The sequence below is a fragment of the Copadichromis virginalis genome, linkage group LG17, assembly GCF_057382275.1.
Source record: "Copadichromis virginalis isolate Kocher_CV1m ecotype Utaka linkage group LG17, C_Virginalis_male_GT1.1, whole genome shotgun sequence".
NCBI classification, from domain to species: domain Eukaryota; kingdom Metazoa; phylum Chordata; class Actinopteri; order Cichliformes; family Cichlidae; genus Copadichromis; species Copadichromis virginalis.
Window position 1 is genome coordinate 11,820,881 of NC_140634.1, and position 135,146 is coordinate 11,956,026.

Sequence of the window (135,146 nt, forward strand, 5' to 3'; positions counted from 1 at the left end):
GTGAAAAGGGCAAAATGATGGATGATTGATGGGCAGGAAAAAGCAAATGAGTAGAAGAGGGTGGAGGACAAGCTACTGTAAAAGAGGACAAAGCAGGACAAGGAGAAGAAGAAGGAGGCAATGGGATTGAGGAGGGAGAAGTAATTAAGGATGAGAAGGAAACAATGAGGAGATGAAGGCAGTAGGAGCAGGAATGGGGAAAAATAAGACAAAGACGAGGAGAAGCTGGAGGACAAATAGTTCCAGAAATGTTGTAGACACTTGCTGCGACACGTGAAGTCAAATCTAAAGTGTAAAAAAACAAAAATTCTTTTTTGTGTGTGTGCGCGTGGCCGTGTGTGCCTGTGTGCATTTCTGTGCATAAGGTGGCATTAATAGCCCTTTTAAAATCCCGCGTTCGGAATCCTTTCATCTGCACTAAGCCCTTTTCTCTTTAGAAGAGCGGATTACGTCCACGTATGGTGGAGTCAAGTTTTCTTCTATATGGAAGCACGATAATCTTTCACCTCCAACTTCATGATTCCCCAGACATGAAAAAAAAGAAAAGGGAAAAAAAAGGGTGATATAGCGGCATGTTTGTCACACATGTGGCTGCAGAGGCGACAATGTTTATCTTCTTCTGTCACTGTGAGACAGACAGTGTCATTACATATGCTGGTACCATTGCTGCCAGCAGCTCACCAGCACAGCCAAGCACCACTGATTTCCATGGAGGTAATCTGCAATGGCAGAGGCAGGCAAAATTATGGATAGGAGATAAGGCTGGGGGCTGGCCACGGGCATCCCCCCCAAGCTTTTGTCTGTCACGCTGTTACACTGAAGCGCAGGGCACCTCTCTGGGGGACGAAAGGATCTATCTGTCTGTAACTGAGCTTGCAGAGAGGATGAAATGGATTTGGCTGGGCACAGGCCGGGCGGGGCTGGTGAAACATTTAAACATCTGTACTAGGCTGGAGTCGGAAAGCAGATATACAGAGCGGGACGGTTCAGTTTGTAACAGGTGTCCAGAGCAATCATGTAAGATCGAATGAAGACAGCAGTGCCTGTGATACTAACACAGAGACTGATGGTGTAACGATTGTACACAAAAGTCACATAGATTCCTGTTTCACAGTCATTTAGCGTTTGAAAAGTTGGTGCTTTTACTGTCAGCTCCTTCTTTATACAGAAGGCCCTATAGAAAGATGCACATAGGCCATCATAAAGTAAATCTTTCTCCGAGACAACAACTGCTTCATGCTGCTAAATGTTAAGTGTCAAGGCTCTCGGTGTCAAGTCTATCCGTCCCTTTTCAGATCTGCAGTGGACGTGCCTGGGCATGAAATGCTGTATTCACTCCAGTCTGTACATTCTCTGATGCATGCTTTGAATTTCTGCTGTAAAATACTTTTTGTCTTTACGTAAGCTGAATCATTCTCATTGAATGCATGTGCCTTTAAATGTTGAAAATGTGCTTCCAAATGTCTTTTTTTGTCCCCCAAGCAGGACATTAATCCAAGAGAACGGCTTGTAAAAGTGAAAAATAAAAGAAAGAAAATGCGAGACGTATAAATGCAGCGGAGAGATACTTTTATTTACTTTCGAAGACCAAATAGTTTACAAAGTAATGACTGCGGCAAAGACATGACATTTTGATTTCATTTAATATGAAGAGAAACGACAGCAAAGGGAAGCACTCAAGGAAGCCAAATAAAATGCATTATTTGATGGTGGAGAAAAATGCAATAAAAAAGAAGGAAAAAACTCTCCTGCTCCATCTATAACAGCATATAATTTCATTGAATGTTCAGTAAAGAAGATTACTGTTTCTTCAAGCTGCACTTCATAAGATGCTGTATATATAATAGAAAAGAGTATCTGTATTTCATAAAACCAAGGTATCATGAAGCTTTGAACACAGTGCGTGCTGAGGAAAAAGGACAAAGACTGCCGACCTATCTCTTTCTGCAGTTTTATATAGGTCTAGTGTGGAAGATGTCAAACCCCTGGAGGCTAATGTGTCAGGCATTAAGCAGGAGCTTAGTGTGTGTTGCAGGCACACAGGGTCAGCACCTAATGTGGTGAAATTTATGTGGAAAAATTTACCAATAGAACTGCACTGCAATGCAACACATCTTTTTGGATTCTTAAACTGTCTCAGCAGCAGAAAATATACAGAAGATGTTGAAGCACAGTGAAAGGACACCTGAGCTGAAGGCAACCGTGTTTGTGAAAGCAGTCAGCTCTACACACAGTCACTGTGACTATACAAATAAGACCAGTAAACTATTTTTTCCATAACTCCTTCGTGGCTGAGGTAGTCACTAATCACAAGGTTGACCCTTCAACTGTCAAAATGTCTGCGAGCAAGACGTCAAACAACAAGTTACTCCCAAAGGCAAAACAGCAACTTACATGTCAGCTGAAGGAGTAATCCATTCTAAGGTTAAAAATTGAAGTAATGGTCATTTACTTAAGTACATTTGGTTTGCTTTGAGTGGTGACTTAGTGCAACTGTCATGATCTGGCTGTGTGCAGGACTGAAATACAGACTCACAACCAGCTTTATTTGCTGAATGGCTAAACCATACAAAACTAAACTGGGAAATTGAAAGACCTGATTTCTCGTACCAGTTGAGAGACCAGCATCTTAAAATCAGAACACACCCCAGAGTAAAAGTCAAAGGCAGATAGCAAGATAGCATAGTGGTAATACTATGTATAGCTGCGAGAGAATTCAGTTAATTCCTCTTTTATTTAATTCAGCATGGTTTTCCAATCAGTGCTTATCGCTGACATGCAGACGAAGCAGAGGGATGACTTCTACATCTCCCCTGGCAACATGCTCCCACTATTTACACATTCACCTAAGAAGTGAAAGAGCTCAGTTCAGTCCTGTGAGGAGATCCCACAAATCCCCTTGGGGGATGTGTCAGGAAGTGCATTAAGTGTAAAACTCAACAAATCAAGTATCCGCTTTGGTGACCACTTGTAGGTAAGGGAGCAGCCAAAACTATTTTCTTCTTCTTCAATCAATTAGCAAAATCCACAGATTGAATATGTTGTTGGTAAAATTGTATTTTTAAAAACCAAATAAATAACTTAGTTTTTCAGAAACAGTACATTGTGCATAGATGATTACAGCTGCTTGTGACTTTGGTAATACCTTTATACCTTTATTAGTCCCGCCACAGCTGCACGCAATTGCGGCGCCATCTTACCCTCCGACCATACATACATTGCACGAAAACATTACATGGGGAAGACAGGTCAGAGAGGTATAACAATGGAAAATGCACAACATGAGGAAAGAATCAGGGAAGCTGAAATGCTCGACTCCTTCATAATAGTTCTACGGCACTCACAGTTCTCATTTCTTAGAGCAACACACAAAGCTTTTCTTTTAGCACCCATTTAAAAAACAAGGTAGTTACAACTCAAAGTGAGTTTCAGCGGAGGTAAAAATAATTACCCAGCCCGTTTCCAGTGTCACACAGCAAAGATGATGCTTTCCCACCACAGCAATAAAAATGACAACAGTGAACTTTCCTTTTATCGAAGCATTTTTTGCCATTTTAATTTTTCTTTTTTTCTGCTTGCCTTCCACAAGACTTCCATCTTCTTGGGCTTACTCCCCATGTCCTCATCTTTCTGAATCAAAGCTTTTTGTTTCCATTGATAAGAGAATTTTCTTAAAATTTTCCAAAATCGTGGTTTTTGTGGAGACCCAGAACAAAAGCCTGACCTGTGGACAAAAGAAATTCTGCAGGGCGGTGATGGTCATTGAACTTGTATTACTGTCTGTGACAGCTGTACCAAAAATCTCTTCAAAGGCTAGTCTCACATTCATGCGTTGTTCTTCATACCCTTGAGTCACATCAGATGAATGTAAGTTACATGAGCTAGAGAAAGTTAATAGTACATGCTGTGTAATTTTTTTAAATGAAAGCTGTGGAGAAAAATGCTATGCATCTCCACTTTAGATGGATTATTTTTGTAGTAGTGGATATTAAGGCTGTAAAAAATGAGGTCAGATTGGATGATACATTTTTAAGGTACATGAAAATGCATCTTTAAAGGAAAAAAAGTGACCTGAAAAGTATGGTTAAATCTTTGCTTCTTAGTTAAGTTCAAATTTGTTTCTTTCCCTTGTGATGGTCATTATTCACCCATTTTTATTTACTACTATACAGCACCGGTATGAAGCGATAACAGCACAGAACAAATAAATAACACAATAAATAATGACTATGCTCTATTTAGAAAACAAACAGTTCATTTTCCTGAGGGGATTGTGCAGCATTTATTTGTTTATTTGTAGAAACGGCGAGGTAAAAAGCAGAACCACTTTACAATGCAACAAATAAGAAACTTACAGGGTGGAAAAAAGGCAGTCTGTATGACTTGAAAATTGAGTAAGACAAAGAGCTCGTTAAGCCCCCTTCCCTGGATAGTCGTTCCCGAAATGCACCATGTCAAAACGAATGCTAAAACTACCAGGGCAAAACATATCAAGGTGACGAGGTACAGAATGAACAGGAACCTATTTATTTATTATCACAGGAAAGGTCTTGTTTCTCCTTTTGTGCTTCTCTAAGGTACTTTTTCCTTTATAAACTGAAATTTAACTTGGTATAGAGTAGAAATTACCAGGTGGAACTCATTCAAATCTCCAACCAAATATATTTTCTTATAGTTATATTCAATGTATCGTTAAGACACAAGATCCCCATGTTACTAACGAGAAGTAAATGAAAGGAAAAGGAGAAGAAAAGAAGAAAAGAAAATTGGGGGCAGGGTGGGGCATGAACATGAGAACAGCAGGTATTGGTGAAGGGGGCTATATAGACTGCGGCCGGAAGGGGCATGAATGTGGTCCCACTCCTGAAAATCAGATCACATCTCCAGGTCCAGAAATAAAAAATCTTTAGTTAGTATTTCATATTTTGCAGTAATACCAGACTAGTGAAACTCACATGCATGCATTCCCCTGACATCTAGTGTAGTGTAGTCGTCACATCAGACAGTTGCAGTTCACTGTGACATGTGCTTTGAAAATGACTTTAAAATAATGCACAGCATTAACACCATCATTATGAGAGGCTCACAGCTTCTCATCCTCCTGCTGCTCTCCAAGAACCTTCGAAGACAACAGAAGTGTTGGCACATAGTTCCTCAGCCAGGCGGGAGGTGTCTTTTTATGGGGAAGCTGATAGAAAGCTTGTGGTGGTGTTGGCTGTTAGCCTGTTGTGCTCTGCTGGACAGTCATTTTCTCACCAATCTGACACGGGTGGCATTTTGTTATCTAGCGAGGACGCCCCGTTCAGGGAGAGTAGATTATTCATCGAATGTCAAGAAGGGATATTGTCCCCCTTCCCTCCTTAAGAGATCCTGGAAGCTCAGTGACAATGAGCCATTCTCCCTCCTATGGATTTTAGCAAAATAACACTTAAAGGTAATGACATTAGAGCTGATGTGAATTTCTCTGTGCAGGCAAATCTGGATTAAAAATGAATTTGACGTGCAGACACAAGGTGATGAAGAGGATTTAAAAGAACGTTTTCTCAGTGAAATTATAGAAATAATACACAGACAATAGCTAATGAGATTATTCATGCTAAAACAGTGAAAAGGGACGAAATATAACAACTTCAAGTCCAATGGCTTTCAGTCAAAGCAGTTTTCATTCAATTATGGTCACATCAGACCTTCTTCTTCTTCTATCCTTTTTTTCAGATAAACACATATGTCTGAAGCATGTACCATTATGCAGAAGAGTGAGGTGTAGAGAGGAATTGCTAAACTGCTAATACATCTAATGCCAAATACTACAAAAAAAAATGATTTCAAATGACAGAGTATTACTTTATAATACATTTATAATACCATCGGCATTATAAAGGGGGTCTTTTCATATCAAGGAGGGGATACCAGAGCACATACCTTTGTACTTGCAGTATAACATGTATTACACAATAAAATCTCATGAATCCTTTGTGATACTGCTAAAGAGCTGTTTTGATTATCGTTTTTGTTTTGTTTTTACAAACAACCCCCATAAAACCCCCAAAAAACAAACAAATACTGTATACGGTTAATCACATCTTTTGTTTAACCTTTCAATAGCTGAATTTTTAAATGTCAACACAGCTCTTTCCAAAGTGATTGTTTTACTGAGGTAGTGCCTCTACTATTTGTTTTACACACACCCAAACCTTCTGGTTTTGGCATGCGCCATGATGTTATAAAGATATTAAATGGGTCCTATGCCTTTGTCTATCACTGTTACACTAGTAGATGCTCATATTAATCATTGCTGAAGTTTCAGATAAGTAAGCACTATAAGCCAACATCTCAGGCTTGAGAGATACAGTTTGACACTGTTTTAATTTCTATCATTGGCTCACTATGATGTCAGTGAGAGTAGTTATCCCTAAAGCCCCACCCACCTCCTGGTCAAATCTTTATTTTTTTCTGAGGAGCAGATAAGTAAAAGAAATCTGGAGTAAAGACAGTGGACATTGCCTCTTATAAGTTAAATATGGATAAATTTGGATGGATAAATATACAGTGTTGTGGAAATATATTTTAAATGGTCATTCAATTTTTTAAGGGGAAAAGTTGATCCAAACCTATCTGGCCTTATGTGAACAATTGCTCACTATGCCTAATAACTGGTTGTGTCATCCTTGAAAGAACTCAACCATTTACCATTTTGGATTTCACTGTTTTGGATCAAGTGATTTCTTAATTCTGCAGTGTAACAGTAACCAGGCCTGGGTGTGACTACTGAAATTGAACTCAGCTTTCCAAAAAATTTAATTCATCACCAGTAATTCATAATTTTAAGAGGGGCAGTCATTTTTCTACACAGAGCCAAGTAGGTTTGGATGACCTTTTTTCCACTTTATAAACTAAATCATCATTTAGAAACAGCAGTTTGTATTTATTCAGGTTATCTGAGTCTCTTTCTAATATTAAAATTAATTTAATGAGCTGAAACCTATCAGTTTGAAAGATATGCAAAAGAAAATTCAGGAGTAGGGTAAAAGCTTTTTCATGACACTATAGATCCAAAAACATAGAAAATGAAGTCTTTCAGCTATTCTGATCAATAAGGCCAAAACATAGAAAGAAAGAGGTTTAAAATCTATCTGACTTGTCAGTCCTGCAGGGTTTGAAATCCCCTGTGGGTGTCAACCAGCAGGTGGAAAAGCTTTTGGCTTTTTCTGTTAGAATTTGTGATTTTGGAAAAGATCCAGAGAAGCAGAAACCTTTGCGGGTGAACTGTTGTGGCTTAAAAATTGTCTTGCAATGAAAAAAAAGCCATTCAACACAGAAGGCACTGACATTTCAAAGACCTATGAATTGAAGCAGCAGGTTGGGCCTGCACTTAAAAAAGAATGCCTTCATAACCAAAAGTGTATAACACAAAACACAGGAACACAGGATTAAAAAAAAATCAAAAAGCACTCAATTGGTAACATATTTTGGGCAGCACTCAGGTAGAAAAAATGACTGTGACAGCGCAAAATACCACAAAATGTAGTGGAAATGGGAACATGGTAAGACGATCTCAAGCAAATAATGAAACTCTTTCTGTCACCCAGTTGTTTGCTGTAGTAACTAATAATGTTATTAATAGAATCAGTGAAGTTAGATTGTAATAGAAGTCCACAAAGGATCTTTGTTTCTGAGTCACCTAAAAAAAGGTTCACTGTTACAGAAAAGAAGAAAGTATACTTGCGATACCTTTTCAGAAAGAGCCACTATAAACATTTTGCATCTTGACTAATGTAATCTTTAGACAGTTTACATTTATGGGACTGACTAACTAGGTCTGTGAACTATCACTGCTTCATTCACACCAGATTATTCTTCTCCTGCTTTTATTGTAACAGGCTCTGCAGTTGTGGCAATAATTTAAAATGTCTTAAATGATTACAAGTTTGAGTCAATTCTGGCTCACTGACTGTTAAGTTTTAGCCACAATACTGAAAAGCCTAATGCCATGTTTTCTTTGCGTGTCTGTGTGTGTGTCTGTGTGTGTGTATAATCCAGAAGATTTTCGTCTCCTAGCCAGCCACCTAGTCAGCTAACTTTGCAGTCTGCTCACACCCTCAAAGCCTTCTCCTTTGGACAAACACAGCAGTCTCCTCTGTGATGGATGTGGAGTCTAAGTGCCACCACTGTTTTTATCCTTCTAAATATTTCTGCTCTCGCACAAGCGCCTCCATGTGCTTGACACTGGCTTCTCTGTTTGGCCTCTTTGTGTGCAATATTTGCACCTGTTCCATCTGTCTCTCTGCCCAACATGCTGCTTTTCCTTTTTTTTTCTCCCTGTGTTTTGTTTCTTTTCTCTGCCTCTGTGTGTCTTGGGGAAATCCAGTGAAAACTTGCTGTGGGAGCTATGCTAATTTCACCAACAATAGCAAGTGTGGGTGAAAAAAACACATTGCCTGTTATGGTGGAAGTGTGGGTACACAACACCATGCGTACACTTGTGTGGGCATGCATATGTTAGAATGTGTGCTTCTTCTTCCCATTCTCTATGTAAATGTGTTCTGCATAGTAATCCAAGATCACCTAAGTTATAGTGTATTAGGGCTCATATGATAGAGCATTATTCAAAAAAACATACTGCTAGTAGGGCCAGACATGGTGCTTTCTGTAGACCTTTTTTTAAAGACAGGGATGTCCTGCAGAAGGCATGTTGTCGTTATTGTCAACATAGCATTGACAGGCCTACATATATATGTATATTGTTACGCTGCTGATACATGAATGCTTAGTTTTGACCTTTGGACTGCCACTGTAGTTCATGATATCTGGCATCAGTAACGTTGTAAATGGCAGAAATGGATAAAGAAAAGGGTCTTTTGAAGAAAAACATTTAAAGCTCTGCCAGATGGTTTCCTCAACAAGACGAAAGTTATTTGAATTTACTGTCAATACGAACTCATTTAAAAACTACTCAAAAACCACTTGCTAGCCGGTTACACAGGTGATGGGAAGAGTTCTCCCATGCAGACCGTGCTCAATTTCAACTGAAACGTTTGGACAATTCTACAAGGAAAAAAATTTCAACAGCCAGAGCTAAATGGGTGGCTACAGCTTGCAGGTACTGTAATTCCACTGTGTGGTAATATATGCTTAAGTGTACTTTGTTGGACTTTATGAGAATACAAAAGGTTTTTCTGGATAATATCCTAGACATTAGCTGTCATTGTTTCGGACTGTTGCAAAAATAAACATACATTTGAATAAGTATATTTGTCCATTTCCATGCCAGATTAGAAACCTGAAAAATATCCTGTAAGATACATTCAGAACAAGTTAACTATGGACAATCGTAAGATTAATCCTGATTAAATATTTAAATTGACAGCCCTGATATATATATATATATATATATATATATATATATATATATATATATATATGACCAAGCAGCCAAAGCAAAGAGGACACAGGCAAAAAAATATCTTCAAAAAGGGTTTTCTTTATTTTAACCCTCAAACAGTCCAAAATTAACAAAATTCAAAACCATACTTAGCAGGCCCGTAAAACAGGTCAACTAAATATAACTCTACAAAAAGTAATTTCCAGAAACTTAAACAAAACAAAGTGAGACACAACTTAACTCACAAACTGACCTAATTACAAAGACACATGAGGGTAGCTTTTATAATGATTTGGCCAAACCCACACTAATATTAACTAAGCACAGAATAACCTAACTAAACCTAAAACACCCCTGCTCCTGGTAAGCCCATGGTTGGTCCTGCTGAGCATGCATTTTGTCCCCAGAGTCCTCAGCCACGCCTTTTGCCCAGACAGGAAACAGCCACCGCCCAAACCCAGGTAACTCAAAGAAAGAGAAACATAATTAATATAACAAAACATTTTAGAAAAACCACACAATGTTACTATGTGCGCGCCTCATAATACCAGTGTTAGGTTTAACCAAATGATTAATGAAGAAAACTGCAAAGCAAACTAATAAAGTGAAAAATGGACTAATTTACCCCTGTGTGGCTGATGCCATCACAATATATATATATATATATATATATATATATATATATAAGGCACTGGTGCGCAGTCATGCTGGAACACAAAGGGGCCATCTCTAAATTGTTCCCACAAAGTTGGGAGCATAAAATTGTCCAAAATATTTACACTTTGCCCAATTTCATCAGACAAATACTGTTCTCCTGGCAATCACCAAACTCAAACAGAGTGATTCATCACTCCAGAGAATATTTTTCCACTGCTCTTTCCACATGCCACCACTGCTGAGTCCAGTGCTTTACACCACTGCATCCAACACTTTATATTGTGCTTGGTGATGTAAGACTTGGATGAAGCTGCTTGGTCATGGAAACCCATACCATGGAGATCTCTACGCTCTGTTCTTGAGCTAATCTAAAGGCCATATGAAGTTAGGAGGTCTGTACCAATTGACTTTGTAGAATGTTAGCCTTTGTGCACTCTGCACCTCATCATTCACTGACTACTCTGTGATTTTACTCAACTTTGTGGCAGAGTTGCTGTCATTCCCAATCACTTTGACTCTGTTATAATTCCACTAACAGCTGACTATACAATACTTAGTAGTGAGAAGAGTCCCCTTCTTTCACAAATGTTTGTAGAAGCTGTCTGCATGTGTGCCTAAGTGATTGGAACACCTCAATTAAATGATTCAGATGAGTGAATACTTTCAGCAACATAGTGTAGTTCTAATGAAGGATTTAACTTGTTAAATTTGTTACAAACGTTAAAACATTTCTATTGTTAAAGAGACCGAACTATAACTATATAGATCAGCTCAGCTGAAACTGATTTATTTAATTTATCCTAAGTGCATACTGATAAGCATTTGCCAAAAGCCTAACAGTGTTGATAAATACTTTAATTTGATGAGATTAAGTAAATAATCCATGGGACATTTAGTAAACAAAGACGTGTGTGTGATGTAAACACAATTGATAAGCCTTTAATCACATGTCTGCTATGCTTACTTAAACTGGACTTCTTGGATCATATTTCAACATGCTTCAACAGTACCTAAGGCAACATACCAAAACCAACACACCCATTTCTTTAAAGATATTTTATATTGCCTGCTAACATAGGACACACGCTGTCAATATCAATACACATTTCATTACACATAAACTCAAGTTGTTTACCATAAAAGATATAAATACAACAAAAACAAAGGAAAACTATGTAGGTCTACAATGCCTTAAGGCCATTGACAAAAACAAAAAAAACTTAACTTCACAAATTGATCAAACACAATTTAACAAACACAGGCACACGCGTATATACACACACACACATACACCTAGCAGTTTGTTTTGAATGTAGACACTGTTGTAATTGACCTCAGGTCAGCAGGCAGCTTGTTCCAAAGAATAGCAACAGAGTAACTGTATCAGTGCCTGTATTTAGTTGGTTTACACACCACTGCTTTCAAAGTACAGATGACAATACTTCTGACTTCTAATTGCAACTTATGTAGGGCAGAGAGTGTGTCATGATTTATGAACTTTATGAATCATCAATATGCTTAATCTGGATACATTTTAAGTAGATGTATGTGACGTTTGCTCTCCACAGTGGGTTTTGTTTTGTTAGTACAACCAAACACAGCTTTTACCTGTAACGTAAATGTGTTTGCCTTAAAACCACTTTGGATCAACTTCCATTGTTTTAAACTGCTGCATAAATAAGAATGACTTGACAGTCAGGGCAAAGGATTTATTATACTAAGACAGTTTCATGCATTATGTTTGAGGTATTTTTTGTCAATTCCAATAAAATAATTCATTTAACGTGTTTCAATATATTGTTGGAATGTCAGCATATAGTTTACAGGTCAGCTTATATGACAACTTGTGATGAGAAGAAACAAAATAGTAGTACATCTTACTGAAAATTAAAATTAATAATGCGGAAGATCCAATGGAAGTCATGACTGAAATATCATTTTCATCACTTAATAAGCTACCTGGATATTGCTTTCCTCTCTGAAAGGGCTCAGTGACCTCTGACCTCTGTGTAGGGGTCTGAGTCTGTCTGAGGGATTTCCCTCCTCCTTACCTTATTTCTTTTGCTGTTGTTTCTGAGGGGAAAAAAAGTTTTGTTTTTCATGCCTTTATAAATTGGTGGTGTTGCCACACTAGAGAACTTCCACCCTACTAACATTGCTGTTTGCAGAGTTGTTTTTCATTTACAGCCATAAAACTTCTACTCACCAATTTCTCACTCTCTGTAGCCCAATCATTTTTTCAATGCAGCTGAGTCACATGACCGCACAGCAACAAACCACAGGAAGAAGGAGGTGGAGCAAAATTCAGGTGCTCCATATAAACACCTGCATTTTAAACAAGTCAAAATGAAACAAATTAGTAAAAGTTCTACCTTTTAAACATTTTCACTTGATTATAGTACATATGGTTGTCAGTGTTGGGCAAGTTACTTTGAAAAAGTAATTAATTACTAGTTACTTCTTCAAAAAAAGTAACTGAGTTAGTAGCTGAGTTACAAGATTCTAAAACTAATTAATTACTTGAAAAGTAACTATTGTGTTACTTTAAAAAAAATGTTTAACCCTCTGGGGTCTAGGTTATAATTGGCCATTTTTCACTACTTTTGATTTTCCCTCCACATTTCACCTTTAAAAACTATTTACTTTGCCTTGTTTGGTATCATTCTGTTCAGCACAACCTCACGTGTCTAAATTTACAGTTATGTTTTCATTTTGATATACTGTATTAACACAATTGATCTAAAATCAGACAAAAAATATAAAATCCGAGTGGAAAAAGTTATATTTTTTACTGTAACAACCACAAACATGTTTAATGAATCATATTTCATAACTTTAAATGCAAATACAAATTGTCAACTTAAAAGTCATACGCACAAGTTTTACCTTTACCTTTTTTTAATACAACAACAACAACAATCTTTAATTATAGAGCACATTTAAAAGCCTTGGGCATACCAAAGTGCTTTACATAGAACAATAAAAAAAGTTCACACATTAACATCAAATACATAAAAGTAACGGATTATGTTCACAGATAAAAGCCACCAATAAGAGTAAACTGCAGCACATAGGTTATAGCAAGGTAAGAGAGTACCACCATGATAAAAGACACCAATAATGGAAAGATAGCAGAGAATTTAATACAATACAATACAATAGGTCAATAGGTCACTGCAAGCAAGCCAGCATTTAACTGGTAGAAAAGGCAAGTTTAAAAAGATATGTTTTTAGCCGTGATTTAAAAGAATGAATAGAATCAGACGCCCGGATGCCAATCGGGAGATTGTTCCACAGCTCCGGTGCAACTAGAGCAAACGATCGATCACCTCTAGATTTCAGTCGAGATCTGGGCTGAACCAACAGTAACTGTGAGGATGACCTTAAAGCCCTAGCAGGAGCATATGGGTTTAAAAGTTTCTTAAGATAGCTTGGTGCAGTGTTATTGGTCATTTTAAAAGTAAACAACAAAATTTTAAATTGAATACGATATTTGACAGGCAACCAGTGCAGATCAGCAAGGACAGGAGTAATGTGGGCAAACTTCTTGGTTTTAGTTAGAATGCGTGCTGCAGCATTCTGAACTGTCTGTAATCTATGTAAAAGGGAAGAGTGGAGACCACAATAAAGTGAATTGCAGTAATCAAGCCTTGACGTTACAAAGGCGTGGATGAGCTTTTCTAGGTCTTTATGCGGGATATAGTGCCTGGTCTTAGAAATAAGGCGAAGCTGGTAAAAACTGGATCTGACAACAGCAGACACTTGTTTATCAAGTTTAAATGAGCTGTCAAATAAGACACCCAGATTCCTAACAGTGTCAGAGAAAGAACTAGTGAGAAAACCAAGGGCATCCCGAAGTTTGGCACGAAGGGCATTACTACCAAAAATCATAATTTCAGTTTTCTTATCATTGAGGATAAGAGTATTTGCCAAAAGCCATTTCTTGACCTCACACATGCATTCTCGAAAGCTATTCAAAGACAGAGCAAGATCATCGTTTAACTCAAAATAGATATGGATATCATCCGCATAATAGTGAAAAGCAATGTGGTATTTCTCAAAGATAGCACTTAAGGGAAGCATGTACAATGAGAAAAGGGTAGGGCCTAACACAGATCCCTGGGGGACACCACAGCAAACAGATACAGCCGAAGAAGAGGATGTGGCCAAATGTACCGAAGAGAGCCGATTGGAGAGGTAAGATTTAAACCAATCCAAGGCAGTGCCCTTAATGCCTACAGTGTGCTCTAGTCTCGCCAATAGGATGTTGTGGTCAACCATGTCAAATGCCGATGAAAGATCCAATAGCACTAGGACAGAGGGGCGTCCATTGTCAGCCATTAGTAAAAGATCATTGAAAACACGAAGCAGCGCTGATTCAGTGCTGTGATGTTGTTTGAAGGCCGATTGAAATTTATCATTTATATTATTCTCATCCAGGAAGGTCTGCAATTGAAGCAGAACCACCTTCTCAAGAATTTTAGCCAGGAAGGGAAGCTTAGAAATCGGTCTATAGTTGGCAAAATCACTATGATCAAGGTTCCTTTTTTTTAGAACAGGTTGAATTATAGCATGTTTGAGAGCTGCAGGTACATAGCCAGAAAGCAAGGAAAAGTTCAATATGGACAATAAACAAGGTCCAATTGCATACGGGATGGAAGAGCATCATGTACAGAATTAGTATTGTTCAGTTTATCAATTAGATGCTTCAGGGTAGAGAGTGAAACGGGTTCAAATTGATAAAGGGTAGCAGAACAATCAGGAATAGACATACTATCAGTCACCAAAGGAAGAGTAGATTTAAGAGATAAAACTTTATCTAAAAAGTAGTTTGAAAATTTTTCACAAAGACCCGGGGAGCACGGCAGTGGCATAGAGGGGCAGGGGTTCACCACAGAGTTAAAAATTTTAAATAGAATTCGAGGGTTATCACCATTAGTGGTAATAATTTTAGAGAGAAAAGCTGCTTTAGCCATTCTGGCAGCAGTTTGGAACTTCGAGCGGCTAATACGTAAAATGTCATATGATGACTGGAGTCTATCATTCCTCCACTTCCTCTCATCCCGCCGACAAATACGTCGTAAAGCACGAACAGAATCATTTAACCAACATTGTGAGTAAGTTCTGGGGCGTTTCATTTTGATAGGTGCAACAATGCTAAGAATCGAGGAACAGGTAGTTAAAAGAGTATTAGTAAAATTCTCAAGCGTGTGTGGAGTAAAACAATCCAGCATAATAAATGGGGAGTTCACAAAAGACGTAGAAAAGTTGACCACAGTATCAGCATTAATAGTACGCGTAGGGTAAAGAGGAGCCTCTAAGTATTGTCCAGTGTTGCCCAGGTCAACATCGAAGATAACCGGGGAATGATCAGAAAGTCCAGTATTTCTAATTTCCTTAATGCAAATATCCACATTAAATGAAAAAACCAAATCAAGGGTGTGGCCTTTAACATGGGTAGGCTCATTCACCCACTGAATAAGGTTAAAAGAGTCAGTCAGTGCAAGAAAATCTTTAGCCAATTGGTCATCCATACAGCAGACATGAATGTTAAAATCACCAGAAATAATAACAGAACCATATTTAAAAAGAATGGATCCCAAAAAGTCAGCAAATTCAGAGATAAACATCTTATGATATTTAGGCGGACGATAAGCCACAACACACAGAGTAGTCCGAGAGCCAGTCAATTCCAATAGCTGAGCTTCAAAGCTGGAATAGGTTGGGGAGGGTAGCAGCCGTGCTTCATGTTTATTTTTAAAAACCGAGGCTAAGCCACCACCTCTACCATTTAGCCTAGGTGAGCTAAAGAAGGCACAGTCAGGAGGGAGAAGCTCAGAGAAGGGGATGAACTCACCCGGAGAAGTCCATGTCTCCGTCAGGAATAGAACATCCAGTCCCGTGGTGAGAAAAAAGTCATTTAGGAGGAAGGCCTTATTTGAAAGAGACCTAACATTAAATAAGGCCATCCGAGTCCGAGGAGCCAAGTCCTTAGTAGTAGCCCGTCGCAAGGTGCTAAGGTTGTTATGTTGAACACCACGGCCAGGCGGTGTTATCCAAGATCGAGCAGAGTGGTAAGCCACTGGGCAGGCAGAGTAGGTTTGAAGGCCGACGGAGCATATCCAACGGTGGGTTAGCAATCTAGCCGCAAAGCGGCTACTGAGATAGTGGATGAAACGAGATAGCTCACGGCTTGTAGAAGGGTAATCCGTAGCCATGGCTCTGATATAAGCCTTGAAGCGGACACGGACACCACTCCTTCTACCCCGTTTCCTGAAACGTTTCCTGCGGAGCATGGGAAGGGGTAAGTGGGTCACATTGGTGGGGGAGACAGGAATCAGGGGGATAGCAGCACCCGCGGTCCCAAGGCTGTCCAGTCGTTGAGAACAGGAGAACCGAAGATTCAGGAGCGTGTCTCTATCATAAGTTATTAGCGTACAATCACCTAGAGAACATAAAACCAAAGATAAAACAACAAGGAGTACTACGCCGAGGCGCAGATGGGGTCGAGGACGGTCAGCCATGCACACCGGCGCCATCTTAATAACCATTTCAAACATAACAATCAGCTGTTCTGCATTCAATAAGATGCCACACAAATTATTTGTGCCACTCCAAAAATTTCTGTCCACTATAAAGGAGAACATCACAGCCTGAAACCTGCAGGTCTGACAGCAGCAGGTGTATCACTCCTCCTGTTTTTTTACCTGGAGACAGCAGTCGCCTCATTGTTCTGACACACAACACAAAACTATACACAACACTACACACTAACTACACAAGACAACACAGTAACTACACACTCCAAACACGCTAAACGTCACAAATCTCTCACATCTCAAAACTCGCTCTCTCCCTTTTTCTGCTCTCTCTCTCTCTCTCTCTCTCTCTCGCCGTCACTCCTAAAACTCCCCCCCCCCTTTCTAAACAACCAAATGCATTTTTACACCAACATGAACTGGCTGTTTTTTGTTTAGTTTTTTTTATTTTTTGCTCATAAGCAGAGAGTGCTTGCTAGCGCTGTCCTTAGACAGTAAACGTGATGAAACTATTGAGGAAAAAACGCAGCGTATATATTGTTTATTATGACTCTGGTTTTACGTGGCCTATCAACAGAGTTACAAGTAACGTGTTACTGTAATCCGATTACTTTTTTCAAGTAACGAGTAAAGTAAGGGATTACTATTGCAAAAACGGTAATTAGATTACCGTTACTTTCCCGTAGGAACGCTGCGTTACTAAAACCGTGATTTTTTTGCGAGAATGTCTCATGACAGTGACGTAAGCAAGTGCGACGTTCGTGACAACAGCTGTGTGCAGATCAACAGTGGATCATATATCGAGTGCGGGAGAGAGTATGAGCGTGCAGTGTTTAAAGCGTGGAAGTACTGACCTTATTTTAAGTTTGATTCCATAAAAAGTGACAAAAACATTAGTGTCCGTTGTGCGTGGGAAGAAAACTTCTTTTTACAGCGAAAAAAAAACCCTAAACTTCCAAGCAAGCACCGAGTGCGCTACGACGTAATGGGAAATTCACAGAGAAACTCGCGGATTCTTCAACTGACCGCTGCGGCACACCTGCACCAGGGTAAACCTCCGCCTACCCCGCTCCTGCTTTACAGGTGAAAATAGAGCAAAAGGACCGCTAGTCTTTGACTTTATTTATTTTCTGCTGTGTTTTACTTGCATCTATTTGAAAGAGTGAGTGTAAACACACAAAAATATATATTTTATGTGCTGGAATGTGCAGAAAAAAGGTTTAAATGTTAAACTAATTTATTCAAGTCAGAGAATGTTGCATATAATTAAATTTTTGCTTGATAAAGTTAAAGTTAAAAGATTAAAACTAATAAATAAAACTAATAAAACAAGTTTTAAAAAGATACTTTTCTATTTGATTACATTTTGTATGATGGATTATGCAGAAAAAGTAGAATTGGGCTGAAAGATCTATTGCTTTATCACCTATTCAGGTTGTAAATCGTGTTTTTAAAAAGTAACTAAGTAACTAAGTAATTAATTACTTTTGAAAATAAGTAACCAGTAAAGTAACGGGATTACTTTTTTGGGGAAGTAATCGGTAATTAGTTACTGATTACTTTTTTCTTTTTTTCTTTTTTTTCTTTTTTTTTTTGCCTGTCCCGTTTGGCTCTTTTGCCATCAGAATTGTTGTCTAAAGGCAAACAAAGATGCCCAACGGATTTACTTTACCAAATTGACCATCCCAGCCTTGCCGTAATGGTCCATTTGATTCACCTTTTATTGTTTATTTTATTTTCACTTGCTGAATACGGGACAGACTTGACTGGGGGAAGAAGGGGAGAAAGAAAGAGGGAAAGAGAAACAGCTGAGAAGAGGGATGGGGGAGAAGGGCAAAAGACAAAAACCAACAGAATGAGCAGAAAAAAAAATAAGAAAAAAAAATGCATATCGATCACCTGGATCACCTGCTGAGAAAGAAAAAAGAAAACAAGCAGAAGAGAACAAGAGTAATAGAATAAACAACATCACAATGATATATGGGAATATGACAGTAAATACTAAATATTAAACATTATTGTGCAGCACATAAGATCAACAGAACACAGTGTGCTTTGAGGTAGGAGCCAAAAAGGGTGTAGTTTGTGGGTGTGATCACCCGTGTGTACACCTGTGAGCATGGACGCGCTTGTTTTTTTGTTTTTTTTTTAAAGGTTCCTTCATGTAATGATCTGCTAGAGGGTGTGGGGGGGCCACAGCCCCGTCCTCCAGGGCATGAAGCAGGTATGGAGGAGATCAAAACTCCAGACATCCAGAGGGCCCCAGAACACAAGAGACCAAGGAAGACCAACAGAGGGGCAGCCGCGCCACTGTCCCAGAAAGAGCTGAGGAGAGTCCCAGATGAGGGCTCACTCAGCAGCCGTGGAGCAGAAGCCAGGGGGAGTTGCAGTGACGCGCCCGTGAGCTCCGCCGGCAGCCAGCCGTGCCTGAGTGACCGAGCCCCAGGCCGAGAGGCCGGGGGCACCCCACCTCCGAAGTGGCCCGAGCGAGCCCCAGGTTCCAGGCCCCGATAAGCGGCCGCCAAGGAGTGAGCCGGTGTGTACCTGGACGCCCATCCCCGGACACAAAGAACCACCAACGCACCGATGTCTGAGGGAGTCCGCCACTGGCAGGGGAAGTGGTGGTAGGGGGAGATAGGCCTCCAAACCTTGGAGGGCCTAAGATGTCCCCAGAGAGGTGGCGCCTGACACCCAACCTGACATATAGACACAGAAATACAGGCACACACATATACAAACATCCATTCCCACCCTCATGCTCTCATATGCACTTACTCCACACTCAACCAACGTGGAGACAGACATAAAGAAACGCTGTACACACGATCACACTCCCCAAGCGTACTCTACAAACCGGGTCTAGGTACCCTTGCCCCTGGAGGGGGGCACTGCACCCAGACCCAGGTGGTGTTACCCTTTTCCCTGCGGTGGGGGGAGGCAGACCGCCCCACACTCCAGACCGCAGTCGGACGGCCAACTCCTCCTCCTAGCCCCCCCGCTCCAGCAGGTCGCAGAGAATGGGGCTGATTACTTTTTTCAAGTAACTTGACCAACACTGCCTATCAACACAATTTAAAAACTGGTATATATCACCTTGTTGCTTTGTCACCTTGAAGTGGTCATATGATTGGCTTACCATGGCTACTTTATTCTTCCTCAGTCAAATATCAGCACTCACGCAATTGCCCCCGAGCTACAGGTGTTGTGCCAAAAAGTGCAGCTGCTTAAAGCTGTAGCGCCCAGATTACTTACAGCTATTTGCGTGCAACTGATATAAGATGCGGTAAGCTGAACACAGCTTCAACCGTCTGTTTGTTGAAAAATAGTATTTTCTTGTTATTAACTGTAACGGCGTTGTAACAATAGAAATAGTAATTAGTTAGATTACTCGTTACTGAAAAAAGTAACACCGTTACTTGTAACGCCATTATTCCCATCACTGGTGGTTGTACATGTTCAGTGCCTTGCTTTCTTTTAGTGCATACCTGCCATGTTGGCATATATCCATAAAGATGTAAATTTCTAACCTTTCAAAACATTTTGGAGGATTTTTTGATGAAAATTCCTAATGAAGAGGACAGGATAACTTTTGCACTGTCATGATTACATTCGTGTAACAGCCAGACAATGTTAAATCATATTATATGTAAAAAAAACTAGTATGAAAATTTCAAGCAGACTTTGAAAATGCGTGTGCATGTAACTTCAGCAATTGCCAACATGTTCAATAATAACAAGTAATGACAAAAAAGAGAAAAAGAATCAGCATTTACAAGCATAAGCTCCAGGCTTGGAACAAAGGTGGAAGTTGTGGTAATAAATGTTTTTAGTGTTTTGGGTGGAGTACTAAAGAGACAAATTGAGCTGGGACACAGTTGCTGCATACAATCTTACAATGCTTCAAAAATCAATTCCTTTAAGGGAGTTCTCATTCAAAACCAAAGCTGACTGCAGCAGTCAGAAAGCAAGAGTGAATGGAAGACATCAGTACGGAGCTGCTTCCTGCCTCTTTAGGGAGTAGTGAGCAATGCTGGGAGACAGGCTGAGAATCAGAGATGCACTGAAGGGTGTCAATATAGTACAAAATTGAATTAAAGTGTAATTAGGGAAATCATTACCTGACACTTCTGCAGTGGGGGATTTGGTTAATTTACTGAACAATCCTTCAGCGAATGGACTGTGTCTTAGATTTTTATGTCAAGGGTGACAAAGTGCCTTTGAGTGATAGAGGATGAATTCGCAATGCACTCCTTAATAATGAAACACAATCAAATCTGCTTAAAAGTGTTTTTGCACTGTAGAAGATGGTGCTGACAGAGGCATATCTTATCTTGCTTTAAAGCATTAGCTGTGGCTTCAAACAGCAATGCCTTGCACTGTGTATGCTTTAAAAAAAATGGGTCCAATGTGCTCAGTTCATACTTCATCCTATTCTGACTTCATGAGAACTTCTGATACAATGGCTCAAAATGATATAAAATCCTATTGTACATTTTATTTTCATTTCTCAAAGTCTACTTGAGGTTAAACTATATTTCACAAGAGAAATTAGGCCAAGGCTGCTGAAAAATTGTTAACCCTTTTAAATAACGTCACATCAACAGTACAGGTATACAGTATGACATAAACTACACAAAATGCCGTAAGCGAGTACACCAATCTTGAGTATACAAATGAGTTTTTAAAAATCTCAAAAGGCAAAATACATTACTCGGTAACATCATAAACAAGCTTCTGAAATAGGTTTGTTTCAACGTACCATCTCTGATAACCAGCTTATTACGTTTTCTGGACTACATGAGAGTCAATCCTTTTCAGACGTTAAAGCTTTGTGCATATGTATGAACAGCTATACAGTATAGTCAATGAAGCGAATACAAAGACATGAATGAACTGCAAAGACAAATGTTTGTCTTTACACTAACACAAGCTATCCTTACCCATACATATAAATGATTTCTCATCTCAACAAATCATTCACCTGCTGAACTGATCAGGGAACAGATAAATGCTGGAGCAGCTTGGTATGTATTGTATTTCATTGTTGGGTAGAAATGAGACCGAGAAAATGGCTGATGTGTAATTTCAGAGTAACCTCAGAGGTAAAGCATTTACAAACATTTTCTGCTACAATAAATATAACAGATTGGTAGCTGGAAAAGCATAAATAACAGATCGCCACAAATTATTGGGAGATGTGGATTGTCGCACAGATGCCAAGCACCAGATATCTATTTAGAAATCAATAGCAATTGTTAGTATTGTGCTTTTGAAATAGGACCAATAAGTACTGTACTGATATGGGGGGAAGTGATAGACCGGAGAGCACCTTTAAGAATAAAACAGCAAGGGTTTAAAGAAATACAAAGAGACAAAGAAAACAGCTTTTACAGATGTCTCGCTTTACATCTTATCAGTGCAGTAAAGCCTGTGTGGATATGATGATAGATCCATGCAGTTTCTGTGTTGAAAGTCAGGGGAATGGTTTCAAGCAGTTTAGATTAAGGCTATGGTAAGATTAAGCGAATGTCTTTTTTCTCCGTTTCGTTTGCACACAATAGTATAGATGCTTTTGCACTGATGAAACTCTAAACAATGAAGTGCAAAGATCAATTTTCGATGGAAACCTTAAGAAATTACCTAACCAGCAGTGTTCCATCAGGAGGACCAAGGAAAGTGGTGCTTATCTAGTGAAAGCTTAAAATTAGACAAGAAAAGACATCAGTTAAAATGTAAGAAAATGAAAGTAATCTACTTTCATCTCAAACTTCATCGTGTCATAAACCGTCATGCCTGTTTGCATCTTTTTTGCAAATTGCATCTTGTGGTCACAGTCTCTGGAAGCCGGTTTAACTCTGCTTGGTTTTGACTCCACTAAAATTTGCAGTTCATCTTGATTTCATGGGCATATAGCTGTAACAGTAGATTGAGCTTGTCAAGCTGAAAGGCCATCCACTTTTTTCTGGTTGTTAGCACATCGGCATTGTAGTGAAACCTGAGTCTCCCATGAGACAAGATGCCAGTGGCTCTACGTTCACTTCTCTAAGATCAGTTACTGTCTTTAGCATTAGCTCAGTAAACATAGTTCTGTGGTTTATCGTCTTAACAGAGCAGATTCCTATTACTAACCACCCAGGAAAACATGCTTGATGAAAGAAATTCATCACACTCTTTTAGCATGTTGGCAAAGAAAGTGTTGATGATGGAGAGCAGACTTATTGTGAGCACACGTACATTTTATTATTAGGTTTATTTTTGTTATTTATTAGTAAATGAGTCTTTTCCTTTTGTTTAACTGTTTTTTTAAAAAAAGAAAAAAAACATTTAAATGGTACATGTGCACATTTATTTATCTCTGACTGAACTCAGCATAAGGATTTCCCAGATTATTGTTTGTGTTCAAATGGCAAAATAAAGCCATTATATGTTATCTCTTCAGTTTCTACTTTTGACAGTCTATGTACAATTTGTCAGTAGTACAGTTTTATTTGTAGTGAGGTGTTTTCATAGCAGTTGATCATAACTTTTGCAAAGGAACTGGTTCTAAAAAAAATTCCTCTAGGACCCCTCATTTTAAGATAAGAGAATAAGTGGAAAATAATGAATTATAATGACTTCTGTAGTTATTTATTCACTATGGAAGTAATAATATTTTACAGTTCTTGAGCTAGGAAGACATTCAGCCACTTAGGTAAAAACACCCTGGAAGATTGCAGCAAACTGTAGGAAGATGTCAGGATACATGAAACAGCACAAAAAAAGTTTTTTGATTCATAAATTAAAGGCCACAAAATGCAAAATATATCGTTTGTTTTTGATGTACATTTGTTCTTTGTGACTTATACTGCCTTTTGTGTGGTTATGTACAACTTGTTCAAATCTGAAAATTCCAGTTGGTGGACTGCTGCTAGAAAAGAGCCTGTCGCTCCAAACAATCTCTCTCTGTAGCCTTCTGGGGAATAGTTTTACTGTTGATTTATCTGACCATGGAATGAAAAGCAACTAAGTAAAAAAAAAAAAATACAGAAAATGTAGTGGCCATATAATCAATGTCGAGAACAAAAGACAATGTCATCAGCATATAAATGATACAAAGCATTTTATTATTTTTTCAGAAATGATTTGCATAAACAGAAAGCATACAGCATTTTGATATAAGGAAGAGGAGGAGTTACCAAGGTTGTAGACTGAACTGACTGAACTGTGTCAGATGGGCTAGCCCTTAAACTAAGTTCAAATGTTGAAGTAGTAGATGCCTCTGGATCTTAAGTGTGAAAGCAGTACTCTTGACATTGTTGCATGATTTGCAAAGATTATTTTCAGGCTAAACAACATAGCTACACACACTTACATGACCGCAATTAGAAACAGTAGATCCCTCTGGGACAGAGATTTGTGAGCAGGTGTGTGTGTGTGTGTGTGCGTGTGCGTGTGCTACTCCTGGGTAACATAGTACAGTGTGTGTGAGATGCCATTATTTTCACAGAAGAGCTTCATTTGTTGCTCCTTCTGAAGTAATTAATTTATTCAAGACAGTTAAAAATAAAACCAGGAGAGGACCCAAGTGAGAATATGCAGGCAGAGGAAGGAGTTTGAAGGGTGTCAAAACATCTGCTTGGTACACTTCAGAGGAATATTCAAAAACAGAAAATGTTAGTTTATGGGCATCTAGTAGCAGTAGATATAGTGTTTTTTTTCTGCTTTCACTTTGTCATTTTAGTGATTAAACACGTTTCCTACTTGAGGAACAACAGTTGAATCTCAAATGCTGTGCATGCATGAATTGGCCTTGTTGATTATTGATTAATGTGGGTCAAACAAAAACTTTTAGATATTCGTATAAAGGAAAAGTAAAGAAAATATTAATTACATTAATAAGAGATTTGGGCACTTTTAGTATTCATAAATAAAATTTCTTACTGCAATAAAGCCTAACGCTGGGAAGGTGAATGTGGTTAATCCCAAAATATTTAAAGTGCACATTTGTTATGCTTTTTAAAACATGAATAATCACCCAGTGCAAGGATATGGCCATTGCCTTGCTCTCTGGGTAATGATGCAGAATAAAATTCAAAAAAAGGTGTAGAAATTCTGACCTTGAGTCAGTGAATATCATAAGTTAAACAAACACCAGTGAGAAAAAAGCATTCCATTTTAAGAAAAGCATTGCTTTTCTTCTTAAAATACCCTTTGCACGTCAACACGATACCATTTAAAATGATGAATACTTTGAATTAACCTTAAATTAGATTCCATTTCATAAAAATGGCTTGAGGTGCATTCATAATCCTCTAAATCAAAGTGTGTGTTTTTCCAAATAACCAAACCCGTTTTCTGACTTCTCATAGTTCTTGAGACTTTCTCTCTCTCTTTTTTTCATGTCTCGCAGCCCTGAGTTGTGACAGCTCAGGTCCCTGCAGTCCCCCCTGCATGTCAGTCATTTTCCAGAAACACCCTCAGATCACAACATTCCATTTATTCGGTAAGTGTTTGTGATCACATGTAATTTGGTTTTCTCTGCACTGTCCCAGTGTTGATGGCAGCTGATGAGGTCTTAGAGAGCCAAGCCTTTTATTCTCCTGAGATCATGTCCCAAAACAGCATCTGGCCATGCCTCACAGCCAAACACACACGCACACACACACTCACAGTCTGTCACACAAACTGCCACATGCACGCCGAATATACCATATTTAACTAGTTCAGTTCTTCTCACTGCAGCATTTGCTCCAAGTCTTCATCCATCTGCAGTCATTCCATTAAATTTCACTGCAGTCTGTTGTCTGCTGCTTAAAATCTCACTGCCGTGTAATTTCAGTATTGCGGGGACATATGGTCTCTGATAAAACGATATTATGTTGTGCCACACAAGAGGGGGAATCCAAACCAATTCATAAATATCGCTCGGTGAAGAATTTGTCTTTCTAAAGAGATACACACAACATGAGAACAGTGAAATATACAGAACTGCAAACGATTAGCACTGCATGAGACAAGCTGGAGCAGAATGCAAGATTTGTGATGAGATTTTTGTGCAGCACTCAGCTTTTAAGCCCAAGTTTCCATTCTGTAGAGATGCTAATGGATTCTCTACCTCAGCTACCATATTACCTCAAATACAGCCTGCAGCAAATGGCTGAGCTATACCCACAATTTATTAAGTTAATAGTCTCTGGAATTTTTAAATTATTATTTCATGTTGTTATTTAATTTATCTTACTAGTGAGCGAAGAAACGAGAAGAGAAGAGAAGGTTAAAAGCTGTGAAGTTATCAGTTTATCCACAAATAAAAATCCTCTTTTCAACACAGAAGAAGTCTGCATATCATTATAACCTAACAAGTTTGCTGGTGCCTTTTCTCCCACAAAATAGCGGTGACCCTTAACAAGGTTATTTGAGATCTATTGTGGGCAAACAATGACCATAAAATTACTGCAAACATCTTGTGCTGCACAATCCAACTATTCAAAAGTCCAATATTTACCTAATTATATCGTAGATTTTCTGCACTCGCTGTGCTCTCATGGCCCTGCTGAACACAAAAAAGTGCTGATGCTGTCTTCATCCCTCCTTTCTAGGCATATATTTCCACAATTTCAGGGTCATAAACACAAAATTCTCATTATTACAAAATAATGAAACCCTAAGGCAAAAGTAAGTCAGCCTGTGCTGGTATTACAGCTAACACAACACACATCAGAAATTTGATTCTATGAACCACAGAAAATAAATCATAATAATAATAATAATAATAAATCAATAAAATTCCTTCACTTTAATTTGCCCAGTGATTTTGACAAATCCATCATTATGGGACAGTTCAGATGAAAGTATAGTGTCATTGCTCTAGTGTGCAGCTGTCATGTTGCAAATGAAGTGCATTTTTTTTCTGTTATAAAACCTAAGTATTGCTCACGAGTTATATATTCTGTTAAAACAGCAATATTTTACAGAATATACTACATTGGGAAATCACAGTGTTATTTAGTCATTTTTTAAAATTCAAGTATTTATTATATTTTACATTTTATAACAACAAATACAAAAATACAACAACCCAAGGAACAAAAAAAGAAAAGAAGAAAACAAACAAAAAAAACAACCAGAACATAAAACAGTGAGGTTTTAATGTCTGTTGCATTAAGCTCGAATATCCAAGTCAGGTCAACATGTAGGTGGAAAAACTGTCCCATTGTTCCACCGAAGAGTCAGTTATGTGATGTAACCTTCCCAACATCTCTTTGCAAGCAATGTTCCCAATCATTCGTTGTTTCCACATTTTGAACGTAGGAGTATGGGAGTCCTTCCAGTATTCCAAACTGAGGCGGCACACGTTACCAATGCAGTGCTTAACACTCTAAACTGGCTCATTTAGTCATTATTAAAAAAATACATAATGAAAGGTGTTATTACTGATCAGTGAGCCCCATTTCATTCAAACAGCATTAAATGCTCATTGGAATAAAAATAGGAGCTATAATTATAGCTGTAATTATAATTGGAAATGATTTAATAATTGTTTTGTTTATAGATGCTCTAAAATGATCATCTATCTGTCTAACACAGACAGACAGACAACCATTTGCACTCACATCCACACCTATGGGCAATTTAGAATTAGCTAACCCCACTAATTGCCCACACAAACACGGTGAGAACATGCAAACTCCACAGAGAGGCCCCTGTCAGATTCGAACCCAGGACCTTCTTCCTGTGAGACAGTTGTGCTTGCAGCTAACATGGACTATCTACATGGCCCAGTGTGTCCTAATCCCAAGCCAACCACCCACAACCTAACCCTGACCCCAACCCTAACACCTGGCCAGTTCTCCACCCAACATCCCAGATGCACAAGACTCACTGACCTTCAGCAAGCACACAAGGTGCCATTCAGTGTTGGTCCTAAGCTACCAACTCTTTGCATCTTAATCAAAACCACCACTTCTCCCAAAACGATGTCACACGCTTTAGGGGTCTAAACCTAACCAAACGACTAGTAAAAGTAAAAATAAATAACGGGTGACATAGGATACAAACCATGTATCCATGTTCACAGCCTAGTGACTTACATCACTGCCACCCCACCTGCCTACTTGTATGCTCTCTGAAAAAAGTATTATAAACAATTATCAATTTTAACTTTACACAGCTAGTTGTTAGTCCAGTCCACATTTCCAAAGTAAACAAAGTATCATGATGTAGAACATAATAAAATAAAACAGGTGCCTTATCCATGCACTATTTCGTGAAACCAGGTAACATATTGAGACCACCCTCCCCATCCCCCAATGAGTAATATCTAGAAAAGTATGTTGTGGTCCACTATCTGAACACCAGCCTGCAACTGTCATCAGTTTGAGCCAAGAATTCTATAATTTGCTAATTAAGACTTAACGTTTACAGTAGATCCGGATTGAATAACATTGTTTTATTAGACGTGGTCTTAAACCTAAATCCAGAACAAAGTAAACTGTGGCCTTGATGATGGGGTTTGAGGAAAACCTGTGAGGATCATCAGCATCCTTTGGAAAGAACAAATCTTTTTGGAGTTTTCTGTTCCACAGAAATCAGCATTTTCTTTAAATCACTGAAAAAATCTGACATGCTTGTGGCACTAAATAACAATAGTAATAAAACTAATTCAATTCCACTAATTTTTCTTTTTATGTAGCATGAAAATCACAAGAACAATTGCTTCACCGCGCTGTATATTGTAAGGAAAAGACCAAAATACAGATAGAACAGAGAAACTCCAAAAATCAGATAACCCCCTATATATGAGGAAGCGACAGTGGGAAGACAAAACTTTTCAGGGAGTTTTTAGCCCATCCTGATAATAATGACTTACACTAGTCCAGCCTAAGTAATAAATGCATTAACTGGTTTTTCAGAATCACTCTGAGACAGGATAGTTAACCTACCGTCAGTTTGAAGGCCTGTGTTATAGACTCAATTATTATTGGTTAGTCATATTTAAGAATGAAGCATTAATTACTAGGACGTCTTTGAGCAGTCTTATAGGAGTGGGTTCTAAAAGACACACTGATGGTTTGTAGGAAATAAAGGAAGTTAACTCAGAAAGATCAATTCGACAAAAAGAGTCTAAATAAATATCAGTGGTATTGAAAGTAGCGGTAGATAATGTAATGCCATTGAGATGATTATGCATATTTCTTCTCTAATGGTTAAAAATGCTATTTGTAAAGAAATGAATGAAGTCATTACTAATTAAGGTTAAAGGAATACTTGGCTCAACAGATCTCTGAACTTTAGTCAGCCTGGCTACAGTGCAGGAGAGAACACTAGGGTTGTTCTTCAATTAATAGTAAGATGTTGTAGCTTTACAGAGGGCTTTTTTTTTTAAATTCAGCTAGTTACTTTTTAGTTATTTCTAAATGGTGATAAAAATTTGTGAGGTGTCATTTCCTTTCCAGCTTACAAGTCATCTGATTTAAGGTGCACATTTGAGAATTATACCAGGGAGTCAAGTACTTCTAATTGGAGCTACAGTATTCAGAGTCATAAGAAGGTGCAAAAGTATTAAGAAGATCAGAGACATCTGTGGGATTAAAGTTCAGGTAGCTTCTATGCACTGTGTTGGGACATGGCATTGAAGATAATAACAGTGGAGGAATTATATCTATAACTATAACTTAGTTACAGCACTTTCAGAAATACATCTACTGTAATAAAATGTATTCCCATTTCTGTGTAATCCATTACTGTAAATTTAAAATGTAAGTGCTATTAGGAAATAATGATAAGAATGATGACAATAGGGGATTAATGGGGAATACTGTTACCATATGTTAGAACAAGAGAAGCCAATTGAGTCTAATAATAGAATAAATGTTGTGCTGAGGCTTTCACTTTTAGTATCCATGTCATTAGGAGAGGTAAACATTCACTTAAACTGCCACCTCTTGACCAAACACCAAGACAAAAGAGTCCAAATATTTTCTGTTAGCAGAAACAGTTTACCTCCTTTTGAGGTATATTTGTAGATTCATAGTGTTCTTGCTTTATTTGATAGCTGACTTACAAATGGCTGATTACTGTTGCTGCAATTTGTAAGCCGGTTGTCATGGTCCCTGTGCCCTGCTGGTCAATCCTCTATTGGGCAATATGTTTGTGGTTTGTTTGCTCTCTCGCCCTCTCTCTCTCACTCTCTCTCTCTCTCTCGCCACGGCGATGCTCACTGCGGGCTCCCGCTGCTGGCCCACACACCTGCTCATCACCACACCGGCCGCTGATCCCAGCTGATTACTGCACTACTTAGATGGCGAGTCTGCACTAGTCTTCGCTGGATCGTTGAACTATCAGCGTCAGTCAAACTTGTGTATCTGCCAACCTGTATCTTGAAAGCCTTTTGTTATTATCCCGCTAACCCGACCTTTTGTGTTTAGATCGTTTTTGGAACCGGATTCTGAGAGGAGTGACTGAGGAGGAGCTTTTGTACAGAAAGTGTGGAGCACCTTTTCCCCTAACCCTGTTTCCCACGGACCCTGGCGACCCGGACCCGTTTCCCCTGCACGTTGTACATAGCCACTTGGTGATTGTGTTCACTGTGAATAAACGCACTGTTCTTCGCTTAAAGGGAAACCCTGGCCTGCGCCTGAGTCTCTTTCGGAACCCATAACAGAACGATCCAGCCATTATGGACTCAGCAGGACAGGACCCCGTGGGCCGGGCTCTGGCCGCCCAGGAAGCCGCGCTGGTCCGCCATGAACAAATGCTCGGGCAGCTACGGCAGGATGTCGCCGCATTGACCCTGGCAGTGGCGCAGTTAATACCGCTGGGGGGAAATGCGCAACCAGGGAATCCCCAGCCGCCCAGCCCGGCTCCCCAGGCGGCACCGCCCGCCGTAGCGTCAGGTAGCTCACCGCGGGTCGGTACGCCGTCTGACGGACCTTTACCCACACCGGAACCATTCTCGGGTGAGTCTGACAAATGCGCCGGATTTTTGGCTCAGGTGTCTCTGACGTTTCGCGAGCTGCAGCGTTTTCATGGCAACGATGGGGCGAAGATCACTTATTTAGTTCAACTTCTGAGGGGCCGTGCACTAAAGTGGGCCCAGGTTGTGTTAAACTCTGATCCTGTCATCACCTACGCTGACTTTCTCTCCAAGTTTAAGAATGTGTTTAACCCAGGCACCGGGGCAGAGGCCGCTGCTCTCCGTCTCCTCAACTTCAAACAAGGTAGGAGAAGCATGTCTGATTACGCTATCGACTTCTGGATTCTGGCAGAAGAGGCAGGGTGGAATCAGGAGGCGCTACGGAGCACGTTGCTGAACAATGTCAGAGAAGAATTAAGGGACGAGCTAATCATGCGTGATCTCCCTGCCTCCTTTAATGAGCTAATGTCCCTGTGCATTAAGGTGGATGAGCGGTTACGGGCTCGCCGGTCGCAGCGGAACTACAACTTCCATGAGGCTGCGGGAGTCTCTGGCACCGGCGCCATGGCGGATGCCGGCCCCTCCCGGACTCACGAGAGCGGGGACGGAGAGGAACCCATGCAGCTGGGCGGCTCCCATCTCACCGCGGCGGAGCGTCAGCGCCGGATTACCGCCGGTGAGTGCCTCTATTGTGGTCACAGGGGACATGTGGCTACCTGCCCTTCGCGGGCAAAAGGGCGCGCCCGCCAGTGATGGTAGGAGTACTGGTGGGCGAGCTGAGCCAGGAAGAAGCTCCTCCCCGTTTAACACTACCGGCCACGCTTTCCATTCACTCTAAGAGCCGCTCCCTATCGGTGTTAATCGACTCTGGGGCGGAACAAAACTTTATTGACTGTCAGTTAGCCCGGCAACTTGGGTTACTATTGGAGCCCCTGCCTCATGCGTTACGTGTTACGGCATTGTCAGGTCAACGCCTTCCAGACATCACTCTGGTGACGGAGCCTGTCGAGCTCACCCTCTCTGGCAATCATTCTGAAGAAATCTGTTTTTTGGTGTTTAAAGCAACTCGCACTCCACTAGTTCTCGGCCATCCTTGGCTACAACAGCACAACCCTCACATAGATTGGCTAAAGGGGCGTGTCACTGGGTGGGGGGAGGACTGCCACATGACCTGCCTTAAAGCAGCCTCGCCTCCAAGCGTTGAAACGCCCTCTTCTGGGGTATTGGAATCAGCTGATTTAACTAATGTGCCCTCTGTTTATCACGACCTAGCTGAGGTGTTTCAAAAGGCCCGCGCCCAGTCACTCCCTCCGCATAGACCCTATGACTGTGCTATCGAACTGCTCCCGGGAGCTCCTTTACCCACCAGTCGGCTATATAGCATCTCACTTCCAGAACGAGACGCTATGGACAAGTACATCACGGAATCCCTGGCTGCCGGCCTCATTCGGGCCTCCACCTCTCCAGTCGCGGCAGGCTTCTTCTTTGTCGAAAAGAAGGATAAAACCCTCCGGCCATGCATTGACTATCGCGGATTAAACAACATCACAGTAAAAAATAAATACCCTCTGCCGCTCCTCAGTTCTGCCTTCGAGCTCCTCCAGGGGGTTACTGTTTTCACCAAACTGGATTTGCGAAACGCATACCATCTGGTTCGCATCCGTGAGGGCGATGAGTGGAAGACCGCCTTCAACACCCACCTCGGCCACTTCGAGTACCTTGTCATGCCCTTTGGTCTCACTAACGCCCCTGCGGTGTTCCAAGCCCTGGTGAACGACGTGCTCAGAGACTTCATTAACCGTTTTGTTTTTGTCTATCTAGATGACATCCTGATCTTTTCCAGAAACCAATCCGAGCACGAGACCCATGTCAGACAGGTCCTGCAACGACTCCTCGAAAACCGATTGTTCGTCAAAGGAGAAAAGTGTGAGTTCCACGTCTCCACCGTTGCATTCCTGGGGTACATAATCGACCAAGGAAACCTCCGCCCGGACCCTGTCAAGGTAAAAGCCGTTGTTGAGTGGCCGGAACCTCCTAATAGGCACCAACTGCAACGTTTCCTTGGATTTGCCAACTTTTACCGGCGGTTCATTCGGGACTTCAGCCGAGTTGCCTTGCCGCTGACCCAGCTAACCTCTCCCAAGCTTCCTTTTCAGTTGAACAAAGAAGCTCAGGCAGCTTTCCAAGAACTGAAGAAACGATTCGCCTCAGCCCCCATCCTGATCCAACCCGACCTCACGCAGCCATTTGTGGTCGAGGTCGACGCGTCCGACTCAGGGGTTGGAGCGGTTCTGTCGCAACGGAAGGACGGTAAGCTCCACCCTTGTGCCTTCTTCTCCCGCCGTCTGTCCCCTGCAGAGAGAAACTATGACGTCGGGGATCGGGAACTGCTGGCGATAAAACTAGCCCTGGAGGAGTGGCGGCACTGGTTGGAGGGCACGGCTCAGCCTTTCCTTGTCTGGACAGACCACAAGAACCTGGCATACCTACAATCAGCTAAGAGGCTCAACGCTCGACAGGCCAGGTGGGCCCTGTTTTTCACCCGTTTCCACTTCTCCATCTCTTACAGACCCGGTTCCCGGAATGTCAAACCCGATGCCCTGTCCCGTCAGTTCTCAGTCTCGGAGGACACCACTGAGCCCGCTCCCGTTCTCCCCGCCACCTGTGTCGTGGGCGCCATCTCCTGGGGGATCGAAGCAGCCATTCGGGAGGCTCAGGTGTCGGAACCGGATCCGGGAGGTGGGCCAGCCCAACGGCTCTACGTCCCTCAATCAGTACGTTCTCAAGTACTTCAATGGGCCCACACTGCCCGCTTTACGTGCCACCCAGGGGTCCACCGCACTATCAACTTCCTCCAGCGCTACTTCTGGTGGCCCTCTCTGACTAAAGACGCTCGGGAGTACGTCTCCGCCTGCGCGACCTGTGCCCGGAATAAACCATCTCATCAGCCGCCCGCTGGACAGCTCAATCCCCTGCCGACTCCGTCCAGGCCGTGGTCCCATATAGCTGTGGACTTTGTAACCGGACTGCCGCAATCAGCAGGCAACACTGTCATACTTACCATCGTAGACCGTTTTTCTAAAGCTGCCCACTTCATAGCTCTACCCAAGCTTCCCACGGCCATGGAGACCGCACGACTGCTTACCCGTCATGTGTTTCGTTTGCATGGGATCCCGGAAGACATTGTGTCTGACAGAGGCCCCCAGTTCACGTCTGGCGTCTGGAAGGAATTCTGCTCCTCATTAGGAGCAAAGGTCAGTCTGACCTCCGGTTACCATCCCCAAAGCAACGGTCAGTGTGAGAGAGCTAACCAGGAGCTCGAGGCAATGTTGCGGTGCACAGCGTCCTCCAACCAGTCCATCTGGAGTGATGAACTACCCTGGATTGAGTACGCCCATAACAGTCTGACTTCCTCCGCCACTGGTCTGTCTCCCTTCGAGGTCTCACTGGGTTTCCAGCCGCCTCTCTTCCCCTCTGTCGAGGGTGAGTATTCTGTACCATCTGTCCAGGCCCATCTACGGAGGTGCCGACGAGCTTGGCGGGCCGCACGGACGGCGTTGCTGCGCACAAAGGACCGAACCAAACAGACCGCAGATCGCCGCCGCACACCAGCTCCAGCATACAGCGTGGGACAAAAGGTATGGCTGTCCACGCGCTTTGTTCCTCTCAGGACTGAGTCCAAGAAGCTCAACCCAAACTTCATTGGTCCCTTTGAGGTTTCGGCACTGATCAACCCCGTCTCTCTGAAACTCCGGCTGCCGCGCAACATGAGGATTCACAATGTGTTCCACGTCTCCCAAATCAAACCTGTCCAGAATAGCCCCCTGTGCCCTCCTTCCGGGCCCCCTCCGCCCGCCCGGCTTGTGGACGGCTTGCCCGCCTATTCCATCACGCGGATTATGGACTCTCGCCGCCGCGGGCGTGGCTTCCAGTACCTTGTGGACTGGGAGGGCTATGGCATTGAGGAGCGGTCCTGGGTTCCGCGGGCCGCTGTCCTGGACAAGCGTATGCTGCGGGCCTTCCATCTGTCTCATCCTGGTAAGCCTGGTGGGTCGCCGGGGGGCTCCCGTTGAGGGGGGGGTACTGTCATGGTCCCTGTGCCCTGCTGGTCAATCCTCTATTGGGCAATATGTTTGTGGTTTGTTTGCTCTCTCGCCCTCTCTCTCTCACTCTCTCTCTCTCTCTCGCCACGGCGATGCTCACTGCGGGCTCCCGCTGCTGGCCCACACACCTGCTCATCACCACACCGGCCGCTGATCCCAGCTGATTACTGCACTACTTAGATGGCGAGTCTGCACTAGTCTTCGCTGGATCGTTGAACTATCAGCGTCAGTCAAACTTGTGTATCTGCTAACCTGTATCTTGAAAGCCCTTTGTTATTATCCCGCTAACCCGACCTTTTGTGTTTAGATCGTTTTTGGAACCGGATTCTGAGAGGAGTGACTGAGGAGGAGCTTTTGTACAGAAAGTGTGGAGCACCTTTTCCCCTAACCCTGTTTCCCACGGACCCTGGCGACCCGGACCCGTTTCCCCTGCACGTTGTACATAGCCACTTGGTGATTGTGTTCACTGTGAATAAACGCACTGTTCTTCGCTTAAAGGGAAACCCTGGCCTGCGCCTGAGTCTCTTTCGGAACCCATAACACCGGTGACTAATGCAAGGTCATTCTGGGATGTGTGCAAAAGCATAAATCTTTGTCACTGTATTGTACATTTGTTTCATTCAGTCTCATTTGTAATAGGAAGTTCAGTCAAAACAGAGGCATAGTCCTTATTATTTGGGGGATTTGCATATTGTGATGACAATTACAAACAAAGTGTAAGAATCTGACTTCTTTTACGTGTGTGAACTGCATGATTATAGCTGAGCTCTTGGTATTTCAGCTGGACGCTGCAGCCAGAGGACTGTTAGCTGAGGTCATTTATCAGCAGCCAGTTACCACAAGCGGAGGCTGGGCACTTTCTATCCCTGACCTATGTTCTCTATAAACTGAGACAATGTCCTACTAACGCTGGGTTTTATTCCACTAAAAAAAGTCTCTCTATCACTGCTGAATTGTTTGCTTTTCTTTCCCTGGAGGGAATGAATTGTCCTTGGCCAGCCTGCAAATTCAGACCAGCACCAAGGAGAAATAACTCTAAAGATGTAAAAACAGAAAGAGGAAAACATAATGCTAACAAGGTTTATACAATAGGTAGTGCAAGCCAAGAAATCTGTTTGGTCAGATAAGCATTCTTACCATTTTTTATGCGATCCTTAAACACGTTAAACCCAGCTGAACAGAACAGAATGGAAATAGTTGGTAAGGAGAGCTAATGTCCCAGTACATATATATATATATATATATATATATATATATATATATCCTACGTATATGTATATTGTAGAATAAGGAGGGGATGTTTTTCTCATTATCATTTAATATTTTAATATGGCATTATTAGTTCATTAGAAGTATATAACCAGCTTTGCATTAAGCATGAATTGAAGTTTTTGATCTTACATTATTCTTTGCATTACAGTGATGGTGATAACTTTAGTTTGATCTTTTCTTACAGGTACCAGAATAATAACATGATTTTCCATTGCAGATGTAACCATGATCATTCCATACACATTGCAGTTTGTTGCTTATTCTAGAGTTGTGCTCAAGGTAATTAAAGGTTAAAAGCTACAGCCAGCGCGAGTCTGGCTGATCTATGGAGGGCAAAGGCTTTGAGCTTGGAAGGCCGCACGCGCTTACACAGCACTTATAAGATGTTATTCTTGGTGATTTTGTGCTTAGTCATGTTTTAATATGTTTTAAGTAGAAGTAGCTGATCCAGCAATATTCATTTAATATTATATACTTGATTTAGAGCAATACACACTGATGGTCTTAACAAATGAAAGAGTCCTTGTAGCTGCCATGTTGTGTCTGAGCAGGGTACAGACGGTTCCAGGAGAGGGGGGCAGTCAGCGTCTGCCCTCGGGAAGGAGACAATGTTATTCTTTGTGTTAAATAAAATTGTCAACATTGATTGTATTACACCTGTCACTACGCATGAGGGGGCGTTCTAATACCCTGATTTCATAAAACTATGGTGATGTGTTTTTTGAGATGAGATCTGAGACTGTCTGCATACAGTGTCCATCTCCCACGTGTGTGATCATTAAATCATCGTTTGACTCAACCCGACCGGACCAGTGTTGTTATTGTGGGTTTTTCCTCTGGTGTCCATCCCCAATATTCTGAACCTTAACAATATTCATAAATATGTATACTCATTATGTGTTTTTATGCACATGTAAAAAGATATAAATGTATCAGCATTTACCCAGGTGAATGTGAAGTAACTGATATATTTCGATTACATCATCTTTTTGTATTTGTATTAATAAAAGCACCTTCCACTCCCACCGCCAGCTCCTGTCTATGTAATAATATTAATGACAATTCCCATGGCAATAATTACACCATGACTAAATACAATTACAGTCTAAATTCTTCATGGTCATTAAGTAGAAAGACTGCCATGATGAGATTCAGCATAAGAAGACATTTTAAAGCCACGACTCTATTTTAAGCTGAAAAAAAAAAAAAAAAAAAAGAGTTATTTATTAACAACCAACAAAATGCACAAGACAGACTTTTAATTAATCAATCACTTGCTGCTATATATTCTTGCAGTCTGTGATAGGAATGATTTGGGAATATTTTTTGTCTTTTACATTTCTGTAAAGCAGCATTAGTTAATAGATCTTTAGCTCACTGTTTTGAGGTTTTATATATACATGAACTTGACCTTCTGTAGGATGATGTCGGCATTTTTCTGCATGTGTACTGTATTTGTTATGGCATGCTCATGGTGGACACGCACCTAAGTCCCCTTTGCTTTGTGAATTGTTAGCTGGCTGCACAACATCATTTCAACAATTTGGCTGACTGTGTACATACATGTGTCTCCATTATACCAAGTTTCACTGACAAGAAAGCCGAAATATGGTATAATTGCTGGAAGCACAACATCTTGAGGGCTGCATATACTGGAGTTCACCATCTGCTTGTTAGGCCTGTGTTTTGCCACTCAATAAAAATACAACAATGTTTACTCTTTGCTATTCAACACAGTATATATTTCAATCTCTCGAGTTAATGGTTTTTCAAGTGAAGTGGCCACATTTGCAAATAACAATTTTGCTCCTGCAAATGAACTCAACTCCCTGATGAGGTGAAAAGTCTACCAGCCTTGACAGTAGGGAATGATTTTGCACAGGCTCCTTATCATATCTTATACACACTCCAACACAAGCACACATAAACACTGTCACTGCACTCATGACTGAATATGTGAGTGTCAGAATCGTTCAATGAGAGAAGCAACAACAGGGAGATGCTGAGCATCTGGGGAGGCTGTAAGGAGAGGTAAGAGCTTCTCCTTCGTTGGCTAGACTGACACAGTTTATTATTTCTCTGCCTGTTTCTTTCTGTCTGCCTCTCTCTTGCTACAAAAAAAAAAGTGCATTAGCATGAGGCAATTTTAAGGTAGCAAATTAGAAAATAATAATTTAAAAAAGAACACAAGATACTTACATAATAAATCTACTTGCAAGGTCAGCGTAAACATTTTATCACATTCATTAAATACTGTATAAATTAATACACAAATTTCCATTTATTAATATATTATATAAATAAAAAATATATAAATAATTTATTTGAATATAAACTATAAATATACTATTAATGCATTCTTAAATGCTTTTTACAATCTACAATAATATTAGATATGCTTTATCTCTGAGCAATCGCCCTATAAATGGTTTCATATGTCGAAATATTTTGCACCCTTTAACACCCTTATAGCACCCATATGTTGAAGATGGTGTCAGGTGGTTGATATACAGTACAGACATATGCACAGTATTCATTATATAGCAAAGCAAAACAGTTCTAACAACATAAAATCTGTCTTCGTGTTGGAAATGAATCACACAACGATGCATATATATTTAATGTGTAATGTGACTGCAGACACGTTCATACCTGTTGTACAGTTGTATTCTGCACAGTGGGTTTGCATTATCTTATCAAACTGTTAAATGCTTTTTCTCTGAGCTGATGGCAGGTGAGGATGGCATCTGGTGATATTTTTATGTATTTTCACACAGCAGGAAGTAGCTTATTCTTAACAATTTAATTGACAGAAGCTTTTCCTTAATGAACTACATCAGAGTAGTATGCACATGCTGTAGCCTGAAAGAAACAACTTGGCCAAACACTATTATAAAAATATGTGAAAACCAGAAGTCTTTAAAAAAATAATTTAAAAAAAACATACAAAGAGAATAATAAGTCTAAATGCTAAAATATAAAATGGATAAGAATACTGGATGATTGGGTTTGATGAAGACTTATTAAAGAAAGTTTTTTAGATGAGTCTAGAAAAGACTTCAAAAATGCACCAAAGCCATAGCTACTATCTACTTCCACTGTCTTCTACTGCTCTCCTTTTTGTACACAATAGCACAATGTTTTTCACACAGTGAGCAGACACCACAAGACCTCACTGTGAACCAGGCGCTTAATTAGAAACAGTGTGTATATTGCACTCAAGCACAAAAAAAAGAGGAAAATCCTGAATACTGCAGTCAAGCTTGAAAACTCCAGAGTAACAAAACCATGATGATCATGATAAAGCCAGTAGAGCAGGCAGGAGGGAGATTTTCTTGATTAATTGTGAAATCGAGGTCCAAATGACCAATAAGTAATCCAGACTCTGATTAAAGCTTTGTCAGACTGTTTGAATCTTTAATGACCACATTTGTGTGTCTGTGATCCAACTAAGTTATGTTTTGTATACAGCACCAAGTTACAAACTAGACCTAATAGAGACATAGAGGCATTGAAGATGTTCTAGACATGTCAGGTGTAAGGACGTGCCTGTATTACTTTTCCTACCCTATATTGCCCAAAATTGAAATGAAGCTAAAGCCAACAGTGCTCAGACAAAGCACTGACAAAAGCTGTCAGGTTCTCAGGCTGATTAAAACCTCAGTTTCACTCTGTTCCCTGATCACTCCTCACAAAGACCCTTGAGTGGCATCAATGAGCACGTTCAGGCTTAAGTGAATGTTTACCTCCCCTAATGACTATCTGTCTCAGTGCTGAGTAAATGCGACTGCCTCAGTTCTTTCCACCACAACTGCCTCAGTTCTTTCCACAACTCGTTGGGGTTACACTGAGTCATGCAGAGATGAGACCTCATCTCCAGGTCTGTGTACCGGCTGTTTGACGACACAAGACTATTTGCAGGTTGTTATTATTTTGCTGTGTGTAATGATTTGCTGGACACGATGAAGGCTCAGTAGCACATTGTTCGCAAGGAATAAATATATTAGGGCTTCACATTTCTCCTTTTTCTATTTTGAGTTGCATGTTATTTCCAACATAAAAAAAGTCAATTCAGATGGATGTAGGAATCTCAACTACAAGAGTTTGAGAATGTAAAAGCAGATGTCTCTTTTCTGATTGCACTGTGATTTTCCTGCTTAGTGTCTATTCTCGTTTACTAACTTAGACCATGCTTCAATGGGCTACATTCACCCAAAATATTATTTAAAAATTGTTTACAAGTGAAATTGTTATTCGGGCATAACAGCATAGTCGAACGTTTGACATTAGTACTCAATTAAAATGAATATCCATCCATCCATTTTGTGCTGCTTATCTAGGTTCAGGTTGCAAGATCAGTAGGTCACCCAAACCCACTCTCTCTGTCCACCTCATGCAGGAAACTGAGGTGTCTCTCCAACATGTCCTGGTTCGGCCCCAGGGCCTCCTCCTGTTGGGACATGCCCAGAACATTTCACCAAGGAGGCATCATTGTCAGCTGTCCAAACCACCTCAACTAGATTGTTTCAATGTGAAGGAGAAGCATTGTCACTCTGAGACAAATGGCCAGTCTCCTCATTTGCGATCCACCCTTGGGAGAAAACTCATTTTTGCCACTTTTATCTGCAATCTTGTTCATTCTGTCACTACCCAGAGCTCATGCAACAAAGATCAACCAGTAAATCGACAGCTTTGCTTTCATGCTCAGCTCTTTCTTCGTCACAAGAGACCACGAGAGTCTGTATCACTGCTGACGCTGCACCAATCTATCTGATAGTCTCCCGCTCAACTCTTCCTTCACTCGTGGATAAGACCCCAGGGATTCATTTACTTGGGGCAGTAACTCATTCCTGACTCTAAGTAGTCACTCTATCCTTTACCAACTAAGGACTCTGACCTTGGACTTGTTGAGGTGCTGTATGGCTACTGAATCAGATACTTTGGTTCTGCCTGGTTGAACAAATTCCCACGCACCCTAAAATAAAATTAACAAACTCTCTGGTCCTCCTTATCAAAGTGGGGAACCACAATTCCGAGTTCCAATCCAGACAGATTTTCTTAGTTTTTTTGTGCCTAGCACAAAATCCTGCACTCAACCCAATAGAACATCTTGGGAATGGATTACAGCAGAAACTGCAAGCCAGAGCTGCTCGTGCAACATAAGTGTCTGACCTCATAAATGCACTTCTGGAAGAATGGTTAAAAAGTCCCATAAACACACCTTATGGAAGTCTTTAGGTGTTGAGGCTCTTGCAGCTGCAAAGGGTGGGGCAACATCATATTAAACCTGATTGATTAAGAATGGGATGTTGCTCAAGTTCATATGTGTGTGAAGGCAGATAAGTGAATACTTTGGGTAATATAACATAGTTTAGAGTATTATTACAGAATGTTTTGCTGATGTCTTGCTTAAAATTTTGAAAACTCCCCCAAACATGTCAATCGATCAATCACCTCCAAGGCAGGGATTATTAGTATTAGTAGTAATATTAGTCCTACTGATTAAGAGTATTTGTTAACAACTGAAACATGACCCTGCCATTCACGATGCGATTTAAAAGCTCTATTTCATGTTAATTAAAACAGTGAAAACAAAGTGAAGATTCAAAAATTTACATGTTGTGTTGGGGCAAATTACTTGTTGGTTCATTACACTTACGGCAACACAAAATAAGCGTCACAATGCGGAATTGTTTCAGGAACCACCGTGGAACTGTTTTGGGTCTGGTCTCCACCAGGGAAATATCTCAGTAAGGTTGTGGGATGTTAAACCAAATTAATGAGCTGCAAGAGATCAAAATACTTAGCAGAGAATTGATTGTTTTGGATTTTTTTTTTTAAATATCATAATGAATGTTTAAGTATTATGTTTGAGCAGATGGTTACTCTCCATCTTGTGGATTTCTTTGTGATGCATTTCAATTAAAATCCATGTTTATGATGTTTCTTTTTCATCCCATCTCTAGCTGCAGTGTGTTTGCTTTGAATAGAACACTTCTTGCAGGACAAACTGAAGATTTTCAAGTAATTTTATCATAATTTCCACATTTCAAAACTAACACTCAAGGGTGTCTGGCTGTGTGCACTTGCTACGGTTCTGCTTTTACCGTCTTTGGTTACTGTAGCCTTGAAAAGCATAAGGATCACTTCTTGTTACAGGTCAGTGCTCTGCCTCTGTGACCTACACATTTGATGTATCTTCCTTTAGCTTTAATGAGCACTTTACTGTGACATTGTCTTTGATCCCCCCCCTCCTTTGTGTGCCTGGTTTAGATCTGGTCCACATGGACGTCTTTACACTGCATCAACTGTACTCAGATTGATGAATGATTTATTTGAAATTGTAAATATAAGCTTTGGGGACTTACACTCCACTCTGCCTGTGAGTTTTGGAGCATTGAAACACGTGTTCTAAAAACAACCTAAAATGCTGTTTGAACCCACGGAGGTAATAAGCAATGACACTCTCCACTAAAAAAAAATATCATCTTTTATTCAAAACTTGCATAAAAGGAAAAGTTGAATCTGTGCTTCCACACAAACTTTAAATGGTTAGCTACAATGCTGCTTATAACAGGCAAGCAGAAAAATCCCTCTTTCCAGAAACACCAAAAAGACTGTCTGTTCCTATTAGGTAGTTGTCCTTCACAAGTCTTCGTGGCTGCAAGGCAGGGTCAGAAGAAAAGGCACCCAATCCCGAGACATGATGATGAAACTGTGACAAATCAACTCATTCTTCCACTCCAGATTCTGCGAGTCTCTGTGCCACGGGATTTCAGTTTCCCTTTGAGTTTAGGAGCCAGCGAATCTCGCGACTCAATGGTGTTCATTTCTCTAATCCAATCCCTGCATAAAACCTCCCTTTGAACGTCTACAGAAAATCTGAAAGGCAGCACATATCCCTCCCTCCTTTCGCCCGCTCTCTGATCCGCGCTCAGTGTCCGACGCACAAGCGCTTGGATAGAGCGGGGATAGAGCAGATCTAATTAAGTTTGCTGATGGTGAAAGTGATGATTACTCTGCAGGAAAAAAGGGGGGAGAGTGAGGAAGAGGGCAGAGAAGATAACGAGAATAACTGAGGGGTGGCGTTGGGGGGTGAATACACCCTCCCCGCTTCTCCTCCTCATCTCCCCCTTCCTCTTCGTCATGATGATGATCACCGACACCATCATTAAAGACATTATTCAAATAATTCAAATATTTTCGGGAGTCATTTGCTACTAAAATAATACCATCCATCCCCTCCATTCGCTTCCGGAGTGTGATGATTATACCTATTTGAGCATTTTACATTTAGTGTATTGGCTCTGTTTTACTCTAAAATACTCATGAAATCTTAGTTCAAACTGAGCTAATTTCACTTTCATAACCCAACTTTTCTGAAACGTAGCTGTTGTTATTATTTTCCCAGTTTTGACTGAAAAACTGCTCCTGCCATACATCAGCCAGAATCAGACCATAAACGTGAGGCCACTCGACTTTTTAAAGCTGGCATTTTATCCGGATTTCCTCCTGTTTTGTTCTTTTCGCCTCCACTCTAATTTGTATTGATCCGAACTGCAGGTGACTTCTATCGCTTTTTCTGAAATGAGGCATCTGTCTCAAGCACACTAGCCTTCTCTGACCATCCCCTCATCCAGCCTCCCCCTCCACCCCCTACCCCTCCTGAACACCTCCTACTTTCACTTCCTCCAGTTACGTCCCAACCAACCGGGTGTGTGCTAGATGCTGGAATAAATTACATTGCGACGCTATGGTACAGGAGGGAGGGAGAGAGAGAGAGGAGAGCGAGAGCACCCCTAATGCCATTCACACATTCCGTTCGCTGGGAGTCCAGGCACTGTCAGCATCATCATCAGCTCTCCCTGCGCCCTGCATGCGCCCCGAGCGCGCCCCTCTAGCAGAGAGCAGAAATGAGTTAAGAGGACGGAGGCTCGCCACGCTTCTCCCACCCGCGCATTCACCGAATCCAAGTCACAGCGGTGTGTTGAAGTGACCAGTCTGTCTGTGAGTTTTTTGACCCCGTCATCTTAAACGCGTTGCGGTCGCTGGAGTGGACCTACAGTGCGGAGCGCACACCGCTGGAGATACCGCTGTGAGAGAGAGAGGAGCGCGCTCTGAGGAGGTTGGATGTTTTGTTCCCCAGATTGTTCGCGAGTTTGAATTTGTGAGCGAAATTTTTTCTACAACAACAAAAACAACAAAAATCTTATTTATTTTTTTCAAATGCCGCCCAGTCTGCACGCCCAGCTGAGCCCAACTTCACGGTCCTATCAGGGGATTTTGCGGAGACTAATTCCAACCAGTCACGGACTCCAGTACTTGCAGAATCAGGTAAAAAACAAACAAACAAATAAAACAACAACATTAAACCTTTTAATAATAACCGACCTAAGGTAGAGAAATGAAATATTTAGATTTTTTTTGTAGGTTACGTCGTCCAAAATAAATTCTAAACTCACCTTTTTCATTAGCTTTACTTTCCACAATGCAACCTCTAAAATATTTGTTCTGGTCTGGCGCTACTTGACAAATGAGCCCTCTCAGTTCACCTTTGTTCCCCTCATCCCAAACCAAAATTACTAATTAGTGCCCTCTGTGTCCACGTTGTCTCAATTGCTCTCCGTCTGCCTCTTTCTCCTCCTTCCAGCGGGACTCGTCAGCAGTGCAGGGAGAATGAGGAGTCACCGGGGCCGGGGGAAACAGCATGAGTGGCCCGTGCATCTCCATTAGACTGACGGCCCTCATGTTTCTATGGAAGTGGTTATCACTAAGCCTGCTCCAGAGCTGGTTGGTAGCAGGGGCCAGTGCTGCGGACCCTGCCGGGTCAGGCTTCAGCGGCTCCACTGGGCCCCTGGGCTGGCTCCTTTCAGACAAAGGTCCTTTTCACAACTCGCAGGAGTTTGTTGATTTCACAGAGCGCTACCAGCAGGGATTCACCACCAAGTACAAGATATACAGGTGAGAGACGGCAGTGGTTGTGCCAGCTGACTGCTGCAGAGCTTACATACCTGAAATCAAGGCTGTTTTTGTCAAGTCAAATAGGCTAAATGTAATTATTCTGATTCATGTGGTCTTGCTTGGAGTTTCCCCCTTTCTCCTTCTTCTTTAGAAAAGAGTATACTAAGCCTAAGGGTATACAAAACAAGAGATTAGGGTATACTTTTCTTTAGTCTATAAAAGATGCAGATTTAGTGGGTGGTGAACTGGGGGATGATGTATTGAAAAGATTACTTTGCATACAAATAAAAGCACTGCGTGCCGTTTGCACACATGCAAGCATCTTTGGGTGCGACTGTTTGCCTTTTTTGATGGTAGCAACGACATATGGTTTGAGTATGATACAAACTCTCAAAATGCTGCATATCAGTGGGAACTCGAAGTGAAGATACTGCAGGGGGGTTTGGGCAAAGCAGTGGGACATAAGAGATATCTGGCTGAGCTCGCTGATGTGTGACAGGATGGATTCAAAAAGTGTGCGGTGTGAAGTGTAGTGGGTGTGTGCTTTCGAAGCAGCGGGGTATTGTTTGAAAGCTTGCTGTGATGTAATTTTTCTTTAGTTGTTTTTATTTTATTTCCCGACAGGAGTAGAAAACACTGAGAATTTCAGAGATGAAAACTAAAAATATTACTCAGCGGTCTCTTGGTTTGGATATATGGCATAAAATGGTGTACAACACCCATTGGGTTTTTTTCTCCATTTCCACAGCTTGCGTTACAAAGGAAAGGAAGGCGATTTTGCCACTGTCACCAGAGTTAACACATTTAGCAGATTTTTTTAAAAGTCTTTTACACAAGTGAGTGTACGAGCTGTCATATTTCCCTAAGCTTTGCTGTCTTCGGAATAGAAACGTACCTCCAACATTCAGAGTGTGCACTGAAACCGAGACTGATGAAATTCTGTTAGGCTGTGGGTTCAGTCAGCGTGACTTAGCACAGACTGAAAGGGCAAAGTCTGGTGTATGTTTGTTTGATGGCTGTATCATCTTATGCAGTCTATAAATCACCATCCAAAGTAGACTGTGTGAGCATTCCTGTTTTGACTTCAGGGTGTGAATGTCCTCTGGAGGTTGGAATAAAAAAAATCCTTGTTTTTGACGTACGTAAACGTAAACAATTTTTTTTTAAAGCGCATTCTTGACTACACATCTTTTGTGAAAAACTGATGTTCCAACAACAATGGCTGAAGATGCTCCACGATATGTGAGAGTGCAACTAGGTGTGCTTACTTGAGTGTCTGTATTTGCGCCGGTGTGTGCCAGGTAAGTGCTTTGATAGTCATAGATGAGAGTAATGCCGGGCTGTCCTCAGCCGTGTGGCAGAGGAGCTGTTGCCAGCTGAACAGAGGTTTGACTGACACTGGCATTTAGCAGCTGACAGGGGCGACAATGCCAGGCAAAGACAGAGAATGTAGCGCTGCTGGCTCCCCAACATCCATCATTTCCTCCTTCACTGCCTCTCTGTTGGCATCGTCTTTCCATTTCTCAGGACGTCTTCATATCTGCTTTTCTCCTTGCTTGCTCTTGTGCCCTCCTGCCCTTTCTGCACCCCACCCAAGTGCTGCAAATCTAACATTTGCACACAGCTAAAACATGCGCTCAGATTTTTGGCCAACTTCTAAACAACATTTTCTTACAGACAGTATGACTTTTTTTTGACCATCAATTGAATATCTGATAATGCAAACTTGACAGGTCTATAACCGTCTTTTCCCCTCAGGCTACAATGGCCTTTTCAGTTTTGCTCTAGAACAGTACGATACCTAATTAGAGCAGAAATCCAATAGAAACTCAAGTGAAAAAGGTGAAATATCACCATGTTGAATAGAGTTCCTGCATTGTCATTTAGTTTCCTGAGCTGAAAAAGAAAAAAGCACAACTCTTTCGAAGCTTTAAATATCTTGCACTCCTGGCACTGTCATCCTTCACTGAGCAGCTGAGGATGCTGAGGAATGAAGAGATCAGAAGTGCCTTCAAACTGCAGTGGGATGTGCTGTTTGTTTGGGTTGCGTGGCTCATAAAAGACTCGTGAATTTTAAATCTTTTTTATTTAAAAAAAGAAAAATCTAGGCAAAAATAATCTTTCGTATTGACCGACAACAGCGTCCCGCTCCTTGCAGACACTATTATGGGTCAGTAAAAGTCCCTTTATTGCCTCTTGAAGCACCAACACTGTGTGTCAGTCCCAAACTGAAGCTGGCCTCAATTTGGAGAGCTTTCCTTAGTGCTTGTGTGGATTCCACACCTCCTAAGTATAAAGTATATGTACAATACTGGCATGCACACCCAAAGACAGATGAGACATAGCAATATGAACTCAGTCTCAGTATTCACCGGGTATGAGGGAGGTTAAATTTAAACATTAAAATGTAAACCCCGTCTCTTCCTTTATCTCCATGTCTCTGTCAAGTTCTTTTTTTTTTTCCTGCCCCCTCTCCCTACCTCCCTTACTCCTTTTCTTCCTCCCTTGTCGAATGATCTCAAACCAATTGCTCTCCCTTGCTCATAAATATTCTCCAGAGCTCAGTTGGCCTTTCCCGTCAGGGGGCAGGGGAGAGGGAGTCAGGGAATGAGGGAGAGGGCTGTAGGAGATGGAGTACAAAAGGAGAGAGCGAGAGTAAGAGAGAGAGAAGAGAGGAAACACAGCTTTATCCCCCCCTGCCGGCAGGTCATTGCACCAGAACAGCTTGTAGTCTTTTCCAATTATATCCTTTTTTTTTTCCTCCAAAAATGAACAATTTAGTTGAGTATTATTCCGAGTAAAAGTTGTAAGGTTTTTCTTTTCCTTTTTTCCCCATCGCCTGCCAGGAGTGCATTAAAAAGCAGATTAAAAAGCTTGGAGATTTACAGCTTTATGTCGCAGCAGTGTAAATGTGAAACATTGTAACAAATGTGATTTTCAGACTGCAAATCCTCTGAGTGAAAGAAAGAAGTTCTCTCTTTTCAAGGTCTGATCAAACGCAATAATATAATGGATTCAGTGAATTCAAAAGCAGTGAAAAACAGGCATAGAGGCACTTAACGATATTACTTGCAATGTGATTGGAGAAAAAAATACACCTGTTATGTCAGGCATAATGGGGGTTTTAAAATGCCCGTTTATTCACTCGCTCTTTCTCTTCTCCCGGCGTGCGTCGCAAATCTCGCAACAGCTTTGTGGCTTTTATTTTATTACTGATGGTAGTTGGATGATTCCAACTTTCCTTGTCCGGCTTGTACATCTTGGTTTATTTGAAAAGCAAGTGAAGCAATAAACAGCATTTCTTTTCACTGCTCCTTGTTCACACTGATAGTGCGAGATGAGATTTTAAGATATTTCTGTGCAGTTGCTGAATACATGTGCATCATTGCTGGAGGGGAGGCTGTAAAATTAACAAAAGTATGCTTCAGATTAATTATTGAGCAGCTCTCGGTGTTGAGAAATCATCTCTGCACATGTGAGAAGCTCTTGCGCCATGATTTCTTGAGTGCAGTCGAGCCATATCCACAGACAGTAGCATATTAGTCAAAATGTCACCTCCTCCCTTCTTCTTCTTCACGGGCCATAACTTTTATATCACGCCTCATCTCCTGTGTTTTCTCCTCTCTTTTCTCCTGTCAGCCTAGTAGCTATTACACTGACTTCATTTGATATAAGGAGTCATCTCTTGTAATTATGGAGTGATTAGTGTTTCAATTATATGCAGACATGTTTGTGGAGAGGATAGGCTGCCAAGGCATGATGTTCACAATACCTGTCATTTGACTTAGCCTATTGTCGTGTTTATGACTTTGCTATTGTGTTCTGAATGTTTTAGATGGGAAAGCACATTTAAAAGAGATTATGAAATGGGACGGAATAAATGGGTTTACAACTGCAATGGAAAAGCAATGAACAGAAGAGAACAAAACAGAAGAACAAAAGGAAGAAAGAGCAAAGCAATGTAATATCACAGTGCAATGCATCATGATACATAGTAAACAATGCCATTAAATACTATCAGTGCTCCTGAGAAGATTATCTAATTTAAAACAAACAAACAAACAAACAAACAAAAACTCTCCTAAAGCCTCTGATAAAGACTAAATTGTCAAGTTGCCTTTTTTTTAAGAAAATCTTGTTTCCATACAATGTGAGGGCACGTTAGATGGCAAGAATTACTATTTAATTAGTCAAATTAACAGTTTTTTATGCTTGCATTCAGGAAGTAACCAATTTAACTTTATAACAAAGATGTGGAAGAGTGTACCGTAGTAAATGCTGTGTCTCCATATACTTTGATAATTACCCTTTCTATTTTTAGTATGTAAGTGTTTTCACACTGTCAAATACAGCCGGATGAAGTCTGCTGCAAAGAACCAGATGGCAGTGAGAAACTTAAATATTAAATTCTGTACCCCTCGAACCCTCAGTGGTAACCATCTTGACTCTGCAATGGAAAAGAGACCATCACAATTTTTTCTGCCAGTAGAAAAAGGATAGAAAGTGGCTTTGTAGCTAGCTATCTTGCTAACGGTCTCAGATGTTTGGTTTTTGGGTTTTCTTTTTACCATTTCAGGCAAAATCAGACATATGCATCTGTTCTGGTGCTGTTATGTGTTTGTTTAAGTTATACTGTTAAACTTTGTAAGAGAAATGTTCACAACAGCTAGCATGACAGTCACAAATACTGTAAATGTCACATCAAGAACATGCACAGTCACCTCAATACACTTCAAAATGGAGATACATTAAAAGTCTAGATGGTTGTGTGCAATGTTCAAAGTACATTTAAATGCAAAATAATTCAACAAGTAGTTTTAGGACTTAATCAACTCAATAAATAAACAAGACAGTTTTTCAGACACGCTGTAACATTTCTATAATGATTTATTGCAAGGTATCTGCTGTCCATTTATCAAACCGTTTTTGTTTTTTGTTTTTTAATTTTTGAGGGTTAGATGCCAATGCTTCAAAAATTTTTACCCCCTCACACACACACAACACTGCACAGACTCTGGAATTCTATGAAGAAAATATAGACCAGCTGCTATATGATTTATGTTCACTGTTGCACATCAGAAACAGTGAACATGCAAATTACAACCAAAAGTGAGACAGCCAGCTCCAGAGCACCCTTTGATCAGCTGTCACCCAGGTCTTCAAACTTAAGACATTCTCTTTTATAAAGACAAGATGTCAGATGTGACCCTGGATTCCTTTTGAAAGGTAAAACACAGATCAGTTGTCAGAACAGTGACACATGTAGCTTTAAATTGCATCACACGTTAATATAAAAGTATCAAAATGTGCATTAGGGCAACTTACATTCCACAGGTCGTATATCAGGACTAAAAATCTATGAAGAACCGGGATGCATAATGTCAGAACTGCATTTTAAGGGACTCTCCATAATGCCCACTTTAACAAAACCCATTTCTAAGCCATCATCTTGAAGAAGTTCGACCTTAAGAATTAAAAGGAAGCATAAACAATTTCCCTTTGCCTGGAATGTAGGTGCTTATTGGGGACATCTCCAAAAAGACTGGAGGAAATAAAAAAGCTCTTACAGAGGACAAAAGGACTGTTATGAATCTATTACTGCTTTCTTTTCTGTTACTGACTCATACGGCAGTCCATATCCAAGCACTTTGTCTTTTAATCATATTTGCTCTTTTGATTGATCTATCAGTCTGTATGTTCTGCAATCAGTTAGAAATCTTAATAATGTTTAATGACTCATCCATAGAACCAAATATCCTATAATCATAGAAAGCGCAATAACTTTTCCAGAAACTAATATCTCTATGCACACCCATTCCAGTTTTGCAGTAGAAATCGAGATTCTTCAGACCAAACAATGTCTTTTCATTCTGCTGTTGTCCAGTTTTGGTGAGCTTGTGTGAATTGTAGCCTCAGTTTCTTGTTCTTAGCTGAGAAGGGTGGCACCCAGAGTCTTCTGCTGCTGTTATCCTATTTAAAGGTTGGGTGTGTTGTATGTTCACAGATTCTCTTCTATATACCGTAGTTGTATTGAGTGGTTATTTGAGTCTGGTCATTTTCCCCTGATCAGTGATAAGGCATTAAAATGCTTCCCCTTTTGTGGGCTTCATACTCTGCATGGTGGAATCTGCTATGAAACGAAACGGCATCAAGATTTAGAATCTGCCAGAGTAAGAACCTCTGAGCATATCTTGTCCTTGGAGGACAGGGCCAACTTCACACCCGATCAGATCTGCACACTGTTAGACCTCTGCCTCACCACTACATATTTCAAATACAACGAAGGCTTCTACAGACAAAAACATGGCTGTGCCATGGGCTCCCCCATGTCACCTATTGTAGCCAACCTTCACATGGAGGAAGTGGAAAGGGAGGCTCTTGGCTCTTTCAAAGGAAGAGTACCCAGCCACTGGTACAGATATGTAGACGACACCTGGGTCAAAATCAAGACACAAGAAGTGGAATCCTTCACTGCGCACATTAGCGCTGTGGATAAAAACATCAAGTTCACCAGGGAAGACACAAAGGACAACTGTTTGCCTTTCCTGGACTGCGCTGTGCACATTGAAGAGAACGGCAACCTCAACATCGAAGTTTACTGGAAGCCCACACACACGGACCAGTACCTCCTCTTTGACTCCCATCACCCTCTGGAACACAAACTTGGAGTAATTAGGACCCTACACCACCGGGCAGAACATGTTCCCTCTAAGCCTGAAGGAAAAAAGAAGGAACACACACATGTAAAGGAAGCACTCAAAACGTGCGGCTATCCTAAATGGGCGTTCTTAAAGTCAGCAAAGATGCACAGAAAAGAAGATCAGACACCAGCGAGGGAGGATAAGAAGGACAGACGCAACAACATTGTCATCCCCTATGTAGCCGGTGTATCAGAAAAACTCAGGAGGGTTTTCTCCAAGCACGACATCCCGGTGCACTTCAGACCCAGCAACACGCTCAGACAAAAACTGGTTCACCCAAAAGACAAAACGCCAAAACACAGACTTAACAATGTGGTGTATGCTGTACAGTGCAGCGAGGAATGCCCAGACCTCTACATTGGAGAGACCAAACAGCCACTTCACAAGCGCATGGCACAACACAGAAGAGCCACCTCCACAGGACAAAACTCAGCAGTCCATCTGCATCTTAAGGATAAAGGACACTCTTTCGAGGATGCCAATGTTCACATTTTGGACAGAGAGGACAGATGGTTTGAAAGAGGAGTGAAAGAAGCCATCTATGTCCACTGTGAGCGACCATCTTTGAACAGAGGCGGTGGTTTACGACACCAACTCTCTGCCATCTATAATCCAGTTTTGAGATCCCTTCCCAGACGCCTTAACGCCCACTCACATCCTGGGCCATCTGACCTCAGGAATTCGCATGATAAGGTGGGGCCAGGTTTCACAATGAACTCACCCAAAACTCTGGCTGATTGGGACCCACACCCAGTTTCACACCTTGGCTCAGGCGATTAGAGGATCATCAGGGGGTCCTTTTGTCTCTCTGTGGGGGGATACTCCCACTAGCCCAGAGAGTGAGCTGCCTTGGTGGAAGTTTGCACTCTTGGCTCAGTTGTGTCAGCTTGTCAGCCATCAGAAGCCAACACTTCATTTCAATAACCATATAAAACCCATCGTCTGTGGAATGTAGTCAGCTTGTTTACTGATGCTGTTGATTCATTTCTACATTTAAGCATGTTTACTCGCTTTTACATTTCATAGAGCATCCACAATGAATTAACCTGCTTTAAACTACGTTTTCAATTTTGATAATTATAGAACTTTTTATTCAGTTTTTCAGTTAGATGTATAAATTTAAAACTTATTGTTTGCAAATTAGAATTGAACGTTACTGTGTAAAAAAAATAAATGTCAAAAGTTGAACTTGATGCTTTGACAGGTATAAATAATGTGCTGTACTTAGTTACTGATGCTTGGGGCAATATAACCACTGTCTTTGTTTACAGATTGGAGGACATTGAGTAAGTTTATGTGGTAATATGTATTTTTCTCCCCAACAAAAGAGTGGACTGTTAAATATTATTCTAAACAGAAAAAGTGTATTTTCCACGTATCCCTATTAGCCATGAAAAATGATAACCCTGATGTGTAGGTCAAAGGTGGGAGTTCAGCCTTGGTTTCTTTACAGCATGAGCCCAGTTCCCTTTTTAGGGGGATCAGGGCCATCATGCAGATCAGAAAGAAATGATTAGTAGTTGCAGTATCATGTTAAAAACTGGTGCGAAGTGAGAAAGTGTTCAAATGCGTCATTTTTCTATAACCTATTTTTGTCCTTTAGGATTGCAGGACCGACCAAAATTAGAAGCACTCAGGTTTGATGTAATGTGTTTCATACACCCAAACCAATACTCTATCATTGCACTTTGCTAACAAAGACATTCGATGTCATGAAATCACAGCGACAGATAATTTCGAGCAATTTCAGGACATTAAAAAAATCCAAGCTTTTGCCTGTTATGTCTTCTAGATATAAAAAAACCAAAAACTGAATGAATACAGTTGGTGCTTCATTTATGTTGCCATTTCTTTAAATTCAGAACACATTCCTGTGCTTCTCTTCTGCCTCTCCGCTTGCCTGACATACACAGCCTAATCAAATCTGACCTTGTGCTGGTGAGCGCAGAATGCATTTACGCGCAGAGGCTCCTAACTGCAAGGGTCTTGTTTGTTTATAATCAATATATTATTGTATGGAGTAGTTTCTTTTTTTGTATATTTTATTTGACTTCATTGCATTTTCTTTTTCTTTCTTTATTTTAAAACCATTACAGGACATATCCAGGGAGATAACGGGTGTTCATGTTCTTCAAATTTCCTTCCATTTTTCCTCTATTCATTCCGGTGAATTGAAGTATGTTCATTATCCTTCAGTTTCGAATACATCCTCAGGAAAGAGGTGGAGCACCCCCTTCTTAATCACCAGTGGCAATGATAGTGACAAGTACTTCCTTCAACTAGAGCTTATGGCTTCTGACAAGTGTGGGATTGGGGAGTTATAAAGGACAGAACAGAGATTTATTGGTTAGAAGTCTATGGAAACAGGTTTTATGAAAATGTCTCTGTATTAGTATTTGAGGCCAAAACTTATGAATTGCTTTGAACACTAATTTACGATTTATAAACCTGCTTGAACATACCGTAGGCACTATTGGGCCTCCTAACAGTGAGCTAGACTTTCGTATTAGGAAAAACAAACTATTAGATTGAAAGCAGAAAAGTCAGTTTTCCTAAATGTCCAACTAATGTCATACCTCAGCACATGCACAACGTTTCCAGATGTGGCTTAAGCCTAGTTTTAGACTTTTTTCACTCCTAAATTTAATTTTAAAGATTAGTTTTAGTTAATTAAACCTAAACTTTTTTAAAATATTTTTTTTAATATTCAAAGTTAGAATTTTAAACTAAAGCCATGTCTCTCTCCTCGTGTGCTTAGATACAAACTATGAACTACAGATTTAGTAAGCAGGGTAAATGATTTTCATTTTGTGATTAAAGTACTTAAAAGCACCAACACAGTCAATTCATTTCACTTCAGTTCATTGATCTGCCAAGATCAGGGAAGTCCACTGCATACACTTGGAATTCATGTATATCAGCTGACCGGTGTAGAAGAAAACAGTTGCTGAAGTTGCTGTCAGGATGCACACACCATCCTTATGCTAAGTTGCACAGATAACTCAATAGATAGAATTGTAATATTAGCAATAGTAAAAGTGTTATATGGCCGTAAAGGCAGCAAAATCTCATATACAGTGGTTCCTCGTTTATCGCGGGAGTTATATTCTAAAAATAACCCGCAATAGGTGAAATCCGTAAAGTAGCCAATGTTATTTTTTACAATTATTATAGATGTTTTAAGGCTGTAAAACACCTCACTACACACTTTATACACTTTTCTCAGAGAGGCATGAACATTTTCACACTTTTCTCTCTTGTTTAAACACTCTCAAAGTTCAAACCTGCGTAGAAAAATACGTCCAGTATTACAGAATAAAACCAAAGGAACCCACGGTTGCCTTTGACGGCGTAAAACTTTTCATTGACATTGTTGTGTTTGTCGGGGAGAAAACTTACATAGAGTACAGCACTTCAGAGTCACATTGCTATCGATCGAAGATTTACGTAAATCTGACAGGAGACATGGCAGATTGATTGACAGTGGTCTACAGCCAATCAGGACGCAGAACACAATGCGCTGTAAGAAAAAAAAAAAGCATGCAAAATTGCACAAAAAATCTGCAAAACAGTGAAGCCTTGAAGGGTGAGCCGCGTTATAGCGAGGGACCACTGTACTGTGGAGATAGAGCAATACATAAATAATAAATTAATTAATCAAAAAATGTGAAGAAAAAGTTCTAATCTTCTCCTGACAGGTTTGTTCACCTGCCATAAAAAAGGAGACCTATTGTACAGTTTCATAGAGAATTATAGGAATGATTTCCTGAACCATTCTTTATGGTAATTGATTAATTTGGTTTAAGTCTAAGGGAGAATGATCCCTGCTGGCCCTGTAGAGTGGAAGGAAGGAAGTGTGATGGATTGTCCGTGATGGAGAGCAGTTTTGTTAAGTGACCTCATGTCCCTCACTGACTCACGCGCCTCCAGATTTTGGCCCAGAATGGTTCCAGCTAGTTTGCTGATCTAGCTGACATATCTGGCATTGCTGCTGCTACTCATTAACACTGTTTTGTCGAAGATTTCTAAGATCTTACTTTACACAGTGCAGTATCTGAGCTTTACAAACACTCCTCATCTCCTTCTCCTACACAGCATCAATGTCAGTCCTCCAGTCCTTTCTGTCATTCAGGTGAATACACAAGTATCTGTAGCTATTTACTGTTTTCAGTCTCCTCAGCCATCTTGGATATTTTTTAAATTAGAAAAAGGGGAATCTGACAGACAGTCATCATGGCAAAATTACCCAAGGGTCACCTGGGTGACGTACAGTGGTGTGAAAAAGTATTTTCCCCTTCGTGATTTGTTAATTTGTTAGCATATTTGTCACACTTAGGTTTCAAATCGTCACACAAATTTTAGACAAAAATGACCCAAGTAAGAACCAAACTCACACTGCAGTTTGAAAAGACAATTTCATTTAAGTTATAAGAGCTTTCCAAACCTACCAGATCTATGTGAAAAAGCAATTTTCCCCCTTGTTACATCACGAATTAACCACATTTTTGGAAAGAGCATGGGTGTTCATGTTCTTCAGATGAATACTGCCAGACACCTTGAATTAACAAATCACTTAGATTGAACCTGTGTGACAAAGTGAAAAAGATTAAAAAATTTTAAAAAGCAAGACATCATGGTTGGGTAAGGTCAGTGTTCATGATTTAGAAAGAGAGTGGGCATATATGCAGAGCTTGAAGGTGAAAACCACTGCTGATCAAAAGAACACAAAGGCTTGTCTCACATTTGATGAATTTTGGGAAAATATTCCGTGGACTGACATAATACAATTGACAAGTTTTTTGGAAGGTTTAAGGACCATTATATCTGGCTTAAAACTAATACAGTGTTACATAAAAAATACATCATACCAACAGTCAAAAATGGTGGCAGTATTGTAATAGATTCATTAATTCTGCTCCCTACCAAAAAAAGAGAATTTTTGGTCATCAGTTTGTGTCAGTATGTCAGGGTTATGCAGCAGGACAATGACTTAGACAAAGACTTATCAGATTAAGATTATTTTGCATGACCTTTAACAGGCCATTCATGGTCAAAACCCCTCCAATATGACTGTATATGACTCTGCAAAGCAGTGGGCCAAAATTCCTCCACACTGATGTGAAAGGCTCATTCTCAGGTCTCAAAAACGCTTGATTGCACTTCTTGCTACCAAGGATGCCATAACCAGTTATTAGGTTTGGGGGGCAGTTACTTTTTGGATTGGATAGCTTTTTCACCTTAATAAATTATTGCATTTTGTATTTATTCGGTTGTCTTTGCGTATTTTTATTTATTTTTTGATGATGTAAATGTGATAAATACGCCAAAAATCAAACTTTTTCAGGGCACTGTATTGTAAAATTCAGATGTAATGATTGCAGTCAGTGACATTAAAACTCAGTCGGATGCTATTTAGAATAAAAAATGACATTTAATTTGTGATTTTGCAGAATTTTACGTGTCCTCTCTTAAGTTCTAAATATGGACCTGTCACTGTAAGAATGTGACTAATAAACCTTTAAAACTGTAAGAAAATTATGGTTATGAGCAGTTACAAGAAGGGAAAAAATGTCTTTGCTGCCTGTTATAAATACTGACTTTGATGGCTTGACTGGCTTTGAATCTTGTCTGATCTACACGATTGTCATGGAAACCCAGAAATAACTGTTGGGTTGACAGTGCCACATGGAAAGACTTTGATAATATATTTAAAATTGATGATGTTTTTAATCAGGCTGTTACTGTTAATTGTTTGTAGTCCCCAGCTTCGATTGCTTCCAGCTTGCCTGTCAAGCGGGCTGATGTTCGTGCTGTAACAGAATTAGCTGTTAAAAAAGGTTTTTACTTGCACAGTAAAGAAGGGACCAGAAAACAGAATGTGCAACTTGTTTTGGGTTTGAATCTTGTGTTCTGAAGATGTATTGTGCAGAGCTACAGTATGTCATACTTTGTAAAAGCTGCTGCGTGCATGCTGTGGACAAAACTGTCACAAAGAGCAGGATTTACTGTAGCTGGTCGCTCTTCAACGAGCTCTTTGATTTATTTGTGTATGAATTTGTGAGGTTAAGTGTGTATACACAGTGTATTGGCCTATTAACAGTATGTGCATACCTCATTATGTAGACAGTGTGAGTCCAGACATTCCTGTGTGAGTCCGCATTTTGTGTGTGTGCGTCTTTGTGTGTGAGAGAGAGAGCGAGAGGGAGAGAGAGAGAGAGACATGTAGTCCCTTGTCAACAATGTTATGACAAACTGCAGCACAAAAGGGATAAGCAGCTTCCATATCAGCAAACCCTGCTGCCAGTCATGATCTTGCTCTCTCGAGCTGCCCTTGCTTTCTATTATCAGAGGTGTAGTTGTATTCATGGAAGCCACAAATCATTAATGGCAGCTGCCTATTTGGGAAAGCTTTTGCTTCTTACAATATGCAGTATTTCACAGTTTCTCAAAACTGGTCTTTAAAAAATTAAAAGTTAAAATGAATGCTTCCTCTTTCTTCCAAGAAAACTTTAAGTGTTAAAGCCTTGCTAAAAAGGGAACATGAAAAATGAAACTGACAGTGCCTATTTTATCCAAATTGTTCATTTAAAATTGTGTGGAGCTGTAAAAATGGTTTTTCTTTGGTAATAAAAGCAAGTAATAAGTTTAGTCAGATACATTTACGTCAAGGACGTGACCATTTTTTCAAATATTGTTCTCTGGTTCTTTTAGGGACTTCTCAAGGAATCAGAGCAACAAGAACACACAGACACACCTTCACGCGCATGCATGCACACATATGCACATTTGTGGACTGTAAATGCAAACTGACATGGCATCAATGTACTAGTGACTCCAGAAGTACACAAGGTGCACATTTGCGTTACTGTGTCTTTTCTGTCCTACGTGGCCTCAAATCAAACTAACAGCTTTTAAGAAGTGGAGCTTTTTCTCTGCTCAGCATCTGCTATTTTAGAATTTGATCGGATGCTTTATGCCATTCCCGTGCTTGACTTCCTGAACTCCTCACAAGCTCTGTGCAGCTTCAAATGACTTCCTACAAAAATAGACTCAGTGCATAATTTTGAGCATCCTATGGGATTCTTCTGAAACGTGCTGTGGAGGAACGATAAGCAATTGCTTGAGTGGGTGCAATCCATTACGATGCAGCCGCCCTGAGTGGGATTCACTGTTGGTTATTACCAGAGATGGGCAGTAACGCGTTACTGTAATCTGATTACTTTTTTCAAGTAACGAGTAAGGGAGTAAGGGATTACTATTGCAAAAATGGTAATTAACGGTAAACCCCCTAAACTTCCAAGCAAGCACCGAGTGCGCTACGACGTAATGGGAAATTCACAGAGAAACCCGCGGATTCTTCCACTGACCGCTTCAGCACACCTGCACCAGGGTAAACCTCCGCCTGCCCTACTCCTGCTTTACAGGTGAAAATAGAGCAAAAGGACCGCTAGTCTTTGACTTTATTTATTTTCTGCTGTGTTTTACTTGCATCTATTTGAAAGACTGAGTGTAAACACACACAAAAAAAATATTTTATGTGCTGGAATGTGCAGAAAATAGGTTTAAATATTAAACAAGTTCCTTCCAGTCAGAGAATGTTGCATATAATTAAATTTTTGCTTGATGCATAAAGTTAAAAGATTAAAACTAATAAAACAAGTTTTAAAAAGGGACTTTTCCATTTGATTACATTTTGTATGATGGATTATGCAGAAAAAGTACAATTGGGTTTAAAGATCTATTTCTTTATCACCTATTCAGGTTGTAAATCGTGTTTTTAAAAAGTAACTAAGTAATTAATTACTTTTGAAAATAAGTAATCAGTAAAGTAACGGGATTACTTTTTTGGGGAAGTAATCAGTAATTAGTTACTGATTACTTTTTTCAAGTAACTTGACCAACACCGGTTATTACTATTCAGCTGTTTGCTGTGAAACTTTAAAATGAGCCGAAGGTAATTTTTTCATGCTCTGCCCAAACTGTTCTAACACAATGTTTTATTACTGCCCTTAATAAATGCTTTGATTTTTAAACAAAAAGGTAGGCCGCTCTTTTAAAGCTATACAAATATTTGTTTCATTCTGCTGTCAGGTTTTCTGACAAATTTTAAAAGTTTAAAAGTTTTCTGGGCATAAATAATCAGGGAAGTTGAAACGTGAGTGATGAAATTAACCATTCATCACAAGTTACTAATTTTTAAAAGGGAAAAGAAAAGTAGCTTCCACCAAAACAAGCAATGAACTGGGATAAAAGCTGAACAAAAAAGTAAGCTAAAGACTCTCCTAAGGTGTAAGCGCAACACGATTCCACAGAATGAGTCCACAGGCACCACGCTGCACCTTTTCTCCCAGCCTTTGTACTCTGTCCCCGACGGCCGAATGGAGACAGCCGTGCGCAATTACCTGCTCCACGGGGGAAAGGCGGTACCTGAGACACAGGAGACAGAACGAGCGAAACAAAGCACAACATTCGGCACTAAGGCCATAACACATTCTTTTAGAAGAAAACCGAGAAAAAAAAAAGACAGCAATTGGTTGTTTTCTGATGAAGGCTGCGAAAATGAGGATTGCCAGTATGGGTTACAGCTCTGCTTTTAGGCCTGTTTGTGTGCTAGAAGTGACAGCTGTCTCTGAGAAGCCACAAAACAAAAGTACAGACAAGCGTCAAATTAAAGGAAATAACAACAGAAAGTGTCTTGGTAACGAGCTGAGATGCTATATGCACAGCTTTGCATGGATTCTGCAAGTTTTTTTTTTGAAAACTATTGTAGAAATTGTCTAAAATCAGAAAAAACTGTCAACTCATTGCAGTCGACTTACATGATTTTTGTGAGGGGTTTATTTTCTCCTTCTGCTCTTTCCTCTGGTGAATCATTTGTCCTCCTCATTAGAAAGTGTGGTTTTTTGGTATAACCAAGAGAATGTTTTCATGTCACGCCACATCATTAGTTAACTCAGTGGAATGATAGGATTTTTAAAGCCTAACTGATGGAGGGAAAGATGTGCCCTCACTTGGTCCTTTGTTGATGGTCCTGGAAAAAAGAGAAAAGAAAGAGAAGAGTAAAACTGGTGCAAAAATCTGAACTCACTTTGGTTAACATTATATTTAAAGCCATGTTTTGACTAAAGGGTATCCAACTTGAATAAGTCTACCTAACTGAATACATTATACAGCTAAATGCCTTTAAAAGTATGTAATGAGAACTCTCGATTTCAAGGGTGCACAATATTGGAAAATATCCCTACTAGCGTCCAGCAGCTGGTGCAGTGTCACTAGCAATAATTTTAATAACACAGTAATGATACACATCAGCACGACAGCTCATTTCTTTTATTACTGCCTGGGTATTTTGCCTTTTTTAGACAATCCGAAGGTGGGAAGAAAAACAACAGGGAAATAATTTCCTTGTTTTTTTAATGTCATTCATCTTTTTAAGTTTGTCATAATTTTATTCTAATTGTTTTTAGTATTTAGTGTTTGTGTATAAAATGTTTCATCATTATTCCATAATTAGACAAAACAGTATTAAAGTATTATACATGCAGTATTATTATAGCTTACACTGCATAATTTTGCATTCACAATTCATATATTTGCTCTACAGGAGTTTTAGATTCCCACCGACACAGGTCACACTCTTAGGTGGTAGTCGAGTGTTGGGAACGTGTACTCGAGTATCACTTAGTTATATCAAAGGCATGAAAAATCCGAATGAACAGGAAGCAGTATGTTGCCTTGTTTATAGGACCTCTCAGCGGGTTTAATAGGATTCTCACAAATTAATGGTCTAATGTTTGTTTGATGTTGTTGGACAAACTGTTGGTGGCAATTCTGCAAAGCATTCACAACCAGCAGCTATTAACTACATCATTACACTCACTTTCCCCGTCTTGATCTTCCTTTCTTCCTTAGTTTGTTTATCTGGTGCGTCAATGACGAAAAGAAACGGGGAGGGTGAGAGTCTGTTTTCTCCTCTCCCATCCCACTCCCACTCTCATTTCACTCTCCAACTCATTTTTTAAAGACGGCATCATAAGTAGCTCAATTAACAAAGTTGATGGGAGCCGCTATGAAGGTGTCTTTCTGGGATATGCTCATTACGCAACTGGCACGAGTAGAATTTCTTTTGATGTCATTCAAAAGAAAAGCCTCTTTGTTTGTAATTCTTAATTTCTAAAAACCATTTCCCTGTTGCTAATGATGCATGCATATTGAGAAGGATCAACGTCACATCAGATTAAATGAGGAGGGAGAAGCAAACCGCAGTAAAGGAAAAGAAAATGTGACATCGAAAGCGGCGGAGTGTCCGCGGTTTGCTCGCAAGGTTTTCTAAATGCATGTACATTTGGTTTATCTTACTGAACGGAGCATGAAGGACATTTCTCTCATTTTGCTCTATTCTCTTTAGGGAGGTCCTTGAAATAACTTTGAGTCTACATCAAGCAACTGTTTTGCACAGTGGGTTATTTTGGTATCTGGGGTAACCCAGCTACAAAACACAACAATATGTTCTTACTTAGCCTTTATTGATGAGATGCATGTGTTTGTAAATCATGATAAAATAATAATGATGAAGTGCTGCTAGCAAGTTTTTACTTCTTCTTTAAGTAATGTTTTAAATAGTGAGATGAAAATGTGTTTTCAATTTACTATTCATCAAAATTTATTAGCAGTACTATTTGTGTCTTGCCCTGTTTTCTTTTAATTGAATACATTCCTGTAGTGGCTTTAATCACTATGAATTAAAGGTCCTTTTTATGTCTTTTTTAAAAGAAATTACAGATTAATGTTGTCATGGCTATGTTCCAGGTCACAAATACAGAACTGTGCAAAAGTCTTAAGCCTCTCCTTATTTATTTGTGGTTTTGCTGGGATTCATTGCAGCAATTTATTGAAAGCAGCAAAGATCCTGTACATAGAAATACAGCACATAAGGTAAAAACAGAGTTTGCACATTTCTAACGAGTTCGAAAGTCAATATTTAGTATGACCCCCTTTATTCTTCAACATATCCTGAATGCTGTTAGGCAGGCTTTCTTTAATTTCTTTAAGTAACCTTCAGGAGTAGTTCTCCAGGCAATCGTCGTGGAGGAGTTTGGCCTCCCTCAGCCCTTTCTCTTTGTTTCCCTGAAGGAAGGAACACAGGAACAACCATTCTCCCACTGAGACCATTTGGGATATGGGTACAATTTCTGAACAGTGAACAATAGATGAACCACGATGCATCTATCATGTCCTGTGTGAGGTCTTTACTGGATTTTTTTATGTTTCATAAGGCCTTGACTCTCAGATACAGTTCATCCGCGGTAGATAGTTTTTAGACCTGTCACTTCTTGTTTTGTCCTCCAGTTGTGTAGTTTCCTCTGATATTTTAAGGACACCCTATGCCCCATGCTGAGATATGCCGCGTTTTCGGCTAATAGCTCTTTTGGAATCACTTTTGGTGCAAATATAGATATATTTATGGCTGTCATACTGCATTATTTTTGGAATTTTATAGATTCAACTAAAGAAATGGGCACAAATTATGTGTTTTTGCCACTGGCTGCCGGTAATAAAGCTCTCAAGGATAGTAATTTAAAACTGATTCTTTCCTAAGTTGTGTATTAAACACACCTCTTAATTTAGGTGTGTTATTCATGTTTGATTCATTCGTAGGTCAATACTGTTGCACAAGAATACTTTTAAAACAATACAAATCTGGTTCTTTGGAAGCAAAAGATCAAGAAATGAGGTGTGGCTCAAGACTTTTGCACAGAGCTTTACCTTATTAATGGAATGTACTGCTGCACAGATATAACAAATAAAGTGAAGATATCTACGAAATTTTCATGTTCATCCATAAAATGCCAATAGTGAACACAGGCTCTACATAATGAATCAGTTATTGCTTCCTCTTGCAACACACCTGCCATGTGAGGGCCATTTGCTCAAGCTCAGTCAAGAATTTCAGTTTCATTTCTTGCAGCAATTTGATTATTTTAGCAAGAGTGAAAAAAGTAACAAACTTAACCAATGACAAAATTGTGCAAGACAGGCTCTCATTTACCAGTGTGAACAGGATCTAATTGGCATTTGGAATACACCATCATATAAACAGTAAACATAAGCTGTATGAGAGGAAAATCATATGTGAAAGGAAAGACAAGTATATCATTAAAGAAAGGTACAGTACTGCCTGATGTCAAAGGTGAAATTAGACTTTTCTGAAGCAATCGGGAAAGAAAAGTATTTAATTAATGTCATCCCCTTTATTCCACTGGCAAATGTGCATTAATTATCATGTAGGTCAAAGTTTTCTCCAGTGTTTAAATATTGGAATTTCTTTTCTTATTTTTTTTCTTCATGAATCACAGTTTGAATCCAGAGTTTCGTAGCGCAATGATGAGGACCTAACTGCTGTAAAGTCATTACAGAGTATCTGAGTAAAACAGCAAAGAAATGAGAGATGGAGGAAAACTGTCTTTAACAGTAATTGCCTCGCTGCCGGAAAGAGTGTACGAATACAAGCAGAACACCTGCAAAGACAAGTCAAGCTTATTTTTCTTTCTTTGTGACATTTAATTGTTCTTCTGGTGGGTGGAAATGAAAATGCACTATAGCTCACTAGAATTAACTTGAAAGAGACACCAAAAGAGCCGTAGACCCGTAGAAGCTGTGAGGATTATTCATGCCAACCTAACTTACAGACACAGAATAATTTTAAATAAATTATATTATAAAAACAAACAGCCAAAGGAAAAAATAAACCCCTGTATAATAAATCTGTTTTTGCAAAATGTGCACATGTGCGTAAATGGCAGTGGTTCAGATTCAAGTGTCATTAGTCTCAGTACTGTATACAGATCAAGGGCAGAGGTTTGTGTTATTAATCAATTACACGATGCATTCACACAATGCTGATCAAGTGTGACTGTGTTGCAGTTTGTAAATGAGCCAAAGACACGTTCAGCCTAATTGATCAACATCAGCTGATGTGCATTATTCCGACTTGGTTTTGTATGATTACTGATGTATCATCACCATGATATATTTCTTATGCATTTTTTTAAATAAAATGTGTATGAGGATTTTGACTCGAGGTCTGAATCCTTAACGTAATACATTTTTAAATGATGTAGTCTTTTCTACCTGTCTTTAGGGACGTGCCTTTTACTACAGTTTTATTCTAAACAGGCTGTACTGGTTTTTACAAAGACCAGAATCTCTGGGAACAAATTTGTACCTTAATATAAAAAGAAAAACTTGTGTGTATGTTGTTGTTTCTACATCTTCTTCAGTCATACACTTAGAAACGGCCTGGCAGTAATATGGTTCTTCTCTCATCTACTACTCTACTACTGGCTACTTAGAGCTTTGCTTATCTCACATCTGCACCTAGGCACAAGTAGAACATCAGCAGGTTTAAACCCAGAACTTTCGTGCTGTGAGGTGATTGTGCTAACATTGCACCACCTTGCTTGAGATTTACATGACAAATACAGAATGAAACCTGAAGCCAAAAATGACTTAGATGCATTTTAATTCACTTAAAAGAAGCAGAAAAACCTTAAAAATCTAAGAATATAATTAACATTTTACTATTTTTAAAAAATATTTCTAAACATAGACTGTCTCCTGATACTGCAGCTTAAAATCTGAAGCAGATGGTGTGATTATATATACATATACATTTCATATATAGATGTAGCATTTTTGGCACCTGAAAAGGACAGATATCTTGAGGGCCAGTAATTTTCAGATTGAATAAAAACAACAAAGAGATCGAAAAAAGGAAAATCCTCCAATCCTACTGCTGCTTTAAACTGATTCACAACAAAGTACACTTTCATGTTTTTAAACTGCATATTTTTTAATGAATATTTTAAAATATTTAATTTCCTTGCAGTAATTCCCACATTGGGGGAAGATCAGAAGAAGCAGACACTCCCTTGGTGTGCTCAGTGACATAGTGAACCGACTGAAGTGTGCATTGCTTTGCTTGTTGCCATATTTCAACTGTATCAGCACGCTCGATTCATTCTGTGGTTTGTTCTATTGGACAATAAGACGCCCTCAGGCAGTCCATACTGAGTGATGTATCTGAGACATCTGGTGATGGCTCTGATCATGACCTGTGTCGCTCTCCACCTATTGGTTCACACAGCACTCCAGCTTGCTCAGAGGGGGGTGTGACAGGTAGAAGCGCAGGAAGCCCCTGCTGCACAGAGCTGTGGGTAAAATAAGCCTACCTATTATGTGTGTGTGTGTGTGTGTGTGTGTGTTTGTGTGTGTGTGATAGGGTATTCCAGTTACTCAACTCCAGTCTCACTGAGAAGAGTAAGGGGTGAAATAAACTTGCACTCTTCCATGAAATGCAAGATCTCTTTGTGCGTCTACGTGCAAAACGGTGAGATTGATTTGCAGTCTTCGTCAACAAACGTGTGCATGTGTGTGCAGACACTGTTATTCTGCAGCTTAGCTGTGACACCGTTCGAAAATGTCCATCAGCGAGCAGGATAGCGAGGCAGTGTGCCGATCACGGCACCGCTCTCCTTCTTTCTCTCTCCATTGCTCCCTCCTTCAGATGGCCCCAGCGGATGGAAAGAAACACTAATGGCCGCTCGTTATAGAGAAACACCAACATGAAACAGGACTTAATGAGCTGTTTTCTGTTTTGTATTTTTCTCAGGGGGTCATTGTTATTGGTGGAAAATTGATTGGCAGCAAGCCCGCACCCATGGGGACTATGCGATGTTCTGGGCGATAGCAAAGTTGTTGCAGCAAGGGCAGCTTTGTTCAGATGTTTGAAGCTGCAGGGTGTGTGAATGCACGTGCATTTATCTTTGCATTTTGAAGCTGGCATGTGTCTGTGGAATGTAGGGAGTATGTACTCGAGTACTCGAGAGGGAGGTGATAAATCCCAGTTTTCACTGGGTTCTTTGTAAGGACATTTCAAGCTGTGAAGAAATCTACAGCAAAAATAGTTTTTTGAATGATTGATAGATTACTTCTTATATATATCACATAAGATGGTAGCTCAGGCATGTGGAAGTTGTCAGTATTATCCTGTTATCTTTTATCTCTTGTGAAATCCTCTGAAAGATACTAAAGCTTCAGTTACAACACAGATTACATCTTCCTGAAAGAAATACCTAGCAAAGCAGTGTATAACAACAGAATGCTATTTAACCTTCAACAGAGACCTACAAAGAACAGACACTAGAGCCCGACAGATTTATCAGCAGGTCAGTATTATCATTTATTATTAGCTATTTGTCATTCTGTCAGTATCCACATTTATAAAGGCAGATAAGGAAGAGATGGGAGAAACACCCTTCAACCTTCAACCATGTGAGTGGTGCATAGTTTCCCAATCAGAGGGCACGCTACAACTTTCCTGTTGGCAACACACGTACTGGCAAGCTACAAAGACGACAATCAGCTAATCCCAGCAGAGCTGAGTAAAAAAATAACTACACTGACCATATGTTTATGTTTTATGTGCCTGAAAGAAGAAAATGATAAAGATACAGGAATATTGTTTTCAGTTTTCAGGAATATTCAAATCTCAAATTCAACTTTTATTTGCCACATACACAATCATACAGAGTACAACATGCAGTGAAATGCTTAACGCTGTGCAATTTCCGACCAGATACAAGTATAAAATAAATCAAAATTAAAAAGGTGTGAAAATCAACAGTGTGCAGATCAGTGAACAGGTACATCGAAGTACATTATTTTGTTATTAAGTGCATGTACAGTTTTGTGAATATTGGATCTAATCAACACACAAACCAGGGCATGGACACATTTGTGAAAATGACAGTTAGGGAAACATATGAAGTAGAGTTTGTAACAAAAAAAGACTGCAGTACATGACCTACATCTCAACATTGGCTTTAATATTGTGGGCAATAAAGAAGGCTTCTGCATCTCAGAATAGTAGTAAAACAATATGAAGCTTTATAAGTTAGGTCACCACTGGTAGACTGCATTTATTTGTTTGTTTGTTTATTCATATATTTATTTGTTCATTTACTAATTAAAAATCTTCTGGAGTTTATGAGTGTTTGTTTAATGACAGTGGTATATTAGTCTGGTGACCTACAGCATTTAGGTTTTCAGATATTGTCATATTGATAAAGACTTAAAATGCAATATAGTATGCAATTATGGTCCCCACTTAATTGAAGGTAAGCATGGAAACTGGTGGGCACCTTTTCAGTGGTTAAGGTTTTGTGGAAATTGTAATTTAAAATAATATATAATGCGAAAGAACTGACATGAGGTGCTGCTGTGTTAGAGCATCTTGCACAGTGAACCATTACACAATCAATTTATAAAAAGGGATAATGTTGGACACAATTAAATACTGTAGAGATGTTTTTCAGTATTCTCTGCTGAGTAACAGCAACAAATGAAAATAAATAGTTAGCTTTTTCTCATCATTCTGGTATTTAAAAATATGTTTAAAAATAGAGTATTAGAAAAATATATAAATCAAGAATGAAAAGAGCAACCCCCCCCCCCCCAAAAAAAAAAAAAAAAACCCTCTTGATTCTTTTGCCTTGATGTAGTTACTTATCTAAGGTGGAAAGTTTTTTGGGTTTTTTTCTTGTTTGTTTGTTTGTTTGTTTGGTTTTTGCTTTGTTTTATTATTTGCTTCGAGCCCTGTGTACAGGAGCTGCATACAAAAATATATTTTGTGAAAAGGGTTGGCATAATAAGCAAATGCTTCAGCCAATACCTTTTGATTAGCCTTGTCTCATGCTTTCTTGCTTTGTGGTAGATCTTTGTTCTGTTTTCACTGAGATATTTGAATGCTAATCAATAAAAAATCAAATCAAATCAAAATCAAAATTTCTGGTAATATTTGTTGACGATTTAAATCTTAGATGATCTGTCTGGGTTTCATGTAATATATATCTATACATACATATTTATAGGTGTAAAAGTTGATCAGGCTCTGCAGTGAATTTAAAAGTTCAAATTTAAAATGAAAACAAAAACAAAATGCTCAGTTTTTTGAACCGATGGTGTGTAACCGATGGTGTGTAACCGATGGTGTGTAACCGATGGTGTGGACTTTTGCCTCGCAAAGCCTATGCTGACTTACATTTTTAAACTTTGGACATTATGAGTAATAACAATTGTAACAGTTTAGAAGGACAAGCAATAAAGGTTCATTGTTTTAAAATTATTTCCCAGAACTTGATTTACTTTAATCAACTCCTCGTAAGTAATAAACTTATCCCTAAACATATGTTTTGGAAAAAGGTAAAAAAGACCTATCTGGAAACATTTAGATAGTTTTTGATGTCTTCCAGTGAGAACATTTAATGTTTTTGTTCCCTGATTGCTAACACTTTGGAGATATATTCAATAAAACAATATATTCATATTCTGATTGCCTACGATTAAAGCAAGGGTTTAGGTTGGGGTTGTTGCAAATGGAGAAATCAGATCTCAGAAGGTTAAAGTTCATTTGGTTTTGTAATACATCTTTGAGGAGACATGTTATGCTTGTGTTGCAGCCATTCTTTGATATAACAGGTTATATTTTACCCTAACGCCTCGAGCAAATTTCCCAAAAGCCAAGTCAACTACCCAATATGACTGAAAGGTCTTAGATTTCTCCCCTGCTAGTTTGCGGGAAGAACCTTATTTATTACCAGCTGTATTTGAATAGCACTAATCTATGCATCAAGCCGCAGCACTCAGTCTGCACTTGGTAGATAAAGGCAGCTGGCATACTCCAAGGCGAGGCTGAATATCAATCGGCTACAGATGAAGCCTGTTCTCTCCAAAAGAGGTCCTAAAAGCAGCAAGACTCCACGCATGATTACAGACTGTCCAGCGACAGCTCCTCAAACAGTGACTGGAGATGTGAAAAGATTGCTCTATTATTTAAAATTGGTGGAAAAACACAATATTTTTTACACCATGGTGCAAAGCAATTCTGTGAGCCGGAGGTAGGAACAGCATGAGATCATTCATCTTTTAAAGAGTGGCACACATGATTCACTTAGAGGTTATGCATACATCACATTTTATGCCCAGCAAGGAACAGTTCTGAATATGGGCCTCATTGTGAGGAGTAAGCTGTGTCCTGCCTGCTTTAAAACGGCAAGGGACCCTATTTTCATTTCTTTGCAACTACTGTTCAGATCAATGTGGTAGATTTAGTCTTTGCATTGTGTGTCTAGAGGAAATGTCCCAAAACAGCCAAAACAGAGATTCTTCTCACATATTGAAGGCAAAGGAAAGACTAATCAAGACCTTATTATGGAGGAGTCCATATAACATTTGGCTTCAGCTGGACTGTTTTCAAGCGAGCTTGAATGCAACATTCATGTTGTTGTTTTCCTTTGCTTACAGTGAGCATGTGTTTGTGTGAAATTGCAGGGAGTTTGGCCGATGGAAGGTGAACAGCTTGGCCCTGGAGAGACAAGAGAACAATGGCTTTTCCTTGCCTCTGGACCCCGAGTTCCTCCAGACCATTAGGCAGCTGGGCAGGAGGCCCAGTCTTAGCGCCATCACAGACAACATTATCAGGAAATACGGGACCCACTTCCTGCTCTCTGCTACACTGGGAGGTAAATAAAGAACACAGCTTGTGGTTATCTTTGCTTTTACTGACTTGTCTTAAAACGTGAATAACAAGGTGATGTTTTAGGAAGCCAGATGAACACAGCCTTTTTTACACAACAAGAAATTTTAACCCTCTGATGTCAAAGTCATCACAGGTGTCAACCATAACTCTGTCCCTACCCTAACACTAATCTTAGCCCAGTCACCACTGGTGATGACTTGGACCACAGAGAGTTAAAGAAACTTTTTCAGGATCTTTACAAGTATTTCAGCTTGAGACCCAGAGTGAATTTGACAGAGTGGGAAAAAAGCCTCATGTTTTGCTTGTCTGTTGAGACTTTGGAGCGTTTTCACTTCCCTTTCATCTTTAAAATTCTCTTCTCTACTTCAAAACCCAAATAAAAAATGCTAAAGGGACTTTAATTTTTTTATTTAGTTTCACAGTTTTATTGCTGTAACTTGTGTTCCAACTACTATTCTATTGAAAAGAACCAAGTACATATGCAGGCACAGTGTCTCTGTCTGCCTATTCTTGTTGCTTTTGACTTTAGTCTGTCAAATAAGTAAATTGCCATCAAGGGTAATCTTCAGAATAAGAGTAAACCTCTAGCAGCAGGGAGTCTGTCAGTTAAACATGTTTAATGCTCAAAAGCTTTTTGTTTTGCACACGTTCAACTACTCTAAATATTTAAGTTAATTTTGGCCAAGAATGTGGAATCATTTGTATGTTTTTTAAACGCAGATTTTCTGACTCAACATGTAAAATCTGTCTTTGAAAATGTCAGTAGATCATCTGTTTCCATAACAATAGATCTAAGTTAGCCTGAGTGCTGTAATGTGCAGCAAAGCCCCCAGCTATCTGGTGTTCAATCACCTCCCAGCTGCTCTGTTTGGCTCTTTTCATCTTTTGTCTCTTGTGCATAAACTCTGAATACCAACAGTATTCAAATAGATCGGAGAGACAATCTTGCACATTATTGGTTGCAAACAAAAGGAAAGAAAATACAGCTGCACGCCAAAGATAACACGCAGCATTACCTTTAGCCTGTGCTAGTAGTGCTCTGTAAAAATATTGTAATATATAAAGTTATGCTGGCTAACAAAAAGTATTGTGTTTTGCAACCTCTGTACAAAAAAATTTGCAATGCTGATTTTTGAACTGCACGTCCTTCAGTGCCTATGTCCAGTTTTTATTGCATCGAAGTCTTCTTAATTTCCCTGTTTGTTTGTTTCCTGGCACATTCCCACCACTTTTAGATCAGCGCAATGGTGGGGAATTTTTTTTAGCAGGATCAATTGTGGAAAACTTATGTAGCTTTTATCTGAAAAAATAATAACTAATAAGACTTCTACAAATCTCAATTTGTGCAACACAGCAATAGAGTCATCACTAAATTAGGGTGTAGTAACAAGGGCTTTTTGTTCTCTTAGCAGGTTTCCATCTTTATGAGTTTAATGTAAAGAGTATGATGATGTTCGCACGGAGGAGTCATAAATAATCAATCTGTATGTGTCACTGCGTCTGCGTTTTTGCAGGGGAAGAGTCATTAATGATATTTGTGGACAAGCGAAAGTTGAGTCGAACATCAGAAGCGAGTGAATCAAATGGCACAGCTGTGACGCTGGAAGCTCTGCACCAGCTGGCCGCCTCCTACTTCATTGACAGGGAGAGCACCCTGCACAAGCTGCACCACATCCAGATCGCCTCCACCGCCATCAAGGTAAAGTCAGCTTCTCTTTGGGCTTGAGTCACACATAATAACGGAATCACATTATTTGCCAATCGTTTAAATGGCTCCCATTGTTATAGCATTCTATCTATGAACGCAGCCATTCATTGAGTCATTGTTCCAATTTGCTTGGATGCTGCTTCACTGGATAAACATAATTATTGTATTTTTCAAAACATAGCAAAGTGGTCTTGATTAGCCCCCTCACTAAAGAATTAATTCAATCACAGCCAGTATGGTGTATTTCAGTGGTAACCATACAATCAGCAGATTTGGCTAATTTTAACAAGTGGAGCTTGTGTCAACAATCAGTGATTGCTTTTGCTTTTTTTATTGTTTTATTTTATTCTCCAAATTTATTTAGTATGCACACGTTCAACAACTATATTTGTACCTGCATATTAAGAGCCCATTGATATGCTTTCCACTGGTTGAATAGTACGCAAATTGATAAGAGGTCATCGTGGGATTGTTACCTTTTTACATTTATTCATTCAGGTGAACTATAAAGGGAGTCCAACTACCCCATCAAATGCTGTATATGTTTTCTTTAATAATACACATTATTACAAAAAAGGTTTTTATTTCCAAACGTTACTTTCTTATTAAAAGATAGCGTCACTGATTTGGCTGTGTGTGTACTCATGATGTTGCAAGCATAATTATTCTTGCTCTCCTTTTAGAGAGTAGCTATTGGACTAAATCAAGAAAAGCCCATCCAGTAGTCAGTACTTGCCAAGTCCTAACCACTTACTACCACTTACTTTATGCAGTTTACAGTCTGTGAAAGGACCTTGATGAGCAACTGTGCACTGCTTCAAATGCAAAATAGAAATATTAAAATATTTTTAAGCCCTTAGTTGAGGGAATTAGAACTATGTAAGGACAGGGAACCTCCGTGTTAAATGACAGCTATTTTTCTTACCATTTTTAATTAATGAACCATTAGGACTAAATGCACTTAAGACCTTACCTAATGTTCTTGCCAAAAATCCACCGGCAGCCATTAGTGAGGCAACCTCTTTATTGCTTAATAGTTTTACTTACAAAACTGTTGGGCAAAATGTGTATTATAACAGTGGTTGCCAAGCTTTCATTTTATTTTATGGAATTCATTTTATAATTATTATTTTGTATACTAACATAAGCTTCCTCAGGGCTTATAAGTATAATTATTATATATAAGCCATAATAGACGTGCTCTATTATGTCAGGTTGAGTGTATTTAATATATTTATTTTTCTTCTTCTCTATAGAAGGCACAATTGTACCAGAATATTTTAGATACTTTTTTTTTCCATTTGCCTTTTTTTCCTTGAAGTATTCATTTTTTGTGATTGTAAGCCAAGCACAAATTATATTGGCTTACCGTCGTTAAATAATTAAAGAATAATCTTTAATTCTTATAAATGATTTTATTTTTTATTTAGTAATGTAGGAGACTATTCCTACAACCCTGTGTCACACCAATGATAATACATGTTAAATCTTGAATGGCTTGTAAAAATGTAATTAAAAACCCAACGACCTGGGGCTGAAAATGAAGCCACTATAAAGATTCAAATACTGTAATTCCTTAAATAATCACTTGAGGCTACTTTCAAAAGTGAGTCAATCCCCGTGGACGTCCATATTAAAATGGCTTTACAAGAGGAAAAAAATGTTTACAGTCTGTTAAAGTTTATAACCCTAATTTGAGATCCCGTCTTCCTTCTCTCACCCCAACTGGTCACAGCAGATGGCCCCGCCCCTCCCTGAGCCTGGTTCTGCTGGAAGTTTCTTCCTGTTAAAAGGGAGTTTTTCCTTCTCACTGTTGCCAAAGTGCTTGCTCATAGTGGGTCATATGATTGGTGGGTTTTTCTCTGTATGTATTATTGTAGGGTCTACCTTACAATATAAAGCGCCTTGAGGCAACTGTTGTTGTGATTTGGCGCTATATAAATAAAATTGAATTGAAAAATTGGTATAAAAAATTATAGTTTGCCTCATACTTATAATGGTAGCTAATTACTGACACATGTAGCTGTAGCTTCTGGATATAGGCATTTTTAATACTCAAGTTTTGGTCTTCAAACTTCTACTATTTTCATATGTTACTTATTATCACTAATTAGCAATTAAGTCTGTAATACACCCATACGCATTTATAGGCAACTTGTTTACTAAGCTAGGTGGTGCTAGCTGAGAACTCAGTACTCCACCTTCTCATCCAAACATGTTATATTGGGCTCCACAAAGCCAATGTAGCATCTGTAGCACTGAATGTTGTGTTATGTGATTACATCTTTTATATATAGTCTCTGGTATTTAAAAAGTTGTTTGTAGAAAAAAATAACTCTGAAACATCAAACACAATATTTATTTTATTAAAAGAAACTATAATGTTTGAAAGCTGACAAACTGAATAATCTTCTTAATATTATTTAGCTGAGAAATTAGAAAAAAAATATCAGTTTCCTTGCAAGTATTGCATTGTTGTGTTGGCTTTGATGTGACATTTGAGTAAACATGCACATTCAATGAGCAACCAAGAGAAGACATGAAGCGAGCAATACTGTTTACTTCCCTTCTCACTTTAATGTGTGTATTCACAAGCTTACATATGAGGCGGCATTCTGAGCATATCTAGATAGGCTTATGTAGGCTTATCAACCTACATCTTTTACAGCTTAATACCTCCAGGGTGTGTTCATACATCACTCTGTCAGTTGTTATCAAGCAGAATGAATTGAATAGGCTGGGTTTGTCCTTCACTTAAAATTCTCTGTTTTCAGAGGAATCTGTTACTTCACGTGGCTTTAATGTGTTTACGCCTACCTTTGGTAAACCACAGATTAGCATCTAAGAATGTGGGTAACAATAACAATGTGTAAAAACACCAGTCTGAGACACGGTCAGCTTCTTCATTCTGTTTGTCATGTGATTACACCTGCTTCTGCAGTGATAGTTTTGAGATTGGATCTGCTAAAAAACAGAGATACCTGACCTGACTAACAAATCAATGTTTGCCGCTTATAGATCTTTGATGTTTTCCTGCAGTGCCACTGACTAAGAAATGAGCTTTATGTGAGAGCATGTATTGAATGTTTTGAAGATGTGTTGAGCTGAAAATGAGGAGGCAATCTAAAATTACTTGATATTATTTAAAATGAGATCACATTAGATAACAGAGGACATATAAGGAACGACGCCAAATTGAGAATTAGTACACAGTAAAATATGTGAATCAAAATAAATAGTAAAAACTATTGCAAGGTAACTTTACAAAATGATATTCATCAGTAAATGGATCTGATTGTGGTGTCATAAAATATAAGAGCGCATTACAAACCTACTGAAAAAGTACCAGTTTTACAAAAACATGTGGAAATGTAGTTGTTATAAAAATTCTGTTTAATTTAAGAATACATACAAGCCTGATGTGCAACCCAGTATCACGACAAAACATGTAAAAGGCACGCCTGTTCACCGTATCTATGTCACACTTCACTCCTCCAAAGTGTGAAAAGACACATGCAGAAGCTGCAGTAACAGCAGAAAAGCATTTAAACAGACATTATTAACACGTTTACATACATCATTTCTGACGATTAAGGGCTGAATGTGAAATGACTGAAATGTATCCTATAGGTTTTCTTGTTCACTTGCCTTTAAATATTTTATGGTAATGCAGCTTCTGCATGTGTGTCCATTACACATTTTGGCACAATATTGGGTTGTGATGTGTCCGAATTGGTGTCTTTGTAACTACTGTCTAAGACCGAAGTGAGAGCTGGTGTCTTGCAGGTTTTGGATGTGTCTTTGAATCAACACAGCTGATTTAAATGGCTAAATAACTTCTTCCATATGTCTTGAAGTTCTCCAGAGGCCTGGTAATGAACTAATCATTTGATTCAGGTGTGTTGTCCCCAGTGTTGGGTAAGTTACTTTAAATTAGTAACTTAGTTACATTACTAGATACTTCTATCAAAAGTAACTCAGTTACTTCAAGTTACTCGTTAGTTTCAGAGTAACTAGTTACTAGGGAAAGTAACTTTGGTTTTACTCAGAATTCTCTTGTTAATGTGTTGCTTCCGTAACTGGATACCCAGCAAGATTGCCAGTCTTCTAGCTTGCTTACTTGCCACAAGTGCACTGTGCCACCTACCAATAGAAAGGAAAAAATAATGTGCACATTTCCACGAGAGAAATCTCACGCCTGATTCTATCCTAGCCTGCTTTTTACATCCAACACAAAAACTGCAGTCGTGGTGCTTTCGATTGTACTCAGAACTCGGAAATTCTGCCTTCTGAATAGGAAGATGTAGGTAACACCAGACTGCAGATGAGCTGCATACAGAGCTGGACTGGGACAAAAAAATCATCCCGGGCGTTTTGACTAGAGACCAGCCCACCATTATAGGAAAAATCATAAAGCCTTTGAATGAAAATAAACGCTGTTGTGACAGTGATGTACACTGTTCTGATGGTATATATGTATCAATCTATCAATTGTTTGTTGCAAGACTCAGATAATTATTTTTTTTAAAAGTGAGACATTTTAAATGAGAATAAGAAAGTATTTCCTTGTGCCCCCCTTTCCCTTTTAATGCCCTACATGGACCCTTGGCAACACTTTGCTAGATCCGCCCCTGCACAGTTACCAGCTGTCAGCTACTTAGAAAAGGATCCTGGTGTTATTTGTCTCTCAGAAACAGTTCATAACTTCCCTTCAACTCATTCATGTCACCTAAAAGGTAAACCTGTTTCTCCATCACAGCTCTGATGATTCAGTAAGGACATCTCCTGGTTTCATCTTCATGTTTCCCTCTCACCACACAACCAAACCATATCATGACCAGCAGGTTTACAGCTGTGGCTCCAGCCAACATCAGCTGATACTAGAAATTAATATTAAATAAATTCTAACAGCAGCTGATCAAGCGTAAACGTGCTGCTGTTGTTTACCGTGACATCTGCTGGTTTCCTCTTTCTGGCGCAAAGTGGGCGATAAATAAACAAGAGAGAAAAGCCGATCAGCTGATCATTGATCAGTTTCATGATTGAAGTAGAAACAGGAGAGGGAGGGGGGAGAGGATGAGAGAAGAAGAGGCAGCTGTGCAGCAAAGATACAGAATAACTTTGTGTCTTTTTCATTGTAGCTGAAGTCTGGGACAAACTGTGTTCCTTTTCACCTCAATACGAAACGCGTGATATTTTCTCTGAATACGAGACGATTCCGTTTTTTACGGGACGGTTGGCAACTCTAATAATTAACCTTATGAACAAAATAAAGTTCATCATCAGTAACATAGCACCCACCCAGCTGTATAGAAACTCCGTCATGCTAGCTAGCACGCAGTACGAAAAAGTCAGAATAACGAAAATAAACTCCACCTAAACTTGGTTTATATCTGACCCAGATGGACTGCAGGTTACAACTTCTTACCTGAAGTTCAGTTCACCTGACACTCTCGGACCAGCGGCCGCTTCGGGTCTCTCCTCTTGCTTCCCTTTTCCTTCATCCACGTGCTGGCTTCCACCACTTGCTAATGTTATTGAATCTGTGGAAGCTCCGCGATAGCCACCACACGAAGTAACGAATAACGAGCCTATCTAAATCCCAGTAACGAGTAACGCGTTCCCGGTTTTGGCATAATAACTAGTTACCGTGCTCGTTACCACAATAATAACGTAGTTACTGTAACGCGTTACTTAATAACGCGTTAGTCCCAACACTGGTTGTCCCAGGGTGAGATCTAAAACCTGCAGGACACCAGCACTTGAGGCCTGGAGTTCCCCAACCCTACACACTGAAGGTTCCAGAGTTAGTACTAGCTTATTTGTTTGGTAATTAATAATGAATTTCATAATCTTAGAAAGTGTTACCCTATCTGTGGTCGTTTGCCTTCATAAGAGCTTTTTAGATACTAACGTCCTCTGACCACAACTTTATTGGCATTTACAGCATGGACACATGTTAGGGATCAGTAGGAAAAAAGATTTACAGAATGTGCAGGTGGTAATTATGTGGTAATTTAACTATGTCCATGTCTTCAATGGAAAGGACTGCCAGACTGCAACATATAAAAAACGATGTCACTTCACAGTATTTTGTATTAAACTGCCTTTTTTAAAAAAAATTTATGAACCGATTGTGGTGGAATCTGAATCATTGCAGCCCACTTTTTTACCTACTGAAATAATCTATTATGATAAAGACAGCCCTTTTTGAAGAAGCCAAGCATGAACAATCCAAAATTACTAGACAGGGTAAACAGGGCCTGTTCGAAAAAATAAGTAGTAATTATGTGTGCAAGTTTTTTTTTTTTAACTGTAACTTCACAAAGTTACGAAGTCATCCACATGCATTGCTAAATGAGGCAACAGTGTTTGTAGGAAAAACCAAACCATTATTAACCCTCTTATAAAAGGAATGTTAGGTGAAGTGGATAAGCATGTAGTTAGTGTGAATAAAAACCCTTGGTGGATGGGTGATTTTAGAACTGTGACATGTCTGAAAAGATCACCATATACAAATGTTAATGGGTGTGCTGTGTCTTTACATTGAAAGTTATCACTGAGAGAGAAAGAAGCAACAGAAGTTGTCTTACTTTGTTCTCTCAAACAGTTCACAGCCTCTGTGTGGGTGCAGCTGCTGTGAGAGAGAAAGAGAGAGCAGAAGCTACATCAGCTATAGATTTTTCACTGAGTATGAAAGAGATAATTCTGGAAGACAAAGTTGCTAATTAGCACAACAATGAGGTGAACGGAAGCGTAATGATCACTGCTGAGCGTAAGCAAGATGTATTGTGCCCCAGTTGAAATTGCTGAAATTTTTCATATTAAACATCAAATTATTATCTAAATTCCTACATTGAAAACTGAATACCGTCCAAATCACAAATAAACAGCATCTATAAACTAATATTAAACAGGTTTGAGCAAACATGGTCAGGGCTTTGTTCACTTTGGAAAAAAAAAAAAATAGAACTTGACTGTCTGGTCTGTTTCCTTGTGTAGCTGCAGTAACAAAGAAAAAAAAAAGCCAAACTGCCTGCTTTTTTTCCTCAGATGCAGCCTATTCTTCATTGACTTGTCCTTAGTGATGCCCCACTACGCAGTCCATCAGAGATAAAACTGTACATTCTCTAAAGTGAATTGGCAAGAGGACGTTGAGCTGATTTGGCAGCCACCACTGAACCAAAGTGCTGCTAAAAACCCCTCTGACTGAGATGAATAGAGAAAAAGCCCTCTAGGGTACGTTTGTTTGTGAGGCATTTTCAGGTGACTGATGTAAAATATTCACAGCATCACCAGCCTTTAATTTCAAACATGGATTTTTACCTCACCCAAATGAAGACGAATGCCAAAACAAAGCTGCCTTTAAGAAGAGCATTGGTCCCCTGGTTTTAAGAGATAACATATTTAAATGGTGGAAACGCTTGGCCTGAAGGCCTGTAGGACTGAGCGAAGCAGCTCTGGAAAATAATCAAAGATGGGAAAAATGAGATAGGAGTGCAAAAAAGAAAAAAATGGCTCTGCTGTTACATAGTGTGATGAATCAGCCCTTCCATTTCAGTAATTTCCTTTGAGAGCTGCCGTCATTTGTCAAACATTTTGCGGTACGAGTTAAGGTGTCATATGCGGGTGAGTGGAAGAGATGAGACGAGGACAGAAAAGCCTTATTTAGAGGGCCTTTTAGCCCAGGATCCAAGTACACAGGAAAAGTTGCAATAGTCATCCTACTTACCTTTTATTTGCTGCACCAGCTCGTCCACATTGAAGATTCATTAAACTAAGCTTGTGAGGGGAATATCACTGAAAGGAAGGAGAAGTGATAAGGATTGCTTGACCCAATCTGCTGTGCCTGCCTTAGCTGTTCAGCCATTACACTCAGTTTGTCCAAGTTAAGGAGCGCACAAATAAAGTTTGAGCATCTGAAGATTAGCAGATAACTGCTGCTGAGCAACAATTTCAGAGCACAGGGCTTCCAAAGTTTGAGGCTGTTTTGATGCGATGATAAAGAAAACCAAATGAAAAAAGACAAAGTACTTTGTCATCGTGAGCATGGATGAATAATTCATTATGGACAGATCTTTTTTTTCATGGCCATTATTCAGAAAGGAAGATAAATGCTCTTCTTTTTAGCTCTTAACCATGTTCTTCACCAAATTTTAACACAAGTTCCCTTCCTTGATATGTTGTAGACAAAGAAGCTGATTATGGCAAAGCTGAAATCTGACTTTAGATGTCAAGAAGAAGCTGGGAGATCTCTTCTCCCAGCTTCCTCTTTTTCATGTGCTGTAGGTTAACAGAGGTGAGGCCCGAGGAGCTAAAACAACACAGAGTCAAATTCGCTCCCTCGCCCCTCTTCCACTACTTGCAGTAAAAAAGCATAGCTTAGTTTCCCTTAGTGAACATAAAAGCACATTGAGTATTAAATTGCACTTTCTGCTACCAGAGGTCCCCCTCTGTCCCCCCGTGCCTTTTTCCCCCCATTCCAAAAGCCACACAATAATCACATTCTGATGCTATTTGCTTCCTCCTCCTCTTTTTTCTTGCTTATACTTTATAAGCTTATCCCCCCCTTTGGTTGACATTAGAGTGTAAGCCAGTGCAACAAAGTGGTCTTAAACATGCACGGAAATCCTCAAAGACTGAATAAACAGGCGGAAACGTATCTCAGATGCAAATGTGGATTTGCACATCCACTACGCCGTGGTGATTAAGGGAACAGCAATTCTTGAAGGTGCAGAGAATGAGGCAATTTTGAGATGAGCGATGAATTTTTTTTTAAACATGAAACATTAATGTCATCTTGTACTTTTTTTCTCCATCAAGCAGAAAGTGCAGCCATTCAAAGTCCATTGTTGCTCAAACATCTGACAACACAAGCTCACTAAGTGACATTTTATGCTGTTTTGTGGAATTATTCATATGAGAGATTTGCAGCAGTGATGAATGTTCATCAGTAAAATGCTCCTAACTTGTATTATAATAATATTAAAGCCACATTTTTAAATAATGAATGTGCCTCAGAGCCATCTGTATCAGTGGAACATGTTAAAGGGCTAAGTGATATTTTGCCCTGCCAAGGCTTCACACTAGTAACACACAGGCTATCATCCATTTACTTGCCTGGCAAGACACTTCATAATCTGATTCAGAGAAGACAGGTATCTTAACAGCCAGCTTGTGGCGTAATTACCTTTTATCAAGGTAATTACAAATTAAATTTTATTTAATTTGTTAGCTTCAGTTCATCTACAATTAAATCAAACAAAACTGTATCTCTAATGACTTCTTGTCAGTCAGTTGTCAGAAAGAAAATATTTCTTAGTAAGTCTGTGAAAAATCAAGTGCATTCCAGTTAGGATGAACTGTTTTTTTTAACTATATATATATATATATATATATATATATATATATATATATATATATATATATATATATATATATATAAATATAAAAAAAATATTAAAATATTTAAAAAAATTAAGTCGTCTTAATTTTTTTTCCTCCCATGTCCCTTGCGGGGCTCCGTATGTATGAACATATGGGTGGGTTAAAAAGTGTTTTTCCAGAATATTAAAATAAAAGCGTAAGTAATGTAAGTGCATCAAATATCTACATAAGACTTTGAGTTTGTGTTTAAATCAATAAAGTGCTGCAAAAAAAATACCTGGAGCTAAAAATTTAATTCCACTCGAGGTGTTGCAAAAAAACAAAATGTAAATTTGTTCTATGCATTTGGTTTTCTATAACTGATTTTGAGCATATTTATTATTGGAAACTGCATCAGTTTAATATCTGTGATGGAGCATAATAGAAATAAGCATTGGTGCCCTTCAGTGTTCTGATTATTAGTATTTTAGTCCCAGGCTTTTATAGTCATTATTCTCAGTCAATAAGTTTCCATTTTACTTGTCAGAGAGTGTGAAATAGAGAGATAATACTGATGTTCACACATTTTAGATAATACTTTGAAAGTATCACACTAATCAAACAGCTTCCATTTGTCATGCTTGCAGGGTCAGCGTCACAAAAGGTGATAAGGATTATATTCATTTTATTGTGGTAACATTTTGAGTGCCTTTATTGATTATACTTTTATGTTTTTTTACGTTAACAAAAAAGAGAGCTGATTTTGAGGTTGGTCAGATTTGTTTGAGTTCATGTGCTTCCTGTTGAATAATCTTATTGAATTTGCTCTGTTTTCTTCTTTTCTGTTATCATGTTTATCTGGTTGCAGTGAAACAGCTTCACTGCTGCTCTACCAAATAAAACAGATTTGAACTAGAGGGAGAAATTGAGGTGTCCTTTACTCTGTGTGTACACAACCTTTCCAGTGGGAGACGTGAGATTCACCATCTATCTTCTTCCACTGTGAAAACTGAGGAAAACAAGCAGCTGTGCTGTGCTTAGTCCAGTTACGATGCCAAATCCTGGCTCTGGCTCTCACCTGCTCCAAAAGTCAAAATGGCGCACTTGTGTGTTGGGCCACTGTGCCATCTCAGAGGGGAGCAATGTTAACTTTACAAGCAGCAGTGTTTCCCCTGAACGAATGTGTGTGGCAGCAGCAGACCTACATATTTTACAGACAAGAGTGTAAGAAGAAGCTGAGGAGGATGCCTTCAGGGGTCACTGGGGAATGCCTGCTTTGCTTGACTATAGAGACAAATTAAAGGAAAAACGCAAACAAACAAGTGAGGTACCACAACAAATGTGTGGGTAAAAAAGCTCACTGAATGATAAAAATAAAATGAGTTAAAAACAGCATTTCCGATCTCAGTTTTGTTAAATGTCTGTTGGAAATTTTAGAGACTCTAAATATGAGATTATCTTTGGAAAAAGAGGTATTCATTCTTTTAGTAGACTTCCAGAGCACTCAATTTTTCTCAGTCGCTCATCCAGCTAGGTTTCAGCGTTAAACTAGAGTCTATTACATGACCAACTCAGAAAGACAGACAACCGTTCATGTTCAATCAACACCTAAAGCTAAATTAGAAGCCAAAATTAACCCAACATATACCCAGCTGGACTGTGGGTGGAAATAAGAGCACCTCTGCATAGATGCAGCTTATAGTAGCCACATAGCACTGTACTAGTAACACTTCTTTTAGAACCTCTTTAGTCAAAGTAGGATTGTTATTTCATCTCTACTAATTCATATTTGCCAGAATGTTTCTGTTCCCACACCTGCCAGCCACTTGTATAGCCTATGATTGGAGAACACAACCCTGCTCTTCCATGTCAAAGAACATGAAATATTTTTTTTTAAAGCCAGTAAAGTCAAGGGGAGAAAGAAACAAAAATGAATGGTGGAAACTTAGACTGGAAGAGGGTTGCAGAGTGGTGTGTAGCAACAAGACTGTCTGCTGGCTAAAGTATTTTAAGTAGCCCACTTATATTTGCTTGTAGGTTAACTCAAAAGGAAATAGGCAGAGCAATCTTGACGTTGGCATGGGGAAGTGTCAGGTTCACTGGCAGAGTTTTAGCTTGAGGTCAGTTAATTGTTCATGGTAAATTATGCTGAGGTTATCGTCATGGTATTCCTAGCTTTTAAACCCCTTTTTGTAGATTCGTATTCAGCAAAAATTGGACCATTGTTTTTCACCAACCAGCTCAAAAAAGGTTGATAGTTCATGTACTATGTGCAAAGCGGTAGAAAGAGGAATGTAATGTGGGAGGGAGACAGTAATTTAAATATTCAGTAATAACAACTTAATGGATCATTTTAACAGGATTTATCTATTAATTCTAGAGTGGAATATTTTCATGTGCCATATTTGCTTTAACAGTAGGTTGATTATTTTAGCCAATATATTTTTTCAGGTTTTATTATAGAAGGCATTTTTGTGGGGGTTTTTTTGTTTGTTTTTTAATTTTCATGCTCATTATATTTGTATTGTTCATTGTTGCCATCCAGAGAATACAAAAGGCTTTCATTTCAGTTATCAAATCTTTATCGGAAATCTATGGGACTTTGTTACAATGATCGTGTTATGGTGATGCCTGTTTCAGCAAAGTTTAGATCTTGATCTTTTAAAAATTGTGATTAAAAATACTTGTCTTATGAACCAATATTTTTTTAAATATGGTTTTAGGTTTAGTGAATTCTAAATGAGTACTAGGCTTGTAATAAGTTAATCAAAAGGTAAGCCTGGAGGGTATAGTGAAAAGTGTCACGTCCACAGCATGTATGAGCGTCACAAAGCGCTTATTCTACAAAAGCCTTTAAGCGCAATTAAATGTTCCATTAAATGCAGCTGTTAGTTATTCAAACATAGTCAGCACAGTTATCTTGTATACAATTATGGTGCATTAATAATTCCCCCGCCAACGGATCCGTGGCTTTTACTGATCACAGTTTAAAAAAAAAAAGTCTTGACTCCTTTAGCAAAAAACTTTTTTTTTTTCATTTTTGGGTTGCTTTCTAATAGGGAAGGCTGACTGTGCACACATGCTCTGCTCCACTGGGTTCCTTTTGCAGATGGCCTCATTGCTATGCATAGAAAAGCCATCTTTAGATTTGCATTTGGTCAATTTTCCACTTTAAGTTGGACATCTGTCTGTGTTAGAAATTAATTTGTATGTCACTATATAGGCTGCTTGGATTTTAATTAATAGCATTAAGGCATCCATAACAAAAAGAAGAATGGAAGTCCATCTCTCTCCAATGCTTTACTGCTGTCTCCCTGTCCTGGAGAATGAAAATTGTGATTTTTTTAATAAGCAATAGACTATATTTTTTGTAAATTGAAAAATACTTGCTCAGTAAGGTTTTTATTTTATGGGGTATTGATACAATGTGTGCATGCATACAGCAGATATAGAGCTTCCAGCCATTATTCCTCTGCACGTCTCTTTGCACTCTGTGTTATTCATTGACCTTGTAGTTGTCAAAAGCAGATGTCAAAAGAGACAACTTTTCTGCCCACAGCGGCAAAAGTCTTCCTTTTCCTCCTGGCTGGATACCACAGTTGCCGTCATTAATCTGGCAAGGAGATGGAGTTACTTTTATTGGACTCTTGGGAAATTATTAAAAGAAGACAGCGTCATGGTTTTTGGCAATAATTCACGAGTGACAGCGACAGAGATGGATTTCCCTTCAGGTTGTCAGCTTATCTTTGGTGCCTGTGGATCCTGCATGCATATACACATGCGCTAAATTAAGCTTTTGTCAACAATGATTGAGCTGAGATTGCTCACAAACTATATAAGCTCAAAAGGACAGGAGAAATGGGTGACTGTTTTGTCAGCACAAATCTGGTGTTTTGGAGGGACTTGGATATAGTTTGCATGTTTCAAGGCTCCTTGGAATAGTTTTTTTTACACCCCTATCAAAAGTTGTTCTCTCGTTCCCCAACTTTTCTCACGCCCAAGTTTTAACACATCTTCTTCAGCAGATTTAACATTCACTCCATAAAAATGGGCTTTTCGAGAAAGAATCTGTTTAGAGTTCAGCGTGTCTTTATCACCACACAACCTAGTATTATGAATAACACTGCAAGCCGTTTTGTGGCTTTTTACTGCACATTTTTATAATGTTGTTATTTCACCTCCAAGAATGATGCCCTAACCCTGACGTAGAACCTAACCTTTCCATGTGTCATTTTACTGCCTTAAAGGACATACTATAACCTTAAAAAGCATTGACATGTGCCTGAAGTGATGTTCTATTTATGCAGAGTTCCACATCACATCTTGTGTAAAAATCTCTGAACTGTAACACCTCTCAGTTTGTTCAGATTTTGTGCTTAATTTAGCTGGCTTGAGACATTTATTAAGTTGTGTACTTGACTCTTTTGAGTCAAATGTAAGGTTGTAGGTCATGTAAGTTTGCTTTCGCTGCATGCTGACCTATGCCATTTTCTGGCTTTTTACGCTGAATAGCAACAGCTTCTCCCTGTTTTCACCAATTTGTATTGCAATTTTCATTATAATGGACTGAGCACATAAGAAGAAAGCCTCTGAAAAGATTTACATTCCAACTGTGGAGTGGTGCGTTACAGTGCAAATGATTAATTGAGTCAAAACCCATTTTTAAAAATAACCTTTTATTTCCAAAGGACAGAAAAGGTTTTAAGCCAAAATGTCAAGACAACCTTCTTCAAATGGACGGTGAGAAAGCCAGCAGTGACTACACTCGCTTTGGATGGTCACCCTGTTCAGTGCACAAAGAGGAATACTATCGTTGCCCACCTCTCAATTTTAAATACACTTAGTCATTGAGGGCTAGCAGGAGGGACTATGCGCTTACCTGCTGCTCCTTGGCAGGTAGCTCCATGCCCTCCTGGGTTTTAATTGCACCTTAGAACACATATGCATCAACACTACAATGAGCGGGTGGAGGGAGGTTTGGAGTCTTCTCCCACCCCCATTCTCTGCGGCCTGCTGGAGCGGGGGGGCTAGTAGGAGGAGTTGGCCGTCCGACTGCGGTCTGGGGTGTGGGGCCTCCCTGCTGCTGCGGAGTCGGGGTGGTCTGCCTCTCCCCACCGCAGGGAAAAGGGTAACACCACCTGGGTCTGGGTGCAATTCCCCCCTCCAGGGGCAAGGGTACCTAGACCCGGTTTGTAGAGTACGCTTGGGGAGTGTGATTGTGTGTACAACGTCTCTTTATGTCTGTCTCCACGTTGGTTGAGTGTGGAGTGAGTGCATATGAGAGCATGAGGGTGGGAATGGATGTTTGTGTCTGTGTGTGCCTGTATGTCTGTGTCTATATGTCAGGTTGGGTATCAGACGCCACCTCTCTGGGGACACCTCAGGCCCTCCAAGGTTTGGAGGCCTATCTCCACCCACCACCACTTCCCCTGCCGGTGGCGGACTCCCTCAGGTGTCGGTGCGTTGGTGGTTCTTTGTGTCTGGGGGTGGGCGTCCGGGTACACACCGGCTCACTCCTTGGCGGCCGCTTGTCGGGGCCTGGGGCCTGGGGCTCGCTCGGGCCCCTTTGGAGGTGGGGTGCCCCCGGCCTCTCGGCCTGGGGCTCGGTCACTCAGGCACAGCTGGGGGCCGGCGGAGCTCACGGGCGCGTCACTGCAACTCCCCCTGACTTCTGCTCCGCGGCTGCTGGGCGAGCCCTCATCTGGGACTCTCCTCAGCTCTTACTGAGACAGTGGCGCGGCTGCCCCTCTGTTGGTCTTCCATGGTCTCTTGTGTTCTGGGGGCCTCTGGATGTCTGGAGTTTTGATCTCCTCCATACCTGCTTCACACCCTGGAGGACGGGGCTGTGGCCCCCCCACACTCCCTAGCAGATCATTACATGGAGAAACCTTTGGAATGCAAGCATGCTGATCCACACAGGTATGCACACATGGGTATTCACAGACGCGGACTAAAGCTTTCTTGGCTGCTGCCTCAAAGCACACTGTGCGCTGTCTATCTTGCGTGCTGCACAATATCGTTTATTATTTAGTAAATATTGATATCTATGACTAGCTAGTTTATTGTGATGGTGCTTTGTTTTCTCTATTATTATGTTGCTCTTTGTTGTTTGCTGTCTCCTCTGTTTGTTTGTTTTTTTTTTTGTTTTTTTTTTTTTTCTCTCTCTTGCCCCCCCTTCTCACCGTCTCTTCTCCCCTTTGGTTTTCTTTCTTTCTCTCCCCCTCTTTCTCTCATTCATTCCCCCTGTCCTATTTATTAAAACAAAACAAAAAAAAAAAATGACAAAGGATGAACTGAAGCTCTGCCATCACGTAATGTCGCATACTGCTGTTTCTGATGTCATTAAAAAAAAAAAAAAAAAAAAAAAAAAAAAGAGGAATACTATTAGTGTAATCACTCTGCCACACATTCTTGCACTCAGTCACTGTATTTTAAAACCAATTTCTCTTCAACGCACCTTAATGCATCAATTTATGATTAACAGCAAGGAATGGCCTAATGGTGCTAGAAAATTGAAGCAGTCGCTGTATAAATTGTTTGCTTTTTGTCTTGCTCTCTTTTTCTTATGATATTCAGTGAAGCATTCATTAAATTACAACATTTTAATTTAGAGTGACAAAGAAATGGAGAATTTGTTGTAAAGTAGAGAATAAGCAGAGTTTTAATAGATCACCCAACCGGTAATAGAAATAAACACATTCAGCTCGAGTGGAGCTGTGGATCAGTTATCTGCCTAAATGACTTCAAAAGCTTCATTTGTCCCAGAGAGTCATTTCCTCCTGACACACAGGAGGAGATTAATGAAGAAACAGGGCAAAGACAGGTTCACCCGACTTGTTCATACAAGCAAGCAACAGATGCAGCGCAAGAAACATTATCTAATCTTCTACACTCTGTTAGATTTGTTGTAATTTATTTCTTGGTTCTAGTTTTCCTAAATGCTGCATTAGCATCGCACATTCATCACTTTCACATCTGTTATAGAATCAGCTTTGCTTTTTCTTTTTTTTCCCCCTATACCGCCGATTTGATGCGATAAGCGAAAAGCTTCGAGTACAAATAACAGGTGCTGTTTTTGTGAATTTACCAAGGAAACTGTAAGATCACTTGAGTTGGGTCTGCAGCTCGGACAAAAGCATGCGGTGATGATTACAACACATACTGTTTATTCAAACAAACAGGAGATTTCAGAAAATCTGGACAATACTTACACACAGGACTCACTGTTTAACATTGTGTGAAAACCAATAGTGACTGCATGCAGCACATTTGTCATGCACACATCTCTTCTCCAATAGACGCTTGATTTTCGAGGAAAAGCCTGCACATACTTGTCTATATGTTAGTGAATTTTCATAGCTTTTTCCTTTCCTACTCACACTTGCTTGGACCTTTTCTGTTGAGTCAATTAACCTGACTTGGAGCAGGTGTGTAAAACAAACTCCTCCAGCTGGCGCTTCCCACGCTCACAATTCATGAACATATCTTGTTTCCAGTGATGTTTGTCTGCCGTAGCTTTTTAATATTAACTTCACTTGAATTTCTTGCACTAGCTTTTTGTAATCTTTATAACTGTGGGACATTGTCAGATATGCGAAAATAACATAACAGATTGTCAGATGTACAGAAATAATAATCGCATAATGAAGCATGGCTGCCGTTTCCTCTATAAACGAGCTGGTAAATGACCTGCTGTCCGTGCCAAATCAACAACTTCTGCCAACTTGTTTGGCGTCTCGCTTCATGTCACTGAACTGTTTCCATGACTTATCTAAGAGTTCTCTCAGGGAAAGAGAAACTTGTGCAAACCGAGTCTGTTACTTCCCTCAAGCTGCAGTAATGTAATCTCCTCAAACTGTCAGTAGCCTGCTCGAGTTGTAATTTATTCTTTCATCAAGACTTTACACCTCCCACACAGCCACATCAATTTCCTCTGGGTAAAGTTTTTCGTTGTGAAGCCTGCCCCACTCTCTTCTCTCAGTCACCAAATTGTCAGACTACCATCACAGCCAACTGCGCTTGTTTCGAGCGACTGAAAAATGGGGTGCTTGATTGCTCATGATTGAAGCAAACACACCCACTGCCAGAAGTATAGTTATGTTTTCTGCACCTCCACAGGTGGACTAAAAGTTGCCAAAAATAAGCTTGTTACACTGTGTTAATCTCACATTATATACCTATGACCAAGTATTGTCTTGTGTGTCACTGATTTTAAAAGAAACCTAAATAAGAATAACTAGTTTGATTAACGTTTCAGTGGTTTACGGTTTCCATGTTTCTGTTTCTTCTTTGTGTTATCTGTTTGCCTCAAAGACAGAAAATTTAGAAACACCACACAGCTCGAAAGCTGTTTGTCACCACAGAAAACATCGAAAACAAGGGATTTGCCATGACATGCCACTGGGTTTTGAGCACTAATGACTAAAATAATTAATGATTTTAGATATAGACAAATGCTAAATTAGTGGAAAATCTAGATGGTTCAGCCAAACAAGCAAGCAGCAATATCTTTGGAAAAGATTATGGCTCTCACCCTGGTTAGTTTTCCAAAATTGTGCAGATTTTGTACAAATTCAGTGCTTTTTCCCAGGTTGTACGGTAGTTAGTCAGTTCCTTAACTGTATCTTTAAAATGTATGTCACAGATGTGCCTGTCACAAATGAGATTTCTTTAGAACTATAATTCCATCACCTTCTGGGACATAATGACAAACAGTCATATAGAACATCATTTAGACTAAGAGCCTACCATAAGAGCCAGTGTAAAATGAAGCCAGTCCAATATGGCTTTATACTATGTGTTTATATTCAGTCAGTCACACTTGCTCTTAGTTCTAATTGCCTCATCATTTTGTCACGCCATTTTAATGTTCATGTTGATGATGAAATACACATACAAAGTAAATATATTTTGATCCCAGATATGTATTAATTTACCACCATTATGACACTAAGCAAATGACAGCTACACAAAATAGGACAAGAAGGACTTGGACCAGGGAGTGAAAAACAGCACATGGGATTGTGGGTAGTTCTCTCTTAAACCTAGACTCGGTGTATGCTGACCGTGTTCAGGAGAAGGCCAGCTGCATTGCTGCAGACTTAACCCTTCCAGTAAATTAACTGTTTGTTACGGAGCCCCGGAAGGGACATGGGAGGAAAAAAAATTAAGACGGACTTTTGCGAGATCTCGCAAAACAAACTTGGGATCTCGCAAAACTTTTAGCCGCATTCTTCGGAGGCCGCCAGCTCGAAGCCGACCAGGGGGTCGAGGCACGATGTGCCGGGAGAGCGGTGTTCCTCCTCCTGTAGTAGGTCTCGACCTCCTGTTAGCTTCGAGATGGTGGGTGTCAGATCTCCAAAAACGTCGCAGCACTTTTGCAAATATGTGATGTCTTGTAAACCGAGCAGATATTTGACATTTACACCACTACATTCACGCCTCAAAATATCTTACAAGTTTATTTTGTGACCCAGAAAGAGTAATATTACAACTAAGTAGCTGCCGCCATTGTTGGAATTCAACTTTTGTGAGACCTCGCAAAAGTTTTGCGAGATCCCGAGTTAGTTTTGCGAGATCTGGAGTTTGTTTTGCGAGATCTCGAGTTTGTTTTGCGAGATCTCGCAAAACAAACTCGGGATGTCGCAAAAGTTCATTGTAATTTTTTTTCTCCCATGTCTCTTGCGGGGCTCCGTTTGTCTCTCTGCCATCTGGAAGAAGGTAAAGGAGTTTAAAAACAAAAACCACCAGTCATGCCTTAAAAGAGCTGCGGACATGCCGCAGACAACTGCACTTTACAACATTTTTTTAAAATTGTTTGCCTGTTACATATCTTATTGTATAAAAAAATGCTCTGTTGCTTATATTTATTTATTGTGTGTTTGTCTATGTTAAATACTGTCTGTTCTATGGTGAGGTACACCACAGGATGTTATTATGTGACTACACCATGAATCATATATCTGGAAAGCTAATGATCTTTTGTTTTTAGCGCTAATTAGCAACTGTTAGCATGCAAAAATGAAACGGTTGAACATTATACCTGGCAAGCGTGTTAGCACGAACATGCGAGGAAGCTGATTCACTTCAAAGTGCTCCTGTGTTCCTGCAGTCGCACAGAGCCTCTGGTGTGCTGCTTAGTTTCGTCAGAAATAGAACTGTTGTGAGGATTTATGGGATTACCAAATCATTCCTCCGACTGCATCTGATCTAATGTGTATTTGTATCCGTCATTTTGCAGTAAAACATTAACATGTAAAGATGAATCTGTCATCATCGAGTCTGAAAAATGGCTTCACTGTTTACCGCGATGAGTATGCTGCCAATCCTCTCATCATATTTCAACCTACGTAGTCTTGGAACAATATTGCATGCCTCCTGTAAAAGTTTGAACAAAGCAATTACACAAACCCTCAGGTGTATAATTGAAGATGACATGCTTACACGGGCTTACAATGCATTTTAGCATGTTATTGGTGTCAGTGGGTATTATACTGGGTAAACATAATGTAGAGATGAATTTGACAGATGACACCCCAACTTACTCATTACGCCTTACGCTGCGGACCCGATCACAACTCAATTTCCAGCTCACTGGCTCACAGAGTCATTATCCTAAATATGATTTGCTCAATGGAGAAGTCTAAATAATCTGTAATATATTTAGTGTTTCTCAGAAGAGGAGATGTAGAGGGAATGACTGTTAATCTTATTCTGCATGATCTGCGTTCGCTTCCATCCTCCTTTGTCATAGCTCACTCTCTGTATGTGTTTGTATATTTAATGCCATTAGAGAGTTACTTTCACAGTATGAATTGCTGTTATGCCCCTCTGTTTTCCTCCCTTTAGGTGACCGAAACAAGGACGGGTCCTCTTGGATGCAGTAACTATGACAACCTCGACTCTGTCAGCTCCGTTTTGGTTCAGAGCCCTGAAAACAAGATTCATTTGCAAGGTTGGCCATCCATAATTGAACTCCCCCAATTTCTGATGGAATTGTCACAGTGTCTGTTCTCTGGCAGGCCTATAACTGCAACACGAGAGTGTCAGAATGAATTTAGCTTCAATCACTCTTTTGCCTTTTTTTTTTTTTCTTTTTTAGCCATGCATTGCTTGCAGACTTCTGAAGTGAATCCTGGGCAGTAATGATTCAGAACAAAAGTAGCAGAACTACACAGTAAAACTTAAACTTAAAGTGAATCTCAGCATATTGCATCTGACGCCAAGTGTATGTCAAGCATGGGAGACAAAAAAAAGAAAGAAAATGAGAGCTGGTCTTCGGTGATTTACAGATCTACCATAGAAAAGCTATCTAAACACAATTTTTGCAGTAGCTAAAGTGCTTACAGCTCCCACTTCATTCATCCATGTGACATTTCCATGTTTGTGCCCTGTTTTTGTCCTTGCCTTAGGCCTCCAGGCCATTCTGCCAGAGTATCTGAGGGCCAGGTTTGTGCAAGCAGCTCTTAGCTACATTGGCTGTAATGAAGAGGGCCAGTTTGTGTGCCGAAACAACGACTGCTGGTGCCAGTGTGCCGTCGACTATCCACAGTGTAATTGCCCCGAGGTGGATCTGAGGGCTATGGAAGCTAGTTTTCTGCAAATCCGAGATTCCTGGAACATGGCTAACCAAGAATTTGAAGAGTCAGGTCAGTGTTTTATTATTTGTATTTATTTATTTATTTATGCCATTTTAAATGACCCTCTCACTGACTGCAAATAGCACCCTGTTGTTGGAGGCACTGATGGAAAAATCAAACTGACGATCTTTGAAAAAGGGACTATTACATCCAATCTATGCAATAGCAATTCAACATTACACAGTGTAATACTTTTTGGACCCATGTGTTTGCAGCTTCTTGCAAACACACATGGTTATGAAAACAACTAAGAAGCCCTGTTCATTTAACTTACTTAGACACAACAGATTTTTTCCCTGTTCTGCACATGTTTTAATTTTATTGTTTTTATCTGTTTTCAAGGTTTTTGAGGGAAATTAACTATTAAACCATTTCCTGATCATAACAAATTGTCAGTTGTACATATCAGCACACACCTTTTATTTAGTATTATTTGGAATTCTTGCATGCAACAGCTTACATTAATTGTCTTTGATTTACATTCAGTAAGAAGATTATTTGCATTATCTGCAGATAACTATTGTCTGCAGTAATATCTATCTAGCAGCATGGGTGGAACCTCCCTGCCTTTCTATGGATGAACATGGGTACACAAATGGCAATCACTGTATAAGATTTGCGAGATGGATGTGTAAAAGAGTAAAAGCTATCCATTCATCAGCTGATGTGGACTTCTATTAGAGCAGCTGATCTTCCTGGATTGCGGTTGAGCTTGACTTCATGGCCTCGATGATTTAATGATATGTTCAATTTTCTGTGACTTACAAAGTATGAGGATCATTAATATTAAAAGATGTGTGATTTCTGTAAAACAAAGGATGTTTTGAGGAGGTATTCTAAAACAATTAAATATCAGCTACGTTAAGGCTCTTAACAAATGAATGAAATGAAGGTACCTTACTTCATTGTGTTGATGTAAAAATCTTATAAATCCAATCCTGCCGTAAAGCAGCACTGATTATTGATCAGTAACACTTGTCTTAGTGGCCTAATACAGCAAGAGGTATTAAGTAAATAGCTGACGTAGTAGAAACAGCAAAATAATGAAATTAATAAAATTTCTCTGGTGAAAATCGAACCACTTTTCGAGCATTCAGATTAATAACACTTTTGTGACCTTTGAACCCGTCTTTAGGAAAAAAATGCATGGATGATTTACAAAGTCCAGTACATGAAAGAGGAGCAATTACAGCAATATTACTGGGTCAACAGTGATTCAGTCAGAAGTAAGCTCTTCACTGCGGTAGGAGCTTTCATGCCTTTTGAAACACAATACAGTTGCTCTAATCTGTTTGCAGAATACAATTTAATAGCTTTGTAATAGCACTAGCAATGATGTTGCAGTTGTTTTAACCAATGTCTCATTAGCTTTTGCATTTTTTTCCACTAATGTACCCGTTGACCGTTATGTCAAACTCTTCTTCCTCAGTCTTGAATTTTACTGTATCTTGCAGCATAGCTCTGCATCCATGTTCCCCTGTCATTATTAAAACTGTGCTGCATCCACAGGCTCTAAGGGCATCTTGCTGTTTCACTCATTTCCAGCTCTGCCTTAAGCTGTTTTCAGTGCACCTAGCTGGCTGTGTGTTATTACCGGCTACATGCTTCTGTACTAAGGGCAACTTGATTAGTGCGCAGTTGGCAATGACTTAAGCAGCAAGGTGCCCAGAGAACTGCAGTTACACTGCTGTATTAAATAATGAAAAATAAGTTTCCTTGAAACCCCTGAGGATCTACTTGTATAGTCAATCTAATAGAGGACAACTCGCACCAGCAGCAGAGAGATTAATAATCATAACTCTTATTGTTAAATGAGCTTCCTACCATCAGAGGATGGTGGACATGATTTGTTTTAAGTCCCACCACCCACTGAGTGGTAACTGTTTAATAATTTAGACATCATATTTTTTATACCTGGATCAGTATCCTATCTCAGTGTTTGGCTAAGACAAACCATAGTCATAACAGAGCATTGAAACAGTGTGAAAAACTAGACTCAGGGGAGCATAAATAAGAGAGTGCACTTCATATCCAAGAGAGATCCAAGAGGCTTTAGTCTAAATAAACTGCAATATGTTGCAGTAAGTCAAATACATGCTTAAAGTTGCCGGACTACTAAGACGCATAAGTTATTAATTATAACCTCATAATTAAGTAATTTAAGAAAACCCTGCCAAATAAGCCTCCTTACACGCGTCGTTACCCTTCAGCCTCCTTGTGTTATTTTTGATAAGACCCACGCTGTGTCTGTACTTGTGTTCCTGAAAATCTGACAGTGTTTTCTATTTTTAAAATTGTACAAAAGGAGAATGCCGTTACCTTCCTGGGTTCAGCAGCTGACAAGATAATAATGGTCATTAGAGCGCAAGTTTCCAGGGATGAGGTATTGTTGTCTTGGTGATAAAATAATAGTTTAGTTAAGAAGTTACTTGCCATTCCCACCTTCTCATGGTTATTCAACATTATGATTTTGCCATGATGTTAACTATATTAAATTAATCAGTATTGTTTTTTAGCCTGAAAGTACACCTATATTCTATATGTTTCCTACTTAATGAGCCAAATGACAGTATAAAATAATCAATAATAATAAGAAGAAGTGAATGTACCTATTGTTTTGCCCATTTTTGAAGTCAAATCTGCTACTCCTCCCAGAAACACAGGGTCAGCAAACTTACTGGAAAGAAAATACAAAAACAATTTACATATCCACTGAAACAGCTCAAAACTCAACGTTCAATGTCAAAATAAGAACAAGATACAATGTGAATCCATTGTAAGGAATGAACATGAATAGAAATAAGATGGAAGTATGCTAGTAATGTCAAAAATAAAAAAAAAAAATACAAAAAGCACTGCAACAGAAGTGAGTCTTGATCTGTGATTTAAAAGAAGACACTGACAAAGCGAGCCAGACCATTCCACTAACAAGGAGTCCTTAGAGCAAATGCTCGATTGCATTTTGTGTTTAAGACTGACATAGAAATTTTTAACAGGTTTCTGCCTGAGGATTTGAGGCTGAGCTATTACTGTGCAAGTAGTACAGTGTGTAGTACTGTGAGCTCACGGCCTATCATTTGCTTCCAAGGAGCCAGACTTCTTTTAATTTTGACATAGTGAGACATAGTTCTTCAAGCTTTCTGAAGGTCTTTCAAAGTTTTTCTTTGGATATTTGCTGCTTTTTCACTCATTTTCAAGACTAGTCCTTGTACCTGACCATTTTGTTTTTTTAAATTATTAACTCACATGACACAGACCGATTAATCATTTAAAAATTTAACTCAAGGGATAAACCAATGTTGTGCCAACAGATAGATACAAGATAGAGAACAAATTTTAAAACTACATCATCAGGTACATTAGGTACCATAAATTGTTTCCATCAATGGAAGGATGGCTGTCAAGAATTTCTAAAAATGAGTCTTCACTAATCCCATGTAAATGTACACCCATCTGGAACAACCCTAATATCCTACAAAACAACAATATGATAAACTTCAAAGGAATTAAATACTTGGTACATCTATTTGAAAGACTAGACTATTCTATTTGACAGATTAGTTTTACAACATGGGATTAACGAGAATAGATTTTTAGAATATCAACAAATTAAATCTATAATAAAAAAAGAAATTCAAGCCTTATCAAGTCAAATTACAAACACCATTAAGTGTGGTACAATTCCTCAATCTCAAACCCCCCAAATTACTGAATACCGCAAACTAAAATATGCAGGAAAACTCTCTGTTAAAATGACTAGAAACCCCAATCTACAATTAATACAATCCTGCATAGAGTGCACCAAATGGGTCAACGGATGTTCACGTTGGGTTTTGTGCTGTCTAACAGCTGCTCACACTGTCAGGGCAATATACCTGACAATTACATCCACCTGTTCAGAGGTTTTGGTGCCATTCCAGCCTCCCCTTCAGTTTTCTTGTTGGGCAACTTAGATGATTTCACAAGAAGCCATTTTGAAGGAAGGGAAATGGGGAAAAGGGGTCTGAGGTATCCCAGATTACACAAGAACATGGACTGAGAATCAGTGGCCAAGTCTTGCAGAGTATCTTGAAAAAGATTTCAAACTTGAATCCAAGTTTGAAGTCTTTGGTTCAAACTGTTGTTATCATGTGAGCAGGAGGAAGCCAACATTCAGAGAAGAGCTTTGGAATGTTCTTCAAGAATCCTCTACAGCTATCTCTGAGGACTACTTAAAGAAATAATATTTTTTTACCGGATATATTGTATCTTCATGTATGGTTGCACATTTCACTACATTTCTAGCAAGAAATAGAGAAAGGAGGAATGGCTCAATACTTATAGTACTGTTTATTATGGGGCCAGGGCATGAAGGACTTAAAAACTAATAAGTAAAATGTTAAAATCAGCTCTATGGGTAATGGGCAACCTGTATAGGGTCATGGACTCTATAAAATGGAGTAATAGGTTCACTTTTCTCGGTTCCCATAAAATGCCATTGCAATATTGGAACGAAGAGAAAATAAAAGCAAGAATGATAGTCTGAGTATTGATTACTTATTGTATCCTCACAATATATCTATAACACAGGTACTTGTAGGCCTTAATAAAAGTGAGTAATATTAACTCTTTATTGGAAAGGTTAGACTTTAGTTGGATGCTAGAGACAAAAAAGATTCCAGCTGCACGATGTGTAATCTTGATAATGTGGCTGAAGGATCAGAAATTTTCTGCTCCTTTTTTTAAAATCACTTTTGGGCATTTTATTAGACAGTGGAAGGAGGCAGGAAATGTGAGGAGGGGGAATCAGATGCAGTAAAGAACCAGCCACTCAATGCTAGAGGCATTTGTATCAATGTAATAGCTAAACACGTGGCTATTGAGCCACTCCCACAGTTATTTTTTTCAGACTGAACACATTTATATTACCCTGGTTTTTAATTTTCATAGTCAACCACTTAAACCCCTTTTGTCTTCCAGAATAATAAATCGTACTAGTTAAAATAGTTGGGAAATTTAAATTTATTGGGAAATATAATATTTATAGTAATCCTTCTATACAGTGTGTGCATAGCCAGTCTACATTAATATTATATATTAGTGCTGTCAGCGTTAATCTAGTTAAAATGATGTTAACACCATAACCGCAATAACGCAGCAAATCTCTGTTAGAGAATTAACGCGGATCGACCTGTGCGTGGGGCTGCACAATGTGTCAATGTGTTAGCGCGGTTAGCTCGTTAAAGCGTTAGTGCCGTGCAGCCCCATGCACGGGGCGATCCGTGTTAACTCGCTAACGGAGATTTGCCGCGTTAACGCTGACAGCACTGTTGTATATATTTCACACATACTGAAACATGTAACAAACAATATTCTCCTGAATGAAAAATTATTTTCTTATGCTACTTTTATGGATTATGGTTTTTTTTCTCCCTTTTTTCTATAACTGGACAATGATCTGACAATATCCTTTAACAGCCAGTGTCACTTAAACTTGCTTTGTCTTGTCAGATTTGCATTTTGCTACTAAGCTTGTTTTTATTGCAGGTTTGCATGACTGATGTTTTAATGTTTCAATAAGTTAAGCGCAATGCTAAAATATTTATATAAGCTGAGATATATTCTTATTCTTCTTTGACGCATAATCCTGTTGTTATTCAAAATGTAAATCACAGTGATGGTTATTACGATGAAGACACGGATGGGATGTTTTAAAAGACAGACTCGTTCTTGGATTATGCCATCTCATTGGACGCCAGTAATAGTCTTATCTTTTAAACTAATTTTAGTTAAGACAAATTAATATATCACACAATCTGCTAAATCTGTGATTAGAAGAAAGAAAAAAAATAGTGGTGGCGGCAGCACCATGTGATTTTTCTTTAGTTTTCAAAATACAGGTCATAGAAAACACTCAGCTTATGAATTTCACAGGAACGTGTAAAGCTTTTTGCATAATCAGCAGGGAAGGCGTTGGGGCTTAATTGGTTTCCCAAATTGATGCTTTATTATCCAGACAAACAGCACGGTCTTTTTCTAATCAGAAGTGAGCATGTTTTCGATTTTCCATACATCCAATCATGATTGTGATGATATTGTTATTGAAATGTAATCTGTTAGCACACGAGGCAAACAGCATTTCTGAAGGGCTGACAGATGTTATCCTCTGTGCTCCAGGCCCATCCTGATTTCCCCCTGACAGACTTGCTGCAGAAAATCTGTATGCTATTCATTAATGAATCTTACCCCATCACCGTATTTAGCTCTGCCTTTTTCTATTAGCCTATGCTTCAAACAATATCACTTCCAGTTTGCCCCACAGCTCTTCAGTCTACATGGACTCTGCAAACTGATTTTCTCATTTTGGCTTGACTAAATTAGCCAAATATAGTGAGAAAGCATTCAGGTCAGTTAGGCAAAGTCAGACAGGAACAATCCACTTCTTTCCAACACAGACTAAACTATCTTGCCTGTCCTCTGTCTTTCAGATGAGTTCCAGAACTTTGTTCGAAGGCTTCCTACATTCTATGCTATGAACGCATCGGCTATTCAATATTTCTGGAAAACGGAGCCGACCATTCTCCAGCGCTACAAACAGCTGGAGCTCAGCACCCAGCAGCTCCTGAGCAAAGCACGACGCATTATCAACAAGCTCTTCACCCTCAGCAAAAGGTGTCAAACTCAGCCCAAAATTATTATGCTGAGAGAGAGGTGAGAAATATAAGTATTCCTGCTGACCTTTCTGTGGATACAGATGTGTTAGGCCGTGTGTTTGCGCGCATGAGTGTGAAAAAATAAGCAAAAATTCCAAAGCCTGCAGCCACATTGCAAGTCCTTTCAAGCACGTTGCAAACGGCAGTGCTCATTTATTTTCCTCAGCCCGCTCTGTGCGCAGTGCTTTGTTATCCCCTGAACTAGGCATTATGCTAATAATACACACAATACATTAGCACTTTGATATTCAACCGAGGTCTCACTGAAGTGAGCTATAGTGTCACACCTGATGACTTGGCTGCACTCCCAGTCCGGGTCTCCTTTACATTCAGGAAATCAAAGTTATCCTCCTGTGAAATTAAAGTTTGCAGTGTTTCAAAGGAATATGCAAAGTTTGGGCCATTTTTCCTGTTGGTTAACTTGACTGCAATGAAATCATATACTAAAGAAAATCTGCCGTGGATCTTCTGTTGATCATTCCATCTATTTTTGTGTTTTTCTCCACAAAGTTTAGCTATAGTCTGCAACAAAAGCTTATGAAAAAGAAATGTAATTATGTCAGTGCAGCTGAAGTATCCAGCTATTTCAGGTGAGAAACCAAATATTCATCCTCTGCAATGTGATTTTTTTTTAAATAAGTATAGAGCTCGAATCTCCAATTGCCCCCACCTTCATTTCCTCTATAATGAGGGAATATATCTCTGTTCATTCAAACTGTACATATTTACCTATAAAATCTATGGGAACATACAGTGTTGTAAGTCATGTATTTGGCTCATACCTGATTTCTTACTTGCAGTTTTTTTAAATGGAGATTTCATTTATTAAGGAGAAAATGCTTTCCAAACCCACCTGAATTAATCACATTTTTTGGAAAGCTGGGTTCTATTTTATTAGCCACATGCAGACCTGATTACTGCCAGACACACTAAATCAAGAAATCCCTAAAAAATCAACCTGTAGAAATACGTTATACTGGCGTCTGAAGAAGCTCAAGAACAGATGAAAAACAAAGTCATTGACATCTACGAATAGGGTTACAAAACCATTTCTAAGGTTTTGAGATTCCAGTGAACCACAATGGAGAGCCATTGAGAAAATGGAGAAAACTGAAAATTGGTGAACATTCCCAGGAGTGGCTACTAAAATTACTCCAGGAGTGCAACCATGGGAGATTTCCAAAGACCACTGCTGACCTTAAAGGACACAAAGGCTCATCTCACATTTGTCAAAAACCATATCAATGATCCCCAAGAGTTTTAGGACAATATTCTATGGAGTGACAAGGCAAGAGTGAAACTTTGCAAGGTTTGAGTCCTGTTACATCTGGCAAAACAAACATAGCATCATAGAAAGATCACACCATCAGTCAAACATGGTTGTGGTAGTATGATGGTCTGGGCTGCTTTGCGGTTTCAGCAGCTGGACAACTTGAAATGGATGGCTTGATGGCTGAAATGGATGCAACCATGAATTCTACTAGAAAAATCTAAAAAAAGAATGCCCGTCTGTCAGTTCATGACCTTAAGCTCAGGGACACTTGGGTTATGGACAATGAGCCGAAAGACTCCAGCAACTCCACCTGGATGGTTAAAAAAAACCCAAATGAATATTTTGCAGTGGCCTGTTAAGGTCTGTGCTTAAATCAGATTGAGCTGCTTTAGCATCACCTTAGACAGGCTGTTTAATTCAGCTCTCCAATGAGCCTGAATTAAAGCAATTCTACAAAGCAAAGTGGTGATGTGAAAGACTCATTGCCAGTTATTGCAAAAGCTTGGATATAGTTCTTGCTACAAAGGGTGACGCAAGCAGCTATTAGGTTTAGGGGGCAATTACTATTTTACATTGAAGTGTAACAAATATGCAAAAAACTAAGAGATCAAGAAGAGGGCAAATACCTTTTCACAGCACTGTACATATATGCAGTGTTAAATTCGGAGTTGCTGCAAGCACAGTTGTGTTTGCTTACATTTTTAAGCAAGGTAAAGAAAAGGTTTTATTTCCTAAAAATAGAACACAAAAATTGTTTAGTTCACCTGAAGTAGTATATTTAGGGAATCCAAATTTTTATTTGCAGACTCAAACTCAAGGTACTGCACCACTTTAGTATATGGGTTTTCTATACAACCAAATGAGCTATACTGACACTTATTTGCAAAGATCTTATAAGGGAATAGAAATGTATTCAGGTTATTACCATTATAGATTGACCACAGGGAAAAGTGTATTTCTGATATTTAAGGGGAAATGTATAAGAGCGATAAAGGCAGATTAAAAGATTGGTCAAAATCATTGTGGCTGAGCTCTCAGTCCTGCACTAGTCATACAAAAGATTCAATACAACGACAAATGGTTATTTTTTCGCATGATTTTGCATTTCTGTTTCCAGATGGTCCCTCATATCATATTAACTTGATTCTTAATGGCTTTCAGCTCCAGTCCTAAGCACCGTTTCCTCATATAGCATCATAATGCTGCAGAATCAGATGTTCCTTAGTAGCAATTTATGCAAATTAGGTGCGACCGAGGTCATTTACAGCTATATTCTTAGTAATATCTGTGCTGTGCAAAAAAATTAAAAAGATGCAAAATGTTCATCCCTGATGAAAAATGGTGACAGGTTTAGTAAATGTTCCCATCTGTGTATAAAAGCTTGCAAACAGCTAAATTACAATGATGAAATAGGCGACTTGCAGTGTTTTGAGCTGAGATGAATCTTCAGACAGCAGAAGAATGTACTGCCCTTTGTCAATGTAATAGTGAATAGTTACATATATATATATATATATATATATATATATAGCAAGAATATACAAAGATTTTATCCTCATTTACCTTACATATCATACCGCCCTGTACATAATGGCCCAGCTCACAGAGGATTTGTTTTTCATATGGAATATTTGTACATCTCTGTAGCCATTATTCATGTTCCAAAGCTTCACAGTCTTTGTGAGATGAAGACAACGCAAACATAAAAAAAAAATGTAGGCTGTTACATTGTAAATCCATTTGGAGTTTCTTTTGTAACTTTCTAGTGCAGTCTTTGGAACTATGTACAGTATTTTTTTTCCTTTTATTTTTTTCCATGAATACAAGAGGTGTCAGGGCAGCCGTGATGGAGCTGCACAAAAACAACTGATAGGCGGCTTTTTCTGTGCTTCCAAAGTAAATAAATGTGGCTTGTAATGGAAAAAATGAAGTGTATCTAGTGCAGAGGAGAAGTTTTCTTCACTAGTCAAAATGTACGCTGTGGCAGAAGGAGAAAGTTCGTTTGTGGCATTGATCTGTGTGAAATGAACTGACAGACAATGAACAGATTGCAGAGTGAACACCCGGCTTCTCTTTTGCCCATACTGCACACTGCGTCTCCATGACAGTTTACATGTCCTGCTGACAAAATGTGCTTATGATGGCGAGACAGCTTCCTCTCTCTTGCTGTGCACAGTCTCCACTCTGGAGGTGAGATATGCACAACTGACTCTCGCTGATGAGTTTCAGACAAGCTGGGTGCCGTTAACACTGCTAACGCATTACATCGACTATCTTTTGACAAAATGTCACCAGATTTAAAATTTGATTTGAGGAAAAAGAAAAAGTCTTTTGCTCCTTTCTGTTTTTCTCCACATCACACTGACTGCGCTCACTGTGATGCTGGAATACTAGAGGGGGCTTGCCGGTTCAAAGCACTTATAAAATAAGAACAAAAAAATGGTCTCGAAACTAAGAAACACCAGAAGCCTTCTATAGACTTTAGCCCTGCATGATAATTATTTTTTCCTAAGATATGCATCATTAGTGAGTAAAAGTACAGTACACTGGAGGGAACAAATTATAGAGCTGGAAAACAAAAAGAAAGGAAAAGAAAAGAAAACGCAATCACAAGTTTATATATTTAGTTATTTTTACCACTGGAAGGTGTTCTAAGCCATGTTTCTTTTTAAATAATTGTTTTCTCAATTAAAGTGGAAAAAACACATTTGAATATATTGCTTTTTGCACAGACCTGACAATACAAGTGAACTCACAATCATTTATTTCCATTTTTTTCCTGTAACTGTGAAGTCTGCAGCAGCAGTATGTTAGTTTATCCAGCTGTTTAGTACACAGTTTCACCCTTATCATCACTTTGCTTAGCTTCACCATTTGTGTGTATTTTTCCAGCCCAACTAGAATCTAGAGACGCAGGACTGTGTAGACGAAATCCATTTAAATATGTTGTGTAAGTTCAAACACAACTCGATCGTATCCAGTTTGATAGCTGGTTTAAAAATTGACTCAGTAGAATATTACATGTATTATAGCATCTTCTTTATAATCAATTGCTTCATATCCAAAATATCAAAATGTTTTGCATAAATTTACTGCATTTATTTGTTGCAGTAAATATATGACACAAATACTATACTTTCATAGTATTTGTGTCGATATAGGAATATATCAAATGCTTTTCCAGTCAATGTATTAAACATTGAGAAGCTAAAATAATTTGTGGAAAAGGGTAAAAAAGCCTGATTTAAGAATTACATCTAACATTTATTCATCTATCTGTCCATCCTCTTCTGCTTATCCTTATCATTGTCGCAGGGGTCTAGAGCCTATCCCAGCTATCCCAGGGCGAGAGGCGGGCTACACCCTGGCCAGTCTGATGCAGGGCTAACGCTACTGTTTATCATGGGATCAAATTCCCAGTGATACACACACTCACCAGCACACACACAGTGCAGTTTAATTTCTTTAGTCTAACAACTGTTTGAACAAATGGTACTTTTCCCTTCAAAATTATGTTTTTTAGATGTAAATTACTTATACATGCACTTTTGTTTCCCTTAAATTAATTTACCAGCTGCACACGGCTATAGCAACAGAACAGCCACTCTGCTAAAGAACAAAAGTGGATTAAAAAATCTGACAGATGTGGAACATAGCAAGCGACAGACTAATTTACCACATTATGTTCCTGTCATGCATTCCATCTGCTCTTTCATTCAGAAACAATTTCGGTATATTGCTTCACCGATATAGTTTGTGGCTTGGAATAAATAGAGCATTTTGCTAATCATATACTATATGTATGGTTCTACATGTACATAGGGCTAGACTAGACTCTGCACGTTTCCAACTTAAATAAATGATGTATTTTCCTAATGTGATCTTTATCAGCCTCTTATTAAACCTAATATTGTTTTATAGGAAATTTTGTGTGATGCCAAAGCCGAAGCTATGTTTTGATTACCATTTGTGGTTGCTTTGGTTGTTTATGCTTTTAACAAGAGTGTATCTTTTTAGTATTTTCAGCTTAGCCCAAAGTAAACAACATAAAAATTGTAACGTAATTAGCATTAGCTTATTTTACAGAGGGAGACTTTCCAATTACCCAATTAGCTCGTTTTCTTAGCACTAAATATAAAATGGGTGTATTTCTAACTCATCATCTTTTTTGACCTTGCATATTTGTAGTGAAACGACAAGTGATCCATCTATAGTAGGATGCGTTTTAGACTGGATAAGTGGACAGGAAATCTTTTCTACAGGGATTTCATGAAAACATTGAAGGATTTGAATGAATCGCTTAAATGTGGGACTTGCGTAGCAGGCATTGGTCTCTTGAGATTATGATGTGATACAGAACAAGCAATGACTGTTGATCTCCCCCATAATGCACCTTCCCTCCCCTACAGGGTCTAGTCAGGAAGCAGGCAAAATTTAACTTAGCTGTGTTTCTTCAGAAAACACTTAACCATGCATATGAAACTCATAGTTTCAATCTGTTAGTTAAAGTAATGACTCAGTTTTACTCCTTACAGTGCAAGAGTTGGTTGCTCTAAATTACATTTAACATATTTTCATGTGTCATTAACGAATCATATAGAGCAGGAGAAGACAGAGGGACTTTGACATTTACATTTCATGGCTTCATAATTGTGAAGTGCCGCATAACTGCTATATCCATAGCCATATTTTCATTTCATGCCCACATATTTATTGTTCAACTTCCCATCTATATCCACTGCATCTCTTATTTATAGGCAAAAATCTGAAAAGAAATACATGCAAGTGTTTTTTTATTGTTTATATTTTTTAAGTATGTGTGAGGAAAAACGCTTTTTCTATGCTGAGTCATCTCTGTTTTTGTTTATAGATTTTACAATGTAACAGCTTCCACAAAGAAAGAAAGTATGCACTATAATTCTTAAAAATTAAAATACAGTGTTTATTCTTAATGAAATTTGAAATTACTCAAAGTTATATGACCATCTAATAATTACTCAGCTTACCTAATGTGAACAATCAGGAGCATTTTATAAATATTATATTTGACAATAAAGTAGAAACTCAACACCCAACAAAAGAGAAAGCACCTGATGTAAGCATAATGACCCGAAAGGGAAAAGAGATGTGAGCGAAGACAGTAAATGGGATTGTGAGACTTCACATTGATGAAAAGCATACGTGATGATCACTATCAAACTAAGTGGCTCACAGGTTTTCTCCATACAGAGGAGCATTGAGTTTGTCATCAAAATATAGATTTTTTTGTTGTTTGGTTTAGAAACAATGAGATTAATGTTTGAAGCCATGTGATTCTTGTGTTATGTACTCTGCATCAACAATGAATCTTACCCACTGCTCCATCTCTGTTGCAGGCCCTTTAGCTACTGGCTGAACTACATCCTCTCCATCATGTACTGCAGTGAAAACAATCACATCGGCTCTTACCTGGAGGAAACCCGGAGCTGCTCCTGCCCTTATGAGCATCCTCCCTGCCAGGGCTTGATTCCATGCACAGTGGGGGAGGGCACCTCCTGTGCGTCATGCTCCTATGAGAATCGCTCCCGCTGCGCCACCTGCAACCAGGGTTACATGCTGAGCCAGGGTGTGTGCCGCAACGAAGTGCCAGACTCCACTGACCACTACATAGGCTTTGAGACTGACCTGCAGGACATGGAGCTGCGCTATCTTCTCCAGAAACGTGACAACCGCATCAGCATTCACGGCATCTTTGTAAGCAATGACGTCAGGCTGAATAATTGGTTTGACCCATCGTGGAGGAAGAGAATGCTGCTGACACTGAAAAGTAACAAATACAAGTCAAACCATGTCCACATGCTCCTGGGGATGTCTCTACAGATCTGCCTTACCAAGAACATTACTCTGGACCCCATGTTGTCTGTTTATATCAATCCGTTTGGCGGGAGCCACTCAGAGAGCTGGATCATGCCCATTGAGCAGAAGAACTATCCAGACTGGGAGAGGACTAAATTAGACCTTCCTTATGACTGTTATAATTGGACTCTGACTTTAGGCAACAAGTGGAAAACATTTTTTGAGACAGTGCATTTTTATCTACGGAGCCGGATCAGGGGCACCTCAAGTAACGGGAATGGAACTGTATATTATGAACCCTTGGAGTACCTGGAATCGGGACGAAATCTAGGCTACATGAAGATCAACAGCATCCAGGTGTACGGCTATAGTATGCACTTTGACCCGGAAGCGATCCAGGACTTGATTTTACAGCTGGACTACCCATATACTCAGGGATCGCAGGACTCAGCCCTGCTGCAGCTGCTGGAGATCCGGGATCGGGTCAACAGGCTTTCCCCACCAGGAGCTCAGCCACTGGACCTGTTCTCCTGTCTGCTGCGGCACCGGCTCAAACTGTCCACTACAGATGTTGCCAGGATCCAGGCAGCGTTGCAGACTTTCAGTGCCAAGCAGCCAAACTCGATGGAATACGAAACAACCAAATTATGTAGCTAAGAAGTGGGCAGGTGGCCAGGCGCACAGATGGAAGAGCAGTCACCACACAACTCTGACGATAGTTAAGAGCAATTCTGGAGCAGTGCAAGGGACATTTGGGGGACATGTTATTTGTTGTCATGGGTCTCAAGAGTGCATTTGAGATTCTTATGTCAGCTTTTGGTATAAATTTGTATTACGTCTTAGAAATAAGGAGGATTTCACCATACTTGCCTCATTGTTTGATTTTTTTTTTCTCTCCTGATGAAAACAATAACTTTAATAGTTATTAATATGAATTTCAATATTTGCCATCACTGATATTTTGCCAGCGTGCTGATGTTTGTAGATTGCACAAATCTGAATTGCTCACATACGTAAAGAAAAGGCTTTTGCTGATAAAATATTACCCAAGCAATGTAGTCACCTCACTCATTTCATTTCAACACCAGCATGTTCCTCGCTACATTTGCTTTCTAAAAAAAAGCCCACCATAAGTAATTGTTTTAATATCACAGTCCTCCTTCTTTGGCTGGAAAATTATGGGCACTGTGTTCTTTTTGCTTTTCATATCATGATAAAATCACTCATTTTTTTAAGCTCTACTTCACATTTTTGTAAGAAAATAGTCATTGCCATAAACAAAGTGAATAAATAAATGCTGTATTACTCCGGATTTGCTGACAAACAATGTATCATGTTCACAATATATGTTACATGTGCTCTTATTTTTATAATGCTGTTGTTTGTGAAGCAAAAGTTACAAAAACACTGTCTATAAAATGTATAATACGATTTGTTAATACACTAAATAAAATACATTTTTATGTGTGGTCTGTACATGGTGTTCTTGTGTACATAGATGCTTTTCTAAATTTATAATGAGTTTATCAGATTTATGATAGGGATTACTAACATTATTTATTCTGTTGTCACGTTTCAAAAATGTCACTTTTGATTTTGATGCTCTCAAGAGACGCGACTGAACAGCCAGTCAGTGGCATGCAGTGTGACGATGTCACATTTTATTACCTGCTCAGATTGCTCCGAATCCCAGCCAAGCAGGTGCTAAAAGAAGTACCTGATACCAGGTAGTATCAGGACCTAATGGAAAACCGTGGCGAACCATGGTGAGTTGATCCAAGTAGGTACTAATGGAAAAGGGGCTTAAATGCGACATTTCCAATTCATTTTTTAAAAGAATCATTCCAAAACAAAGCTAGATATTGTTACACTATGACTACTTCATTTTATGTATGATCACTCATTTTAAAGGTCACCTAAACAGGACAGTGATATCATTAAAGATGCTGACAGCTACTCTTGGTGCTGCTATCAAGAAAACATTTTTGATTTGAATAGTAGAATCATAATATTACTAGTTTCATTTGTTGTTTAGTTATTGCTCAGTATTAACTTTATGAAGTTTTTTAAATAATTTATCTATTTGTCTAAATCCAAATCTGTCCTATGACAAAACCCTTACTCGGTACACCCACAATCAACACCAGTCTCCTTCCTACTTTTGCAGCACTTCTTTACTGGCAAATGAACTAAATTCACACAGCTATAGTGATAACGCGAGAACACTTGAAGAAACTATTGCCATTGAACTGACTGCCAATTTCAAAAACCACAGTTTCATTGCATGAAATAAATCAGTCCACGCCTCCCACCTGAGCTGCTCACAATGATCTGCAATCACCCACAAATACTTTTATTTAATAACAATTCTGATTAATTTTGAGTCTATTTAATTGGGTTATTTTTCCAGTATTTTCAAGCCCTCACAACTTCGTGAGCGCAGGATTGAAAAACATTTAGCATAGAATTAATCAAATATGAAATATATATATATATATATATATATATATATATATATATATATATATAAGATAAGATAAGATAGAACTTTATTAATCCCTCGGGTGGGTTCCTCTGGGAAATTCGACTTCCAAAAGCACAGCAACGACCGAAGTTACAGTTACAGAATTGTTATATATATATATATATATATATATATATATATATATATATATATATATATATATATATATATATATATATGTATATATATATATACACACACACACACACATATATATAAATACAGAGACAAATATAAATAAAATATACAAAGGGGATAAATAGAATAAATAGGAATAAAAAATAAAAATACAAGTGAATTGCACATTTCAAGTATTGAGTCTATTGCACTGTTGACTATTTACAAAAAGTATTGCACAAGGTATTGTACAGTGAGGTGAAGAGGCACTACAGCTTAGTTGTTCCCCCCTCCTTTGTCCTCCTGTTTCCCCTCCCTCTCCCCTCCAGAGAGGAGTTAAACAGTCTGATGGCGTGTAATAATAATAATATTCAATCAATTGAAAAAATAATCAATAAAAACACACAAATTGTTTGCAATTTACCAGTTAGGAATATTTCTATTGTATGAATATATATACAAATATATAATAACAAAATTACAACAACATTTTTAACATGACTGCATGATGAGAAACACTCATTGCAGGAATAGTTCCATATCAGAGGAGTAAGAAATACATTTTTACACCTACTGCATCCCTGAACTTCAATATTGTGAGATTTATAATGACATACAATCCTATGCAAAAGTCTTGAGTCATTCTTTTACATTTATGTTATGCAATCAACCATGCAGTATTTTAAGGTTGGATGGACAGCAGATCTCCACCAGATCGTCTTCACCTCAGCAGCAGCAATCAGGTTCTCTGCACCAAAAATTTGAATTCCCTGAGAATTAATATTGTTGCTCCATCTGTTTTAGTGTTTTCTTCCCTCATTTGGATTCCTACTTCACTCCTCTGTTTGCTGCTCTGAGGACTTCTGCACTGCCTTCAGCTTCAATTCTGTTGGTACCTGAAAGAGAAGGACTCACCTGGAACACTCACCCACCTACACACTCACCACAGGCACTCTTAGCCTCTGGACTCCACCTGCCTTCAGTAAACCCCTTCCTGGATCCAACCAGTCCCATTCACAAGTAAGATTGTTGTCATTAATGTCATCCTTACAGGGATTGCAGAATTATTAGGCAAGTTGTATTTTTGAGGAATAATTTTATTATTGAACAACAACCATGTTCTCAATGAACCCAAAAAACTCATTAATATCAAAGCTGAATGTTTTTGGAAGTAGTTTTTAGTTTGTTTTTAGTTTTAGCTATTTTAGGGGGATATCTGTGTGTGCAGGTGACTATTACTGTGCATAATTATTAGGCAACTTAACAAAAATCAAATATATACCCATTTCAATTATTTATTTTTACCAGTGACACCAATATAACATCTCCACATTCACAAATATACGTTTCTGACATTCAAAAACAAAACAAAAACAAATCAGCGACCAATATAGCCACCTTTCTTTGGAAGGACACTCAAAAGCCTGCCATCCATGGATTCTGTCAGTGTTTTGATCTGTTCACCATCAACATTGCGTGCAGCAGCAACCACAGCCTCCCAGACACTGTTCAGAGAGGTGTACTGTTTTCCCTCCTTGTAAATCTCACATTTGATGATGGACCACAGGTTCTCAATGGGGTTCAGATCAGGTGAACAAGGAGGCCATGTCATTAGTTTTTCTTCTTTTATACCCTTTCTTGCCAGCCACGCTGTGGAGTACTTGGACGCGTGTGATGGAGCATTGTCCTGCATGAAAATCATATTTTTCTTGAAGGATGCAGACTTCTTCCTGTACCACTGCTTGAAGAAGGTGTCTTCCAGAAACTGGCAGTAGGACTGGGAGTTGAGCTTGACTCCATCCTCAACCCGAAAAGGCCCCACAAGCTCATCTTTGATGATACCAGCCCAAACCAGTACTCCACCTCCACCTTGCTGGCGTCTGAGTGGGACTGGAGCTCTCTGCCGTTTACCAATCCAGCCACGGGCCCATCCATCTGGCCCATCAAGACTCACTCTCATTTCATCAGTCCATAAAACCTTAGAAAAACCAGTCTTGAGATATTTCTTGGCCCAGTCTTGACGTTTCAGCTTGTGTGTCTTGTTCAGTGGTGGTCGTCTTTCAGCCTTTCTTACCTTGGCCATGTCTCTGAGTATTGCACACCTTGTGCTTTTGGGCAATCCAGTGATGTTGCAGCTCTGAAATATGGCCAAACTGGTGGCAAGTGGCATCTTGGCAGCTGCACGCTTGACTTTTCTCAGTTCATGGGCAGTTATTTTGCGCCTTGGTTTTTCTGTTGACTATTTTGAATGAAACGCTTGATTGTTCGATGATCACGCTTCAGAAGCTTTGCAATTTTGAGACTGCTGCATCCCTCTGCAAGATATCTCACTATTTTTGACTTTTCTGAGCCTGTCAAGTCCTTCTTTTGACCCATTTTGCCAAAGGAAAGGAAGTTGCCTAATAATTATGCACACCTGATATAGGGTGTTGATGTCATTAGACCACACCCCTTCTCATTACAGAGATGCACATCACCTAATATGCTTAATTGGTAGTAGGCTTTCGAGCCTATACAGCTTGGAGTAAGACAACATGCATGAAGAGGATGATGTGGACAAAATACTCATTTGCCTAATAATTCTGCACTCCCTGTATATTACCCTCTCTTTCCTTCCACGAGGCTTCCAGCAGTCCATCACTGAGTTAACCATAACTCAAGCTCTGCTCCCGTCCTCGGTAAATAACTTGTTGTTTCCCATTAAACCTTTTAAAAAATTCCTTCAGTGTATTGAGTCTGAATTCAGAATATTCATTTAGCCAATATGAGGGTTTTCTGTTACGTGTAAACATCACACTGGTTAAGACCTTGAGTTAGGTGTCTTTTATTGTGCTGAAATGATTGATAGGTCAGTGTTAAGTGGCTTAACAAATAAAATGGTCAGATACTGACTGACTAGTTTGAAAATAAGTGAAAAAGCAACCAGTGTCCAGCATTGTTTTTCCTGTGAGGATGAGCCATTGTTTGACTTATTTTAGAAATGCAGCAATATGTGCAATAGTCAGTAGTGATAAGAAGAAAGTTTCTGGATTTAATATCTCTGCTAGACTTTAGATTTGTTCTCATGCATTGATGTTTGATGCAGTGGGGAAGACACAGCATCAAAGCCTGATATCTCAGGTGTTTCTCCCCGTGGTTTGTAGTCTGTTGTAATTTGCAGGGTTTATGTCTTACTCCAACCTGAAATATAAGCCTCAAACTCCAGATCCTTTAGGTGCTTTGTACTTAGTGTAGTTTGCAGCTCTGACCCCAACACACAAACACGTTGTAGTATGCCTCTGTGTGTTTCACATGATGAAAGCACGAGTTTTCCCCACGTTTAGATGGCAGTGATGCTTTTATGCTAGAAGTCTCAGCTACTTCTTTCTGCTAGAACAGCAGAAGGATAAAAACTAAATACTTTTATTCAACCACATGTTTTGCACCACTTAAAGCTTTTTAAGCTTAAGGCAGCTTAAAAAATTAACAATGGAGTACTTTTAGCTATGCAACCGAACGATAATGTGTGATAAATTACTCAATATATGAATCTTAGCATTGCTTTACTTATATAATGGATTGCACTGGTAGAAAGAGTAGATCAGTAGATGATTGGACCTTGCAAAAACACTCTGACACAAGGTAACACTGTATGGAAAGAATACATATTTGCTAGTTAGATGAAATCTCACAAGCAGAAAATGCTTCACTCATTTGTTTTCTCATATCTGAGCTAAACTCCTGTAACATACTAATACTGTAATTATACGATAGCAGCAGGGAATTTATGCTTTCCAACATTTAATAGAACATAGCGTAAGCCACAACATGCACCAGACTGTCTGGTATTTTGCTTTTGTCATTATTTTTCTGCATAGTTATTTGGCTTGAAATTATCCATGCATTACAGTAATCAAAGTAACCCCTGTGTGTAATGTTCTCTTACGCCATGTAGCCACTTCTATTTCATTTAACATAAAAGTGATGTTTTCCACAAACAGCAGCTCCAAGAGACAATAGGGAACCAAGCATGAATCTAATTTTTTCATGCGTCTGACTATCATTATAATGCTTCTATCAAGAAAAACAAAGAAAAGAAATGGAAATGTTGTACTGTATCTCTAAGAAAGAATAAAGGGAAAGCTTTTGCATGCCCACAGTTTAATGCCTTTAGCATTTATTATAAATGTAATGTGTTTTGCTCCCGCATTTCAAAAATATGCATTTTAGATGAACTGGTGATTCTAAACTGGCTGTACTCTAGATGTGACCCGGATAAAATGTTTGACGTGTTCAAAATCAACCATTGCATGAATGTATGATTAGATCTAACTTCTTTTCTAAAGTAGCATGAGTGGCCATTGAATCAGTCCAAAATGAGATATACATTTAAATAAATTGTTCACAAATATGGTTTACAGTTTACAAGCTGTAAACTGAGTTTTTGATTTGAATAACAGAAACCATTGATGTAAGTTTAATTTGTTGGTAAACAGTTTAAAATTTAGTTATGCTTACTTCCTGAAACCAACCTATTGTTTATTTATGGCTGCATCCAAATCTAGGCGGATAAAACCCTTAACTCAGGCTTTGAACACCCATAAGTCACACCAGACTCATTATTACTTTTGCTGAACTTCTTTATTGGTAAATTAACCTAATTCAAGCAGTTACACTGATTAGGCATAATGGCTACTGAGAGGTTAACTGAATAACACTGATTATCTCTTCATCATGGCACCTGCTAGTAGGGGATGTATTAAGAAGATTTTGTCTTCAAGTTGATGTGTTAGCAGCAGGAAAAACTGGCAAGTATAGGGATTTTGTTTGAAAGAGCCTAACTGTGACGGATAGACGACTGTGTCAGAACATCTCCAAATCTATCAAAAATGAGAGAAACAAAGTCACATCAGTGTAAGTGTGAGAAATGTAAAACCAGTTGAAAAAAATAGTTTTAAGGAACTTCAAGTGTTCATGAGAGCTGAGGGCAGATGGTCAGTAAACAAGTGTGTTCTGGTATCTTATATTAAACTTAGATGTTTTTATTATGATCATTAAGATTTTGCTGTGATGTGTTTTGGACCACGAACAAACACCATTATCACGGATATCCACAGATATTTAAGGAAGCACTGACATGACAAAACTTGCAATTACAATGAATAATCATTTTAAAAACTGTAACTTAAAAAAAAGAAGAAATGAATAATCAAATAAGACAATCAACTGTTTCAGAACAAAACTGTTCAGACTGTATGAAGTATTAAGGTGTGCTCCCCTCTAGGCTCAGAGAGCAATAACTTGATGCTCCACCACAGCTCAACTCTGAGGGGCTAACAGAGCTGCAGTGATATTTTATAAAAAATTGTAAAAGTTCCAGTATAGAAGCTCAATGGTGTCCCAAGGCTCTTCAGAATTTGTCCATTTGAATGAACTCACAGCTTAAGAGCCCTGAAAGCTATATTGTAAAGATCCTCAAAGAAAATAGCTTTCCAGCCTTCTTAAATGAAGGTTGGGAAAAAAAAAAGAGCTGAGCATTCTTTTCATGAAAAGCAACTGCATGTGGGGAATGTTTAAAATGCCATGTAAATAGACTTGGGGTTTTTTCTTGAGTAACAGTTTAGCGAAATACAGTAAGACTCACTTTCATTTTTCTTTTTTTCATATAAAATTAAGTTTATGCTTGTTAGTGAAAAACACGCTCAATGTCTTGTCTGTCTTGTACTTATTTAACGTTGCTAGACCATTAATGATATGCCTTTTAGACACAAATGTCTGACCACTTATAGCAACTTTGCAATACCTCCAAGTATGTGGTAAATGGATTGGGACTTTCATACAACATCTTTTTGACACACACTCAGTCAGATGCATCAGGACCAACTTGGGGCTCAGTATATACTTTGACACACAGACTGTAATAGCCAGGGATTTGGCATGAAAAACAGCCACCGATTCAGTGGTATAGTTTGAAAAGGATTGACGGTAAAGATCAAGGTTTTTATTGTATGGCCAATAAGGTTATGGAACCTTCCTAATTATCCTTATTTTTCCATACATAGATATAACAGTGATGGTAACTAATGATAGCTGTTCATTTACTGCATATCCACTAATTAGATTATTAATTGCTGTATGTGAAGGAGGTTAATTGGGATTGACTGTGCTTTTGCTGGAATACACTACACTACATTGTTTTCAAACCAGGAGTAGAAAATGAAGTCTCTAGTTTCTTTTTATTTTTACAAATGTAGCAAGAGTTGCACATACATAACACTGTTTGTGTTACAGTAGGTGGATGGGTAGCCGTCTGGCTTAACAACTCTTCTGGCAAAAACCCTGAACATTAATATTTATAGTCTAATTAACAGAATTACATACTGTGCACTACCATCGTTTAGTGCACTTAGTTTGGGGTTTACAAAGAAAATGCATTTTATTTATAATTTTTTCATCCTTTTAGACTATGCAAAGATGATGTTATCTGGCGTTAGTGTAGCCTAGTATCTACATATTATTACTGACATTATTACTCATTATTATACTTTCAAGATTCAAATCATCCTTTGTTTCCCAAAACTGTGGTCCACAGCTTCTTTGTCATATCAAATGAAGTTTGTTGCATATTCAAACTCAAAGGTTTACATTAAATTCTTTACATGATGCCCTTTCAACTTTCAAACAGCAGCATTTCTCTTCTCCAAAGGCAGGTGTTCTGTGATTTTGAGACTCAAAATATTCTCAGCAGCTTGTTCTCCTTTGCTTGTTGCTTGCTGTCATGTAGTTTCTCCTCGGCATACTTCTGGCTCCAGAACAATCTGCATTGCTCTTTGAAAATGTACTTCATAGTTCACCACACAAGCTGCAATCAGTAACAATTCCCAAAGTGACCCTGAGAGTCACAGACCTTTCTCCAGCAGAAAGAAAACACTACTGCAAACTCATAATGCCTTAATAGTGGCACTAAAGCATAATGTTAAAGGATGAAAAGGAAAGAGCACCATCTGCACCGACTGTAGTGGGTGAAGGTGACAATATTATCATTATCTGGATGCCAGATCCTTAGAGGAAACATTCCCTCGGAAAGTTGAGTGGGTGGTGAGACATGATGTCCTAGCTTGGCAAGAGACAGCTTGTGACTGCTTTAAAGATGCAAATGGAAAAAAAGAAGAAAAAAGAGAACGCGGGCAATGCGGTTCATATAATAAACGTCAAAAACACGAAGGAGTTTTGAAGGTTATTGACATGCAGGTGGCCTACCTACACTGCACTTGAGCTGAATATTTTGAGAACAAATGTTTAGGGGTATAAGTTATTTTTATGCACATTCCACTTCCTTGCCAGAGGGAGTAAGTGAATCTAATTTAGCGGCAATAAAACTAAATTAATGGACTACAAGCATCAGAGCACATAAAGAACTAATTCCATCTGAAAGTAACATTAACACTGAGAATATGTAATTGTGAAAGAGGTCTATAAAAATACTGATTTGGTCGGCCAAATGCAAATGTGTTCCTCAATCAGCTCTGCCAAGTTCTGTCCAGGCGTGACATGCAAACTCGATCTGAGGCAAACTTTTTCCCCCAAATCATCAGATTTGAGGGTAGCCTGGAGGAGAATAGAATATTTTGGATAATGAGGTAGAAAAATTCAACTTTCAGCTTTGAGAAACTGTAGTTGTATTTGTTCTGCCTCACAGAAGCTGCATCAATGTGATGTGTACAAGTGTTTGCTTGTATGGACACACGGAGCATTGTTAATCACCTCTTCTATGTAAAAGTTTGGCCCTTTTGGCTCATTGCTTTATATTGTTGATGCTGTTTGTGTTTTGTCTCACAAGCTTTCATATCAGCAATCTAGTGGTTTTAGAGCTAACAAGTCTTAATAAATCCAGCAACAAATTAGCTAAAAGGTGAAGTCACTATTTCGGTTTGGTTTATTGCCAGGATCCTCTCATTTGCATTGTTTCCACTGTCTTCCAATTTTAAAAAAATCATCCAGTTGAAATCAGTCTTTTATCATTTATCAATATAAACTTTAGGCTACAGTCCCACTCACTGACATAAATCTCAGTCATTTTGAGGAAACACACAATATCTTTCTTTTAGTGTTTAAGTCTCTGGTTCTCTTCCACAGCATGTCTTCTATCCTGTCTTCCTTCTCTCACCCCAACCGGTCGCGGCAGATGGCCCCGCCCCTTCCTGAGCCTGGTTCTGCCGGAGGTTTCTTCCTGTTAAAAGGGAGTTTTTCCTTCCCACTGTCGCCAATGTGCTTGTTCATAGTGGGTCATATGTTTGTTGGATTTTTCTCTGTATGTATTATTGTCAGGTCTACCTTAAAATATAAAGCGCCTTGAGGCGGCTGTTGTTGTGATTTGGCGCTGTATAAATGAAATGAAATTGAATTGAATTAAGTGTCAACACAAGGCCGACAGAACAGTTGAAAACCAGCTCAAAGAACACTTCACAGAGAAAATGTTGTAGTCAAAAAAATTCTTTTTTAAAAATGGGTGTAGATAGAAATGTTTATATGAAAATCAACCTTGGGTTGATTGTTTGCACATGCTATGAGTTAGCAGGAGAAATCAGGTGTTTCTGAATGAGGTGCAGTTTCTACTGTACCACCACATTTTTGTGCTTTTTTTCCAATAAAAATTAACGTTCAGAACTCCACTTTACAAAAGGTGTAGATCATTTTACTATTTATCACCTCCTGCCACTGACCATCACTTTTTTTTCATGTTTGATTTCTTAGGTGTTTTTTTTTTAAATTCTGTCCACCTAGCATGCACATTTTTTTTAACCCTTGTGTGGTGTTCATATTTTTGTTGCTCAGCCAGTGTTCATGGGTCTGGTGGACCCGCTAGAGTTTTGGCTTTCCAAATTAACACTATCAAACAATTTTATGTTAAATTACTCAACAGATGTTTACGTCATCCCAATTACAAGCCATATGAACAGCAAACATGGTTAATTTTTTCCCTTTACCTTTGTTAGATCACATTTAGGAATTAATGTGCTTCTCGTTTTTTTTTTTTTTTTTTATAAAATGTTATAAAAAAATAAATCAGTTATAATCAAGTGGAGTGAGTGGAAAGACACAACACATTTACACGTGAAGCAATATGTTTCACAACTAAATGGGATCAGCTGCTCATCAATGGTGACATTAGGCCCAGGGTTGTAAAACAGGGGGAGGTGGTGCACACACTTATCCCACACTGTCCTGATGGCAGCTAGCTTGTCTCTCTGCCGTCGAGCTGTTACTAGCCCAGCTAGCTTGTCTCTCTGCCGTCGAGCTGGTCTGTCGTCTCGGTTATCAAAACGGATAATCCTGGAAATTTTGTGGAAGTTTTCCAGAGACACTGATGCACAGAAAGGTTCTTGCCGGTTTCTGCATCCCACAGGGATTCTGTCGATTCCCCTTTGGACCTGAAAACTCCTGCAAGGATAAGAACCCCATAGTAGGCCTTTGGGGTTCTTAGATGAATTTGGTCCTTCTCCTTCCACCTCTCTCCAAAAAAACACCTTCCTTCTAGATTACTGCAATCTAGAATAATTTTCTGGATGGAATCTGGGATGAAAAGCTCAAATGAAGACTTGATGTCCTGCACATGAGTAACTGTCAGCCGTGTTGGCCCTGGCTTATCCCAGTAACAGCTCTGCAGGGTGGCTCATTTCTTGGGCAAGAAGACCATTCAATTTCACCAGTTATTGACATCCATATTTCTTCACTTGCTGTCTGGTGGGCTTGTTCTGGTCCTGGAGCTGGCTGCAGATGGGGTACTCGTCTTCGTTTTGTTACTAAATGGTGCTCAACCTCATCCTCTTCTTCAAAGTCACTGTCAGACTCTGAATTTTCAGAAATGTGAAATATTCTGAAACCTCTTTGTCAACATCATCATCCGAAGCTCCTCTCTCTTCCAAAATCAATTGCATGGCCCTCGCAGCAGATAATCTTTTGCCATCTTGATCAGTTGTGATAAAGAACCACACTGGCAAAGTCTTATTTATAGTATTATGCCCCTAATTTGCAGGTGGGACAGGGTATGAGAAAATAAAATTTGGATCCCTCAAGAAAGAGGGTAAAATGTGTGGGAATGTAAGAGCAGACGGTGTTGATAGTTGAATTTTCAACAATGTTGCAACTTTGTGCGGGAGCAGGAGGGGAAGAAAACACTATCAGCAGCACCAGAAAGGAGGAAGACAGAGTGTGGGAACACAGGACCTACACTTTCAACACTTTTATTAGACCTGGGTCCAGTGGACCCGAACACCTTGTATGTAATGTAAATGCGTGGGGGGAGGTACAGTATGAGGTCATTGAAAATTAGTCCGGATTTATGTTCTTCACAGAAAATAAGCCAAAGCCAATGAATTTCAGGTTGAAAAAAGAATTAATTGTTTAATTTTTCTTTTGAAAAAAACTGAAAACGGGTCTCACAGACCCGAACACCATGCAAGGGTTAAAGGATACATAATTTAATTGGTATGGTTGCTGAATTAAGTACCCTTGTGTCTTAGATTACTCCATTCCAGAAAGAAAAGAAATGTAATGTAATTACAGCAATGCAATACATTAGAATGCATTACACCCACCAATGTCTGTTAGGTTGCTCAGGGTTGCTTGCTTGGAAAATATTTTCTAGCTGACATATAAAAGTTGATGGAGCAAAGAAGTCTACTAAGAAGTCTATGTGTAATACAGTAATTTCAGATGAAATTTTAAGAAATACACAAGCCAATCAAGTCAAGCGGATGTGTGGCATCCAGCTAACTCCACTGAGGGGTTGCTATACTAGCTTGCCGAGTCTAAATATATGAATTACTTGTTAGGCCACATCAGTGGGCAAAATATTGGTTTACTCAACAAGCATCACATTCAAAGTGGGCAAGGGGTAACTCAGACTGCAGACACAGAAAGCTCTCGTTCTAGAGGCTAGCGCTCACATTTAGACTTTTTATCTATGGTTTAGGTTCAGGTTGTATGAACGTAGGTCACAAGCTGGCCACAACATTTTGAATAATAATCCTTTCATTACTACAGTACAATAAAGTAGCAGTACAATTCAATACAAAATACAAGTGTATTAAAAGTTCAGATATTTTTTGGTGGAATACAAACATATAACAGTGATTATATAACTCATGCATCGATATATTTCTGAGTTGCCCTACTGTAAATGGACCACAATTATTTTTTTTCTCCCTTTTTGCTTTTGCTATTTAGTTCTACAGAAACATCATTTCTAAGACACAGTATTTGTTGTTTGGCCTGCTTTTTTAGTGTCACTGTTGTGTTGGTGAAAGTGTGCTTCTCCATAGACTCCGTGTCAGCTAAAACTCACGCCCTATTGAGGTATTAAATCAAATCTCTGAAGAATGTGATGAATTCCCACCTGAAATATATTCATATCTTAAATTACCATTTCACTCTGTTTTTAAATATGCAACTGTAGAAAAACAATGCAGACCTTTGTGTTATTATAGCTGCTTTGGATTAAAGAAAGCTGATAACACACATGTCTAGCGCAACATTTATCAAACTTTAATAAGAGGTTTAGAACCTCTGATGTGAAAACTGAGCTATTTCTGCTCTGGGCTTTCAAAGCTCCTTGTCAATGCCAGCAAAATGCTCCTCGCAGCCCTTATAGTTCTTATTAGGACTCAAAGCCCATTTCTCTGATCTCTTTTCATTCTTTAAAGAAGAGGAAAAGGAAACGTGAGGCTTAAAAGAGATACTACAGTCACCAAAATATGCTAACCTCATTTCTTTAGAAAATAAAACACGTCTCTTTTTGTTCCTGCTCTCTTATCCACAACTCTTTGAATATCACAGCTTGCCCTCTTGCCCAACCTACTAATGCATGTCAGGAAAAAAAGTACTTTGTGTCCATTTTTATTCAAATTGCTTATGATAGCAGGAGCGCCATGGTTTCCTCTGGGGCTGAGAAATGTTCATTTGAAAAATCGCCCGGACGTGCATGGAGGTTGCCAACCTCAATTTTTGATGCAGTAGCTCATTTTGTGTGTCTTCCTCAGGAGTCACAGCCCAGCCCCACCGGAGGCCTAGCCACACTAGCCAGCCAATTATCAGGGCCTTTTCCTGCACCTGCCCACTGCAGGCTCGAGTATGGATCTGCAGCTCCACTCCAGGCTGAGAAGCAATCAAAGCTGATGCCCTACTACTGCTTAACTCTGAGAAACTCAAAACTGCTCAAAGAAAAACACAATTTCAGTTCATCCACTGTCTTGGAAGAAAGATTAGGAGAAAAAAAATGACAATGAGCTGGAAATCATTTTGATACATTGTAAAACTCAAAGCATACCTAGGGTGAAACTTTTTAGCTCTTGTTGAGTAAATGAACCCTTTTCCAAAGTCAAAACCAAAATGATTCAGCGATAAAATGTAGAAATTGTATCATTTTCAGAAACATGCTAATTTTTCATTTGATGACACCAATATGAAATTATTTTTGTTTTGTTTTCTTCTTTCATCGCTTATTCTTTTAATAACTCGCTGGAAGTGTTTGGGAGCTGAGGAGACCAAGCAGTGCACTTTTGAAGTTGAAATGTACGCTTGCTTCTTTGATTTCTCAGACCACTGGACAGTTTTCCACTTTGCCTCAGACCAACTTAAATGAGCTCAGTCCTTGAGAAGTCAGCTCTGTTTTCTGCAACAACCTAAGCAAGTAGTCTAAGTGCCTAAACCTAACTAATCATAGTGTGAAAGTGAATGCAAAAAGAGTGTGAAAACAAAACTAATCAGCAAGGAGGGAGAAAAAATGAAGCACTCAAAAACATGAACCACTCAGCCCCTGAGATCAGAAACTGACTTAAGACACAGTCACTCCTCTAGCTTTCTAATGAGGACTCTGTTACTTGGAAACCCACCGTTAGCTCTCGGCTTCTAATATTGCCGCCCCTGATGTGGCTAGGCAACAACACAAAAGGAAGCCGTGCACTGTTGTGATACCTGCTGCTTCACCCTGCTACTTATCTGAGATTTTATGCCTTGCACCTTGTGTACACACATTCCTTCAGATTCTCAGAGTTTGATGATGAAATCATGTGGTTGAATGTCACATTGAGAACAGGTAAGATATAAATTGTTACATGAATTTAAACTTCAACAGTAAAATTGTTCAATTATTTATTCTTCAACACTTTGTCATCTTATTTATTTATTTGCCATTTAGAATGTTCTAAATGGACCATTACTGTACCGTATGTAGTGCACTCAGAGCATCCCATAATGTCAGCTTAAAGAGATGAAATGTAATTGTGAACCAAAATGAAGTCAATTTGCCCATTTTTCAAGCTCTCAAGACTACCTCACCCTGGATTACTGAGAACCTACTCAGACATATTCTGTTGTACTTTGGGAGAAACACATAGAAGTATGAAAAGGTATCAGGAAAGCTGGCTATAGGAACAGCTCTGTTTAAACTAAGGTACAGACAGTCCACACCGGTTTCCAAGAGCTTGTGCCTTGAGTCCACAGTCAAGAGACATAGAGCTGTGCAGATCTTATGATGAGCACAAAATCAGCTCTAAAAGTAAAAGGAGAAGACAGGTCTCTTTTACTACAGATGTACTCCAGGACTAGATCAACCAAACCCTGCTCGAACAGACAACCTTCTTCCATTACAAGAAGTTTCTGTCTTCATGGAGAGTGCAAAGTTTGCACATCATATATAAGGCAAAGAAACTTCAAGTTCAACATGCCACAAGCAAGGATTTTCTATTCAGCGTAATAACCATACAATCTGGATCACTGCAAAAGGACATTACAGACACATCACTACAGACCACCAGGATAAATACGTGTACTTATCAACTTATCAAATAGGGATATTCTAGCCAAATGATCCAACTATGCTATATCTTTGTATCATCAACCCATTGTGTACCTCATCACAGGCACAGAGACAGCAATAAGAATGAATAAATTGGCACAGTCTGAAGTATAACAAAGTAGGATGAAAGTATCAATGCTCTTCTCTGGTGCAAAAATACCTACTTCCAACCTCACCATTCAGGAAAAGGACGCTAATCCGTCCCTTAGTATTGACCAAAGGATCAACTTATTACCAGCTGGTAAAGAAAAGTGCACCATTCTTCTCTGCTCAACTGATTAAGAGTTGAATAACTGTTGCAGTGGAGACTGTCAGAAAATGACTACAGCATGAAGCTGCGGATAGAGCTGCACCGGCTTCATCCTTGATCAGATTTGTGTGATGCTAGACAGAAGCCTCAGCACTAAATTTCACCAAAAACCCAGACACGAGTCCTTCCACTTTGACTCCCACCAACAATGGAACACAAACTTAAGATGACAGCAAACCTGCCGCTAACACATAAGGGACAGCCACCATTAGGGGTAAAAACCTTTGACTCTCTATCAGTTGGTTTAGAATTGATGAAGCCACTTGGATGTAATGCAAGACCACAGGACATGCTTTTTGTCTTCTTTTCAAGCACTTGAGAATGTCATTAGCTGGATGATGAGGATCTTACACTGACAACATACAGTACAAATTTATTAGACCAAAGACCAAAGCAGAAAAATAGTAAAGCATATATTTTTTTAATTAAAAATTTAAGTTACCCTTATCTATATATCTGAACAGAAAATTAGTTTTAGTGGTTAAATGTTACAGATAATTAATTTTAGATTACTCAGAGAAGTAAGGTGAGCCAGTTCAAATTTGGATATAAAAAAATATTAATTCTGTTTATTATTTGACCAACAAGCAAGTTTTTGGCAGATTTCTAACATATTTATGTTTTTATGACATGTGGTTTAATCAGCTGGTTAATCACTGTATGGTGAATGTAAATACTTTGATGAGGGAAAAAAAGCAATGTGTCACAATCAAAATGTACCTTTTCCATCATCAAAGACACGTGCCAGCAATTCTAAAAAAAAAAAAAATCACTTTCACAGATTTTTTTCTTATTGTTAATTTTGTTTTGTTGCTCATTACAATAATGCCGCTTGGTGATCGAAGTAAGTTAACTGATGAATGATGTCCTGGGTGTAAATTAATGTTAGTCTTTTTTGCTCCAGCCACATGAGACACAGGAGATTGAGTATTGGAGAGATAAGAGAACAAGTTGTCAGTGTGAGGAGCGGCTGGGAGATAAACTGATTGTAGTCTAGATAGGGTGTAAAAATGGTCTGCATAAGTAGCTCATGTCATTTACAATCAGTTCAACTTCATGAACAGAGATCCAAAAGTCCCCCATCCCCCCCCCCCCCCCCCCACACACACACACGAAAGCCTTGTGGCCTTTAGCATGACATGTAATTGTGACAGCCACATTTCAGACCAGAGGTCTTGCTAACTAAAGCATGAATAATATAATTACCATTATCTTTGGCGAGCAAATTAAAATTTTGTTCATTTCAGATTTAACTTCCATAAATCCCACTGACTTTGTATTTTAATAATATCTGTTATCCTCTAAATATCTTTAATCCTGATTTCACAAAGGACAGATATTCTAAGACTGGCAGTTAGTTCATATTCAATAATGATGATCAGAAACTGACTTTAATGAATCTGGGATAAATCTCCCTCACAAACACATACACACACACTTTTAAAAAAACATGGATATTTTTTCACATTTGTCAACAAAACCCATGAAAAGACAAAGGATAATAATGAATTTATCTTTTGGCTGTGTCTAAAGTCTAATTAAAGCTATTTCTCTGCTCCACTGTTATCCAAAAATCATTAAGAAAACATCACCATGGCACGCTGCTGCACACGCTGACACATTTTTTCGTTACAAATGGGAGTTATGGTGTTTTGAAAAACACTCCACAAATTAATTCTGTCTCAGACAATAGTGTACGACAAAGATCTTGGCATAAGCATGGGGGCATAAAACAAGGCATTTTTTTAAGCTTGCCCTCATGCACTTCTGACATTTACCCACTTCCCACAGTGGCTCAGAAAGTTGGTGAAATACACCCTATATTTTCCATTGTCGTCAACTACAGCAGTGGTCTTGCAGATACTGTTCTCCACATTCTTATCCTATGTTTACTGATGTATTACATTAACAATATGTGCCTCTGTGTATGGCATATTTGTGCCCTGCAAACATCCTGTCATCCTGTCAAAAATGTAAACATTTTTTGCAGAAGCTTGTTACTGGCTTGAAGTGAGACATGTGGACGGTATCATGAATCTGCATAGTTCTAAGGATCTTCACATTAACATAAATAGGGTTAACAGCACTATCCACCTCAAAAGTCTCAATAATTTTGGGGACATTTGTTTAGGATTAGATTTTACTGCAGCATCCTTAGAGAATAGGTAAACTGGTTGGCTGGGATTCAGTGACAGTCAGCCAAACATTTACTTTGCTCAGTCTTTCTCAGGAGGACAGCATTAGTGGTTCTCCAGATGTTACAGTGCTGTAGCTGCATGGAGGGACCAGCTATTTCACCTCAGGGAAAAGAGGAGGCTGATCGCCTAGAGAAGGCTCAAAGGCAGATAAATGAATCAGTGTCCAGGGATGGAGAGCTCCTTATGGTTACATTCTGTTTGCCCAAATGGGCTGAGGGTGAAAATCAGATGTCAAGCTTGCTTGTGCCCCTAAGGCCAAGTGAAAGCCTCCCATACCTGTGAGATGAACTGTGGGCCTTTGTCTGAAACTATATCAAATGGGATAGAATGTAACCTAAAAATGCTGAAACATAATTACAGCAGAGAACAGTGGTTAAAAAAGTGGCTCATCCAGCTGGGCACGATGAAGGGCATTCAGTTTCTATGTAAGTCTGCTAAGTAAGGAAAGTAGGTGGGAGTGTGGGTCTGGTGCTCTGTGGAAGAGAATTGTTGGGAAAAAGAGCAGGTTTTGGGTTTTCTTATTTCTGGGCAAGTAATTGTGAACCCGGATCTTCTCAAAAATGAGCTATTGAACTATTTGCCTGACTAATTGATGGCAAAGGCTGTGTGGTCTGTCCAGACTATGAATAGATGCCCTTTCACAGATTAATGCCCATAAAAATCAACATACACATTGTACACTCAACAAAAATATAAACGCAACACCTTTGTTACTGCTCCCATTCCCCATGGGATGGACGTAGAGACCTAAAATTCATTCTAGATACACAATATAACCATCCCTCCCAAACAGTGGTCACAAATCAGTCCAAATGTGTGGTAGTGGGCACATCTGCTATATTGAGATAATCCATCCCACCTCACAGGTGTGCCACATCAGGATGCTGATCTGACATCATGAGTAGTGCACAGGTGTACCTCAGACTGCCCACAACAAAAGGCCACCCTGGAATGTGCAGTTTTTTGCACTATTGGGGGTCTGGGGACCCAGAACCGGTCAGTATCTGGTGTGACCACCATTCGCCTCATGCAGTGCAACACATCGTCGCATGGAGTCTATCAGATTGTCAATTGTGGCCTGTGGAATGTTGGTCCACTCCACTTCAATGGCTGTGCGAGGTTGTTGGATATTCGTGGGAACTGGTACACGCTGTCGTATACGTCGGTCAAGCACATCCCGAACATGCTCAATGGGTGACATGTCCGGTGAGTATGCTGGCCATGCAAGAACTGGGACATTCTCAGCTGCCATCTGCCCTGAACAATGTGAACCATGATTCATCCGTGAAGCGCACACCTCTCCAACGTGCCAGACGCCATCGAATGTGAGCATTTGCCCACACAAGTCTGTTACGGCGACGAGCTGGAGTCAGGTCAAGACCCCGATGAGGACGACGGGCATGCAGTTGAGCGTCCCTGAGACGGTTTCTGACAGTTTGTGCAGAAATTGTTTGGTTGTGCAAACCAATTGTTCCAGCAGCTGTCTGGGTGGCTGGTCTCAGACGATCTTGGAGGTGAACCTTCTGGATGTGGAGGTCCTGGGCTGGTGTGGTTACACGAGGTCTGCGGTTGTGAGCCCGGTTGGATGTGCTGCCATATTCTCTGAAACGCCTGTGGAGACGGCTTATGGTTGAGAAATGAACATTCAATGCACGGGCGACAGATCTGGTTGACATTCCTGCTGTCAGCATGCCAATTGCACGCTCCCTCATTGCTTGTGGCATCTGTGGCATTTTGCTGTGAGACAAAACTGCACATTCCAGGGTGGCCTTTTGTTGTGGGCAGTCTGAGGTACACCTGTGCACTACTCATGATGTCAGATCAGCATCCTGATGTGGCACACCTGTGAGGTGGGATGGATTATCTCAATATAGCAGATGTGCCCACTACCACACATTTGGACTGATTTGTGACCACTGTTTGGGAGGGATGGTTATATTGTGTATCTAGAATGAATTTTAGGTCTCTACGTCCATCCCATGGGGAATGGGAGCAGTAACAAAGGTGTTGCGTTTATATTTTTGTTGAGTGTATGTACTGACAACGTGCTACTTTTCATATGAAAAGGTGAAAGACAAAGAGAGAAGCGCTTTTATAAATTACGGTGCAGTTGTTTAATCTGTTTGTTTGATCTGCCTCATAACTATGCCAAGAAAATATGGGCATTTTATTTGTTATTTAAAAGAGATTGCATTGGAGTGTTTTCTTTTTCTATTTTAAAGATGGGATTCTTTTTTTCTGAAGCAGTATTTAATAAAATTGTATAATATAGTCAAGTAATGTCAAATTAATCATTTTAAAATTATTGTGTTTATCTGATGAAACAGCTAAAGAAGCACATTTGCATTTACTAACAAAAAGAGATGGATATGAAGATCTTGCATGTCCTTAAGTGCTTCATTAAAAATCGTTTTTAATGTCTCATGTCTATTTTGTCAATATGCCAAGTATGTAATATGCAATAAAGGAATTTGAGGAATTAGTAGCTAAGTTAAAAAGTACCGCATTTGTATTTACACTGAGCAGTAACTGATTTTAATGTTACAATTGAATATAATACAGCACAACAAAAGAGAAAGATTAGATCAAATAGAAGACAAAGCAGAATGGGGGCTATATCTTTAAATGCAGGTCAGGTCTTTTATTTTAACGGGAGAAGATCCAGCGAAGAAGGTTCAACCATCGACTCTTCCAGCAGATGGCAAGCCTCCCAGCTTGATTTCCAGGAACCTGGAAGTACATCACCACTGAAACAGTTGGATGAATATCTTGCCCCAGGGTAGGATTGTGCCAGTTACCTGGATTCGTACCAGCTCAATTCTCAAACCCACATATTTAAAGACTGCTCTAACTTAAATGCTGAACGATCAGACCTATATTTGATCTAAACCCAGCCTGACTTACTAGACCTAGCCCGTCACCCCCAACACACGCACACCTCCCACAAAATGAACCAAATAATGCAAATTGCTTTGTCCCACTGTTCCTATTCAAACTAAGTTGCACTTACTGATTTCACAGGTATAATTACATTTATCGTTACTCTACTGAACAATGGGCTCTCTCATGCATTGGTAATACCTGAATAGAGCTCATTCATTTCCTGCTGAATCATGGATAACTTGCACTTCACTTCCTATAAACAAAACAGTGTTTCACCATCAAAGTTTCACACAAGTCTGTGATTTAGTACTGAAAATTAAAAACAAAAACAAATGTCAGAGCACACATCTCTGCACATAACAACTAAATGAATAAGGGAGGAGACCCTTTGTGACTGAGTAGAGAAAAGTAATGTTTTGAATGGAAAAAAGCAAAACAATTCAATGGAAAGACACAATGAGATATTGCTGGCCCAATAGTTTTATATATCTGCGCAGAGAAGTTTCCAAGTTGAGCAAAATTGCCATGTTCTTTTGAGTTTTCTAAATGTAGATGATTAAACAGAAACAGATAATGATTTTCAGCAAGTAATAGTAAGGATGGCAGGGTAATGCTCGATACATTGTATTTATTCCCTCCAGTCACTCAAAATTGGACAGTATAATTATATGTACCAATTAGTACTTTTTTCCTTAACATGTAATCAGTAGTCTGTTGTTAGTTTTGCCATCTGTTCTCAAATTCCCATCATTTAGATACATGCAATTAATGGCTTAATGCATAAAATTAATGAATCTTTTTTTTTTTTTTAAACTATTCAGAGTCTTCAACTGATTGTTCAAAAAGGCTACTTTTTCTTCTCATGATTCTGATACACCTAGACAGGGCAAACTTAGAGTACAGTTATTAGTCAAAAAAGGATTGAAAGTTCTGTAATAGGTAACAATAAAACAAGTGAAGTTTAACTCAGTATTGTTACATTTATTTCACATAGAAGACTATTTGGGGGTAGCTCAGCAGGTAGAGTGGTGGCTCCATGATCGGAAGGTCGGAGGTTCGAATCCACTGAACGTCTACCCTGAAGTGCCCCTGTTCAAAGTACCGTCCCTACACACTGCTCCTCTGGTGCCCAATGGCTGCCCACTGCTTCACTAAGTGAATGGGTTAAATGCAGAGAGGAATTTCCCCACGGGGATCAATGAAGTATACATTATTATTGTTTGAGTCAATTTGCAATTTGACGTTCATGTCTGTCAAACAATGAGCAGCACGAAATGTGATCTGGATAACTGTAGTGAGCTGCAATATACTGTGAAGCTGCAAAACTAAAAACAATATTCAGTCAATACCTGCATATTAATTGGTTTCATAAGTTTTCATATTGATATAATCTCCTCCGGTGATGGATGGATGTGTAATAAGAACTAGCCCGTGGAACTGATGACACTTTGAAATTCAGAGACAATTATTCATGAAGGCATTAAATACATCGGCATTGATGTGTGGTCGAACTGGCTGCCTAGATTCTTTTGGACTCTTTACATTTAGACAAATTTAGACTCTTGGAGAAAAAAAATGTTGTAGATAAAGCAACATATTTTTGTTTTCTACTACTTTTTGTATTCTAATGTATTTTTATTATCATTAATTTTCCATCAATGTCTTTTATATTACAAGATGGGAAAGTAGGAAATGTCACTTTTGAATAATGAGAAACTGGAAGCTGTTTACTGTACATCACAGTTTGGAAAAATAACACAGCAATCATCAAAAACTGGTTAAAGAGATTTAAAAAAAAGAATTAATAACAAATGCAAAAAGTCAGTATTGTGGAGGTATGTAAGGACGACATGAGAGCTTACCACATTTTACTCCAACTTTAATCTCAGCTTCACTCAACTGGTTTCACAAGGCCAAAACATCTCCTAGAACCCATAAAACATTACTCCTCCCACTTCCCTTCCCTCTGGGTGTGACTTGAGTCCCCTAGTGGTCTGCCAGAGTAATGTTCATTTGATTAATATTAATTAAATATTAGTGCATGTAACAAGGTAATAAATAAAATAATAATATGAACTTGGCAAAAATAATTTAAGTAACATTATGATAAAGTGCTGATGATGAAATTATTAAACATTGATTGTGATTAAGAAAATACAGTCATATTTATGAGTTTCATATTTCACATGAAAGTTCCTAAAAATTCAAATTGGTACCATATCATGCTACCAAAAAGGTGTGTTTTGGGTAAGATTGAAATATTCCCTGTTCTTTGAAATTCATGCTATGAAAAGGATTCACAAGTTGTTTTGGGAGTTTTCTTGCTCTGAAGTGTATAAACTACAGCCTACATATATTAACTGACTGAAAGCTGCATTCCACAAATGATTTTGCAAACAGTTATTTTAGTATTAGAGTGAACACATTAGAAGTTTACTACTAGAGTATAAGTAATGACCTTATTTAGAAAGACTTATAATATAAGATCCAAAACATGTGAATTAGAGAGAAGAAACTAAGCTACAGTTAAAGATGTTAGACTATGGTAACACTTTGCTTTTGCTTCGCTATACAGTTTTTGAATGTGTCCATAGTGCGTATGGAGCCATTAAATATAACCATCTAAAACATTCCAGTGGTGTCAGTGTTAATAAAAGAGCCACAACACTCACACAACACAGTTATTAAATATATATCGTATATATATTTCTTTAGTTCTTGGGTTTACCAAAAAATCTCTATTGAATATAGCAGAGGTCTGTAGTTTACACACCTGTAAACTACATGTACACTACACAGAAACAAATGCTTCCAGGTAACAACCAACCAACCATAGTACCATATTTTTTCAGTATCTGGTCTTTAAGTGACGACGTAATGAACCCCGCTCCGGGCCCAAACTATTTTGGGCAAGATTCGCAGGGAAATTCCTCAATCCACTCAAACCCCCACTCCCCTCCCTCCAGAATTCCCAGGTAACAACCTAATATACATATGAATGACTAGCCAATTTAGCTTCCACTTGGCTGAAGCTAAAACTTAGTTAAAAGCCTACCAGCCATTTGGCTGCTCTCCGGGTTTTAAAGGTAGAAAGGTAGAAGCCTGGGGGTGCTACTGTTAATAAGACTGTTGTGTTTTTAACACGTTTTAATGCTTTGTATCTTGTTCTATTTAATCTCAACAAGCCCCTAAAAACAGTCAGTGATCACTGCCGGCCTCTCTTGGTTTTTATTACTGCTAATCATTTTAAAGCTCAGTTTTCAAAACCTTACACCATAACTACAGCCCAGCCCATGCAGCAGTATATTAATGACTAACCTTGTATTGAGGATGGATTATCTCAGTTGTTCTCCTGACTGAAGTTTGGTCCATTTAAAGCATCCTGCCATGCGATTGCATTTGTCCCTAACCACTGGGAACCCTCACGCTAACTTTTATCGAATGGAAAAAGCGTTCGTCCTTCAGCTTCACTGTTTATGTCATGCTAACATAGCTGTGTTGCTAGTGATCATGTAGCACATCATTATATAACAGCTAGCCAAACTTCAGTAACCCTACAAACGTCACTACTGTTTAATTTTCTGTCTTCATTTATGTCAGAAGTGATAGCAGAGCTGTACATGTTAATTTGTTGTCAGAACACGTGGGAACTAGCGAGCTAACTGCTGCTAACTTCTAACTCTGTTAAATTTCATAAATTCTCTTTTCATGGATGCCTGGATGTTAAACTTAATAGTTACACCTGGTAAAGCAGCAACGCTGATCATTTTATTACAGATGAAAGAATTTAGACAGTTTTTAACTCTCAGTGATGCTGCAGTGTTCGTTTGATGTAAGGACCTGCAGCGCAGTTTAGGCCTGGCATTTGGCTAATGACGTCAGTCTTAAAGACTGGATTATCAAAAGGGAATATCTAGAACATGAAAAAGGACAAATTGTTTTTCTTTTTTGGTTTTTTTTTTTACTTTTTGGTAAAACAAGGTGATGAACTATGCTAAAATCCTAAAAATAAATATTTTAAAACATGCTTTGTTTACCTTAGTCCTGATGTTCTTGGACAACAAAAAATATGTTTATACAATAGATGAAAAATATGGCTAAAATTACACTACAACAAATAGCTGTATGACTTGGTGTCTACGCATGAAGAAGTTTAAGCTTCTTTGTTAATTTGCAGAATTTTCTAAAATAAAAATTTGATTTCAGAATCTCGTTCTTCAATGATGACATGCAGAATACATATTTAGAAATTGTACAACACGTAACATATAGAAATCAGACAGAAATCGGGATAAAAGTCTGTAATCCTTGTTTTAATGCAGGTGTCACTGACAAAAGAGTGCTGGAGTGGAGTTGAACTGGATTGCTCAACTGGATATGTGAAGACAATGTAAGCAAGGTTTGCACAGTGCTGGAAGGTTAATTGGCTCAACGCAGGAGTGGCAAAAAACCCCCACAGAAACAAAAAAACAGAAGTGATGTGAAATAAAACAGGAAATTCTTAATTAGATAGAAGATAAGAGAAATAAATTATCATATTACTTCCATTAAACTAAACGTGAATGGTCAAAAATAGCAACAGTTCATGATCAGGAACATAAAACTGCATTTCTGTAAAATTTCTGTAATTACTGAATCTTAGGTTTAAACTATAATAGCACAATTAGCTCTTAAAGAAAATAGCTAAAATGTACATTACATTTCATTCTCTGGTATAGACCCAAAACCTATTTGCAGTTTCTCGTCTTGATGTTAGAAATTATATTCATGTGCACACATTGCTGCACTGGCTTTGTGTCCTTGGCAACTACAGTTACATTCTTAATAGAACTGCACTTATAAAATAAATACAAATAAATAAAAATGAGCTCAAATGTAGAAGTACTGCAGTGGTGAAATTCTATCTATTGTATGTGTGTATCTGTTCTCCTTAATTCTCACATATAGCATAAGCAGTATTATTCTACCACACCATACTGGGAAATGGGAAATGCTTTTTTTCTAGATTTGTTTTTAATAAATGTGTTTTTCTCTATAATACCAGGGCGAGAAATGCTGCTGTATCCACAGCTGAATGTTATGAACATTGTTAAAACTGTGCATTTTGCTAGACGTACACATGGGTTGTATACATTCTTATGATTATGTTTCTGGTACTGGAAGAAGACGCTGTCACCATCACCAAACAATATGAATACATGCTGTTTGTCATCCAAGCCTGGGCAATTTCTCCAGGGTATTTTCCCATTTGTGACAGGATTTTCTCTCCTTCTCTTTCTCTCCCTCTCTCTGTCTGTCTCTCTCTCCTGCACTTTCTATTTCTTTAATATATGTCCTGACTTGCGGGCACTTCCTCATTATTCCTATCTTGATATCTGCCACTGTTAATGAGTGGAGGGACTCAAGTTACAGAGTTTGAGCATTTGGATTAATGTGGGTGCTGTAGAGGGGGAAGTCTGGGAATAGTGCGTGCTCTCACAGTTCATTACTGTGGATATATGACATTTTAAGGCTGTGAGATGCCAGGCTAATGATGCTCCCCAGTAAACACTTGAGACTGCCAGCCACTGCACCTGAGAATGTTCCTCTAATAGCAAGGATGTCAGCACAGTGACAGGTCCACTTCCTCTGCACTCACTGTACCAGTGGGGTTTTTTTTGTTTGTTTGTTTTTTTTAAAGCAAGTCTTTGTTTGTTAATTTGCAATGGACTAATCTATTTAAGAGTAAATAGGCTGGACATAATAACAAGAACACCTGAGCAAAGCAACAAGTATAGTTTTAATTTTTGAGAAGTGTTTTTATTCAGTGTGTGAATTTATACACGCTGAGAGCGGGACTATACAGCCTGACAGCGCCCACCAGAATACTGCCAAAACATTCTCTTTGTCTCCAATGATTTTATTGAGTCAGTTACTGTAAAGATGTCATCATTAGGTCACCAATGCATGTGTGGAGTGGGGACCACAACAGGACATCATGTCCCAATATAACACTCTGCTTTCTATCTGCTGACAGGTATGCACTGGACCCTTGTGTTTAAAAAGTTCTTCAGGCATCAATGCTTTCAGGGCTCTAGCATATGAAGAGTCCTTTTCTGGGTGAGCTTGCTGATCTCCACATTGCACACATAATATTGTGGTATGGCTCTGCATGGTGTTTTTCATTTTTATGGCAGTTTTAAAAAAAAATAAAAGTTTAATATTAAGTCATGATATAAAAACTTACTTTGAGTAACTTACCAGTGGCCTACTACAATGCGTATATTGTAACAAACCCTGACTTTCTTGGGTCATGAGGAAATTGGAGGTCAAAACTGGCTTGGTTCACATTAACATTATATATGTTATGTACATCATACTATATACACTACACTAATTATGCATTGCATACATTATATTTATATACACTTTCTGTTCATGATCTCAGACTTTCTTTCCTCCACTGCATCACATGTTGTGTTCTTCACTCCTGCTGTTTTTGCTTCTCTTAATTGCTGTATGTATAATAACTTGTGTTGCAAACAGCGATTTAAAATGCAAATAGTGAAATGTAGAGTAGTTTGCATCAATTGAGATGTGGTGACTGTGGATGTCATGCGAGTACAGTGAACTCGCTATCATATTCAATAAACACATGTGACATGATTAGAGTTTTGT

General features: G+C 39.1%; 1 protein-coding gene across 2 annotated transcripts; it reads left to right on the top strand.

The window, feature by feature from the left end:
• Positions 1 to 43,582: 43,582 nt before the first annotated feature.
• Positions 43,583 to 108,096, top strand: LOC146689036 (BMP/retinoic acid-inducible neural-specific protein 3-like). 2 transcript variants are annotated; one of them, XM_085436743.1, is made up of 9 exons: positions 43,583 to 43,972; positions 44,085 to 44,181; positions 44,498 to 44,808; positions 69,900 to 70,090; positions 71,622 to 71,806; positions 92,030 to 92,135; positions 92,593 to 92,829; positions 99,288 to 99,510; positions 106,161 to 108,096. In XM_085436743.1, exons 3-9 carry the CDS (start codon positions 44,555 to 44,557, stop codon positions 107,275 to 107,277), a joined length of 2,313 nt encoding a protein of 770 aa, XP_085292869.1. In that variant the 5' UTR covers positions 43,583 to 43,972; positions 44,085 to 44,181; positions 44,498 to 44,554; the 3' UTR covers positions 107,278 to 108,096. The 2 variants fall into 2 exon arrangements, with proteins under 2 accessions (XP_085292869.1, XP_085292868.1); XM_085436742.1 differs by having other exon boundaries at positions 43,583 to 44,181.
• Positions 108,097 to 135,146: the final 27,050 nt, after the last annotated feature.

Excerpts from the sequence above, each read along its gene's own strand:
- LOC146689036 (XM_085436742.1), top strand. The coding sequence starts at position 44,555 with ATGAGTGGCCCGTGCATCTCCATTAGACTGACGGCCCTCATGTTTCTA. Across the intron at positions 71,807-92,029 it reads TCGCCTCCACCGCCATCAAG|GTGACCGAAACAAGGACGGG; the intron begins GTAAAGTCAGCT and ends TCCTCCCTTTAG. Across the intron at positions 92,136-92,592 it reads AAACAAGATTCATTTGCAAG|GCCTCCAGGCCATTCTGCCA; the intron begins GTTGGCCATCCA and ends TCCTTGCCTTAG.